Source organism: Aotus nancymaae, unplaced genomic scaffold (assembly GCF_030222135.1).
Source record: "Aotus nancymaae isolate 86718 unplaced genomic scaffold, 86718_ANA_hifiasm-v0.15.2.pri h1tg000010l, whole genome shotgun sequence".
Lineage (NCBI taxonomy): Eukaryota > Metazoa > Chordata > Mammalia > Primates > Aotidae > Aotus > Aotus nancymaae.
In genome coordinates this window covers 35,592,011-35,736,189 of record NW_026988421.1, presented here as the reverse complement: position 1 = coordinate 35,736,189, position 144,179 = coordinate 35,592,011, and the positions used below count along the sequence as shown (strand labels likewise).

The window sequence follows — 144,179 nt, the reverse complement described above, 5'->3', positions numbered from 1 at the left end:
TAACATCAGAATTACAGGCTCACATTTACACATATCACTACTAACCTTGAATATAAACAGGCTAAATATTTCAAGCAAAAGTGCAGGGTGGTAAGCTGAATAAAAAAACCAAGATACAATGGTATGCTGTCTTCAAGAGACCTACCTAACACACAATGACACCCATAGGCTCAAAATAAAGGAATGGAGGAAAATTTACCAAATAAATGGAAATCAGGGGAAAAAAAGCAGAAGATGCAATATCACACAGAACAGACTTTAATCCAACAAATACCAAAAAAGACAAAGAAGAGCATTACATATGGTAAAGGGTTCAAATCAATAAAAAATCTTAACTGTTCTGAATATATATGCACCCAACACAGGAGTACATGGATTCATAAAGAAACTACTTAGATACCTCCAAAGAGAATTAGACTCCCACACAATAATAGTTGGAGACTTCAACAGTCCACTGACAGTATTAGATAAATCATCAAAACAGAAAAAAATTAACAAAGATATCTAGAACCCGAAGAAAGAACTGGATCAAATGGACCTGGTAGATATCTTCAGAGTCCTCCTTCCCCAAAACAATAGAATGTACATTCTTCTCATCACCACATGGAATGTATGCTAAAATCAACTGCAGAATTGGACAGAAATCATTCCTTAGCAAATGCAAAAAACTAAAATCACACCAACAACACTCACAAGCCACACAACCATCAGATTAGAAACAAAGATCACAAAATTTGCCCAAAATCATACATGGACATTGAATAACCTGTATCTGAATGACTTTTGGAAAAACAATGAAATGTAAGCAGAAATTAAAATGTTCTTTTCAATTAATGAGAACAAAAATACAGCACATCAGGATTTCTGGAGCAAAGCTAAGGAAGTGTTAAGAAAGAAATTTATAGCACTAAATGTCTACATCAAAAAGTTAGAAAGATCTTTCAATTTAACAACCTAATATCACAACTAGATGAATTAGAGAGCCAAGGGCAAATCAACCCCAAAGGCAGGACACAAGAAATAAGCAAAATCAGAGCTGAAATGAAGGAGATTGAGACCCAAAATACCATTTAAAACATCAACAATTTCAGGAGATGGTTTTCTGGAAAAATTTATAAAATAGACTGCTAGCTAGACTAATAAAGAAGAAAAGAGACTAGATGAAAAATGGAAGGAGTGATATAGAATATCAGACTGGAAACAGAATGTGAAGAGTCAGGTAAGGCCAGTTGGCCTTTATCCCATAGGACAGATGAGTGTTGTTTAAATTTTTTTTTTTAGTTGGAGTTTCATTCTTGTTTTCCCAGGCTGGAGTTCAATGGTGTAAACTCATCTTATCACAACCTGCACCTCCCGGGTTCAAGTGATTCTTCTGCCTCAGTCTCCCAAGTAGCTGGGATTACAGGCCTGCACCACCATGCCTGGCTAAATTTTTGTATTTTTAGTAGAGATGGAGTTTCACAATGCTTGTCAGGCTGGTTTCAAACTCCTGTCCTCAGGTGATCCACCCACCTTGGCATCCAAAGTGCTGGGATTATAGGTGTGAGCCACCGCACCTGGCCTGTTTAAAGTTTAAAAGTGAGTGTGACATGTTTAGACATATACTTTTGAAAGTATACTAGGAAAAAAAATCTTTGGCTAAATATTGTGCCAGAGGTACAAACAGGAACACGGTATATGAGCCTTCTCCTTTTAGCCTTTCCTTGTGAGTGCATTTCTAGAAAAAGACTGATAGAAACTTGTGGTGTCAAAAGAGCAGTTATAACGTGGGAATACTTAGTGAAGTGCGTGGCACAGAGCTGATACTCCATAAGTATTTGTTGAGTGAAAGGTGCCTAATAAAATAAGATACTAAGTCGATAGCAAGTATGTCCATTTTTCTGTTTTTTTTTTTTGTATCCAACTATCCTTCCAGCCATTCTGTCTTCGATCCATCCATCTATTTAATAATTTATCAAATAGTTACTGCATACTTTTTGTGACTGTTCATGACATAATGTTCAAGGAAAAAATCTTCTGTGTCTGTTATTTTCAGGAAAACGGATGTGTGTGGGAGACGGCCTGGCTCGCATGGAGCTGTTTTTGTTCTTGACCACCATTTTGCAGAACTTTAACCTGAAGTCTCAGGTTGATCCAAAGGACATTGACATCACCCCACTGGCAATGCATTTGGTCGTGTGCCACCCTTGTACCAGCTCTGCTTCATTCCGGTCTGAGGAAGGACAGACAGTCTGGCTGCTGCTGTCACCTGCAATTCTCCCTTATCAGGGCCATTGTCCTCTTCCTTCCCACTATTAGGGATATCTTCTCTGAGTAGTCAACCCACATCTTCCCGTTGCCTCAAGATCCAGTGAACTTCCAACCTCCATTAAACAGAGTTTCATGGGTCACTGCATAAATATGTCTGCTATTCTCCATACTCTGTAAGACTTGTATTGACCATCATATATGTTAACACCAATCTACTGCTGAGTTGTTAAATGTGTTATCACCATAAAACAGACAAATGATTAATAAATGACAATTCAGGGCCATTTCTTCTCTGCATGTTCTAGATAAAATGGATTATTATTTGCTGGGTCAGTTCTTATATTTCTTTTTTAATTAAAAAAAATTTTTTTATTGTACTTTAGGTTCTGGGGTACATGCGCAGATCATGCGGGATTGTTGCATAGGTACATACATGGCAAGGTGGTTTTTTGCCTTTATCCCCCCGTCACCTACATCTCCCCATGTTATTCCTCCCCAACCTCCCCATCCCCTGCTGTCCCTCCCCTAGTGCCTCCCAACAGACCCCAGTGTGTGATGGTCCCTTCCCTGTGTCCATGTGTTCTCATTGTTCAACACCCACCTATGAGTGAGAACATGTAGTGTTTGATTTTCTGTTCTTGTTTTAGTTTGCTGAGAATGATGGTTTCCAGATTCATCCATGTCTCTATAAAGGACATGAAATCATCGTTTTTTTTTTATGGCTGCATAGTATTACATGGTGTATATGTGCCACATTTTCCTTGTCCAGTCTATCATTGATGGGCATTTGGGTTGGTTCCAGGTCTTTGCTATCATAAACAGTGCCACAGTGAACACGTGTGTGCATGTTTCTTTATAATAGAATGATTTGTAATCCTTTGGGTATATACCCAGTAATGGGATTGCTGGGTCAAATGGAATTTCTATTTCTAGATCCTTGAGGAATCATCACACTGTCTTCAGTGTGGTTGAACTATGGTTGTGTGTGGTTCACAATGGTTGAACTAATTTACACTACCACCAACAGTGTAAAAGCGTTCCGTTTTCTCCGCATCCTCTCCACATCTGTTGTCTCTAGATTTTTTAATGATTGCCATTCTAACTGGAGTGAGATAGTATCTCAATGTGATTTTGATTTGCATTTCTCTAATGACCAGTGATGATGAGCATTTTTTCGTATGTTTCTTGGCCTCATGTCTTCTTTTGAAAAGTGTCTGTTCATATCCTTGGCCCAGTTTTGAATGAATCTTTTTTAGTTTTTTTTTAGATTCTGGATATTAGCCCTTTGTCAGATGGGTAGATTGCAAATATTTTTTCCCATTCTGTTGGTAGCCAGTTCACCCTAATGATTGTTTCTTTTGCTGTGCAGAAGCTTTGGATTTTTAATTAGATCCCGTTTGTCTATTTTGGCTTTTGTTGCCAACACTTTTGGTGTTTTTGTCATGAAGTCCCTGCCTATGCCTATGTCCTGAATGGTTTTGCGTAGGTTTTCTTCTAGGGTTTTTATGGTGTTAGGTCTTACGTTTAAGTCTTTAATCCATCTGGAGTTAATTTTAGTGTAAGGAGTCAGGAAGGGGTCCAGGGAGTCAGGAAGGGGTCCAGTTTCTCCTTTCTGCACATGGCTAGCCAGCTTTCCCAACACCATTTATTCAACAGGGAATCCTTTCCCCATTGCTTGTTTTTGTCAGGTTTGTCAAAGATCAGATGGTTGTAGATATTTGGTGTTGTCTCCGAGGCCTCTATTCTGTTCCATTGGTCTATATTTCTGTTTTGGTACTAGTACCATGCTGTTTTGATTACTGTAGCCTTGTAGTATAGTTTAAAGTCAGGTAGTGTGATGCCTCCAGCTTTGTTCTTTTTGCTTAAGATTGTCTTGGCTATGCAGGCTCTCTTTTGGTTCCATATGAAGTTCAAGATGGTTTTCTTCCAGTTCTGTGAAGATCATAGGTAGCTTGATGGGGATAGTGTTGAGTCTGTAAATTTCTTTGGGCAGTATGGCCATTTTCATGATATTAATTCTTCCTAACCATGAGCATGGAATATTTTTCCATCTGTTTGTGTCCTCTCTTATTTCCTAGAGCAGTGGGTTGCAGTCCTCCTTGAAGAGGTCCTTTGTTTCCTTTGTTAGTTGTATTCCTAGGTATTTTATTCTCTTTGTAGCAATTGTGAATGAGAGTTCCCTCTTAATGTGGTTCTCTTTCAGTCTGTTATTGGTGTATAGGAATGCTTGTGATTTCTGCACACTGATTTTGTATCCTGAGACTTTGCTGAAGTTGCTTATCAATTTCAGGAGATTTTGGGCTGAGATGTTAGGGTCTTCCAAATATACAATCCTGTCATGTGCAAATAGAGACAATTTTACTTCCTTCTTTCCTAATTGAATAACCTTTATTTCTTTTTTTTGCCCGATTGCTCTGGCTAGAACTTCCAATACTATATTGAAGAGGAGTGGTGAGAGAGGGCATCCTTGTCTAGTGCCAGATTTCAAAGGGAATGCTTCCAGTTTTTGCCCATTCAGTATGATATTGGCTGTGGGTTTGTCTTGAATAGCTTTTATTATTTTGAGATACATTCCATTGATACCTAGTTTATTGAGTTTTTAAGCATAAAGGGCTGTTGAATTTTGTCGAAGGCCTTCTCTGCATCTATTGAGATAATCATGTGGTTTTGTCTTTGGTTCTCTTTATGTGGTGGTTTACATTTGTAGACTTGTGTATGTTGAACCAACCTTGCATCCCTGGGATGAAGCCTACTTGATCTTGATGGATAAGCTTTTTGATGTGCTGTTGCAATCAGTTTGCCAGTATTTTATTGAAGATTTTTGCATCTGTGTTCATCACGGATATTGGCCTGAAGTTTTCTTTTCTTGTTGAGTTTCTGCCGGGTTTTGGTATCAGGATGATGTTGGTCTCATAAAATGACCTGGGAAGGATTCCCTCCTTTTGGATTGTTTGGAATAGTTTCTGAAGGAGTGGTACCTGCTCATCTTTGTACGTCTGGTAGAATTTGGCTATGAACCCATCTGGACCTGGGCTTTTTTTGGTTGGTAGGCTATTAATTCCTGCCTCAATTCAGCCCTTGTTATTGGTCTATTCAGGGTTTCAACTTCTTCCTGGTTTAGTCTTGGAAGGGTGCAAGTGTCCAGGAATTTATCCATTTCTTCCAGATTTACTGGTTTATGTGCATAGAGTTGTTTGTAGTAATCTCTGATGGTAGTTTGTATTTCTGTAGAATTGGTGGTGATATCTCCTTTATCATTTTTTATTGCATCTATTAGATTCATCTCTCTTTTCTTTTTTATTAATCTGGCTAGCAGTCTGTGTATTTTATTGATCTTGTCAAAAAACCAGCTCCTGGATTTATTGATTTTTTGAAGGGTTTTTTTGTGTCTCTATCTCATTCAGTTCTGCTCTTAGTTATTTCTTGTCTTCTGCTAGGTTTTGAGTTTTTTTGATCTTGCTCCTCTAGCTCTTTCAATTTTCATGATAGGGTGTCGATTATAGATCTTTCCTCAATTCTCTGGTGGGCATTTATTGCTATAAATTTCCCTTTAGACACTGCTTTAAATGTGTCCCAGACATTCTGGTACATTGTGTCTTTATTCTCTTTGGTTTTGAAGAATGTATTTCCGCCTTCATTTCATTGTTTATCCAGTTGACATTCAGGAGCCAGTTGTTCAGTTCCATGAAGTTGTGCTTTTCTGAGTTAGTTTCTTAATCTGAGTTCTAATTTGATTGCCCTGTGGTTTTAGAGACTGTTTATTATGATTTCCGTTCTTTTTCATTTGGTGAGGAGTGATTTACTTCCAATTACGTGGTTAGTTTTAGAGCAGGTGCAATACGGTGCTGAGAAGAACGTATATTTTATGAATTTGGGGTGGAGAATTCTGTAGATGTCTAATAGGTCTGCTTGGTCTAGATCTGAGTTCAAGTCCTGGATATCCTTGTTAATTTTCTGTCTCATTGATCTGTCTAGTATTGACAGTGGAGTGTTAAAGTCTCCCACTATTATTGTGTGGGAGTCTAAGTCTGTTTGTAGGTCTTTAAGAACTTGCTTTATGTATTTGGGTGCTCCTCTATTGGGTGGGTATTTATTTAGGATTGTTAGGTCTTCTTATTGTATTGATCCTTTTATCATTATGTAATGATCTTCTTTGTCTCTTTTGATCTTTGTTGGTTTAAAGCCCATTTTATTAGAGACTAGGATTGCAACTCCTGCTTTTTCTTGCTCTTCATTTGCTTGGCAAATCTTCCTCCATCCCTTTATTTTTATCCTATGTGTGTCCTTCCACGCGAGATGCATTTCCTGAATACAGCACATCACATCAATGAGTGTTGATTTTTATCCAATTTGCCAGTCTGTGTCTTTTGATTGGGGCATTTAGTCCACTTATCTTTAAGGTTAATATTGTTATGTGTGAATTTGATCCTGCCATTTTGATGCTGGCTGCTTGTTTTGCCTGTTAGTTGATGCAGTTTCTTCATTGTGTTGATTGTCTTTACAATTTGGTATGTTTTTGGAGTGGCTGGTACTGGTTTTCCTTTCTGTGTTTAGTGGTTCTTTCACGAGCTCTTGAAAGGCAGGCCTGGTGGTGACAAAATCTCTCAGTAATTGCTTGTCCATAAAGGATTTTATTTTTCCTTTGTTTATGAAGTTTAGTTTGGCTGGATATGAAATTCTAGGTTGAAAGTTCTTTTCTTTAAGGATGTTGAATATTGGCCCCCACTCTCTTTTGGCTTGTAGGGTTTTGCCCAGAGATCTGCTGTGAGTCTGATAGGCTCCCCTTTATGGGTAACCCAACCTTTCTATCTGGCTGCCCTTAGCATTTTTTCCTCATTTCAACCCTGGTGAATCTGTTGATTATGTGCCTTGGGGTTGCTCTTCTTGAGGAATGTCTTTTTGGTTTTCTCCATATTTCCTGGACTTGAATGTTGGCCTGCCTTGCTAGGTTGGGGAAGTTCTCCTGGATAATATCCTGATGAATATTTTCCAGCTTGGAAACACTCCCCGTCACATTCAGGTACATCTATCAAATGTAGATTAGGTCTTTTCCCATAATCTCATACTTCTTGGAGGCTTTGTTCATTTCTTTTCACTCTTTTTTGTCTAATCTTGTCTTTTCATTTTATTTCATTGAGTTTGGTCTTCAATCTCTGATAGCCTTTCTTCTGCTTGGTCGATTCATGTATTGAAATTTGTGTATGCTTTGTGAAGTTCTCGTGTTGGGTTTTTCATCTCCATCAAGTCATTTGTGTTCTTCTCTACACTGTTTATTCTAGTAAGCATCTCATCTAACCTTTTTTCAATGTTCTTAGTTTCTTTGTATTGGGTTAGAACATGTTCTTTTAGCGCAGAGAAGTTTGTTATTACACACCTTCTGAAGCTTGCTTCTGTCAATGCATCAGACTCATTCTCCATCCAGCTTTGTTCCCTTACTGGTGAGGAGTTGTGATCCCTTGGAGGAGGAGAGGTGTTCTGGTTTTTGGCGTTTTCATCCTTTTTGTGCTGGTTTCTTTCCATATTCATGGATATATCTACCTGTGATCTTTGTAGTTGGTGACTTTCAGATGGGGTCTCTACAGACATCCTTTGTGTCGATGTTGAAGCTATTTCTTTCTGTATTTTAGTTTTCCTTCTAACAGTAAGGCCCCTCTGCTGTAGAACTGCTGGAGGTCCACTCCAGACCCTGCTTGCCTGGGAATCACCTGTGGGGGCTGCAGAAAAATAGGGGTTTCTGCCAGTTTCTTCTTCTGTTATCTTTGTCCCAGAAGGGTACCTACCAGATGTCAGCCAGAGTTTTCATTTATGAGATGCCTCTTTGGATATATGGGGGTCAGGGAGCTACTTGAGGAGACAGTCTGTTCCTTATCTGAGCTCAAGTGCTGTGCTGGCAGTTCCATTGTTATGTTCAGAGCTGCTTGGCAGGTACATTTAAGTCTGCTGCAGTGGAACTCATATCCTCCTCTTTTCCCAGGTACTCTGTCCTGGGAAGTTGGGGCTTTATTTAAAAGTCCCTTGATGTGCTGCTGCCTTTTTTCAGAGATGTCCTGCCCAGCAAGGAGGGAGTGTAGTCACAGTCTGCCAGCAGAGGCATTGCTGAGCTGCTGTTGGCTCTGCCCAGCTGCTGTTTAAACTTCCTTGCAGTTTTGTTTACAGTTGGTACAGTTAGAACTGCCTTGGTTATGGTGGTCTGCCTCAGTAATGGCAGACTGCCTCAGTAATGGTGGACTCTCTCAGTAATGGCAGACTGCCTAGGCAATGGCAGGTGCCCTTTCCCCCACAGAGCTGGACTGTCCTGAGTCAAGCTCAAATTACTGTGCTTGCTGCAAAACTCTCAAGCCAGAGTGTTTCCGATTGCTGGTCTTTGTGGGGGTGGGACCTGCCAAGCCAAATCAATCACCTGACTCCCTGCTTTCAGCCCCCTCTTTTTCAGCTGAATGGGCGGTTTTATATTCCAGGTGTTCCAGGTGCCAGTTGAAGTGGCCACCCAGCTTTGTGTGAGTTTTTGTGCAGATACCTGCATGCTGGCTGAAGCAGCCATGCTGGAAACTCGCCGTGCTTTTCAGCCTGGGAATCTTCTGATCTGTGGGCAGTAAAATCTGCGGGAGAAGTGCAGTATCTGAACCGAAGTGCTGGAGTGGCTGGAAAAGCCCCTGATGGCCTCCGTTGTGTAGGGACGGGGGTCCTCCAGGGATTGTGCTTCCTGGGTGAGGCAGCACCCCACCCTGCCTTGGCTTGCCCATTTTTGGGCTACACTCACGGTGCTTCCAGTATCATTGAGATGCACCTGGTGCCTTGTTTGAAAATGCGGAGATCAATCACCCTCTGCATAGCTCTCGCTGGGAACTGCAATTCAGAGCTGTTCCTATTTGGCCATCTTGCTTTGTCTCCCAACTATCAGATTTTATGTTTTATATATGTGCAGTTTATTGCATGTCAGTTGTAAAGCTCTTGTTACCAGATTCAGAAGATGCTGAAACTCCTGCAGTGTCTCATGATGGACATACATACTAAGAAATAAAGGGCTGGAAAACAGTGGCAACTCCTGCAGTTCACCATAATCAATTAAGCAATGTGGTTTTATTATTCTTTCTTAGAGTCTAATAACAGTAAGAGGTACCATTTATTGAGCATTTGTAAATGCCAGGTCTTAGGTCAGGTATTCTAGAGGCACAGCACGAGATAGGAATGTGAAAGAGGGAAAACGGTTCTGCAGGCTTTCAGGAAGCCAGATGCTGGCATCTGCTTGGCTTCTGGTAAAGCCTCAGGGAGATTTCAATCATGGCAGAAGGCCAATTTCTTTCTTTTGAGTAAAACACAAGTAAGAAATGAAAGAAAATAGAATGTGAAGAGGCTGTACTGGACCTCATAATGTTAAGCACAAAAAGGGAGAAAGGTAAGAGCGCAGGAAAGCTGTTTGGGCTGAGTGTCACCTAGAGTTACTGGAGGTTTGGATTTGGAACAGAAAAACTAAGTCCAGGAGCAACTGTAACCCGTAGGGAAATAATGGAACAATCAGCCATAAGGGGAATGAACATTGCTTCAATTCATGCTCTGCTTTTGTGTTACTGTAAACACAAGATAAAGATTTAAATAATCTTTTTCCTCTCTGTTTTCAACTTAGATCATGTCTAAATATATGCTTTCATATTGCTAATCATGTGTTAATGATTATTTTTCTCTTCCAAACAAGAGCAAAATCTCCAGAAAGCCTCACTGGGTATTTTTTTCTACTTTGCATTGCATAATTAAAAAAAAAAATTTTTAATTTTTTTAAATCAAAGATGATAAAATATATTTGTTTCATCATAAAAATTATGAGTTTGCAAAATTTTTATATGTTTAGCCTACATTCCTGTGATTAACTTTGACCCCTGAAATCTTATGTCCTCACATTTTAAAACCAATCATGCCTTCCCAAGAGTTCCACAAGTCTTATTTCAACATTAACTCAAAAGTCCACAATCTATATTCTCATCTGTGAAAAGGCAAGTCCCCCACCTATGAAGCTGTAAAATCAAAAGCAAGCTAGTTACCTCCTAGATAAAATGGGGATACAGGCATTGGGAAAATACAAGTGTTCCAAACATGAGAAATAAAGAGGTTACAGGTCCCATTCAAGACAGAAATCCAAAAGGGCAGTCAAATTATAAAGTTCCAAATAAACCTCCTTTGACTCCAGTTCTCATATCCCTAACCCATAACCCCTAACTTTAACCACGAACTTTAAGCCTAACCCTGCTCTAAATCCCAACCCTAAGACTGACCTTAACCCTGACCCTCTAACCCTAACCCCTAAACCCTAACCTTAAACGTAGCCCTAGCCCTAACCCTAATGCTAAGCCTTGCCATAGGTCTAACTCTAATCCTAACTCTAGCCCTAATCCTTTTTTTTTTTTTTTTTGAGATGAAGTTTTGCTCTTGTTACCCATACTGGAGTGCAATGGCACGATCTCAGCTCACTGCAACTTCCGCCTCCTGGGTTCAGGCAATTCTCCTGCCTCAGCCTCCTGAGTAGCTGGGATTACAGGCACGCAACACCATGCCCAGCTAATTTTTTGTGTTTTTAGTAGAGACGGGGTTTCACCATGTTGACCAAGATGGTCTCGATCTCTTGACCTCGTGATCCACCCGCCTCGGCCTCCCAAAGTGCTGGGATTACAGGCGTAAGCCACCATGCCCGGCCACTCTAACCCTAATCCTAACAACCCTAACCCTCACACTAACCCTAGCCCTAAACCCTAAGCCCAACCCTAACACCTAACCCTAAACCAATCAACCCTACCCCCAACCCTAATCCTAACTTTAACCCCCAATCCTATTTCTAACCCTATCAACCCTAACCATAAAACCCTAATCCATACCCTAACCAGTGCTCTAAACCCTAACCCTAATTCCTACTCTAAACTATAAACCTTAACACTAACACTTAATCCTAATCCCTAACCTTAACCTTACTCCAATTACCCTTAACTCTAAATCTCACCTAAGCTTAACCCTCAATCATGAACGCTAATGTTACTTTTACCCACTCTATTCCTTACCTTAAGGTAAACCTACTCTAACCTGTATATAACCCCAATCCAAAATCTCACTAAAACTTTCACCGTAACCCTTCACTGTAATTCTGACCTGTCAACCTAACCTGATTAGTCAGCCTAATCTCTACCTCTACTCTCTACTATGAAGCTTTCAACCACCAACCTGAACCTCCTATCTTGGTGCCCTTCTACCATAATCTTTAACTGATAAACTTTTAGCCTGTAAAGCCCTATGTCCTGATTGTGTAATATCCTTACACACTAACTCTGTAAATACTGCAATCTATAATGAATATGAAAAAAAGGGATCTGTGCCTTATTTGTGTAAAAAAATACCAAAGCAATATTTAATGCTCCAAAATAAAACAAGTTATGCTGGAAATACAGTTGACAATGTCAGAATCAAAATAAGCTTCCTGGCTAGGCATGGTGGCTCACATCTGTAATCCCCAGCAGTTTGTGATGCCAAGGCAGGCAGATCACCTGAGGTGGGGAGTTTGAGACCAGCCTGACAAACATGGAGAAACCCTGTTTCTACTAAAAATTCAAAACGTACCCAGATGTGGTGGTGCATGCCTGTAATCCCAGCTACTCAGGAGGCTGAGGCAAGACAATCAGTTGAACCTGGGAGGTGGAGGTTGTGGTGGGCCGAGATCACACCATTCCTCTGCCCTATTGTATAGGTAAAAATGCAGATTCACTGAACCTAAGTAAATTGTGTATTCAGTGGAAGGCTGATCAAGAATTCAAAATAATGCAACCTTTTCTTCAATCTACTTCTGACCTAGAAGCACCCCCATTTCCTACTTCTAGTTGTTCCACCTTACTGGACCAAACGACTGTACATCTTACACATATTGATTGGTGTCTCCTGTTTCTCAAATGTACAAAAGCAAGCTCTACCCTGACCACCTTGGGCCCACATTGTCAGGACCTCCTGAGGCTGTGTCATGGGCATGTCATTGGCAAAATAAGCTTTCTACACTGACTGAGACCTGACTCAGATATTTTGGGATCAGAACAAACAATCACCATGGTGTGACAGTTGACTACAGCATTCAGTACACACACATGCTATGCAGGTTTGTAGCCTGGGAGCAACAGGCTATACCACATAACTTACGTATGGAGTGGGCTACACCATCTAGGTTTTATAAGGACACTCTATGGTGTTCGCACAAAGATGAAATCACTAAGAACAAATTTCTCAGAAAGTATCCATATCATTAGGAGATGCTTGAGTGTATTTTAAATGGTTAAAGCCTAAGAGAAAAAAAAGAAAAGAAACTCAACTCCTGTTATGGTTTAATAACAAAGCTTAATAGAGTTAACATATTTCATCTAATCTAAGATGCTGATGATTAACAGACATTATTTCATGCACCACCACAAATAGGTTGCTAATTAAACTGACTTTCTGAATAACAACAAAAATGTGAATTGACTTCTATTAATGTCAGGAAAGTAAAATAAAGATGAATTATGGTTTTGACATGTTAAAGCAAAAAACGAGGAGACTGTTAGCCTGAGGTCTTGCCTAAGCAAACGGAAACCGAACTTGGAGGCATTTAAACAGACTTAAATTAACAAACCAACCACAGTCAATGACAAAAAGCCCAGGCACCAGTTGGCTGTACGTCTAGGGATGCTGAGGGAACCATCCCCACAACAGGTGGTCATCTAGCTGGAGTCAATGAGAAACCTCATTTTGCTGCCACCACTAAGAGCTTGAAGCCCCAAACCCTGTTTTCTGTTCTGGTGCTTCAGGCATGATTCAAGAATCATTCCTTTGCTCAAATAAACTGTTTAAATTTATTTTGCTTAAAATTCTTCTAATCCCTAAATCCTAACCCCTAACTGGTATCCCCTAACTCTAACCCTAACCCCTAGCCCAGCCCTCACCCTAAACCCTAACCATACATTACTTTCTACGTTTGCATTGATATGTCAGTGTCGATTATTAAGAGTGCTATATTAGCAGGGCCGTGTAGGTAGTGCAGATAGTATATTAACATTTCTGTACTGACGCTTTGCATTAGCATTACAGGTGTTTTCTACATAACACACTGCGGGTGTTGTATTCTTACTTTGGATGTCATATCTGCCTTAGAAACGCTCTATTTGTGTTCTGAGGCTGCAGTGTGGACATCGCACTGCGGTCAACCTGGCCTTGGGTGGGTAGAACCTCTGCGAGCAGGATTCAGAGGGGCTTCTGGTGTCCGCTTTTCCACATCGAGACCTTCTTACTAGTCTCTGACCTTCAGCAGTCATGGCTGCAAACAGGAAGGATTTTACTCACCGTGGACGCTGCCCGGAGTTTTCCAAAAGCAAGGCGGAGCCCCCGAAGTCTGTGCTGAGAATGCTGCTCTGCATTCGTGGTGCCCGCGGGTCTGTGCTGAAGAGAACGCAGCTCCACGCTTGCAGTGCTCCCAAAGTCTGTACTAAGGAGAACCCAACTCCGCAAACCACCAAACCGCCCTGATGCCGGTGCCTGGCGCCAAGACGTGACTCGGTGTACGCCTATGCATGCCGGCGCACCGCATGGTGACAAGGCGCACCAGCGTCGTGACGCGATGTGCACCGTGATGATGCGCGCCTCTGCAGTGAAGCGATGCGGGTGTGACGTGAAGCGCGACGGTGCCGTGGGGCGTGACATGATGCAGCCATAACGCGGCCGGCGCCATAATGCCGGCGCGGTGACGTGAGGAAGAGCCTCAGGAATCTGAAAAGGTAAGCTGAGGCTACAGGGCGGCCAGGCAATGTGGGGCCCTCTCCGTCACGGTGCTGTGCCTGCACCCCGATGGCGGCTAGGGCCACTGCAGGATCCTCTTAACAGTGTGGTGACCGGCATCCCCTGCTGGCAGCCAGGGCAGTGCAGGGCCCTTTTGCTCACAGTGTAGTGGCAGCACACCTTCTGCTCACAACCAAGGCAATGCAGTGTCCTTTTGCAGTGTAGTGGTGGTACGCCCCCTGCCGGCCGCTGGAGGCCCTGCAAAGCCTCTTGCTCACAGTGTCTTGGCAGCACCCCCATGCTGGCAACCAGAGCACTGTAGGGTCCTCTTGCTCACGATGTGGTCCCTGTGTGCCCCCTGCTGGCAACTAGGGACACTGCAGGGCCCTCTTGCTAACAGTGTAGTTAATACAATCAATGGATACTAATTTTTTTTTTAAATGGTCAAGGCCCAGGAAACAGAGGGCTGATTTTAATTAATTTGATGGTATAATCTTAAAGTTTGACATAGTTCATATATTTCATCAAATGTAAAATTTCAATGTTTATAAAACATTATTGCTAGGCACAGTGGCTCATGCCCATAATCCAGCACTTTAGGAGGACGAGGTGGGTAGATCACGACATTAGGAGTTCAAGACCAGCTGACCACCATGGTGAAACCCCCATCTCTACTAAAAAATAAAAATTAGCTGGGCATGGTGGCTCACGCCTGTAATCCCAGCTACTCAGGAGGCAGAGGGAGGAGAATTGCTTGAACTGGAGAGGTATGGATTGCAGTGAGCCGAGAGTGGCTACTGCACTCCAGCCAGGGCGACAGAGCAAGACTCCATCATGGATGTGTGATCGAGGTGTCCCAAAGTGAGGGGTGTCCCCTGGTTTGTGCTGAGGAGAACCCCACTCCTGCCCTCACAGGGGCCTGTGCAGAGAAAATGGGTGGGAAGCTGTGGCCTTGGGATTAGAAAAACTGGGCTCACGTGTCCTCTGCTGGTGGCCGGGGCACTGCAAGGCCCTTGCGCTCAGGATGCTGGTGATGGACACACGCCCTCTGGTGGCCATCCCGCTGCACCACATAAAGTCAGGATGAAGTGTTCAGCGCCATTGTTCTGAAAATGCAAACTGACACGGAGCCTACAAGCCCATGTGTTTCAGTGAACAACACTTAGTTTCCATGACCATTGTGCTGCCCTGTGGAAGTCGAAGCTCCTCGCTGCTTCTGGCACCTCAGAAGGAAGTTGATCAGGGGTGGGTTCACGTGCCGTCTGCTGGCGCCAGAGCTCAGCACAGACACTTTTCCTCACAGTTTCTCAGCGGATGTGCACCCCCTCCTGGCTGTCCTGAAATACGTGTGGGGTGGGCTACACAATCTAGGTTTTATAAGGACACTCTATTGTGTTCGCACAAAGATGAAACCACTAAGGACAAATGTCTCAGAAAGTATCCACATCGTTAGGAGACGCCTGAGTGTATTTTAAATGGTTAAAGCCTGGGCATGGTGGTACATGTCTGTAATTCTAGCTACTTGGGAGGCTGAGGCAGGAGAATCCCTTAAACCCGGGAGGCAGAGGTTGCTGTAAGCTGAGATTGCACCATTGCACTCCACAGAGGGCTGAATTTTCTCCTCAAATAGGCACTAGAGTTCTTTACTGAAGTGGTTTTTCCAATGGAGTACCTAGAAACTATTTTCCTAATAGGAAGTTGGGTGGAAGCAGCACGGACCCATGGTGCACTGAAAGCAGTCAAACTAAACCAGACACAGACATGCCACTTTTTTTTTAATCTGAACGTAAGTGCAATGGTAATTAGATGCTAGGATCCTAAAATTATTAGCTTTATGTCAACTGTAAAGCTTAAACAAGTGAACAACTCATACACATCAAATTCTAGTCATCTTTTTTTTTCTTCCATCTTGAAGTATATGAAATGAGAAGCAACACACTAACCTTTCCCCAGCTCATCTCCAAGAGAAAGCCATTTATACTTATCATGCATTTGTAAGATAACACGTGTATAGTTTTATAAACACACACGTGTCTGCGTATGTATATATTTATACGTAACATATACACACATGTATATAGGAGATTAATAGTGGTTCTTTACTGGGTTCATATTACACATATTATTGTATTATACAACTTGCTTTTTTAAAAAATCTTTTAGGTTAGGAGGTACACATGCAGGTTTGTTATATAGGTGAACTCATATTATGGGTTTTTATTTTTTTGTACAGATCATTAAATCATCCAGGTACTAAGCCTAGTACTCAATATTTTTTCTGTGCTTCTCCCTCCCACCCTCCACCCTCCACCCTCATGTAATCCCTAGTGTCTGTTGTTCCCTTCATTGTATTCATGAGTTCTCATCATTTAGCTTCCACTTATAAGTGAGAACATGTGGTAGTTTTCTGTTTCTCTTAGTTTGCTAACAATAATGGCCTCCAGATCCATCAGTTTTTCTGCAAAAGACATGTTTTGTACTAAATAATATGCCAGGAAAACTTCCAAGATAGTAGAAACATGAGCAAGTCATTTCACTGAGCAGATTACAGAAGAGAATATGGAAATGGCTCTTAAAGGTATTAAAATAGCTTGAAAATTAAAAGTGTACACTAAAGTTACATTACAGGTAGTATTAGCAATCAAATAGACATTTCTTTATTTAACCAATAGAAAATACAGAGCAACTTTTTCACCAACAGTATCCCATGATTGTGTTGAGCTTAAAGCAGGGAGTGAGCAATGATTGTATTAGCAATATTGCCCAAAGTTGCCCTCCAGGTGGACTAAAGATTCTCTAAGTTAAGTGAAAATCATAGGCATTAATAGTGATAAGAGTCTCATGGGGCCGGGGGCAGTGGCTCACGCCTGTAATCCCAGCACTTTAGGAGGCTGAGGTGGGTGGATCACGACGAGGTCAAGAGATCGAGACCATCCTGGTCAACAAGGTGAAACCCCATCTCTACTAAAAATACAAAAAATTAGCTGAGCATAGTGGCACGTGCCTGTAATCTGAGCTACTCAGGAGGCTGAGGCAGGAGAATTGCCTGAACCCAGGAGGTGGAGGTTGCAGTGAGCCGAGTTCGCACCATTGCACTCCAGCCTGGGTAACAAGAGCAAAACTCCGTCTCAAAAAAAAAAAAAAAAAAAAGAGTCTCATGATACAGAGTCTTTTTCTAGTGTCATGGAAAATGCTGTCAATAGCATGAAGCCATCAACTTCTCCTCTCATCATTTGCAGTTTGAATGTCTCTGGTTATGAGCATTGGGAGGTTTAGTAAATTATCTGCTTGCCCCACACATGAGGAATGAGACACTCCATTAAAATTCATCTAGTTTCAGATTATAGGGCTTGAAGAACAGATCAGTTCCCATTTTTAGTAATTTCATAGAAGAAAATAGGATTAGAGAAATCTAGAAGAATTCAGGATCTAGTCTAGTCTATGTAGGTAGATAACAAGAACATAGAAAACAATGCACAGAGCTACAATCCAATAACAGGTCTAACTTTTTTCTACAAACATATTTTTTCTCTTTACATTGACCACAGAGGAGTCTCAGATTTATTTTTTATATATATTTTTAACTCTTACCCTAGGCTCAAGGGTACATGTGCAGGTTTGTTATGCAGGTTAGTTGCGTGTCACAGGAGTTTGGTGTACAGATTATTATTTCATCACCCAGGTAATAAGCATAGTACTTGATTGGCAGTTTTTGATTCTCACCCTCCTCCCACCTTTTACCCTTAAATAGGCCCTGGTGTCTGTTGGTTCCTTCTTTGTGCCCATGTGTTCTCAATGTTTAACTCCACTTATATGTGAGAACTGCCAGCATCTGTTATTTTTTGACTTTCTATTATGATAGCCATTCTGACTGGTGTGAGATGGTATCTCATTGTGGTTTTGATGGACACTTCTCCAATTATTAGTGATGTTGGGCATTTTTTCATGTTCATTGTCTGTATGTACGACTTCTTTTAAAAAGTGTGCTTATGGGTAGATCGATCCAAGATGGCCGCTTAGGAGGAAGTCGGGATTGCAGCTCCGAGAGAAGGCGCAGAGGGTGAGTGGACGCCGCATTTCCAGATGGACTTTTACTGCCCACAGACCAGGAGATTCACAGGAGGAAAAGCCCCACGGGTCGCCAGCACCACTGGTTTGAGCAGAGTGGCCGCTCAGCCTATGCCCTGGAGCGGGGGGCAGTGGCTTCTTATGCAGAGCAAGAGAGACAGAGTTCCCTCTGAGCCAGAAAGGGGAGCTGAAGCAGGGAGCCAAGCCAGGAGACCCCCGGGCAAGGAAGCGCCACGAATCTCAGAGCCGCTGCTTTGGCTGATGCAGTGGCACACAGGGCAGCGGATTTTAACTGCCCACAGACCAGGAGATTCACAGGCGGAGAAGCTCCCCGGGTTCCCAGCACCGCTGGTTGAACAGGAGCAGCCACTCGGCCTGCACGGGGGGCGGGGAGCAGCGGCTCCTTGAACAAAGTGAATGAGACTGTGTCCCCTCTGGGCCAGCAAGGGGAGCTGTGGCAAGGAGGCAAGCCAAGAGATTACCGGACAAAGAGGGCCCCTCTGGAAACACGGCTGAACCCGGGACGGTCCAGCTCTGTGGGGGAGGGGCGTCCTCCATCGGGAAACACCCTGCAGTTCTGGGGCAATTTTCCGTAACCAAGACAACCCGCCACTACAGAGACTCTGTCACTACAGGGGCGGGCCAGCATAGCGGAAGCAGTTCTAACTACACCCACAGGACTGCAGGGAAGCTCACACAGAAGCTGGGCGGAGCCCACAGCAGCTCAGCGAAGCCTCTGCAGGCTGAGTGTGACTAGACTGCCACCTTGTGGGCAGGGAAAACGGTAGCAACACAGCTGAAAAGCATAAAGTGCTAAACCCCTGGGCCAGAACACGTGGGGAGAAGAAAAGGGGGTTTATGAGTTCAGCTGCTGCAGACTTAAAATTACCAAAATCAGAAAGACAGCAACTACAAAGTCAATAGGCGGATAAATCCACAAAGATGGGAAGAAACCAGCGCAAAAAGGATGAAAACACCCAAAACCAGAACACCTCTCCCCCTACAAGGCAGCATAACTCCTCACTAGCACGGGAACAAGACTGGACGGAGAATGAGTGTGATGAAATGACAGAATCAGCTTTCAGAAAATGGATAATAAGAAACTTCTGTGAGCTAAAAGAACATGTTCTAACCCAATGCAAAGAAACTAAGAACCTTGAAAAAAGACTTGATAAAATGCTAACGAGAATGGACAACTTAGAGAGGAATATGAGTGAATTGATGGAGCTGAAAAACACAACACGAGAACTTCGCGAAGCATGTACAAGTTTCAACAGCAGAATTGACCAAGCAGAAGAAAGGATATCAGAAGTTGAAGATCAACTCAATGAAATAAAACGAGAAGGGAAGATTAGAGAAAACAAGGTAAAAAGGAATGAACAGAGTCAACAAGAAATATGGGACTACGTGAAAAGACCTAATCTACATTTGATAGGTGTACCTGAATGGGACGAAGAGAATGCATCCAAGCTGGAAAATACTCTTCAGGGTATTATCCAGGAAAACTTCCCCAACCTAGCAAGGCAGGCCAATATTCAAGTCCAGGAAATACAGAGAACACCACAAAGATATTCCTCTAGAAGAGCAACCCCAAGGCACATAATCATCAGATTCACCAGGGTTGAAATGAAGGAGAAAACACTAAGGGCAGCCAGAGAGAAAGGTCGGGTTACCCACAAAGGGAAACCCATCAGACTCACAGCAGATCTCTCAGCAGAAACCCTACAGGCCAGAAGAGAGTGGGGGCCGATATTCAACATCCTTAAAGAAAAGAACTTTCAACCCAGAATTTCATATCCAGCCAAACTAAGCTTCATAAGTGAAGGAAAAATAAAATCCTTTGTGAACAAGCAAGTACTCACAGATTTCATAACCACCAGACCAGCTTTACAAGAGCTCCTGAAGGAGACACTACACATAGAAAAAAACAACCAGCACCAGCCACTCCAAAAATGCACGAAATGGTAAAGAGCAGCAACACAATGAAGAATCTCCATCAACCAATGGGCAAAACAGCCAGCTAGCATCAAAATGACAGGACCAAACTCACACATAACAATATTAACCCTAAATGTAAATGGACTAAATGCCCCAATCAAAAGACACAGATTGGCAAATTGGATAAAAAGTCAAAACCCATCAGTGTGCTGTATCCAGGAAACCCACCTCACATGCAAGGATACACAAAGGCTCAAAATAAAGGGATGGAGGAAGATTTACCAAGCAAATGGAGAACAAAAAAAGAGCAGGAGTTGCAATTCTCATCTCTGATAAAATAGACTTTAAAGCAACAAAGATCAAAAGAGACAAAGAAGGACATTACATAATGGTAAAAGGATCAATACAACAAGAAGAGCTAACGATCCTAAATATATATGCACCTAATACAGGAGCACCCAGATACATAAGGCAAGTTCTTAAAGACTTAGAAAGAGACATAGACTCCCACACATTAATACTGGGAGACTTCAACACACCATTGTCAATATTAGACAGATCAACGAGACAGAAAATTAATAAGGATATCCAGGACTTGAACTCAGACCTGGAACAAGCAAACCTAATAGACATTTACAGAACTCTCCAGCCCAAATCCACAGAATATACATTCTTCTCAGCACCACATCACACCTACTCTAAAATTGACCACATAATTGGAAGTAAATCACTCCTCAGCAAATGCAAAAGAACGGAAACCATAACAAACAGTCTCTAAATCCACAGTGCAATCAAGTTAGAACTCAGAATTCAGAAGCCAACCCAGAACCGCACGTCCTCATGGAAATTGAACAACTTTCTCCTGAATGTTGACTGGATAAACACTGAAATTAAGGCAGAAATAAAGATGTTCTTCGAAACCAACGAGAACGAAGACACCACATACCAGAATCTCTGGGACACATTTAAAGCAGTCTCTAGAGGAAAATATATAGCAATAAGTGCCCACATGAGAAGAAAGGAGAGAACTAAAATTGACACCCTATCATCAAAATTGAAAGAGCTAGAGGAGCAAGATCAAAAAAACTCAAAACCTAGCAGAAGACAAGAAATAACTAAGATCAAAGCAGAAATGAAGGCGATAGAGACACGAAAAACCCTACAAAAAATCAATAAATCCAGGAGCTGGTTTTTTGAAAAGATCAACAAAATAGACAGACCACTAGCCAAACTAATAAAAAAGAAAAGAGAGAATAACCAAATAGATGCAATAAAAAATGATAAAGGGGATATCACCACAGATGCCACAGAAATTCAAACCATCATCAGAGATTATTACAAACAACTCTATGCACATAAATTAGAAAACCCGGAAGAAATGGATAAATTCCTGGACAGTAGTCTCCTCCCATGCCTAAACCAGGAAGAAGTCGAAACCCTGAATAGACCAATAACAAGGTCTGAAGTCGAGGCAGCAATTAAGAGCCTACCACCCAAAAAAAGCCCAGGCCCAGATGGTTTCACAGCCGAATTCTACCAGACATATAAAGAGGAACTGGTACCATTCCTACTGAAACTATTCCAAATAATTCAAAAAGAGGGAATCCTTCCCAAATCATTTTATGAGACCAACATCATCCTAATACCAAAACCCGGCAGAGACTCAACAAGAAAAGAAAACTACAGGCCAAAATCCATGATGAACATAGATGCAAAAATCTTCAATAAAATAATGGCAAGCCGATTACAACAGCACATCAAAAAGCTTATCCACCATGATCAAGTAGGATTCATCCTGGGGATGCAAGGCTGGTTCAATATACGCAAGTCTATTAATGTAATTCACCACATAAACAGAACCAAAAACAAAAACCACATGATTATCTCAATTGATGCAGAGAAGGCCTTTGACAAAATTCCACAGCCCTTTATGCTAAAAACCCTCAATAAACTAGGTATCAACGGAACATATCTCAAAATAATAAAAGCTATTTATGACAAACCGACAGCCAATATCATACTGAATGGGCAAAAACTGGAAGCATTCCCTTTGAAATCTGGCACTAGACAAGGATGCCCTCTCTCACCACTCCTATTCAGTATAGTACTGGAAGTTCTAGCCAGAGCAATCAGGCAAGAAAAAGAAATAAAGGGTATTCGATTAGGAAAGGAGGAAGTCAAATTGTCTCTATTTGCAGACGACATGATTGTATATCTAGAAGACCCTATCACCTCAGCCCAATATCTCCTGAAACTGATAAGCAACTTCAGCAAAGTCTCAGGATACAAAATCAATGTGCAAAAATCACAAGCATTCCTATACAACAAGAACAGACTTAAAGAGAGCCAAATCAAGAACGAACTGCCATTCACAATTGCTACAAAGAGAATAAAATACCTAGGAATACAACTAACAAGGAACGTAAAGGACCTCTTCAAGGAGAACTACAAATCACTGCTCAACGAAATAAGAGAGGACACAAACAGATGGAGAAACCTTCCATGTTCATGGTTAGGAAGAATTAATATCGTGAAAATGGCCATACTGCCCAAAGTAATTTACAGATTCAACGCTATCCCCATCAAGCTACCAATGACCTTCCTCACAGAACTTGAAAAAACCACCTTAAACTTCATATGGAATCAAAAGAGAGCCCGCATAGCCAAGTCAATTCTAAGCAAAAAGAACAAAGCGGGAGGCATCACACTACCGGACATCAAACTCTACTACAAGGCTACAGTAATCAAAACAGCATGGTACTGGTACCAAAACAGAGATATAGACCAATGGAACAGAACAGAGGCATCGGAGGTGACACAACATATCTACAACCACCTGATCTTTGACAAACATGAAAAAAACAATCAATGGGGAAAGGATTCCATGTTCAATAAGTGGTGTTGGGAAAACTGGCTAGCCATATGCAGAAAGCAGAAACTGGACCCCTTCCTGACACCTTACACTAAAATTGACTCCAGATGGATTAAAGACTTAAACATAAGACCTAACACCATAAAAACACTAGAAGGAAACCTAGGCAAAACCATTCAGGACATAGGCGTAGGCAAGGACTTTATGACCAAAACACCAAAAGCATTGGCAACAAAAGCCAAAATAGACAAATGGGACCTAATCAAACTCCACAGCTTCTGCACGGCAAAAGAAACAGTCAATAGAGTGAATCGGCAACCAACAGAATGGGAAAAAATTTTTGCAGCCTACCCGTCTTACAAAGGGCTGATATCCAGAATTTACAATGAACTAAAAAAGATTTACAAGAAAAAATCAAACAAGCCCATTGAAAAATGGGCGAAGGATATGAACAGATACTTTACAAAAGAAGACATACATGAGGCCAACAAACATATGAAAAAATGCTCATCATCACTGGTCATTAGAGAAATGCAAGTCAAAACTACATTGAGATACCATCTCACGCCAGTTAGAATGGCGATCATTAAAAAATCTGGAGAAAACAGATGCTGGAGAGGATGTGGAGAAATAGGAACACTTTTACACTGTTGGTGGGAGTGTAAATTAGTTCAACCACTGTGGAAAACAGTGTGGCGATTCCTCAAGGACCTAGAAATAGAAATTCCATTTGACCCAGCAATCCCATTACTGGGCATATATCCAAAGGATTATAAATCGTTCTACTATAAGGACACATGCACACGAATGTTCATTGCAGCACAGTTTACAATAGCACAGACCTGGAACCAGCCCAAATGCCCATCGATGATAGACTGGACAGGAAAAATGTGGCACATATACACCATGGAATATTATGCAGCCATTAAAAAGGAGGAGTTCACATCCTTTGTAGGGACATGGATGAACCTGGAAACCATCATTCTCAGCAAACTGACACAAGAACACAAAATCAAACACCACATGTTCTCACTCATAGGCGGGTGTTGAACAAGGAGAACACATGGACACAGGGAGGGGAGCACTATACACGGGGGTCTGTTGGGGGGGAGGGGGGATAATGGGGGGGTGAGTAGTTGGGGAGGGATAGCATGGGGAGAAATGCCAGATATAGGTGAAGGGGAGGGAGGCAGCAAATCATACTGCCACGTGTGCACCTGTGCAACAACCTTGCATGTTCTTCACATGTACCCCAAAACCTAAAATGCAATAAAAAAAAAAGTGTGCTTATGTTCTTTGCCCACTTTTTGATGAGATTCTTCGTTTTTTGCTTGTTAATTTGTTTAAGTTTCTTATGGGTTCTGGAGATTAGACCTTTGTTGGATGCATAGTTTGCAAATATTTTCTCCCATTCTGTAGGTTGTCTCTTTACTTTTTTTTGATAGTTTCTTTTGCTGTGCAGAAGCTCTTTGGTTTAATTAGGTCTTATTTGTCAATTTTTGCATTTGTTGCAATCACGTTTGGCATCTTTATCATGAAATATTTGCCAGGTCTTATGTCCAGAATGGTATTTCCTAGATTATCTTCCAAGGTGTTTATAGTTTAAGTCTTACATACAAGACTTTAATTCATCTTGACTTTTGTGTATGGTGTAAGGAAGGGATCCAGTTTCAATCATTTGCATATGGCTCACCAATTATTCCAGCACCATTTATCGAAGAGGGAGTCTTTTCTCCATTGCTTGTTTTTGTTGACTTTGTTGAAGATCAGATGGATGTAGGTGTGTAGCATTATTTATGGGCTGGGTATGCTGTTCCATTGGTCTATGCGTCTGTTTTTGTACCAGTACCATCCTGTTTTGGTTATTGTAGCCTTATAATATAGTTTGAAATCAGGTAACATGATGCCTTCATCTTTGTTCTTTTTGCTTAGGATTGCGTTGGGTATTCAGGCTCTTTTTTGGTTTTATATAAATTTTAACATAGTTTTTTTCTAGTTCTGAGAAAAGAATGTCATTGATAGTTTGATAGAAATAGCATTGAATCTGTAAATTGTTTTGAGTAGTATGGCCATTTTATTAACATTGATTCTTCCAATCCATTAGCATGGAATGTGTTTGCATTTGCTTCTGTCATCTCTGATTTCTTCATCAATGTTTTGTAGTTTTCTTTGTAGAGGTCTTTCACTTCCCTGGTTAGCTGTATTCCTAGCTATTTTATTTTTCTGTGGCTATTGTGAATGGGATTGTGTTCTCGATTTGGCTCTCAGCTTGGATGTTGTTGGTGTATAGAAATACTATGAATTTTTGTACATTAATTTTGTATCCCAAAACTTTGCTGAAATTGTTTATCAGATCAGAGAGGTTTTGGGTAGACTGTGGGTTTCCTAGGCATAGAATTATATCATCTGCAGCAATAGATTGACTTCCTCTCTTCCAATTTGGGTGCATTTTATGTCTTTCTCTTGCCTGATTGCTCTGGCTAGGACTTCCAATATCACATCTAATAGGAGTGGTAAGAGAGGGCATTCTTGCCTTGTTCCAATTTTAAAGGGAAATGCTTTCAGCTTTTACTCATTCAGTATATCTGGCTGTGGGTTTGTCATTAATCACTCTTTTTTCTTTTCTTTTCTTTTTCCTTCCTTCCTTCCTCCTTCCCTCCCTCCCTTCCTTTTTCTTTTTCTCTTTCTTTCTTTTAAAATTATGCATTTACTGGAAAAGATGGCTTTTCTATTGTGAAGTATATTTCTTAAAAGTCTATGTTGTTGAGGGTTTTTTAACATAAAGCGATGTTGAATTTTATCAAAAGCCCTTTCTGCATATATTGAAATAATTATGTAGTTTTTGTTTTTGAAATAACTATGTAGTTTTTGTTTTTGATTCTGTTTGTGTGATGAATCATGTTTACTGATCTGTGTACATTAAACCAATCTTACACACCAGAGATAAAGCCTACTTGACTGTAGTTGATTAGCTGTTTAATGTGCTGCTGGATTCAGTTTGCTGGAATTTTATTGAGGATTTTTGCATCAATGTTCATCAGAGATATTGACCTAATTTGTTTTTTATGTGTGTGTTTGTCTGCCAAGTTTTAATACTGCTATAATGTTGGCTTCAAAGCATGAGATACAGAGGTATCCCTCCTCCTCATTTTTTGGGAATCATTTCAATAGTAATAGTTCTTTCATACATCTGGTTGAATTTGGCTCTTTATCCATCTGGTCCTGGGCATTTTTTTTTCCCCTGGTTGGTAGGCTTTGCATTGCTAATTCAATTTTAGAACTCATTATTGGTTTGTTTAGGGATTTGATTTCTTCCTCGTTCAATCTTGGGAGGTGGCATGTTTCCAGAAATTTGCCTATTTCTTCTAGGTTTTCTAGCTTGTTTGCATAGAGTGTTCATAGTTGTCTCTAATGGCTTTTGTATTTTTGTGGGTTTGGTGGTAATGTCCCCCTTTTCACTTCTTGTGTTTATTTGGATGTTCTCTTTTCATTAGTCTAGCTAGCAGTCTATCTATCTTATTTATTATTTCAAAAAACAAACTGAATTCATTGTTTTTTTTATATGGTTTTTCATGTCTTGACTTCCTTCAGTTTAGCTCTGATTTTGGTTATTTCCTAGCTTTGGGGTTGGTTTGCTCATCATTTTACTGGTTTCTTTAGGTGTGATGTTAGGTTGTTAATTTGAGATCTTTCTAACTTTGTTTGGATTTCCAAATTTTATTTTAAATTCAGGGGTACTTGTGCAGGATATGCAGCTTTGTCACATACTTAAACCTGTGCCATGGTGAGTAACTGCACAGATCATCCCATCGCCTAGATTTAAGCCCAGCATCCATTATCCATTCTTCCTGATGCTCTCCCTCCTCCCACCCCAACCCTCTGAAAGGTCCAGTATGTGTTTTTCCCCCATGTGTCCATGCATTCTCGTCATTCAGCTCCCACTTATAAGTGAGAACATGAGGTGTTTGATTTTCTGTTCCTGTGTTAGTTGGCTGAAGATAATGTCTTCTAGCTTCATATATGTCACTGCAAAGGAGTATCTTGCTTCTTTTTATGGCTTATAGTATGCCATGGTGTATATATGCCATATTTTCTTTATCCAGGATATCACTGTGGACATTTAGGTTAATTCCATGTATTTCCTGTTGTGAATAGTGTTGCAATAAACATACACATACATGTATTTTTTTTTTTTTTTTTTTTGGATGAAGTCTCACTCTGTTGTCCAGGCTGGAGTGCAGTGGCATGATCTTGGCTCACTGTTACTTTTGCCTCCCAGGTTCAAGCAATTCTCCTGCCCTAGGCTCCCAAGAAGCTGAGATTACAGGCATGCACTACCACACCTGGCTAATTTTTGTATTTTTAGTAGAGATGGTGTTTCACCATGTTGGCCAGGCTGGTCTTGAACTCCTGACCTCAGGTGATCCACCCACCTTGGCCTCCCAAAGTGCTGGGATTACAGACCTGAGCCACCATGCCTGGGCACATGTATCTTTGTAATAAAATAATTTATATATTTTGGGGTATATACTCAGTAATGAGATTGCTGGGTCAGATGGCATTTCCGCCTCTAGGTCTTTGAGGAATAACCACACTGCCTTCCACAATGATTGAACTAATTTGTATTTCCACCAACGGTGTAAAAGTGTTCCTTTTCCTGCACAGTATTACCAGCATCTGTTGTTTTTTGACTTTTTAGTAATAGCCATGCTGACTGGGAGATCCTTCTAACTTTTTGATGTGGGCATTTACCACTAAACGTGTCCCTCTTAACACTGCTTTGGGTGTGTCCCAGAGATTCTAGTATGTTTTATCTTTGTTCTCATTAGTTTCAAAGAACTTCTTGATTTCTGCCTTAATTTTATTGTTTACCCAAAATTCATTGAGGAGCATGTTGTTTAATTTCTATGTAATTGTATGGTTTTGAGTGATATTCTAAGTATTGATTTACATTTTTATTGCACTGCAGTTCAGGAGTGTAGTTGGTATGATTTTGATTTTTTGAATTTGCTGACAATTGTTTCATGACCAATTGTGTGGTCTATTTTGCTGAGAATTGTTTCGTGGCCAATCGTGTGGTCTGTTTTACAGTATGTGCCATGTGGCAATGAGAAAAATATATATTCTGTTGTTTTGGGGTGGAGCATTCTGTAGATGTCTACTAGGCCCTTTTGGTCATGTGTTGAGTTCAGGTTCCAAACATCTTTGTGAGTTTCTGCCTTGATGATCTGTCTAATATTGTCAATGGGGTGTTGAAGTTTCCCACTATTATTTTTTAGTTATCTAAGCCTCTTTTCAGGTCTCTAAGAACTTGCTTTGTGAACTGGGTGCTTCTGTATTTGGTGCATAAATATTTAGGATAGTCAGATTTCTTGTAGAATTGAGCACTTTACTATTATGTAATGCCCTTTTTTGTCTTTTTTGATCTTTGTTGGTTTGAAGGCTGTTTTGTCTGTAATTGGTATAGCATCTCCTGCTTTTTTTGTGTTTTTCATTTGCTTGGTAGATTTTTCTCTGTAAATTTATTTCATGCCTATGTGTGTCATTGCATGTGAGGTGGAGCTCTTTTAAGATAGCATACAGTTGAGTCTTAAATTTTTATCCAACTCGCCACTCTGTGCTTTTCGATTGGGGCATTTAGCCTGTTTATATTCAAAGTTAATATTGACATGTAGAGGTTTGATCCTGTCAACATGTTGTTAGCTGCTTGTTATACAGCCTTTGTGTGTGTGTGTGTGTGTGTGTGTGTGGTTGTTTTATGGTGTCACTAATCTGTGTACTTAAGTGTGTTTTCATGGTGGTCAGTAATAACCTTTCCTTTTCATATTTACACTCCCTCAGGACCTCTTATAAGATAGGTCTTATGGTAACAAATTCTGTTATCATTTGCTTGTCTGGAAAGGATCTTATTTTTTCTTCACTTACGAAGCTTATTTTGGCTGGATATAAAATTCTTGGTTGAAATTTATTTTCTTGGAGAATGCTGGATATAAGTCCCCAATCTGGCTTGTAAGGTTTCTGCTGAAAAGTCTGATAGGGTTCCCTTTAGCCTGATAGGGTTCACTGTCTAGGTCACCTGCCTTTAATATTTTTTCTTTCATTTCAACCTTGGATAATCTGTGTGTCTGGGGGATGATCATCCTGTATAGTATCTCACAGAGGTTCTCTGCATTTTCTGAATTTGGATGTTGGCCTCTGTAGGTGAGTTTGGGGAGCTTTCAAAGAGTATCCTGAAATATGTTTTCCAAGTTGCTTGCTTTCTCTCCCTCTCTTTCAGAGACACCAATGAGACTTTGATTTCATGTCTGATATGGTTGGACTATGTCCCCACCCCAAACCTCATCTTGAGTTGTAGGCCCTATAATCCCCACATACTGTGAGAGAGACCTGGTGGGAGGTAATTGACTCATGGGGGTGGGTTTTTCCCATGCTGTTCTCATGATAGTGTATAAATCTCACAAGATATGATGATTTTATAAAGGACAGTTTCCCTGCACATGCCCTCTTTCCTGCAGCCATGTAAGATGTACCTTTGCTCCTCCTTCACCTTCTGCCATGATTGTGAGGCCTCCTCAGTCATGTGGAACTGTGAGTCTGTTAAACCTCTTTTTCTTTATAAATTACCCAGTCTTGGGTATTTCTTCACAGCAGTATGAAAATTGACTAATGCAGTAAATTGGTACTGGAAGTGGGGCACTGCTATTAAGATACCCAAAAATGAGGAAGTAAGTTTGGAATTGGGTAACAGGCAGAAGTTGGAACAGTTTGAAGGTCTCAGAAGAAGATGGAAAAATGTGGGAATGTTTGAAACTTCCTAGAAACTTGTTAAATGGCTTTGATCAAAATGCTGATAAGGTCCAGGCTGAGGTGGTCTCAGATAAAGATGAGAAACTTTTTGGGAACTGGAGTAAAGGTCACCCTTGCTATGCAAAGAGACTTGTGGCATTTTGCCCCTGTCCCAGAGATGTGTGGAACTTTTAAGATGATTTAGGGTATCTGGCAGAATAAATTTCTAAGTGGCAAAGTGTTTGAGCGGCAGCAAAACAGAAAAGTTTGGAAACTTTGCAGCCTGTTGATGCAATAGAAAAGAAAATCTCTTTTTCTGGGGAGAGAGTCAAGCCTGCTGTAGAAATGTGCATAAATAACAAGGAGCCAAATGTTGATCACCAAGATAATGGGGAAAATATCTCCAGGTCATGTCAAAAAACTTTGTGGCAGCCCCTTACATAACAGGCCCAGAGACCTAAGAGAAAAAAATGGTTTCTCCTTGCTGTGTTCAGTCTAGGAAATTGGTGCCTTGCATGTCAGCTGCTCCAGCCATGGCTAAAAAGGGCCAAGGTACAGCTCAGGCTATGGCTTTGGGGAGTGCAAGCCCAAGACTTGGCACCTTCCATGTAGGGTTGAGCCTGTGGGTGCACAGAAGTCAAAAATTAAGGTTTGGGGGCCAGGCATGGTGGCTCAGACCTGTAATCCCAGTACTTTAGGAGGCCAAGGCAGGCAGATCACCTGAAGTTGGCAGTTTGAGACTAGCCTGGCCAACATGCAAAAACCCCAATCAGGTGTGGTGGTGAGTGCCTGTAATTCCAGCTACTCAGAAAGCTAAGGCAGGAGAATAGCTTGAGCCCAGGAGGCCAAAGTTACAGTGAGCTGAGATTGTGCCACTGCACTCCAGTCTGGGTGACAGAGCAAGACTTAATCTCAAAAAAAAAAAAAAAGAAAGAAAGAAAAAGAATTGAGGTTTGGGAACCTCTGCCTAGATTTCAGAGGATGTATAGAAAGGCCTGGATGTCCAGGCAAAAATTTTCTGCAGGGGTGGAGCCCTAATGGAGAACCCCTGCTAGAGGAGTGCAAAAGGGAAATGTGGGGTGGGAGCCCCCACACGAAGTCCCTACTGGAGCACTGCCTAGTGAAGCTGAGAGAAGAGGGCCATCATCCTCTAGATCCTGGAATGGTGGATCTACCAACAGCTTGGATTGTACTGTGTGCCTGGAGGAGCCACAGACACTCAACACCAGCCTGTGAAAGCAGCGAGGAGTGGGGCTATACCCTACAAAGCCACAGGAGTGGAGCTGCCCAAGACCACGGGCACCTATCTCTTGCATCAGTGTGACCCGCATGAGTCACAGAGTCAAAGAAGACCAATTTGGAGCTTTAAAATTTGACTGTCCTGCTGAATTTCAGACTTGCGTGGGGCCAGTAGCTCCTTTGTTTTGGCCAGTTTCTCCCATTTGGAATGGGTGTATTTACCCAATGCCTGTACCCCCATTGTATCTAGGAAGTAACTAACTTGCTTTCGGTTTTACAGGCTCATAGGCAGAAGGGACTTGACTTGTCTGAGATGAGATTTTGAACTGTGGACTTTTGGGTTAATGTTGGAATAAGTTAAGACTCTGGGGGACCGTTGGGAAAGCATAATTGGTTTTGAAATGTAAGGACATGAGATTTGAGGGGAGGGGTGGAATGATATGGTTTGACTGTCCTCACACAAATCTCATCTCTTGAATTGTAGGTCCCATAATCCCCACATATGGGAGGGATGTGGGTGTGAGGTAATTGAATTATGGGGTCAGGTTTTTCCTGTGCTGTTCTTGTGATAGTGTATAAGTCTCATGATATCTGATGGTTTTATCAAGGGCTGTTCCCCTGCACATGCTCTCTTGCCTGCCACTATGTAAGACATGCCTTTGTTCCTCCTTCTGCCATGATTTTGATGCCTCCCTAGCCATGTGGAACTGAGTCCATTAAACCTTTCTTTCTTTACAAATTACCCAGTCTTGGGTATTTTTTCATAGAAGTATGAAAATGGACTAATACAGTGTCTTTGGATAATCTCTTATTTTTGGAAGTTTTGTTTTCTTCTTTTTCTTCTTTATTTTTGTCTGAATGAGTTATTTTGGAGAACTGGTCTTCAAGCTCAGAAATTTTTTCCTCAGCTTGGTCTATTCTACTGTTAATAGTTATGATTGCATTATAATATTCTTGAAGTGGGATTTTCAGCTCCATCGTATTAGCTTGTTTCTTAAAATGGCCATTTTATTTTTAATCTCTGTATTGTTTTATTGTATTCCTCTGAATTCTTGGATTAGGTTTCAACTTTGTTTTGAATCTCAATGGTCTGTTTTTAACCATATTAGAATTCTATCTGTCATTTCAGCCTGTTTAAAAACCATTGCTGGGGAAATAGGGTGGTTGTTTCAAGGTAAGAAGACACTTTGGCTTTTGGAGTTGCTAGAATTCTCGCTCTAGTTCTTCTCATCGGTATAGGCTGATGTTCCTTCAATATTTGAAGTTGCTGTCTTGGATGCCTTTTTTTTTTTTTTTTTTTGCTTTTATATTTTTGATGTCCTTGGGGGTTTAATTGTTGTACAACATAGGTTCAATTGACTGGCTTCATTTCTTGGAGATTTTAGAAAGCCAAGGCTTGGCTCAGGATTCCTGGGTTGCATGCTCTAACAACTCTCAGAGACTAGTATCTGGCTCCCAACTTTGTTTTCTTGTCCCTTGAGATTAGGAACCTGTTGTGCCAACAGGGCTGATGTGTTCCTGGACTGCTGGCCACAGTGCTTCAATGCATGGTATTAGCCAAAGTGCTTCACTAGGGTAAATGCAGCATGATCAGTGCTTGTTTTTGTGTGCCAGTAGCAGTTTCAGCATGGCAGGATGCATGTGTGTTGGCTGGGGCAGAGTACCAGTGGGCAGAGCTGCAGCCTTCTTGCACATGCTTATTCTCACTGTGATGGTGGCAGTGGTGGTGTGACATTGGAGGGTAGGGTGTGCACACGTGCTTGTAGCAGTGGTGGTGGTTGTGTGCACAGGATCGGAGTTGTTGGCCTCTGTGCATGTGTTTGAACTGTTGGCAGTGGCTGTGTGCTGGGGGCCAGGGTTTCCAGTATCCATGTACATGTTTGCACTGGCAATGGTGGCATGGCCTGGGAACGTAGTGGGGTATGCTCATGCTGGTAGTAATGGCACAGTGGGGTGTGTGCACACACGTGCATTGGCATGGAGGGGAGATGAATTTTGTGTGCACGCATGCTTTCAAAGCAGTTGGTGGGGGGTGAGTGTGGGCAAGTGCATGCTAGCAAAGTGCATGCTGGCAAAGTAGGAAAGGCTTCAGTGGGAAAAGGGTGTGGGTAGGCAGATGTGCATTGGTGGGGCTGCTCTGTTGAAGCTCCCTGATGGTCATGCATGGTCTGCTGGCAAAGGAGCTATGATGAGGACCCCCAGGAAGTACCCCAGTTGGGCATCTGAGGCCAGCCTGCAAATGAGCTTGGTCAGGCTGGAGCTCTTGGGGAGACCTGCAAACAGAAAGCACTTGGACTGGCTGTTTCTCATGGGCAAGACCATCCTGCTCTGTCCAGATCTGACAGTACCCCAAGGCTAAAGTCTTCTAGAGTAGTATGGTAACCCTTGGGGAACTGGTATCTTTTCCTGTGCACTGCTGCAGACAGTCTTACAGTTCCTGAGCTTACCTACAGTCTTAAGGTTCTTGAGCCTGCCAAGAAGTGACAGTTTTTATGCACTCATTGTAAGATGGGGAACCATAGAAGCCAGGTTTTTTTTTTCTTTTTCTTTTTTTCAAAATCATGGAGAATAGATATGGTCAAATAGAAGCCAAGTTTTTACACACATACTCAAGTATGGTATTTGAGTCAAAGCCTTGGTAATATAACTGTTTCCAACTGTATTCTGTTATAATGAGATGAGAGCAGATTTTTATTGAATTCATGCAGATAACCATATTGCCATAGAAATACTCATGAATAGTTTCCCAATTTTGACGGGATCAAGTGGGGTAAAAAGTAAAAATGTCTACCTTTATTCACAAAAGTGTACTTTACCAAATTGCTCCAAACTATAAATAGCTAAAGAGAAAAGTTTCCTTAAATCTGAAAAGCAAAACATTAAAGAATCAACAAGGTTTCAAATAATAGTCACAAAAATATTGTCTTCATCAGTTATTGATCTCACATAATTAATTTTTTTCTGTGGTGGGATATCACAATGAATAGGTACTTAATTTTCATTCTGCTTGTTTTGGGTTAGAAGTTGTACAAATCCATCAGTTTCTTCAATAGAGCCATGCCTGTGCTGTAGTTAATATTATATGCTCTACCTGAATAAATTCCCCTGGGAAAGTTGAGCCCCATATATACAAAATAGGAAAACGGGCCACATGGTTGCAAAAAGTTTCACCTAATTCCCTATGGTCATTTGATTTTTTAATTGGTTGTCTTTAAACGTAGGTTCATGGCTTAAAACTATTTTGCAAACTGAGATTATCATGCTACTATTAATTCACTTTTTATTTTCATTTTTGTGTTTTACCTGTAACTTGTTAAGTTTCTGCAGAAGTACAATTCCTGACAGAAGAACGCTGGCCCAGCACTTTGAGATTATAGCCATTACCTACAGAACAGACCAAATTAAACTTAACAGTAAACTTCAGACAGACAGCCTGGGGGCAACTTTTCTGAAACTCCCTTGTTGCTCATTTGTGGCTAAAAGGGTTTTGGCACTGACTCCTAGTCACTGATCACTTCCTTCCAATGTGGGACAAGTCCAAATCAAACAGGGGCAGCTTCGTCTCAGCACCAAGAGACCTCAGTATTTACCTAAATTAGTTGAAAAATGGTGTTGGTGGGGGTGAGGGGAGGAAGTGTGCTGGAACCAATGCTCTGTAAAAGTTGAGGGACTAGGGATAACTGTACATAGACAATACATATGTTAAATAAGATGCATGAATAAAGTCCTGTTGCTGCAAGTTCAAAAAAAGAGAAAACTTATTTCTACACAAAATCCTGCACATGAATGATTTTAACAACTTTTTATTCGTCATTGCCAAATACTGAAAGCAACCAACATGTCTTTCAATAGGTGGATAGATAAACAAAGTGGTAAATCCATACAATGGAAGATTTCTTATTGTTAAAAAGAAATGAGCTGTCAAACCATGAAAACACATGGGGGAAGCATATACATATTAGTAACTAAAATAAACTAACCTGAAAAGTCTATATACATATGATTTCAACGATATGACATTCTGGACTAGGCAAAACTGTATTGACACTACAATATTTATTTTTTTCTGCCAAGGTCTTGGGGGAAGAGAGGAATAAATAGGCAGAACACAGAGGACTTTTAGGGCAGTGAAACTATTCTGTATGATACTAATGTGCTGGATACATGTCATACATTAGTTAAAGCCCATCAAATGTGCAACATAAAGAGTGAACCCTATATAAGCTGGACTTTGTTCCTGGTGATGTGTCAATGTTGGTCTATTGATTGCAGCTATGAAAACAAACTGGTGAGAGTTACTAATTGTGGGGGTGGTTATCTGTGGGTGAGAGGAGGGAGTATGTGGGAACTGTGTACTTTCCACTTAGTTTTGCTGGGAACCCAAAACAACCCCACAAAATAAATTCTACTAATTAAAAAATTCCCACTGTAATCCATAATTCTAGTTAAGCTGAGGTTTGCATTATTCTTTGACTGTGGAGGGCTTAATGCTGATACTCTCCTGATCCTTTTGACTGAGATGTGTGTTTTACAGGATGGGATGTGAACTGTCATTAAACTTGGAGTTGGAAAACTGAAATTCTTTTTTAAATTTTATTTATTTATTTGTTTATTTTAGTGTAGAACATTATTTTGAGTAACTTGTCTTTATAAAATTTACATTTAAAGAAAATCAACATTTGTAAAATTATTCTGCTTTAAAAAGTTCAGGGTGGGGGGGAGACAGAATAAAAAATTGAATTTAAAATAAAAGTAATTACCATTTTACATAAAAATAAATATACTTTATGTATGCTAATGGATTTGAAAAATGTTCTGTTCTTTTGAACTGGGGATTGCATTCCCCACCCTTGATTCACCATCTCCTGACACCTGTCAATAAAGCCCACTATTAACCTGGGCAAAGCTGTGATATTTTGACATCGATACGGAGTGAAAGTTTTCTTATTTTACTTATATTCCACACAATGCAAAGTAAAAATAATTCCAAATAAAACAATAGTTTTTAGGTACAATTTATAATTTTCTATGCACACACCGAGAATACATATTTTAAACCTGAATATGTAAATGTGCACAAATGTATAGGTATGTATTTATATTTCTTTTATTACAAAAACATTTACCATTTTGTTTTTTTTGTAAAGATGAAGAATTGACAGGCTTTAGAAACTGCACTCTGTTATGCAGAAACTGGCTTCTCCTTGATGACCTGCCAGTGACCTTTGTCATGACATTGAAGGACTGCCCTCTCCAGGGGTAAGAAGTAATTCAGCTTCAATAGTTCCTCTTCTCTAGACATGTATAAAGCTGACACTATAAACATATACCATAGGTTTATTTTGGCTCCAGTTAAGCTGACACCATCAAACTCATTTAGTATAGAACTTTCAGACATGGTTTCAGTATCAGCTCTCTGCTGCAATTCAGGTTAAAGAAAAGCTAGCTAAAACCTACACTGACCTTCTGCTGTGATAGCCGTTTAAAGCAAGTTCCTCATACTTTTATAATACTTAATGCCACAACTGCCGCTGTTTTCCTGGTATGTGTCTTAATGACAGTATACAGATGGGCAAAGTCAAAAGTTTTCAAAGTTTCAGAAGATATGTAGGTAGAAAGCAAGATGAGAAAGGCAGATTTTTAAAAAAGATATATATTTACTTAATTTTTTTTTTTTGCTACTGTTATTTTAACTTACACTTAAAAATTTTCTTTATTATTGCATTTTAGGTTTTGGGGTACATGTGAAGAATATGCAAGATTGTTGCATAGGTACACACATGGCAGTGTGGTTTGCTGCCTTCCTCCCCATCAACTATATCTGGCATTTCTCCCCATGCTATCTCTCCCCAACTCCCCACCCCGCACTGTCCCTCCCCTATTTCCCCCTGACAGACCCCAGTGTGTGATGCTCCCCTCCCTGTGTCCATGTGTTCTCATTATTCAACACCCACCTATAAGTGAGAACATGTGGTGTTTGATTTTCTGTTCTTGTATCAGCTTGCTGAGAATGATGGTTTCCAGGTTCATCCATGTCCCTACAAAGGACACGAACTCATCGTTTTTTATGGCTGCATAGTATTCCATGGTGTATATGTGCCACATTTTCCCTGTCCAGTCTATCATCGATGGGCATTTGGGTTGGTTCCAGGTCTTTGCTATTGTAAACAGTGCTGCAATGAACATTCGTGTACATGTGTCCTTATAGTAGAACGATTTATAATCTTTGGATATATACCCAGTAATGGGATTGCTGGGTCAAATGGAATTTCTATTTCTAGGTCCTTAAGGAATTGCCACACTCTCTTCCACAATGGTTGAACTACTTTACACTCCCACCGGAAAACTGAAATTCTAACACACTTTTGCGTTGGTGACACTTTATCTCATTGGGTCACCAAATGCTAATTCCTAAAAAACCAATCAAAATTAGAGGTCCCTTCTATCTTTAACTTATCTATGATGCTTTCATTTTATAAAAAGAAAGATCTAGGCAGGAGACTCAGTTAATCAAAAGGGAGGAGGGCAAATCAGGGACCCTCATCTCTCAAGGAATAAAATGATTGCTGTAAAGGGAGCAATTGAGCTTATTTTATCTGAAATAAGGTGGTAGTGTTCTTCTAGAATTGGTAGGTATGGGTGTTAGGCAGTGACTTTTGGCCCTGGGTAAAGAATTAACCAAGATCTAGACTCACTCACGTACTGAAGGTTGTATGAAACTATACTCTCTGACCCCAATTTTAATCAACTGGCACTGTAATTATTAACTAAATATTTATTTTGCAAGTCACTCACACACTAGGCTGAATCATGAAATATCAAAACATAGTACACAATCAGTCAATGTTAGCAAACCCAGTTGAACCGGGGGTCAAGACTCAGAGGTTATGGTTTTCATAGCACCTGCAGACACCATATCCTTGGTCAAGATATTGAACTTCTGAGGCCCAGCTTCCTCATGCCTAAAATGAGAGTACTTTTACCTTAGGCAAAAGTAATAGAATAAAGAGGAGTATGATGGGTATGAAAATTCTGTGTTAGTTGTCAGAATCCCTGTAAACATGACAGACAAAACATTGTGTAACTGCATATTAATTTTTTAAATTTTAATTTTTATGGGTAAATTGTAGGTACTTCTATTTATGCGGTGCATCTAATATTTTGATACAGGCATATAATGTATAATAATCACATCAAGGTAATTGGGGTTATGTCAAGCATTTATCATATCTTTGTGATAAGCACATTCCAATTCCACTCTTTCAGTTATTTTCAAATATACAATAAATTATCATTGATTGTAGTCACCCTACTGTGCTATCAAATACTAGATCTTATTAATTATATATAACTATATTTTAGCACTCATTAACCATCTCCACTTTATCCCCCACTTCCTGCTACTCTTCTCAGCCTCTGGTAACCATCATTCTACTCTCTATCTCCATGAATTCAATTGATTTAACTTTTAGCTCCCACATATTAGTGAACATATATTTGCCTTTCTGTGCCAGGCTTATTTCATTTAACATATCTTCCAGTTACATCTATGTTGTTGCAAGTGACAGTATGTCATTATTTTTTATGGCTGAATAATATTCCACTGGATAAATGTACCACTTTCTTTTTATCCATTTATCTGTTGAAGACACTCAAAATCTTGGCTATTATGAATAGTGCTGCAATAAACATGGGAGTGCAAGTATCTCTTCAGTATACTGATTGTCTTACTTTTGGGCACATATCTAGCAATGAGGTTGCTGGATAATGTGGTAGTTCTATTTTTAGCTTTTTAGGAACCTCCATACTAGGTTGTTAAAATGTTTTCCATAGAGGTTGTACTAATTTACATGTCCATCAACAATGTACAAGTGTTCTTCTTAATCCACTTCATTGCTAGCATCAATTATTTCCTAATCTTTTGGATAAAGGCCATTTTAAGTGGGTTGAGATGATATCTCATTGTAGTTTTGATTTGTGTTTCTGTGATGATTAATGATGTTGAGTATTTTTCACATCTGTTTGCCATTTGTATGCCTTCTTTTGAGAAATTTCTATTTAAATCTTTGGCTCATTTAAAAAATAGTATTATTAGATTTTTTTCCTATTGAGTTGTTTGTGCTCTTTACATATTCTGGTTATTAATCCTCTGTTAGATGGATAGTGTGTAAATATTTTCTCCAATTCTGTGGGTTGTTGCTTCACTTTGTTGAATGTTTGCTTTGCAGAATCTTTTGAAACTTGATATGATCCCATTTATCCATTTTTGCTTTGGTTATCTGTGCTTCTGAGGTATTACTAAAAAATTTTTGCCAAGACCAATGTCCTGGAGAGTTTCCCGGATACTTTCTCTTAGTAGTTTCATAGTTTGTGGTCTTAGATTTAAGTCTTTGATTTATTTTAATTTGATTTTTGTATATGGTGAGAGATAGGGGTCTAATTTTATTTTTCTGCATATAGATATGTAATTTTCCCAGCACCATTTATTGAAGAGAATATCCTTTCCCCAATGTACGTTCTTGACACCTTTGTGAAAAATGAGTTTATTGTAGGCATGTGGATTTATTTCTGGGTTCTCTATTCCTTTCCATTGCTCTATGTATCTGTTTTAATGCCAGTACCATGCTGTTCTGATTACTGTAGTCTGTAATATAATTTGAAGTCAGGTAATGTGATTCCTTCAGTTTTGTTCTTTTTGCTTCAGATATCCTGGACTATTCTGGGTATTTTGTGGTTCCCTATAAATTATAGATTTTTTTTTCTTCTATTTCTGTGAAGAATGTCATTGCTGTTTTGATAAGGATTGCATTGAATATGTGGAGTGCTTAGGATAGTATGGACATTTTGACAATATTAATTATTTTAGTCCATAAACATGGAATATCTTTCCATTTTTGATGTCCTCTTTAATTTCTTTTATCAGTGTTTTATAGTTTTTATTGTAGAGATCCTTGGTTAAGTTATTCCTAGACATTTTATTTTGTGTGTAGCTATGGTAATGGAATTACTTCCTCTATTTCTTTTTCAGATTGTTTACTGTTGTCTTACAGAAATGTTACTGATTTTTGTATGTTGATTTGGTATCCAGCAACTTTACTGAATTTGTCAGTTCTAATAGTTTTCTTGTGAAGTTTTTAGACTTTTCCGAATATAAGATTATATCATCTGCAAACAAGAGTAATTTGACTTCTTTCCTTGCAATTTGGATGCCCTTTATGTCTTTCTCTTCTCTGATTGCTGCAGCTAGGATTTCCAGTACTATGTTGAATAACAGTGATGACAGTGGGCATCTTTGTGATGTTCCAGGTCATAGAGGAAAGATTTCAGTTTTCCCTATTCAAATATGATACTAACAGTGGGTCCATCATATATGGCTTTTATTATGTTGAGTATGTTACTTCTATCCCCAGTTTTTTGAGGGCTTTTATCATGAAGAGATGTTTAATTGTATCAAATGTGTTTTCAGCATCAATTGAAATAATCATATGGTTTTAATCCTTTATTCTGTTGGTATATCGCATTGACTGATTTGTGTATACTGAACCATCCTTGCATCCCAGTGATGAATTCCACTTAGTCATGATGCATGGTTTTTCTAATGTATTGTTGATTTTGATTTGCTAGTATTTTGATGAGGATATTCGCATCAATCTTTATCAGAGATATTAGCCTGCAGTTTTCTTTTTTTTTGGTCTGGTTTTGGTGTCAGGGTAATACTGGCCTTGTAGAATGAGTTTGGAAGTATTTCATCCTCCTCTAGTTTTCAGAATAGTTTGAGTATAATTGGTATTATTCTTCTTTAAATCTTTTGTAGAATTCAGCACTAAAGCCATTAGGCCCTGGTTTTTCCTTACTGGGAGACTTTTTCTTAAGGCTTTGATCATGTTACTTGTTATTAGTCTGTTCAAGTTTTGGATTTCTTCGTAGTTCAATCTTGGTAGGTTGTATGTGTCTAAAAAATTGTCAGTTTATTCTAGATTTTCCAATTTATTGGCATGTAGTTGCTCATAGTAGCCACTAATGATCCTTCAAATTTCTGCAGTGTCAGTTGTAATATCTTTTTTATCTCTGAGTTTGTTTATTTGCATTTTCTCTCCTTTTTTCTTAATCTGGCAAAGGTTTGTCAGTTTTAACTTTTCAAAAAACAAACTTTTTGTTTCATTGATCTTTTGTATTGTTTTTAAATTTCAATTTTATTTTTTTCTGCTCTTATCTTTATGATTTCTTTTTTTCTACGAATGTTGGGTTTGGTTTGCTCTTGCTTTGCTTCTTTTTTAAGATGCATCATTATATTGTTTATTTGAAGTTTTCCCTGTTTTGTGATGCAAGCAGTTATAGCTGCAAACTCCCTGTTTGTACTAGTTTTGCTGCACTCCATAGGTTTTCATATGTTGTGTTTCCATTATCATTTTTTTCAAGAATTTTTTCATTTTCTTTCTTAATTTCTTCATTAATCCACTGGTAATTCAGGATTGTATTGTTTAATTTCCATGTATCTGTATAGTTTCCAAAATTTCTTGTTATTGATTTCTAGTTTTTTTTGAAATGGAGTTTCACTCTTATTTTCCGGGCTGGAGTGCAATGGTGTGATCTTGGCTCACCACAACCTCTGCCTCCCCAGTTCAAGTGATTCTCTTGCCTCAGCCTCCCAGGTAGCTGGGGTTACAGGCATGTACCATCACACCCATCTAATTTTTGTATTTTTAGTAGAGACGGGGTTTCTCCATGTTGGTAAGGTTGGTCTCAAACTCCCGACCTCAGGTGATCCATCTGCCTCAGCCTCCCAAAGTGCTGGGATTACAGGCATGAGCCACTGCAGCTGGCCGATTTCTAGTTTTATTCCATTGTAGTCAGAGAAGATGCTTGATATTATTTCATTTTTTTGGTGTGTGTGAGAGGGAAACATGTTTCTGCCTATCTAGGAAATGGAGCCGGTGCAGCCCACTCATCCTTCACAGAGACATCTGTGAATCTTACCACGAGATCCTCTCAGCCATTCTCATCAAACCTGGTGCCTGTGCTCATCACTGAGGTATTCAGGGGCAAGCCAGCTTTGCTAAGCTTAGGTCCTGGATTCCCAACATCGTCCTGATACCAAAACCTGGCAGAGACTCAACAAGAAAAGAAAACTTCAGGCCAATAACCATGTTGAACATAGATGCAAAAATTTTCAATAAAATACTGGCAAATCGATTGCAACAGCACATCAAACAGCTTATCCATCAGGATCAAGTAGGCTTCATCCTGGGGATGCAAGGCTGGTTCAACATACACAAGTCTATAAATGTAAACCACCACATGAAGAGAACCAAAGACAAAACCACATGATTATCTCAATAGATGCAGAGAAGGCCTTTGAGAAATTTCAACAGCCCTTTATGCTAATAAATCTCAATAAACTAGGTATCAACAGAATGTATCTCAAAATAATGCAAGCTATTTACGACAAACCCACAGCCAATATCATACTGAATGGGCAAAAACTGGAAGTGTTCTCTTTGAAATCTGGCACTAGACAAGGATGCCCTCTCTCACCACTCCTATTCAATATAGTATTGGAAGTTCTAGCCAGAGCAATTGGGCAAGAAAAAGAAATAAAAAGTATTCAGTTAGGAAAGGAGGAACACAAATTGTCTCTATTTGCAGATGACTGGATTGTGTATTTAGAAGACCCCGTTGTCTCAGTCCAAAATCTCCTGAAACTGATAAGCAACTTCAGCAAAGTCTTAGGATACACAATCAGTCTGCAGAAATCACAAGAATTCCTATACACGAATAACAGACTAACAGAGAGTCAAATCATGAGAGAACTCCCATTTGCAATTGCTACAAAGAGAATAAAATGCCAAGGAATACAACTAACAAAAGAGGTAAAGGACCTCTTCAAGGAGAACTGCAAACCACTGCTCAAGGAAATAGGAGAGGACACAAACAGATGGAAAAACATTCCATGCTCATGGTTAGGAAGAATCAATATTGTGAAAATGGCCATACTGCCCAAAGTAATTGATAGATTCAACATTATCCCCATCAAGCTACTTGTGATCCTCTTCACAGAACTGGAAAAACCACCTTAAACTTCATATGGAACCAAAAGAGAGCCCGCATAGCCAAGTCAATTCTAAGCAAAAAGAACAAAGCTGGAGGCATCACGCTACCTGACTTCAAACTATACTGCAAGGCTACAGTAATCAAAACAGCATGGGACTTGTACCAAAACACAGATACAGACCAATGGAACAGAACAGAGACCTCGAAGGCAACACCACACATCTACAACCATCTGATCTTTCACAAACCTCACAAAAACAAGCAATGGGGAAAGGATTCCCTGTTTAATAAATGGTGTTGGGAAAACTGGCTAGCCATGTGCAGAAAGCAGAAACTGGACCTCTTCCTGATAACTTGCACTAAAATTACCTCCAGATGGATTAAAGACTTAACCATAAGACCTAACACCATAAAAGTCCTAGAAGAAAACCTAGGAAAACCATTCAGGACATAGGCATAGGCAAGGACTTCATGACTAAAACACCAAAAGCACTGGCAACAAAAGCCAAAATAGACAAATGGGATCTAATTAAACTCCAGAGCTTCTATACAGCAAATGAAACAATCACTAGAGTGAACTAGCAACCAATAGAATGGGAAAAATTTTTGCAATCTACCCATCTGACAAAGGACTTATATCCAGAATCTACAAAGAACTTAAACAGATTTACAAGAAAAAAGCAAACAAACCCATTCAAAAGTGGTCAAAGTATATGAACAGACACTTTTCAAAAGAAGACATATATGAGGCCAACAAACATGAAAAAATGCTCATCATCACTGGTCATTAGAGAAATGCAATTCAAAACTACGTTGAGATACCATCTCATGCTGGTTAGAATGGTGATCATTAAATAATCTGGAGACTACAGATGCTGTAGAGGATGTGGAGAAATAGGAACACTTTTACATTGTTGGTGGGAGGGTAAATTAGTTCAACCATTGTGGAAGACAGTATGGCAATTCCTCAAGGATTTGGAAATGGAAATTCCATTTGACTCAGCAGTCCCATTACTAGGTATATATCCAAAGATTGTATATCATTCTGTTAAAAAGACAATGAACACATATGTTCATTGCAGCACTGTTTACAATAGCAAAGCCCTGGAATCAACCCAAATGCCCATCGATGACAGACTGGACAAGGAAAATGTGGCACATATACATCATGGAATACCATGCAGCCATAAAAAAGATGAGTTTGTGTCTTTCATGGGGATAGGGATTAATCTGGAAACCATCATTCCCAGCAAACTGACACAATGAGAACACATCGACACAGGGAGGGAAACATCACACACTGGGGTTTGTTGGAGGGGCAGGGAAGGGACATTAGAGGTTAGGGCGGTTGGGAAGGGATAATATGTGGAGAAATGCCAGATATAGGTGAGCTGGGGATGGAGGCCACAAACTACATTGCCATGTATGTACCTATGCAACAATCCTGCAGGATCTGCACATGTACCCTAGAACCTAAAGTACAGTAAAAAAAAATGCAAAGAGAAAAATATAAAATAAAATAATGTGCACTAAAAATAAAGATGACTTATTAAAGGAATTTTGAGTCTAATAAACCTGAATTCAAATCTCAAAAAAAAAAAGGACAGATTCAATTTGGGAGGATTTATGGCTGTATAGGAACAGCTCTGGAGTGCAGCTCCCAGTGAGAGACACACAGAAGGTGAGTGATCTCTGCATTTCCAATTGAGGTACTAGGTTAATTTCAATGGGACTGAATGTGGTTGTAGCCCAAGGAGGGCAAACCATGGCAGGATAGGGTGCTGCCTCACCCAGGAAGTGCAACTGACTGGAGGATCAGAGACTTCCCCACCTCGGCACTCTGGTTCAGATGCTACACTTCTCCCATGCTCTCTGCAACCCACAGACCAAGAGATCCTTGCTGGACTGAAAAGCACCATGAGTTGCCGGCATAGATCTGAGTGGCAGCTCCAGCAGATGCCATCTGGGTGAATGTTTTGACTAGCACTGAGTGTGCCTGTGGGATGGAACTACCTCCTCCCTAGAAAGCGGGGGAACTGAAAGCAGGGAGACAGGTGATATGGCTGGGTGGGTCCCACCCCCAAAAGACCAGCAAACTGAAGCCCTCTGGCTTGAGAGTTTCACAGCCAGCCCATCAGTTTGAGCTCGATCCGGGATGATTGAGCTCGGTGGGAGGAAGGATGTCCATCATTGCTGAGGCAGGTTTAAACCTACCTGTGTAAGCAAAAGCCAGAGGAAGCTTACATAGCAGCTGAACTGAGTCTGTGATAGCCAAGAGTGCCTCTGCAGGCAGACAAGGCACAGACTGCCTTCTCAAGTGGCTCCCTGACCTCTGTATAACCAAAAAGACACCTCATACAGAACAGCTCTGGCAGTCACCTGGTGGGTACCCTTCCGGGACAAAGCTACCAGAGGAAAGATCAGCCAGCCATACCTGCTGATCTGCAACCCCCACGGATGATTCAACATTAACAGAAAGGACGTCCAAGCAGAGACCCCATCCCAAATCACCAACTTCAAAAATCAAAGGTAGATAAATCCATGAAGATGGGGAGAAACCAGTGCAAAAAGGATGAAATCATCCAAGACCAGAATGCCTCTCCTCCTCCAAGGGATCACAACTCCTCACCAGCAAGGGAACAAAACAGGATGGAGAATGAGTTTGACAAATTGACAGCAGCTGGCTTCAGAAGGTGGATAATAACAAACTTCTGTGAGCTAAAGGAACATGTTCTAACCCAATGCAAAGAAACGAAATACCTTGGAAAAAGGTTAGACGAAATGCTAACTAGAATAACTAGCTTAGAGAAGCTAGCTTAAACCATAAACGACATGATGGAGCTGAAAAACACAGCACGAGAACTTCACAAAGCATGCACAAGTTTCAATAGCTGAATCGATCAATCAGAAGAAAGGATATCAGAGATTGAAGATCAACCCAATGAAATACAAGAAGGCAAGATTAGGAAAAAAAGAGTGAAGAGAAATGAACAAAGCCTCCAAGAAATATGGGATTGTGTGAAAAGACCTGATCTATGTTTGATAGGTGTACCTGAATGTGGAGAGAATGAATCCAAGCTGGAAAATACTCTTCAGGATATTTTCCAGGAAAACTTCCCCAACCTAGCAAGGCAGGCCAATATTCAAGTCCAGGAAATACAGAGAACACCACAAAGATATTCCTCAAGAAGAGCAACCCCAAGGCACTTAATCGTCAGATTCACCAAGGTTGAAATGAAGGAGAAAATGCTAAGGGCAGCCAGAGAGAAAGGTCAGGTCACCCACAAAGGGAAGCCCATCAGACTCACAGCAGATCTCTCAGCAGAAACCCTACAAGCCAGAAGAGAGTGGGGGCCAATATTCAACATCCTTAAAGAACTTTCAACCCAGAATTTCATATCCAGCCAAACTAAGCTTCATAAGTGAAGGAGAAATAAAATCCTTTACAAACAAGCAATTACTGAGAGATTTTGTCACCACCAGACCTGCCGTATAAGAGCTTCTGAAGCACACCCAAGAAGACATACAGATGGCAAATAAATATATGAAAAATGCTCATGATTAAACATCATTAGGGGCCTACAAACTAAAACCCCAATGAGATACTACTACATACTTACACAGTGGCTAAAATCCAAAACACTAATAGAACCAAATGTTGGCAAGGATGTGCAGCAGTGAGAACTATTAGTCATTGCTGGTGGAAGTGCAATATGGTACAGACACTTCAGGAGGCAATTGGGCATTGTCTAACAAAACTAAGCTATGTTTTCCATATTATCTAGTAGTTATGTGCCTTAGTATTTGCCAAATGAATTGGAAATATATTTCCACACAAAAGTCTGCATATGGATGTTTATAGCAGCTTTATTCATTGTTGTCAAAAATTAGATATCACCAAGATGTTCTTCAATAGATGAATGAATAAACAATGTTGTAAACCCACACAATGAGTGTTATTTAGTGTTAAAAAATGAACTATCAAGCCATGAAAAGACATGGAGAAACTTTATACATATTAGTAAGTTACATCTTAAAAGGCTACATATTGTATGATTCCAACCATAGGACATTTTGAAAAAGGCAAAACTATGCTGACACTGCAAAGATTATTTGTTGCTAGGGCTTGCAAGGAAGGGAGAGTGAACAAGTAGAGCACAGAGGGTTTTAAGGGCAGTAAAACTATTATATGTGAGACTACAATGGCGGATACATGTCATTATGCATTAGTTAAGTCCCACAGAATGTACAACACAAAGAATGAACCCCACATGAACTATGAGCTTTGGTTGATAATGATATGTCAATTTTGGTTCATTGATTGTAACTAATTAACCACACTAATGAGAGTTCTTGATTGTGAGAGAGGCTGTGTGTTGGTGCAGGGAAAGGAGCATGTGGTAATTATATACTTTCCACTTAGTGTTGCTGGAAACCCAAAACTGCTGTTAAGAAATAAATTTTTTAAAAGCCCACTCTAATCCACTATTGTAGCCAAAAGAATTGATATTCCCCTGATCATTGGACTGAGATGTGAATTCTATGAGATGGGATGTAACATGTTACTGAACTGGGAGTTGAAAAACTTGGATTCTAAGAAAAAGTCTTATAATGATGTATCGTGATCCTTTGTCTCACTGAATCAACAATTGCTCATTTCTAAAAAAGAAAAAAGAAAAAGAAAAAAAAGGAAAGTTTAGAGTAGTTGATCTCAGAGATCCCATCTGTTTACAAATTATGTATAATTATTTCATTGTATAAATTGAAAGGTCTAGGTAGGAGTCTCAGCTCAGCAGAAGAGAGGAGGAACAGAACTGGGACACCTAGTGCTCAAGGAATGAAATGATTATTCTAAAGAGAGCAACTGATCTTATTTTACCCAAAACCAGGTAGTATATTTCTGTTGGAGTTTAGAGTTATGTGAGTCAAAGACCAAGTTACTGCTTTTATGTGCCCTGTATAAAGCATTCTCCAAGGCCTTGGACTCACCCAAGTACTAAAGGTTATAAAACCAAACTCTTCTGACCTCCCAATCTAGTCAACTGAGGCTGTCATTGTTGATGAAATTAATGTTTATTTTGAAAATCATTTACTAGACTGAATCATGAAATACTGAATGATTGTACACAATCAGTAAATATTGGTGGACTCAACTGAACTGAATGTTTTGCTTGAAATGAAACCTTCAAGACACAGGGGTTATGGATTCCAGTCTCAGCTGTAGCACTAGCAGACACCATGTTCTTGGCTAAGGTTATGAATCTTAAGGCTTAGGTCTCTCATTCCTGAAATTGAACAATTTTTTTGTAAGCAAAGGTAATTGAAAGATTCCAAAGGGACATGAGGTGTGAAAATTCTCTGTAAATTGTTATAATCCCTGTTAAGAATGAACAGTAAAGCAATGTGCAACTGTGTCTTAACATAACTTTATTTTTCTTAGTAAGAGAACTGGAAATAACCCCACTAAGCAATTTAGAACAAATATGATACTATATTTAAAAAATGGCTTTGCATAAGTATTGTCATTAGTGATCTAGTAATGTGTATCTTTCTAGTTGTATTTAGATCCTCAACTCAAGATGTCAGCTCCTGTTAAGGTCTATACATTGGGATGGTTCTGTGCTGTGGGTCCATTTACTGATTTCCCTACCTTCCATCCTCTATTGCATCCACAACTGTTGTTCTGTTCATAATTTCCTTTGGTTGCTGTGCATTATTACATTATCTCTGAAAATAAGAGACCAAAAACTATAGAAAGCAGCCATGTCTGGAGGTGACTGGGAGGTTGAGAAGCCCTAGTTTCTCAATCCCTTAGCACCAAATTGTCTGAGAGTGGCTCTTCCCTCAGTTACACTGAGCATTTCCCCTCTGCAATGATGGAGAAGGTAGAACTCATTTCTTCTCATAAGCATCTCTGGTGCTGTATTCCTTAGAGACAAATAAAGCATTCTATTTAATGTGAAGCCTGTTTTATAAACAGAATCAATGTGGTGTATATTCAGAATAACTAATATTTGGAAGTTTGTTTTGTTTTGCTAAAATTGTTCTCAAGGCAGCTCTGGTGTATGAGATAATGCATCACAATGGGCATCAGAAGACCTCAGCTCCAATCCTAGTTCTGCCAGCTATGAGCTGTGTGGCACCGACAGGTGTCCTGTTTTCCCAGGGTCTCCCTTTTCTCATTTGAAAAATAAAAACAATTCCTACCTTCACGTGTTTTTTAATGGTGTTTAATGGTAAAAGTGTTTATGTCTGCTAAGCTAATTTACTTGATATATGTTTTGTTATTTAAGATATATGAGTTATGTTAGCTATTTCATATTTAGGCTGCTGTATTTTTAGTAGGCTATATTATAATATTTGAAAGTATTTCATTATAAAGGACAAAGTCTTCTAATCTTTGATATAGCATTGACATACTTTTTAAATATACAAGGCATAGAATGCATTCATTTCCCTCAAAATCATAAATTCCCAACTGGTTATTAAGAATTCAGAATTTTGAGTGATTTTTTTTACATCGGATTATTTACTTTAATGCTTTCAATTATGATGGTGCATTGAACCACTTAGGTTAACATTTTTTTTAAAATAACCAATACCTAGGCTCCAACCAAGTACAAAGAAACCAGAATGGACAGAGTGGGTACTGGAACGAAGGAGAACAAGATCAAAGGATGTTTTATTTTTATCTCTATCAGTGGGTCAAAGTTCTTTCAGAAGAGAGGCACATAGTGGACCTAGGTGATTGGTCACTTTATACGTCAAAGAGGCACACACTGAATTAGCATAGAGTGTTATAAAAGGCTTGGAGTGCAAGCTCACAGTTGTCTTAGTAAGAAGAGAAAGCTTCAATGGATCCCTTTGTGGTCCTTGTGCTCTCTCTCTCCTGTTTGCTTCTCCTTTCACTCTGGAGACAGAGCTCTAAAAGAGGAAAACTCCCTCCTGGCCCCACTCCTCTCCCAATTGTTGGAAATCTCCTACAGATAGATATTAAGGACATCACCAAATCCTTAACCAATGTAAGTATGCTCCTTCAGTGGCTTGCAAAACGTAAGTAAATTCACCTTATTTTCAAATAAAGTATATTCCTAGAGGTACATTGTTACAAGAGATCATTGTAAAGTAAGATACTTTGAAAGGCTTTTGTTGCCTTTTCCAGTTTGTCAGTGTCAGAGATAGCGGAATGAAATCACTCATTTTGTGAGTAGAAAAAGATGTCGATTTTTGCATGTTAGATTCAAAATAACAAAGTGGCAATAATTTGAAGTGCTTTGTTCTTTCTTCATTTTATAACCATTTGCTATAATTTTTGGCTGATGGTAAATGGTAAGGAATGTGGTAGTTGTTAGAGATTTCATTAAATAAGCCCTCTACTATATTAACCATGTGTTTTATTCAGAATAGCTGTGAAAATTGAACTTCTCTGAAGAATTAATTTACGCCTGTTGTCAAGGAAATAGCTGTGGGTTCAGGACCAGCAAAAGCAGATAAGTGGTAGATAAGACATTATAGACTTCCATTATTAGATCCACAAACTAATGTTTTAATTAAACTATAGCTGCAATATATAAACCCCCAAATGACCTTAAGGTTTAGTAATAGTAGGAAGAGGGGTAGAAGATATATAAGTATAGGGTATTTTCTCAAGTGAAAGATGGTTTAAGAGTGTTAATATATCCCAGCACTTTGGGAGGCCGAGACGGGTGGATCACGAGGTCAAGAGATCGAGACCGTCCTGGTCAACATGGTGAAACCCCGTCTCTACTAATACAAAAAATTAGCTGGGCATGGTGGTGCGTGCCTGTAATCCCAGCTACTCAGGAGGCTGAGGCAGGAGAATTGCCTGAACCCAGGAGGCGGAGGTTGCGGTGAGCCGTGATCGCGCCATTGCACTCCAGCCTGGGTAACGAGCGAAACTCCGCCTCAAAAAAAAAAAAAAAAAAGAGTGTTAATATAATATATGAATACCCCTTGTTATGTAATAATTAGCACATAGAGAGAGTAAAGGGCTGTGATTAGTATATTAAGTCTTATAAGCATGATGGTATGATTAAATCAAGAGAACGAGGCTGTAGTTATGAAGAGTACTCCTACTAGATTGATGTTATGGGGAAGGGCAAGGTTGGCAAGGCTAGTTAGGAGTCATCACATGGCTCTTGGGGAGGAAGTGTTTGAAAGCCCCATGTTAGTAGTATGGTTTGGCTGTGAACTCGTTTGTAGTTTGAGTTTGCAAGGCAGACTAATAGGGATGAGGTTAGTCCATGGGCAATTATTAGGGTGGTTGCACCTGTAAAACTTCAGGGCATTTGAAAGAAAACAGCTTTGATAACAAGTGCTGTATGTCTTATGGAATAGTAAGTAATGAGTGATTTTAGATTAGTTTGGCACAAATGGAGCTTGTTATGATTATTCTTCATAGGGATAGCATGAGAAATAAGCTATAAACTCTGTTAGGAGGTTAAGGATTAAGGTGACTCATATAATCTCATAGCCACCTAATTTTAGGAGTACTGCTGTGAGGACTGTTGATCCAGCAAGGGGTCTCTGTGGGCTTTTGAGAGTCCGAGGTGGAGTCATAGAAAGGTATTTTTACTATGAATACTATGATGCATGTTAATCATAAAAGGCTATTAGACCAGGAAATTGTTAGTTCTTGAAACTGGGTATTGGTCTTAAGGTGGACACAAGAGTGCTGATAAATTTCTCAAGCATCAGTGTTTGAATAAGTAAAGTTTGAAATTTGGGTTAGCTGTGGGACACTGAAAATAAATTTGTCATTCTCTGAGCTCAGTTTCTTTGTTAAAAATAGAGCAATAGACCTGCTGAATATGTTGATGTGAGGATTAATTGTAATCTGTGTAGCAATTGTTTAACCATTGCCTTTTGCATCATAGACCATCTGAGTGGCAAGTAAATTAATCATCATTATAATATTATGCATAATGATTATTTTATGATTAATCATAATCATACTTATATATAAAGTTCAGCATAATAGCCATCATCATGTTTACATATAAAATTCAGAAATATTTGAAGCTATGTGGCTGAATAAAAGCATACAAATACAATGAAAATATTAATCCTAGTCAGACTCAGTAGGTGGACAAAAGTGGACAAAATAGTGACTTCATTTGCTGTTATCTCTGTCTCCTTTTCTAGTTCTCAAAAGTTTATGGCCCTGTGTTCACTCTGTATTTTGGCCGGGAATGCACGGTGGTGCTGCATGGATATGAAGTAGTGAAGGAAGCCCTGATTGATCTTGGGGATGAGTTTTCTGGAAGAGGCCGTATCCCAGTGGTTGAAAGAGCTAACAGAGGACATGGTAGGTGTGCATGTGCCTGTTTCAGCATTGGTCTTGGGGTTGGGGAGGATGGAAAACAGAGACTTGCAGAGCTCCTTGGGCAGAGCTTGGCCCATCTATGTGGCTGCCCAGTGTCAGCTTCCTTTCTTGCCTGGGATCTTCCTCCTAGTTTATGTTTCTTTTCCTGTTAGGAATAATTTTCAGCAATGGAAACAGGTGGAAGGAGATCCGGCGTTTCTCCCTCATGACCCTGCGGAATTTTGGGATGGGGAAGAGGAGCATTGAGGACCGTGTTCAAGAGGAAGCCCGCTGCCTTTTGGAGGAGTTGAGAAAAACCAAGGGTGAGTGACCCTACTCTTTATGTCTGACCTTACTGGACTGCTCTCTTCTCTACTGACATTCTTGGAAACATTTCAGGAGTGGCCAGATCCTTTTTCCTTTTCTTTTATTATTATTATAATTTACATTCTGGGGTACATGTGGAGAACACGCATGTTTGTTACATAGGTTAACATGTACCATGGTGGTGTTTGCTGCATCCATCACCATGTCATCTATGTTAGGTATTTCTCTTAATACTATCCCTCTTCTAGCCTGTCACCCCCCTGCTATCCCTCCCCTAGTCCCCGACACCCTGACATGGCCCAGTGTGTGATGTTCTCCTCCCTGTGTCCATGTGTTCTCATTGTTCAACACCCACTTATGAGTGAGAACATGTGGTCTTTGGTTTTTTTGTTCTTATGTCAGTTTGCTGAGAATGATGGTTCCCAGCTTCATCCATGTTCCTGCAAAGGGCATAAACTTGTCCTTTTTTATGGCTGTATAGTATTCCTCAGTGTTTATGTGCCACATTTTCTTTATCCAGTCTATCTTTGATGGGCATTTGTGTTGGTTCCAAGTCTTTGCCACTTTGTGAATGGTGCCACAATAAACATATGTGTTCATGTGTCTTTATATTAGAATGATTTATAATCCTTTGGGTATATACCCAGTAATGGGATTCCTGGATCAAATGGTATTTCTATTTCTAGATCCTTGAGGAATTGCCACACTGTCTTCGACAACGGTTGAACTAATTTACACTCTCACCAATAGGTAAAAGTGTTCCTATTTCTCCACATCCTCTCTAGCATCTGTTGTCTCCTGAGTTCTTAATGGTCATCATTCTAACTGGCATGAGATGGTATCTCAATGTGGTTTTGATTTGCATTTCTCTAATGACCAGTGATGAGCTTTTTTTTTTTCATGTTTGTTGGCTGCATAAAGGTCTTCTTTTGATAAGTATCTGTTCATATCCTTTGTCTACTTTTTGATGGGGATTTTGTTTTTCTTGTAAATTTGTTTAAATTCTTTGTACATTCGGGATATTATTAGCCCTTTGTCAGATAGGTAGATTGCAAAAATTTGTTCCCATTCTGTTGGTTGATGGTTCACTCTAATGATTCTTTTGTTGTGTAGCTTTTTAGTTTAATTAGATTCCATTTGTCACTTTTGGCTTTTATTGCCGTTGCTTTTGGTGTTTTAGTTATGAAGTCCTTGCCCATGCCTATGTCTTGAATGGTATTGCCTAGGTTTTTTTCTAGGGTTTTTATGGTGCTACATCTTACATTTAAATCTTTAATCCATCTGGAGTTAATTTTTGTATAAGGCATAAGGAAGTGATCCAGTTTCAGCCTTCTCCATAACGCTAGCCAGTTTTCTCAACACCATTTATTACATAGGGAATCCCTTTCCTATTGCTTGTTTTTGTCGGGTTTGTCAAAGATCAGATGTTTGTAGAGGTAGGCATTACTTCTGAGGCCTCATTGGTTTCAAAGAACATCTTTATTTCTGCCTTCATGTCATTATTTATCCAGTCATCATTCAGGAGCAACATGTTCAGTTTCCATGTGGTTGTGCTGTTTTGAGTGAGTTTCTTAATCCTGAGTTCTAATTTGATTGCACTGTGGTCTGAGAGACTGTTTGTTATGATTTCCATTCTTTTGCATTTGCTGAGAAATGTTTTACTTCCAATTATGTGGTCGATTTTAGAATAAGTGTGATGTGGTTCTGAGAAAAATGTATATTCTGTGGATATGGGGTGGACAGTTCTGTAGATGTCTATTAGTTCTTCTTGGTCCAGATCTGAGTTCAAGTCCTGGGTACCTTGTTAATTTTCTGTCTTGTTGATCTGTCTAATATTGACAATGGTGTGTTGAAGTTTTTCACTATTATTGTGTGGGAATCCAAGTCTCTTTGTAGGTCATTAAGAACTTGCCTTATGTAGAATTTGACTGTCAACCCATCTGGACCTGGGCTTTTTTTGGGTGGTAGACTCTTAATTGCTGCCTCAACTTCAGACCTTGTTATTGGTCTATTCAGCATTTCAACTTCTTCCTGGTTTAGGCTTGAGAGGATGTACGTGTCCAGGTATTTATCCATTTCTTCCAGGTTTACTAGTTTATGTGCATAGAGTTGTTTGTAATAATCTCTGATGATGGTTTGAATTTCTGTGGAATGTGTGGTGATATCCCCTTTATTGTTTTTTATTGCATCTATTTGATTATTCTCTCTTTTCTTTTTTGTTAATCTGGCTAGTGGTCTGTATTCTGTTGATCTTTTCGAAAAAACAGCTCCTGGATTTACTGATTTTTTGAAGGGTGTTTTGTGTCTCTATCTCGTTCAGTTCTGCTCTGATCTTAGTTATTTCTTGTCTTCTGCTAGGTTTTGAGTTTTTTTGATCTTGCTCCTCTAGCTCTTTCAATTTTGATGATAGGGTATCAATTTTAGATCTCTCATTGCTTCTCATGTGGGCCTTTATTGCTCTATATTTTCCCCTAGACACTGCTTTAAATGTGTCCCAGAGATTCTGGTATGTTGTGTCTTCATTCTCATTGAGAAACGAAATAACATCTTTATTTCTGCCTTCATTTCATTGTTTATCCAGTCAACATTCAAGAGCCAGTTGTTCAGTTTCCATCAAGCTGTGCTGTTTTGAGTTAGTTTCTGAATTCTGAATTCTAACTTGATTGCACTGTGGTGTGAGAGACTGTTTGTTATGATTTCCGTTCTTTTGTATTTGCTGAGGAGTGATTTACTTCCAATTATGTGGTCAGTTTTAGAATAGGTACGATGTGGTGCTGAGAAGAATGTATATTCTGTGGATTTGGGGTGGAGAGTTATGTAAATGTCTATTAGGTTTGCTTGGTCCAGGTCTGAGTTCAAGTCCTGGATATCCTTGTTAATTTTCTGTCTCATTGATCTGTCTCATATTGACAATGGGGTGTTAAAGTCTCCCATTATTATTGTGTGGGCATCTAAGTCTCTTTGTAAGTCATTAAGAACTTGCCTTATGTCCCTGGTTGCTTCTGTATTGGGTGCGTATGTATTTAGGATCGTTAGCTCTTCTTGTTGCATTGATCCTTTTACGAATATGTAATGTCCCTCTTTGTCTCTTTTGATCTTTGTTGCTTTAAAGTCTATTTTATCAGAGATGAGAATTGCAACTCCTGCTTTTTTTTTGCTCTCCATTTGCTTGGTAAATCTTCCTCCATCCCTTTATTTTGAGCCTTTATGTATGCTTGCATGTGAGATGAGTTTCCTGGATACAGCACACCGATGGGTTTTGGCTTTTTGTCCAATTTGCCAGTCTGTGTCTTTTGATTGGGGCATTTATCCCATTTACATTTAGGGTTAGTATTGTTATGTGTGAATTTGATCCTGCCATTTTGATGCTAGCTGGCTGTTTTGCCCATTAGTTGATGCAGATTCTTCATTATGTTGATGCTCTTTACCATTTGGTACATTTTTGGAGTGGCTGGTACTGGTTGTTGTTTTCTATGTTTAATGCCTCTTCAGAAGCTCTTGTAAAGTAGGCCTGGTGGTGATGAAATCTCTGAGTACTTGCTTGTTTGCAAAGGATTTTATTTTTCCTTCACTTATGAAGCTTAGTTTGGCTGGATATGAAATTCTGAGTTGAAAGTTCTTTTCTTTAAGGATGTTGAATATTGGCCCTCACTCTCTTCTGGCTTGTAGGGTTTCTGCTGAGAGATCTGCTGTGAGTCTCATGGACTTCCCTTTGTGGGTAACCCTACCTTTCTCTCTGGCTGCCCTTAGCATTTTCTCCTTCATTTCAACCCTGGTGAATCTGACGATTATGTGCCTTCGGGTTGCTTTTCTAGAGGAATATCTTTGTGGTGTTCTCTGTATTTCTTGGACTCAAATATTGGCCTGCCTTGCTAGGTTTGGGAAGTTTTCCTGGATAATACCCTGAAGAGTATTTTCCAGCTTGGATTCATTCTCTCCATCACATTCAGGTACACCTATCATACGTAGTTTAGGTCTTTTCACATAGTCCCATATTTCTTGTTGACTTTGTTCATTCCTTTTTACCCTTTTTTCTCTAATCTTGCCTTCTCATTTTATTTCATTTAGTTGATCTTCGACCTCTGATATCCTTTCTTCTACTTGGCCAATTCGGCTGTTGAAACTTGTGTATGCTTCGCGAAGTTCTCGTATTGTGTTTTTCGTCTCCATCAATTGACTTATATTCCTAAGTTTTCTATTCGGCTTAGCATTTCGTCAAATCTTTTTTCAAGGTTCTTAGTTTCTTTGCATTGGGTTAGAACATGTTCGTTTAGGTCACAGAAGTTTCTTATTACCCACCTTCTGAAGCCTGATTCTGTCAATTCATCACACTCATTCTCCATCCAGCCTTGTTTCCTTGCTGGTGAGGATATATGATCCCTTGTAGGAGGAGAGGCATCCTGGTTTCGGGTGTTTTCATCCTTTTTGTGCTGGTTTCTTCCAATCTTTGTGGATTTATCCACCTGTTGGCTTTGTAGTTGTTGACTTTTAGATTGGGTCTCTGAGTGGACGTCCAGTTTGCTGATGATGAAGTTATTTCTTTCTGTTTCTTAGTTTTCGTTCTAGCAGTCTGGACCCTCTGCTGTAGGACTGGTCCACTCCAGGCCCTGCTTGCCTGGGGATCACCTGTAGTGGCTGCAGAACAGTAAGGGTTGCTGCCAGTTTCTTCTTCTGCTATCTTTGTCCCAGAAGGATAACCCTCAAATGTCAGTCTGAGCTCTCCTTTATGAGGTGACTCTTTGGATATATGGGAGTCAGGGAGCTGCTTGAGGAGACAGTCTGTCCTTTATAGGAGCTCAAGTGCTGAGCTGCGATCTCTGTTGTTCATTTAGAGCTGCTGGGCAGATATGTTTAAGTCTGCTGCAGCAGAACTCATAGACCCCCTTTTTTCCCCCAGGCTCTCTGTCCCGGGGAATTAGGTCTTTATTTATGAGTTTCCATTGTGCTGCTGCCTTTTTTTCAGGGCTGCCCTGCCCAGCGAGGAGGCAGCCTAGTCACTTTCTGCCTGCAGAGGCTTTACTGAGCTGCTGTGGGCTCCCCCTAGCTGCTGTGTGAACTTCCCTGCAGTCCTGTTTATATGGGTGTAGTTAGAACTGCCTCGGCAATGGTGGCCCACCTCTGTAGTGGCAGAGTCTCTTGTAATGGCAGGTTGCCTCAGCAATGGTGGGCTGCCTATGTAGTGGTGGAGTGCCTCGGTAATGGCAGACGCCCTTCCCCCACAGAGCTGGACCTTCCCAGTTTCAGCTGTGCTTGCTGTGAAACTCTCAACCCAGAGCGTTTCCAATTGCTGTTTTTTTGTGGGAGTGGGACCAGCTGAGCCTGATCACCTAGCTCCCTGCCTCAGAGCCTTTTTTTTTAGTTGAGTGGTTGACTCTCTCCCAGGTGCTCCAGTCACCTGTTGAAAAGCCACTGGAATCTGGGTGATTTCCCATGTGGTGAACTACTGTGCCTGTGCCGGCTGAACCAGCGGCACTGAGATTCGTGGCACTTTTTTGCCCGGGAATCTCCTGGCTTGGCTCTTTGTTTCAGTCCCCTTTTTAATCAGATGAATGGATGACTCTGCCTTCCGGAGCTACAATCACCAGCTAAAATGATGGCCAAACGACGGCCAGACCTGTGTATTTTGTACGGAGAACCACCGCCCCAGGGGTGCCAGCAAAACAGCCGTGCCAGCCAAAACAGCCGCACTGGCCAAACCAGCCGCCCTGGTGACCCATGGGGCTCCTCCTCCTGGGAATCTTCTGGTATGTGGACAATAAAAATCCATCTGGAAATGCGGCGTCCACTCACCCTCTGTGCTTTCACTGGGAGCTGCGATCCTGAGCTGCTCCTAATTGGCCATTATCTATTTGTTTCTGTTTCTTAGTTTTCCTTCTAACAGTCAGGCCCCTCTGCTGTAGGACTGCTGGAGGTCCACTCCAGACCCTACTTGCCTGGGGCTCACCTGCAGCAGCTGCAGAACAGTGATGGTTGCTGCCAGTTTCTTCTTCTGCTATATTTGTCCCAGAAGGATAGCTGGCACATGTCAGTCTGAGCTCTCCTTTATGAGGTGACTCTTTGGATATAAAGCGGTCGGGGAGCTGCTTGAGGAGACAGTCTGTCCTTTATAGGATCTCAAGTGCTGAGGTGTGAACTCCATTTTTCCCTTCAGAGCTGCTGGGCAGGTACATTTAAGTCTGCCTCAGCAGAAATCATAACAACCTTTTTTCCCCCAGATGCTCTGTCCCAGGAAGGTAGGGCTTTATTTATAAGTTTCTGTTGTGCTGCTGCCTTTTTTCAGGGATGCCCTGCCCAGTGAGGAGGCAGCCTAGTCACAGTCTTCCTGCAGAGGCGTTGCTGATCTGCTCTGGGCTCTGCCCAGCTGCCTTGTGAACTTCCCTGCAGTCCTGTTTATAGGGTTATGGTTAGAACTGCCTCAGCAATGGTGGCCTACCTCTGTAATGGCAGACTCTCTCTGTAATGGCAGACTGCCTCAGCAATGGCGGACCACTTCAGCAATGGCAGACTACCTCAGAGTGGTGGAGTGCCTTGGTAATTGCAGATGACCCTCCCCACAGAGCTGTACCATCCCAGGTCCAGCTGTGCTTGCTGTGAAACTCTCAATCCAGAGCATTTCAGATTGCTGGTCTTTGTGGGGGTGGGTCAGGCCATGCCTGATCACCTGACTCAGTGCCTCAGACCTATTTTCTTTCAGTTGAACAGGCGATTCTGTCTTCCAGGCATTCCAGTCACCAGTGGAAATGGCACCTGGATTTGTATCAGTTCTTGTGCTGAGACCCACTGCGCCAGCTGAAACAGCCATGCTGTGGGCTTGTGGCATTTTTTCACCTGGGCATGTCCTGGCCTGGCCCCCTGTTTCAGTCTCCTTTTTTTTAGTTGAATGGGCGACTCTGTCTACCAGGCATTCCAATCACCAGTTGAAAAGGTGCCTGGATTTGTGTGAGATTTTGTGCAGAGACCCGCTGTGCCAGCTCTGTTGGAGGTGCTTTTCTGCCCAGGATTCTCCTGGCCTGGCTCCCTATTTCAGTCCCCTTTTTATCAGTTGAATAGGCGACTCTGTTTCCCAGGTGCTCTAGTCACCTGTTGAAAAGGCATCCAGATTTGTGTGAGATTTTTTATGGAGACCCACTGCACCAGCTGAAACAGCCACACTGGAGACTTGTGGTGCTTTTTCACCCAGGAAGCTCCTGGCCTGGCTCCTTGTTTCAGTCCCCTTTTTATCAGTTGAATGGGCAACTCTGTCTCCCAGGTGCTCCAGTCACCAGCTGAAACAGTGCCTGGACCTGTGTGAGTTTTTTGAGCAGAGAGCCACTGCGCCAGCCAAAACAGCCATGCTGGAGACCCGTGGTGCTCCTCTGCCTGGGAATCTCCTGGTCTGTGAGCAGTAAAAATCCATCTGGAAATGCAGTGACCACTCACCCTCCATGCGCTCACTGGGAGCTACAATCCAGAGCTGCTACTACTCTGCCATCTTGGATCCCCTCCTCTCCAGATTTTTTTAAATATATATTTTATTGCACTTTAGGTTCTGGGGTACATGTGCCAAACATGCAGGATTGCTGTATATGTACATACATGGCAATGTGGTTTGCCACCTCCATCCCTGTCACCTATATCTGGCACATCTACCCATGTTGTCTCTCCCCAACTCCCTACCCCCTGCTCTCCCTCCCCCAGTCCTCCCCAACAGACCCTAAACATTTTTCTGTGTTTAATGCTTCCTTCAGGAGCTCTTGTAAGGCCAGGCTGGTGGTTACAAAATAGCAGTTGCTTGTCTGTGAAGGATTTTATTTCTTCTTCACTTATCAAATTTAGTTTGGCTGGATATGAAATTCTAAGTTTAAAGTTTTTTTCCTTAAGGATGTTGAATATGGCCCCCACTTTCTTCTGGCTTGTAGGATTTCTGCCAAGAGATCTGCTGTGAGTCTGAAGGGCTTCTGTTTGTGGGTAACCTGACCTTTCTCTCTGGCTGCCCTTCACATTTTTTTCTTCATTTCAACACTGATGAATCTGATGATTATGTGTCTCAGGATTGCTCTTCTCAAGGAGTATCATATGAATGTTGGCCTGCCTTGCTAGATTGGGGAAATTCTCCTGGATAATATCCTGAAGAGTGTCTTCCAGTGTGGTTCATTCTCCCCATTACTTTCTGGTACACTGATCAAACGTAGATTTGGTTTTTTCACATAATCCTGTAATTCTTGTAGGCTTTGTTCATTTATTTTTACTCTTTTTTCTCTAATCTTGCCTTCACACTTTATTTCATTGGCTTTATCTTCAATCTCTGATATCCTTTCTTCCACTTGATTGATTCAGGTATTGAAACTTGTGTATGTTTCACAAATTTCTTGCACTGTGTTTTTCAGCTCCATCAGGTCATTTATGTTCTTCTCTACACTGGCTCGTCTAGTTAACATTTTGTCTAACCTTTTTTTCAAGATTCTTAGCTTCCTTGTATTGGGTTAGAACACGTTTCTTTAGCTCGGAGAAGTTTGTTATTACCCACTTTCTGAAGCCTGCTTCTGTCAATTCGTCAAACTCATTCTCCATCCAGTTTTGTTTCCTTGCTGGTGAGGAGTTGTGATCTTTTGTAGGAGAAGAGACTTTATGTTGTTTTGGAATTTTCAGCCTTTTTTCACGTTCTTTTTATATTCATGGATTTATCTACCTTTGGTCTTTGAAGTTGGTGACCTTTGGATGGGGTCTCTTAGTGGGTGTTGTTTTTGTTCATGTTGAATCGATTTCTTTCTGTTTGTTAGTTTTCCTTATAACAGTCAGGACCCTCTGCTGCAGCTCTGCTGGAGTTTGCTGGTGGTCACTCAAGACCCTGTTTGCCTGGGAATCACCAGCAGAACAGCAAAGATTGCTGCGTGTTCCTTCTTCTGGTAGCTTTGTCCCAGAAGGGTATCTGCCAGATTCTAGCCAGAGCTCCCCTGTATGAGGTGTCTCTTTGGATATATGGGGGTCAGGGAACCAATTGAGGAGGCAGTCTGTCCCGTCTCAGAGCTCAAGTGCTTTGTTGGAAGCTTCGTTGGTTCTTCAGAGCTGCTAGGCAGGGACGTTTAAATCTGCTTCAGTGGAACTGACAACTGCCCCTTTTCCCACGTGCTCTGTACCAGGAAATTTGGGCTTTGTTTATAAGTCCCTGATGGGATGTGTAATTTTTTCAGAGATGCCCTGTCTAGCAAGGAGGGAGTCTAGTCACAGTCTGCCTGCAGAGGCATTGCTGAGCTGCCACAGGCTCCATCAAGCTTCTGTGTAAACTTCTTTGTGCTTTTGTTTACACCGGTAAGGTTAGAACTGCCTCAGTATTGGTGGACTGCCTTGGTAATGTCAGACTGCTACAGTAATGGCAGATGCCCGTCCCCCTACCAAGCTTGACCATCCCAGGCTGAGCTCAAACTGCTGTGCTGGCTGTCAAAATCCCAAGCCAGTGGGATTCAGCTTGCTGGTATCTGTGGGGGTGGGACCCACTGAGCCGGAACACCTGGCTCATCACCTTCAGCCCCCTTTCTCTCAGGGGTATGGGTAGCTCTGTCTCACAAGTGTTCCATGCACTAGCCCAAACAGCCACTCACGTTTGTGCTGGAAACCCCCGGCACCGGCTGAATCAGCTGCCCAGATTTGCAATGGAAACCCACAATGCCTGTTGGCCCGGTGGGAATCTCCTGGTCTGTGGGCTGCAAAGACCACAGGAGAGGTGCAGCATCCAAACCGGTGTGCCAGAGTGGCTGAAAAACTTCCTGATGGCCTCTGTTGGGTGGGGGAAGGTCCTCTGGGCCATTGCATTTGCTGAGTGAGGCAGTGCCCCACAGTGCCTTGGTTTGCTCTGCTTGGGCTACACCCACTGTCCAACCAGTCCCATTGAGATCAACCTGGTACCTCAGTTGGAAATGCAGAGATCACTCACCTTCTGCATTGCTCTTGCTGGGAACTGCACTCCAGAGCTGTTCCTATTTGGCCATCATGGCAGAAGTCAACCCCATATTCTTTAAAATCATACTCATCTGACCATTATTTGACACATTTACTCAATCCTCTTTCCACTTCTTTTGTTGTTATGACAATCACTCAGAAATTTCTTGGAACATCATCTGCCAAAAGTCATTCACCATGTTTTGCAGGCAGCCTTGTGTGGTAATGTAACTCTTTTTGGGGTTTGAGTTGTTGCACTTGGTTTCAAATTCAGGCATTATGATATTTGCATTGATATAATCTGAAACAAGCTAGTGGATCACCGTCATTTAAGACAACCCTGGTATGATCAAAGGGCAGGGTGTTTTATATCCATTTTTGTTTTTGTTTTCTTGCCTTTGACCCTCTTTTCAGCTGCAGAGAAGTTTGCACTCTTGTTGTAGTATCTCAAATTCTTCCCAAAAGCCTTGTTTGACTTTATCTGTGGTCTCAGCTAATTTGCTTAGTTTTCGAACTCTGCTTTCTATTTCAACAGTATTTATATGAGTCATATTAAGGGGCTGCTTGAGTTGTAGTACTCTACACAATGTTTCCACCATAGTATTCTTCTTGTAATCTTCCACAAGATCTGTCAAAGAATCAAACCATTCTCCTCTATCAATGTCATATTTCAGTTCCTGACAGCAAATCATAACATGGGGTCACTTTAGACTTGCCGTCATTGCCTTCTCCTTTGTTATCACTGGTGTGCACAGAAAGAACAATATCTCCAGGGTGGCTCTGGCTCTCTTTTACATGAAAGCTACCATGCTTTCCTTTTTCAGTTAATAGTTTCTCTGCCTCTTTCCCAGAGAAGTGTCCATAAAACCACCTTTCAGAGATAGGATCTGCACAGTTCACAGGATATTTTAGCTCAGTAACATCTCCATTCTTCTCTTTTAACTGCCCGTGATGTTCCATGTAATACTGGACCAACTCAGCTAAAGTGACAAACTTCTCCCCTCCATACAGGTCATAATAATCACCAATGTTCTGAATCTTTATGTGGGTGACAGCTCCATTTCTTCTAATGGAAAGTGTGAAGTCTCCAGGATTACTTTTACTAGGCCTTGCCAAAAAACTGCCGTCAACTCCTCTTGTCAACAATAGGTTTTCTGCCTCCACACCAGGGATATTTGGATGAAATAATCTCCATGATGTCATGTCCCTTCTGCCCTCCGGCTCCGTGATGGATCCCTCCTTGTTGAGGCTCCATTGGGCTTGGTCACATCAGGTAGGCCCAAGGGAGGCTTGCTCAGGACTGGAGGCAGGGCAGAGCCAGCTGGCCATGCACAACCCCCCCTCCAGGCCTGGGGATGCCAGAGACTGTGCAGCTGCCCCCAGGCCCAGCTCACTTCTCCTCCACCCTCTGGGAGCTCTTTAAATATAAAGTTTAATATCTCAAAATAATAAGAGCTATTTATGACAAGCCCATAGCCAATATCATATTGAGTGGGCAAAAGCTGGAAGCATTTTCTTTGAAAACCAGCACAGGACAAAGATGCCCTCTCTCAGCACTCCTGTTCAACAGTGTATTGAAAGTTCTGGCCAAAACAATCAGGCAGGAGAAAGAAATGAAGGGTATCTAAATAGGAAGAAAGAAAGTGAAATTGTCTCTATTTGCAGATGATATAATTGTATATTTAGAAAACCCTATTCAGCCACTAAATTCTTTAAGCTCATAAGCAACTTTAGTAAAGTCTCAGGACACAAAATCAATGCACAAATATCACAAGCATTCCTATATACCAATAAGAGACAAGCAGATAGACAAATCATGAGTGAACTCCCATTCAAAATGACTATAAAGAGAATAAAATACCTAGGAATGCAACTTACAAGGGATGTGAAGGACCTCTTCAAGGAGAACTACAAACCACTGTTCAAGGAAATAAGAGAGGACACAAACAGATAGAAAAACATTCCATGCTCATGAATAGAAAGAATCAATATTGTGAAAATGGCCATATTGCCTAAAGTAATTTATAGGTTCAATGCTATTCCCATAAAACTACCATAGACTTTCTTCTCAGAACTTTGAAAAAACTACTTTAAATTTCATATGAAGCCAAAAAAAACCCTGTATAACAAAGACAATCCTAAGTAAAAAGAACAAAGCTGAAGGAATCACATTACCTGACTTCAAACTATACTACAAGGCCATAATAACCAAAACATCATGGTACTGATAGCAAAAACAGATATATAAACATATCAGAGCCCTCAGAAGTAACACCACACATCTACAACCAACTGATCTTCAACAAACCTGACAAAAACAAGCAATGGGGAAAGGATTCCTTATTTAATAAATGGTGTTGGAAAAACTGGCTAGCCATGTGCAGAAAACAGAAACTGGACCGCTTCCTTACATCTCATACAAAAAGTAACTCAAGATGGATTAGAGACTTAGTGTAAGACCTAAAACCATAAAAACCATAGAAGAAAACCTAGGCAATACAATTTAGGATATAGGCATGGACAAAGAATTTGTGACTAAAACACCAAAGGCAATGGCAACAAAATTCAAAACTGACAAATGGGATCTAATTAAACTGAAGAGCTTCTGCACAGCAATAGAAACTATCATCAGAGTGAACAGGCAATCTACAGAATTGAAGAACGTTGTTGCAATCTATCCATCTGACAAAGGTCTAATATCCAGAATCCACAAGGAACTTAAACAAGTTTACAAGAAAAAAAAACATATCCCCATCAAAAAGTGGGTGAAGGTTATGAAGAGACACTTCTCAAAAGAAGATATTTAAGTGGCCAACAAATGTATGAAAAAAAGCTCATTATCACTGGCCATTAGAGAATGCAAATCAAAACCACAAATGCCATCTCATGCCAGTTACAATGGCTATAATTAAAAAGTCAGGAAACAACAGATGCTGGCAAGAATGTGGAGAAATAAGAACACTTTTATGCTGTTGGTGGGAATGTAAATTAGTTCAACCATTGTGGAAGACAGTGTGATGATTCCTCAAGGATCTAGAACACGAAATTCCATTGGACCCAACAATTCCATTACTGGGTATATGCTAAAAGAATTATAAATCATTCTACTGTAAAGATTACAAGCACATGTATGTTTATTGCAGTACTATTTACAATAGCAAAGGCTTGGAACAACCCAAATGCCCATCAATGATAGACTGAATAAAGAAAACATGGCATATATACACTATGGAATACTATGCAGCCATAAAAAAGGATGAGTTCATGTCCTTTTGAGGGACATGGATAAAGCTGGAAACCATCATTCTCAGCAAACTAACACAAGAACAGAAAATAAAACAGAACATGCTCTTACTCATAAGTGAGAGTTGAGCAATGAGAACACACAGATACAAGGAGGGGAGCATCACACACTGGGGCCTGTCAAGGGGTGGGAGGCAATGGGCGGGAGAGCTTTAGGACAAATACCTAATGCATGTGGGGCTTAAAACCTAGATGACAGATTCATAGGTGCAGTAAACCACCATGGCACATATATACCTGTGTAACAAACTTGTACCTTCTGCACATGTGTCTCAGAACTTAAAGTAAAATTTAAAATTTTTAAAAATACAAAGTTTATCAATCACTTGGATACAACAACTTTATTTTAGAGATCCTCCACCAACCCAGAAAACCTTTCCTATAATTTAAGTTATTTAGCTATTAAATAATAGACTTGGCCTAATCAATGTCAAATTTCAAATTACTAAAATTTGAAGAATGATTAGAGATGATGGGCATTTAGTTCCCAAAGAAGAAAATTCATTTTTGAAAAACTAAAGAAACAAAAAACTCCATTTATCAGTTTACTTTTTCTTTTTTGCCTTACCTGGGATTTATATTTCAAATAAAAAGTTTTCATTTAATTTTTTGGCAAACTAATCTCTGTTAGACATACTATTCATTCATATTTGTTTTCCTTCTCATAAAAAACATTCTGCTTCTTACATTTATTTCCTCAAATACATGAATTCACCCAAAGTCTCTCCAGTTGCTCTCTACTGGCTCAACACATGATTCTTTCAGCTATTCTTTATATATAAAAAGCTTTGAAATCTCCGATTATTCTCACCCTTTCTATCTTAGTGCCTTGTTGTCTACAGACTTTGCAGACTGATGTGATTTCCTCTGAAACTTGAATTACTAGGTTTTTAAAAAAGTCTCTCTCTCTCTTCTTTTTCCCCCAAAGTAAAGGCAAATAGGCTGTGAATGTAAATTTAGCATTTGGACAACCGTTTTTTAACCAGCTAGGTTGTCATTGGTCAACTCAGGATTAATGTCATAGTGATGTGTTGATTTTATGCAAGCTGAGCACTTTTTCGCTGTTAAGGGACTTTGTAGGTAAGATATTGCTTAAAATGTCTAAACTATTACTATCTGTTAACAAAGTGTTTTATATCTAAAGTTTAATAGTGTTTTAAAATTGTTTCTAATTCTGTAGCCTTACCCTGTGATCCCACTTTCCTCCTGGGCTGTGCTCCCTGCAATGTGATCTGCTCCATTGTTTTCCGTGAACGTTTTGATTATAAAGATCAGCAATTTCTTAACTTGATGGGAAGGTTGAATGAAAACACCAAGATTGTGAGCACCCCCTGGCTCCAGGTAAGGCCAAGATTTTTGTTTCCTGAGAAACCACTTATGCTATTTTTTTCTGACAAATCCAAAATTCTATATGAACCAAGCTCTGAAGTGCATTTTTGAATACTACAGTCATACCCAGACAACCATGGGGTGAATATCTGGGAAAGATGCCCAATCTCTTTATTTTATGCACAAGAAATAAATGCCCCAATACAGGCTTGGCTTCTAAGCCCATTAGCTCCCTGATCAGTGTTTTTTTCACTCAACTCCAAAGCCTTGTTTTTATAAAGTACTTTGGTGACAGCCCAAAAGCATGCCCACATCACTCCATGGACATCCAGGCACTTTGGAGGCCTCCATTACTCATAAAACTTGTTCTCCAATTCACACTTTGTCATATTATGCGGAAGAAATATCCTAATCTAAAGGACATCATCTCCTTCAAGGAGGGAGAATATTGGGACCATAGACGCTGCCAAAAAACACCGAATAAGGCAGGGGTGTTTGATATCTCAATTGGGATTCTAGCTGATGAGATAGCTGGGTTAGGAATGACAAAATTATTGGTTTTATGGTGTATGACACCATAAACAGACATCACACTTTTACCCTGTGCTGAATTGGCATATTTTATACTCTACCTAAATAATAATTGTGTAATATTAGAGAAGTCATTTAACTGCTCTGGTACACAGTTAGAATTTGAAGTATCTTTGAGCCCCTCCTACTTCTAAAATGCTAATTTCATTTCAGAGGCTGCTTGATAGAAATCAACAAAGCAGGGACTAGCTTTGTACTATTAATCAGATTGTCCAAACTCTCTTAACCTATGCTGCTATCTACAAAATGTGAATGTATTAATTTATACTATCTTATATTTCAAGATTGTAGAGAAGCATTGTTTTAAAAAGTAAGAGAGTTAATATAAAGATGCTTTTATACTACAAAAAAAAGGAGGTATGAGTCTAGGAAATGATTATCATCTTTGATTTTCTGGTCAAAATTTTCTTCCTCAAATCTTTTATTATCAGAGAATTACTACATATGTACAACAAAAAATTTCTCTATCAAGATATATAATATATTTTATTTATATTTGTAGCTGTAATTTACAACCAGAGCATGGTATATAGTATATATGCCTTTATTAAATACTTTTAATTTAATAAATTATTGTTTTCTCTTAGATCTGCAATAGTTTTCCTCCTATCATTGATTATTTCCCGGGAACCCATAACAAGTTACTTAAAAACGTTGCTTTGATAAAAAGTTTTATTTTGGAGAAAGTAAAAGAACACCAAGAATCAGTAGACATTAACAACCCTCGGGACTTCATTGATTGTTTCCTGATCAAAATGAAGAAGGTAAAATGTTAACAAAAGCTTAGTTACGTGACTGCTTGTATATTTGTGATTCATTGACTAGTGATTCTGTGTTTACTAGGGATGTTTAACTGGTCAAGCAGAATTGCTAGAGAAGCACTTTAAGTTTTTATTGTATGCATGAATATCCAGTAAGCATCATGGAAAATATATAACTAAATTGTTAAATAATTAGAGTACATAGACAAAATTGTTTACATAAAAATAATCTACCCAAATAATAAAGATGGCCAAATAGGAACAGCTCCAGTCTGCAGATTCCAGCAAGATCAACACAGAAGGCAGGCGATTTCTGCATTTCTAACTGAGGTACCTGGTTCATCTCACTGGGACTGGTTAGACAGTGGGTGCAGCCTAAGGAGGGTGAGCAGAAGCAGGATGGGGTGTTGCCTTACCTGGGAAGCACAAGGGGTCAAGTAACTCGCACCCCTAGCCAAGGGAAGCCTTGTGGGACCCTGCCATGAGGGATGGTGCTATCTAGCTCATACACTACACTTTTTCCATGGTCTTCGCAACTCACAGACCAGGAGATTCTCTAAGGTGCCCATACCACCAGAGCCCTGGGTTTCAAGCACAAAACTTGGTGGCCATTTGGGCAGACACCAAGCTAGCTGCAGGAGTTTTTTTTTTTTTTTTTTTTTTTTTTTTTTTTTTTAACACCCCAGTGAAAACAGAACTGTTTTACTCTCCTGGAAAGGAGTCTGTAAAGTGAGACAGAACTGTTTATTCTCCTGGAAAGGGGGCTGAAGCCAGAGAGCCAAGTGCTCTAGTGGAACCCACCCTCATGGAGCCCAGCAAGCTAAGATCCAGTGGCTTGAAATTCTCACTGCCAGCACAGCAGTCTGAAGTTGACCTAGGATGCTGGAGCTTGATGGAGGTAGTGTTGTCCACCATTACGAGGCTTGAGTAGGCAGTTTTCCCCTCACAGTGTAAACAAAGCTTCCAGGAAGTTCAAACTGGGTGGAGTCCACTGCAGCTTGGTAAAGCTTCTGTAGCCAGACTACCTCTCTATATTCCTCCTCCCTGGGCAGGACATCTCTGAAAGAAAGGCAGCAGCCCCACTCAGGGGCTTATAGATAAAACTCCCATCTCCCTAGTACAGAGCACCTGGGGAAAGAGTTGGCTGTGGGCACAGCATCAGCAGACTTAAACATTCCTGCCTGCCAGCTCTGAAGAGAGCAGCATATCTCCCAGCACAGCACTCAAGATCTCTAAAAGACAGATTGCCTCCTCAGGTGGGTCCCTAACCCCCATGCCTCCTGACTGTGAGACACTTCCCAGCAGGGGTCGACAGACACCTCAGACAGAAGAGCTCTGGCTGGTGTCTGGCAGGTGTCTCTCTGTGACAAAGCTTCCAGACAAAGGAACAGGCAACAATATTTGCTGTTCTGCAACCTCTGCTGGTGATACCCAGGCAAACAGCATCTGGAGTGGAGCTCCAGCAAACTCTAGCAGACCTGCAGAAGAGGGGCCTAAGTGTTAGAAGGAAAACTAGCAAACAGAAAGAAATAGCATCAACATCAACAAAAAGGATGTCTACACAAAAACTCCATCCAAAGGTCACCAGCATCAAAGAACAAAGGTAGATAAATCCTTAAAGATGAGGAAAAACTAGTGAAAAAATGCTGAAAATTTCAAAAACCAGAATGCCTCTTCTCCTCCAAAGGATCACAACTCCTCACCAGCAAGGGAACAAAACAGGGCAGAGAGTGAGTTTAGTGACTTGACAGATGCAGGCTTCAGAAGGTGGTTTATAAAAAACTCGACCAAGGTAAAAAAGCATGTTCTAACCCAATACAAGGAAGTTAAGAACCTTGAAAAAAGGTTAAAGGAATTGTTAACTAGAATAACCAGTTTAGAGAAGAACATAAATGGCCTGATGGAGCTGGGAAACACAGCACGAGAACTTATACAAAACATATGCAGGTATCAATAGATGAATCAATTAAGCGGAAGAGAGGATATCAAGAGATTGAAGATCAACTTAGTGAAATAAAGCATGAAGACAAGATTAGAAAAAAATGAATGAAAAGCAATGAACAAAGCCTCCAAGAAATATAAGACTATGTGAAAAGACCAAACCTACATTTGATCGGTGTACCTGAAAGTGATAGGGAGAATGGGACCAAGTTGGAAAACATTCTTCAGGATATTATCCAGGAGAACTTCCCCATTCCAGCAAGGCAGGCCAACATTCAAATTCAGAAACTATGGAGAACACCACAAAGATACTCCTTGATAATAGCAATCCCAAGACACATAATCAGATTCCCCAAGGTTGAAATGAAGGAAAAAAATGTTAAGGACTTCCAGAGAGAAAGTTCAGGTTACCCATAAAGGGAAGGCCATCAGACTAACAGCAGATCTCTCAGGAGAAACTTTACAAGCCAGAAGGGACTGGGGGCCAATATTTAACATTCTTACATAATATAATTTTTAGCCTAGAATTTCATATCCAGAAAATCTAAGCTTCATAAGTGAGGGAGAAATAAAATCCCTCACAGACAAGTAAATGCTGAGAAATTTTGTAACCATCAGGCCTGCCTTACAAGAGCTCCTCAAGGAAGCACTGAATATGGAAAGGAACAACTAGTACCAGCCACTGCAAAAACATACCAAATGGTAAAGACGGTTGGCACTATGAAGAAACTGTGTCAACTAATGGGCAAAATAACCAGCTAGCTTTATAATGACAGGATCAAATTCACAAATAACAATATTAAACTTAAATGTAAATGGGCTAAATGCCCTAATTAAAAGATGCGGACTAACAAATTGGAAGTCTAAGTCTCTGTTGGTTTCTAAGAACTTGCTTTTCTTCGAAGGAGCCAAAGGGGATTTTGACAGGATTGCAATAAATCTGTAGAACAGGGAGTTACACCATTTAAAAAATTGAAGTGAAATTCACATAACATAGATTAACCAGTTTAAAGAGTACACTTAAGTGGTATTTAATGCTTTCACAGTGTTGTGCAACCACCAGCTTTCTCTGGTTTCAAAATGTTTTTATCACTCCACAAAAACATATCATATTGATTAAATAATCACTCCATTCCCTTACTACATCATGTAATGACCTCTAATCTTTCTGTCTCTATGAGATTTCCTGTTATGGCTATATAAAGGACTCATAGCATATGTAACCTGTTATTTCTGGGTTGTTTCACTTACAATGTTTTGAAGAGTCATCTAAGTTGCAGCATATATCAGCACTTCATTATTTTTTGTGGCTGAAAAACATTTCATTTTCCATGCACATATATCACAATTTGTTATTCATCTGTTTATGGACATTTGCGTTTTTTCCAACTTTGGGCTCTTATAGATTATCTTGTGTTGACCATTGTGTATGTTTCTTTATGGGCATGTTTTAATTATTCTTGGGTATATTCTCAGGAGTTGAGTTGCTGGGTCAAATGGTAATTTTATGTTTATCTTCTTGTATAAGTGTTAAACTTTTCTACAGTGAATGTGGCACTTTATATTCCTTCCAGCAGTGTAGAAGGATTTCTATTTTTCCACATAGTTGCTAATACTTGTAATTTTCTGTATTTATTAAAGCCATCCTAGTGAATGCACAGTGGTATCTCAGTGTGAATTTATTGATTTATTTAGAGACAGAGTCTCACTCTGTTGCCCAGGCTGGAGTGCAGTGACGTGATCTCAGCTCCCTGGAATCTTGCCTCCTGGGTTCAAGCAATACCCCTGCCTCAGCCTCCAGAGTAGCTGGGATTACAGGCATGCACCACAACATCTGGCTAATTTTTATATTTTTGGTAGAAATGGGGTTTCACCATGTTAGCCAGGCTGGTCTAGAATGCTTGACCTCAGGTGATCTGCCCACCTTGGCCTCCCTAAGTGCTGCGATTACAGGTGTGAGTCATCACACCCAGCTCTCATTGTGGTTTTAACTTGTATTTAATGATCAGTGATTTTGAACTTCTTTTAATATACTATTACTTATTTGTATATCTTCTTTGGAGAAATGCCATTTAAGTCCATTTTTTATTTAAATTAAGTTACCCTTATTTTTCTTTTTAAGCTGTCAGAATTGTTTGTGTATCCAAATCATTAAACTCTCACATATACATAATATAAAAATATTTCCTCCCATTCTGTCAGTGGCTATTTCACATTCTTAATTATATTCTTGTTGGACAAACTTTAATTTTGATGAAGTTTGGTTTATCTATTTTTTCTTTTGCCACTCTGCTATCAAATTTATAAATCTATTGCCAAATATTAAGTCATAAAGATGTACTCCTATGTTTTATTCTAAGAGTTTTATAGTTTTGGCTCTTATATTTAAGTTTTTCCAGTCATTGTTAGTTATATTTTTCATTTGGAGTGAGGTAGGGAAGGTTCCAGCTTCATTCTTTTGCATTTTGTCATCCAATGGTCTTATCATCATTTATTGAAGAGATTTTTTCCTCAGATTGAATGGTTTAGGCACCCTTGATCAAAGTAAATTGGCCATAGATGTTTAGGTTTATTTCTTGATTTCAGTTTTATTCCATTGGTCTTGGTGTCTGTATGCTAGTACCACACTGTTTTGATTATTATACTTTGTAGTAAGTTTTGAAGTTGGAAATTGAGTACTCGCTGATACAGAAATTAAGAAGAAATTACTTCGGGAGATAGTAAGCATTTGGGAGTCCTTGGTAAGGTTTCTCTTTTTAATGAAAAGCAGCCCCAAATCATTTTCTAACAAATAGTATCCTGTACAATTGAACTGCACCACTTCACCCTCAGTGCCAATGTGGGTGACCTCAAACTCCGCTGGATGCCAGAGGTGCCAGGTCTGCAAAGTGCACCCTCCTGTTGGACTGTGCTGTGCCAGGACCGAGTGGCACACATTCTTCTGGCTGTGGTGCCTGATCTATACCTCCTGGACCATGAAGCCTGCTCCACAGTGACCCCCCTGGCCTGAGCCCAGGAGTAAGCAGCTTCCTGCAGATGGCTGACTCCTTCACCTACCGACATCTGGCACTCTTCACATACACAGGCTACATCTAGATGGGGACGGCATCACTCAAGGAGAAGCTGTGTGAGTTCAACTGCAACATCTGGGCACCTCCAAAGCAGATGATTGGTTCAATCAAGTGTGACATTTACATAGCAGGTGGGGAAGGCTGGCCACCCCACTCTAATTTTATTATGCAAATAGGACTTTCCACTTGATTCGTGCCATTTTGTCTGCTCCTTATGGTACACATGACTGGCAAAGGGAAGGGATGATAAAGCCGCCATTTTGAAAATACCTAGTCACAGGTAGTTCTTTCCTACTCGCGTTCACCCACACAAGCTTCCAGCTTGCTTGTCTATGTCTGGTGCAGCCGTCCTCGTAGCAAAGAGAGGGCTGTGTCGGTGGCCTCGGAGAGGCGGCTGATTGTGGTGGGCGATGCACCCGAGAGCACGCAGTTTGTGCTGGACGAGGACTCCTACCTGGTACCTGAGCTCCATGGTGTCCGCATCGTCTCCTGTAGCACCCACGAGTTTCTGCATGAGGTTCCAACGGCCAAGAAGGAGATCTTCAAAATTGCCTCAATAGCCCCCGGGGCGCTGCTCCTGGAGGTTCAGAAAGAATATGAGAAAGAGAGCCAGAAGGCAGATGAGTACCTGCAGGAGATCCAGGAGCTGGGCCGGCTGACCCAGGCCATACAGCAGTGCATTGGGGCCGCAGGACATGAGTACCAGCCAGACGTGGAAGAGTCTGCTCAGGGCCGCCTCCTTCGGAAAGTGTTTCCTGGACAGATTTCCACCCGACAGCTTCGTGCGCATGTGTCAAGACCTGCATGTGCTCAATGCCATTAGGGACTATCACATTGGGATCCTACTCACCTATAGCCAACACAAGCAGCTCACCATCCAGGTGCTGCTGGACAGGCTTGTGTTGCAGAGACTTCATCCCCTGGCCATCCAGATATGTGAGTACTTGCACCTTCCTGAAGTACAGGGCATCAGCAGGATCCTGGCCCATTGGGCCTACTATAAGGTGCAAGAGAAGGATGTCTCAGATGAGGATGTGGCTTGAGCCATTAACCAGAAGCTGGGGGACACACCTGGTGTCTCTTACTCTGACATTGCTTCATGAGCCTATGGCTGTGGCCGCACGGAGCTGGCCATCAACCTGCTGGAGTATGAGCCACGCTCAGGGGATCAGGTACCCCTTTTCCTAAAGATGAAGAGGAGCAAACTGGCACTAAGCAAGGCCATTGAGAGTGGGGACACTGACCTGGTGTTCACAGTGTTGCTGCACCTGAAGAATGAGCTGAACTGAGGAGATTTTTTCATGACTCTTCCGAATCAGCCCATGGCCCTGAGTTTGTACTGACAGTTCTGTAAGCACCAAGAATTAGAGATGCTGAAGGACCTTTATAATCAGGATGACAATCACCAGGAATTGGGTAGCTTCCACATCCGAGCCAGCTATGCTGCAGAAAAGCGGATTGAGGGCTGAATAGCAGCTCTTCAGACAGCCGCCGATGCCTTCTACAAGGCCAAGAATGAGTTTGCAGCCAAGGCTACAGAGGATCAAATGCAGCTCCCATGGCTGTGGCGGAGCCTAGAAGACAAGCTAGGGGGCCATTTCCTAGACCTGTGTCTGCATGACACTATTACTGCTCTCGTTCTTGGTGGTCACAACAAGCGTGCAGAGCAGCTGGCACGTGACTTCCTCATCCCTGTCAAGAGGCTCTGGTGGCTGAAGCTGACTGCACTGGCAGATTTGGAAGACTGGGAAGAACTAGAGAAGTTTTCCAAGAGCAAGAAATCCCCCATTGGATCTCTTTTATGGAGATCTGCATGAAACAACACAATAAATACAAAGCCAAGAAGTATGCTTCCCATCTGGGTCCTGAGCAGAAGGTCAAGGCTTTGCTTCTTATTGGCGACGTGGCTCAGGCTGCAGACGTGGCCATCGAACACCTGAACGAGGCTGAGCTGAGCCTCGTATTGTCCCACTGCATGGGAGCCACAGATGGGGCCACAGCTGACAAGATTGAATGGGCCAGTGCACAAGCCCAGAAGAAGTGATGAGTCCACCCTGCACATCTCAAGCAATGTGTTCCTCCCAGCACCTGGGCTTGGCAGAAGGATCATAGTTCATCCAGCTCCTCCCCAAGAGCAATGCTGAGGAGGCAGTGTGGAGGGGGGATTGGTGGGTGGTAGCAGGGCTGTCTGGTTGTAAATAACATTGGAATACTTAAAAAAAAAAAGTACCAGATGTAGAGTGGACTCTTTCTGGATGTTGTAGTCAGACAGGGTGCACCCTTCTTCCAGCTGCTTTCTGGCAAAGATCAACCTCTGCTGGTCAAGAGGGATGCCTTCCTTGTCCTGGATCTTTGCCTTGACATTCTCAGCGGTGTCACTGGGCTTGACCTCGAGGGTGATGGTCTTACCAGTCAGGGTCTTCACTAATATCTGCATCCCACCTCGGAGACGGAGGACCAGTTTCGTTTTAAAATCAAGTTTACTTTAAATTTTGTATTTAGTTATCATCATTGATTGGCTGATTTTGAAATGATACTATATGAAATATCTTTTTTAAAAAAATGTTCAACTTTTATTTTAGATTCAGGAATTGCATGTTCAAGTTTGTTACATAGGTATATTGTGTGATGCTAAAGTTTAGGGTACAAATTATTCCATCACCAAGGTAGTGAGGATAGTATCCAATAGGTAGTTTTTCAGCTCTTGCTTCTATATCTCTCTATCGTCTATAGTAATTGCCAGTGTGTATTGTTTCCATATTTGTATCCCACTTTTATATGAGAACATGTGGTGTTTGGTTTTCTGTTGCTGCATTAATTCTCTCAAGATAATGGCCTCCAGCTGCATCTATGTTGCTGCAAAGATATGATATTTTTAATGGCTGCATAGCATTTCATGGTGTGTATATACCACATTTTCTTTATGCCACACACCATTGGTGGTTTCTATGTCTTTCCTATTGTGACTAGTGCAGGGATGGACATACAAGCACATGTGTCTTTTTGGTAGAACAATTTGTTTTCCATTGGGTGCATGCCCAGTGGTGAAATAGTTGCATCAAATGGCAGTTCTGTTTTTAGTTCTTTGTGAAAGCTCCAAACTGCTTCCCATAATGGCTGAACTAACTGACATTCCCACCAGTAGCGTATAAGTGTTCCCTTTTCTCTGCAGCCTCACCAACATCTCTTATTTTTTGGCTTTTTAATTATATCCATTCTGACTGGTATGAGATATCTTATTGTGGTTTTGATTTGCATTTATCTGATGATTAGTGATGTTGAGCATTTTTGTCATATGGTTGTTGGCCATGTGTATGTCTTCTTTGAAGAATATGTGTCTTTTGTCCACTTTTTAATGGGGTTATTTGTTTTTTAACTTGTTTAATTGTCTAAGTTTCTTATAAATTCTTGATATTGGACCATTGTTGGAGTCACAGTTTGCAAATATTTTGTCCCATTCTGTAGGTCGTCTGTTTATTCTGTTGATAGTTTTTCTTGCTGTGCAGAAGCACTTTTATTAGGTCCCACTTGTCAATATTTATTTTGGTTCCAGTTGCTTCTGAGGAGTTATTCATAAACTCTTTGACAAAGCCTGTATCCAGAATGATATTTCATAGATTTTTTTTCTATAGAATTCTTATAGTTTGAGGTCTTAAATTTACATCATTATTCCATCTCAAGTTAATTTTTGTATATAGTGCAAGGAAGTGTTCCAGTTTCATTCTGCATGTAGCTAGCCAGTTATCCTAGTTCAATTTACTGAATAGATACTCATCTCCTCATTGATTATTTTTGTCAACTTTGTTGAATATCAGATAGCTATAGGGGTGTGGCTTTATCTGGCTTCTCTACTTCTGTTCAATTTGTTTTGTACCAGTTACATGTTGTCTTGGTTACTGTAATATTACAGTATAGTTTGAAGTCACCTTATGTGAAGCTTTCAACTGTTCCTTTTGCTTAGGATTGTTTTGGCTATTTGGGCTCTTCTTTGGTTCCGTGTGAATTTTAGAATAGTTTTTTTTCTAATTCTGTGAAAAAAGACACTGGTAGTTTGATAGGAATAACATTGAATCTGTAGTTTGCTTTGGCAGTCTAGTCATTTTAATGATATTGATTGTTTCAATCCATATGCATGAGCTGTTTTTCCATTTTTTTGTGTCATCTATGATTTTATTCAGCAGTGCTTTGTAGTTCTCCTTTGTAGAGACCTTTTGTCCCCCTTTTTAGCTGTATTCCTAGGTTTTCTTTTTGTGGCTATTATAAATGGGATTGGGTTCTTGATTTACCTTTCAGCATGAAAATTATTAGTGTATAAAAATGCCACTGATTTTTACACATTTGTTTTGTGTACTGAAATTTCACTGAAGTTGTGTTACAGTTCCAGGAGCTTTTTGGAAGGTTCTTTAGGGTTTTCTAGGTCTGAGATGGGTCTTCTAGGTCTGAGATGGCTCTTCTACTTCTAACAGTAGAAGATGGGCTTTGTATCTCTGAAGACAGTAGAAGGATGGGTCTTATTTTTAATCCTATGTACTACACTTTGCCTTTTACCTGAGGTTTTGATTCTATTGTGAAATTGTTAGCTGGTTGTTTTGTAATTTCTATTGTGTGACTGCTTTATGGAATCTGTGGGCTATATACTTAAGTGTGTTTTGTGGTAGCAGGTCTTTCATTTCCATATTTAGAACTCTTTTAATGATCTTTTATAAGGCTGGTCTAATGGTAACAGAATTTCCTGGTATTTACTTGTTTGGAAAAGATTTTATTTCTTCTTTCTTATGAAGCTTAGTTTGGCAGGTTAGAAAATTCTTTCTTATAATTTCCTTTTTAAATGAATATTGAAAATAGGCTGATCATCCCCTGTTAGCTTGACAAGTTTCTCTTTGTATGTGACCTGACCTTTTTCTCTAGCTGCCTTTAAGATTTTTTTTTTTTTTGTATACTTTAAGTTCTGGAGTACATGTGCAGATCTTGCAGGATTGTTACATATGTATACTCATGCCATAGTGGTTTGCTGCCTCCATTCCCCCATCACCTACATTAGGTATTTCTCCTAATGTTATTCCTCTCCTACTTCCCCACCCGCAGCTGTCCCTCCCCTAGCCACCCACCCTGCAACAGACCCTAGTGTGTGATGATCCCCTCCCTGTGCCCATGGGTTCTCGTTGTTTAACACCTGCCTATGAGTGAGAACATGTGGTGTTTTGTTTTCTGTTCTTGTGTCAGTTTGCTGAGAATGATGGTTTCCAGGTTCATCCATGGCCCTACAAAGGACATGAACTCATCCTCTTTAATGGCTGCATAGTATTCCATGGTGTATATGTGCCACATTTTCTTCGTCCAGTCTATCATTGATGGACATTCGGGTTGGTTCCAGGTCTTTGCTATTGTAAGCAGTGCTGCAGTGAACATACATGTGCATGTGCCTTTATAACAGCAGGATTTACAATCCTTTGGGTATATACCCAGTGATAGGATTGCTGGGTCAAATGAAATTTCTATTTCTAGATCCTTGAGGAATCGCCACACTGTCTTCCACAATGGTTGAACTAATTTACACTCCCACCGACAGTGTAAAAGTGTTCCTATTTCTCCACATCCTCTCCAGGATCTGTTGTCTCCAGATTTTTAAATGATCGCCTTTCTAACTGGCATGAGATGGTATCTCAATGTGATACCATTTTTGATTTGCATTTCTCTGATGGCCAGTGATGATGAGCATTTTTTCATATGTTTGTTGGCCTCATATATGTCTTCTTTTGAAAAGTGTCTGTTCATATCCTTCACCAACTTTTGAATGGGTTTTTTTTTTTTTTTTTTTTTTTTTGCTCTCGTAAATCTGTTTTAGTTCTTTGTAGATTCTGGATATCAGCCCTTTGTCAGATGGGTAGATTACAAAAATTTCTTCCCATTCTGTTGGTTGCCAGTTCACTCTGATGATTGTTTCTTTTGTTATGAAGAAGCTGTTAAGTTTTATTAGATCCAGTTTTTCTATTTTGGCTTTTGTTGTCATTGCTTTTGGTGTTTTAGTCATGAAGTCCTTGCCTACGCCTATGTCCTGAATGGTTTTGCCTAGTTTTCTTTTAGGATTTTTATGGTGTTAGGTTTTATGTTTAAATCTTTTTTTTTTTTGTATTCAAAGTTTGCATAGTTTATTCTGATTTTAGAACTAAATCCAGGATTTTTTGTGAAAAACACTTATTGAAAGAATTAGTTTTAAAATTGATCAGAAAGTGGTGATAACTATTACTTAGATGTAAACACACACAGTCATTTCAGAAAAATGGTAAAAAAGATATATTCAGGACTTCTCTGTGTGTGTGTGTGTGTGTGTGTGTGTGTGTGTTTTCTTCTAGAACCATTGCTGCATCTCTCTCTTTCTCTTTTTTTCTTTTTAAATTATACTTTAGGTTCCGGGGTACATGTACAGATCATGCAGGATTGTTGCATAGGTACATACATGGCAATGTGGTTTGCTGCCTCCGTCCTATATTTAAATCTTTAATCCATCTGGAGTTAATCTTAGTGTAGAGTGTAAGGAGGGGTCCAGTTTCAGCTCTCTGCAGATGGATAGCCAGTTTTTCCCACACCATTTATTAAACAGGGAATCCTTTCCCCATTGCTTGTTTCTGTGAGGTTTGTCAAAGATTAGATGGTTGTAGATGTGTGGCATTGCCTCCAAGGCCTTTGTTCTGTTCCATTAGTCTATATCTCTGTTTTGGTACCAGTACCATGCTGTTTTGATTACTGTAGACTTGTAGTATAGTTTGAAGTCAGGTAACGTGATGCATCCAGCTTTGTTCTTTTTGCTTAGGATTGGCTTGGTTATGCGGGCTCTCTTTTGGTTCCATATGAAGTTTAAGGTGATTTTTTCCAATTCTGTGAAGAAAGTCATTGGTAGCTTGATGGGGATAGTGTTGAATCTATCAATTACTTTCAGCAGTATGGCCATTTTCATAATACTTATTCTTTCTAACCATGAGCATGGAATGTTTTTCCATATGTTTGCGTTCTCTCCTATTTCCTTGAGCAGTGGTTTGCAGTTCTCCTTGAAGAGGTCCTTACATCCTTTGTTAGTTGTGTATTTTATTCTCTTTGTAGCAATTGTGAATGGGAGTTAGCTCTTGATTTGGCTCTCTGTTTGTCAGTTATTGGTGTATAGGAATGCTTGTGATTTCTGCAGATTGATTGTGGATCCTAAGACTTTGCTGAAGTTGCCTATCAGTTTCAGGAGATTTTGGGCTGAGACAGGGGGGTCTTCTAAATATACAATCATGTCATCTGGAAATAGAGACAATTTGTGTTCCTCCTTTCCTAACTGAATACTCTTTATTTCTTTTTCTTGCCTGATTGCTCTGGCTAGAACTTCTAATACTATATTGAATAGGAGTGGTGAGAGAGTGCATCCTCGTCTAGTGCCAGATTTCAAAGGGAATGCTTTCAGTTTTTGCCCATTCTGTATGATATTGGCTGTGGGTTTGTCATAAATAGCTTTTATTATTTTGTGATATGTTCCATCAATACCTAGTTTATTGAGGGTTTTTAGCATAAAGGCCTGTTGAATTTTGTCTAAGGCCTTCTCTGCATCTCTTGCATAAATTTTTTTTTTATTGTTGATGTATGGAGACACGACTAATTTATGCATTGATCTTGTACCCTGATTAGGCTGAAATCATTTATTAGCTCTACTTGTTTTCTTTGTGTATTGTATGAGATTTTCTACATGCGGAATTATGTTATCTTCAAATACACATGATTTGAATTTTTTCTTTCCTATTTGGATGGATTTTATTTTATTTTCTTGCCTAATTGCTCTGGCTAGAATTTCCAATACTATGTCTAATAGTAGGAAAAGTTGACATCCTTCTTTTTGTTCTTTCCTTTCTGATTTTAAGTTGTAAGCGTTTAACCTTTCACAATTTAGTATGCTCTGGCTTTTAAGTCTTCATAAATATGCTTCATTATGGTAAGGGAGTTTTATTTCACTTATAGCTTTCTGAGTGTTTTTGTTATAATGGGTGTTGAAAGTTGTCAACTTTTTTATGCATCTAATGAGATGAACATGTTTTTCCCTTTTATTCCAATATGATATAGTATACACTGATTGACTTTCTTGTTGAACCACCCTTGCATTTCTGGGATAAATCTCACTTATTAGTTGTGTATAATTTTGTAAAATAAATTGTGGCAAAAAACACATAACAAAAGTTTCTGTATTAATCATTTTAAGCCTAGAGTACATTGGCATTAATTACATTTATATTGTTGTGCAAACATCACTGTCATACATCTATAATTCTTTTAATCTTGCAAAATGGAAACTTGATATCCATTTTTTTTTTTTTTTTTTTTTTTCATCATGCATTATCAAAATGCATACTGGTACAACCCTCAAAGCCAATTCCAGTCCAGATTAGGGCTTTCGGGAGGGAGATAGAGTTAGAAGTGTCAAAGATTAGAGAAGTTTCTAACAACACAGTTTATTTTCTTTTTCTTTTTTTTTTTAAGCTTTCTGTCTTCATGTTTTTTAATTAAAAAATGATATATTCTGTTCAGATCTGAGATAATATCAAAGAGCTAAATGGTTGTTTTTTTTTTGTTTTTTTTTTTTGTTAAAGAGAAAGAGAGAGAATAGGAATGAGGAAAAAGGAAGAGAAAGAGAGAGAGAGAATGGGGAGGAGGGAGAAGGAAAAGAAAGAGGGAGAGAGAATGGGAGTATTGCTTTCTTGCCCAGGCTAGAATGCAATTCAGTAATGGGTATTGAAAACCTCTTTTATACTGATAATTATACTTAATGATGTAGTCAGGAAGGAATAGGGGAAGAAGATAACAAACAAACAGCCAACCAATATTTAATTTAAACCTATGAAATGCTATACGATTACTGAGGAGTGATTTACTTCCAATTATATAGTCACCTTTGGAATAGGTGTGAGGTGGTAATGTATGTTTTGTGTATTTGAAGTGGAGAGTTCTATAAATGTTTATTAAGTTTACTTGTTCCGGGTTTGAGTTCAAGTCCTGGATGTCCTTGTTAATTTTCTATCTCGTTGATCTATAGAATCGTTAGCTCTTCTTGTTGCATTGATCCTTTTGCCATTATGTAATGTCATTCCTCACCTCTTTTGATCTTTGTTGCTTTAAAGTCTACTTTATCAGAGGCGAGAATTGCATCTCCTGCTTTTTGTTTATTAGTTTATTTTTACTCTCTGTTTGATTGGTAAATCTTCCTCCTTCTCTCTGAGTCTTTGTGTATTGTTGCATGTAAGATGGGCCCGGATGCAGCATACCGATGGGTTTTGGCTTTTTATCCAATTAAAATATATATAAGTTTAATACCGGCGTTTGATGCTAGCTGGCTGTTTTGCCCATTAGTTGATGTAAATTTTTTATTGTGTTAAAGTTCTTTGCTTTTTGATATATTTTTGGAAAGGCTGATATTGGTTGTTCCTTTATATGTACAGTGCTTCTTTCAGAAGCTCTTGTAAAGCAGGCCTGGTGGTGGTGAACTCTCTAAGTACTTGTTTGTTCGCAAAAGATTTAATTTTTCCTTCGCTCATAAAGCTTAGTTTGGCTGGATAGGAAATTCTGGGTTGAAAGTTCTTTTCTTTAAGGATGTTAAATATTGGTCCCCACTCTTTTCTGGCTTGTAGGGTTTCTGCTGAGAGATCTGCTGTAAGTCTGATAGGTTTAAAGGGAAACCTATCAGACTTACAGCAGATATCCATTTAATAATAACTCTTGGCCAGGCATTGTAGATCATGCCTGTAATCTCAGCATTTGTGAGGGTGAGGCAGGCAGATGGCATGAGCTCAGAAGTTTGTGAACAGCCTGGGCAGCATGACAAAACCCTGTCTTACCAATAAAGCAATCAACAAACAAAACCAAAATTGTATAATTTTCTCAACTATGTGAACTAATTCATAATAACAATTTCATGAAGCATCTCCATAGTAACACAAGAACAGAAGATGAACCTTATAAGGGTTGCCCACCACGTTCTTTGATGTCTTTGTCAGTCTTATCTGCCAGAGACTGTGTAGACTAGCTGCAGTTAAAATTCCCATTCTCTTGTCACTTGCTCTGAAATTTATCAAAAGGAATGGGTTGCCCAAAAAGAAGTGTCCAGAGATGTGTATGATGCAAGAAAAAATGTTGTGGAACCTACCCCCACCTCAAATGATAACTCCAGATTTCTCCCTCCCACCATCCCATGGCAACCAACATTCTTCTTTGTGTCTCCATGAAATTGAATATGCTGGTTACCTCATTAAAGTGGAATCATAACATATTTTCTCTTTTGTGACTGGCATATTTCACTTAGTCTAATGTTATGTTCTCTGAGTTCATTCATGTTTTTGCATGTGTCAGATTTTTCTTCCTTTCTAAGGGTGAGTAATATTCTGTTGTATGTATAAACCAAATTTGCTTACCCATTTATCTGTTGATGGGCCCTTGGATTATTTTCACCTTTTGGTTTTGTGAGTAATGCTATTATGAATATGGGTAAACAAATATCTTTTTGATGTGCTGCTTTCAATTCTTTTGAATGTATACCCAGAAATGGCATTTCTGGGATATGTGGTAATTCTATTTTTAGTTCTTGAACTGCCTTAATGTTTTTCTTAACAGCTGCACCATTTTACATGGCATTCCCGTCAGTAGGACATAAGGATTTTACTTTCTCCATATTCTCACCAACACTTGTTATTTTCTTGTGTTTTTCTTAGCCTTTATTTGATTCACTCAATTATTATAATTTATTTATAATTTATAAATATTACAAATGTATAATAGTAAAATATAGTATATATTTTAAATACATTATCATAAATGTATATTATAGATCATATATAAATTTATATTATTGATATATTATAAATTTATAATTTATTATTTTAGTGGACACAATAATTGTACATATTTATGGGGTGTACTTAATATTTCAGTACATGTATACATTGTGTAATGCTAAAGCAGGATGATGAATGTATCTATAACCTCAAATATTTTTCATTTCCTTGTGCTGGAAACATTAAAAATCTGCTCTTCTAGCTATTTGAAAATATACAATAATATGTTGTTAATTATAGTCACCCTAAACTGCTATAGAACACTATAACTTACTCCTTTTATATAGCTGAACTTTTGTATGTGTTAACCAACTTCTGGCTATCCCCCCTACTTCTCTACCTACTATTCTGCTCTCTATTTCTATGAGATTAACTTTCTTAGCTTCCACAGATGAATAAGAACATGTGTTATTTATCTTTCTGTGCCAGGCTTATTTCACTGAACATAATGTCCTTTAATCTCAACCATGTGGCTGTGAATGGCAGAATTTTCTGCTTTTTTTTTTTTATTGGTAATTACTATTCCATTGTGTATGTTTTTATACCACGCTTTCTTTACCCATTTATCTGTTGATGGGCACTTAGGTTGATTCCATATCTTGGCTATGATGAATAGTGCTTTAAGTAAATATGGAAGTATAGGTATCTCTTTGATATAACAACATCTTTTCATTTGGTTATATACCCAAGAATCGGATTGCTGGATTATATGGTAGTTCTATTTTTAGTTCTTTGAGAATTCTTCATACTGTTTTCCATCATGTCAGTACGAATTTACATTACCAATAACAGTTTATGAGTTCTCTTTCTCTGAATCTTCACTAGCATTTGCTGTCTTTTGTGTTTTTGATGATAGCAATTCTAACTGGAGTAAGCTGATATCTCATTGTGGTTTTGATTTGAATTTTCATGCTGACATAATCTTGAGCATTTTTCATATACCTATTGGCCACTTGTATATCTCTTTTGAGAGATATCTGTTTAGTTTATTTACCTATATTTTAATTATAGTATTTTTTTTTTCTGTTGAGTTGTTTGAGTTACTAGTATATTTTGGATATTAACCCTGGTCAGATTTTTAAAATTGCAGATATTTTCCCTCCTTCTTCAGTTTGTCTTTACACTTTATTAAATGCTTTCTTTGCTATGCAGAAGCTTCTCAGTTTGATATAATCTGATTTGTCTATTTTTCCTTTGGTTGTCTGTGCTTTTGAAGTTTTATCCATTGCCCAGACCAATACTCTGAATCATTTCTCCTGTTTTTCTTCTAGTAGTTTTATGTATTAATTATTTAATTTGAGTTTATTTTTGTAAATAATGAGAGATACTTGGCCTTTTTAAAATTTTTCTGCATATAAATATCCTGTTTTCCTGGTGCTATTTAATGAAGAGACTGTTCTTTCACCAGTGAATGTTCTTGGTGCCTTGTCAATAATAAGTTTGCTGTAAAGGCATGGAATCATTTCTGTGTTCTCTATTCTCTTTCATGGGCACATGTGTCTGATTTTAGGCCAATATAATGTTATTTTAGATACTACAGCTTTATAGCTTTTTGTGTGTGTTTCAAAATTTCTTATTTTAAATGTTTCTGGGTACACAGAAGGTGTATATATTTGATGGGTACATGAAATCTTTTGATATAGAAGTGCAATGTGTAATAATCACATCATGGAAAGATGGTTTACCCATCCCCTCTAGCATTCATCCTTTATGTTACAAACAATCCAATTATACTCTCTTAGTTATTTAAAAATGTATAATTGAATGATCATTGACTATAGTCACCCTATTGTGCTATTAAATACTAAGCCCTATTCATTAATTCTAATTATTTTTTTACCCATTAGCAATTTCCACTCCCCTTCACTCACTCACTACCCTTCCCAGCCTCTGGTAACCATCCTTCTACTCTGTATCTCCATGGGCTCAATTGTTTTAATTTTTAGATCCCACAAATAAGTGAGAACATGTGATGTTTGTCTTTCTGTTCTTGGCTTATTTCACTTAACATAATGATCTCCAATTCTATCTGTGTTGTTGCAAATGACTGAATCTCATTTTTTTTAAATAAATGAATGGTACTCCACTGTGTATATGTACCGCATTTTTTTATCCATTCATCTGTTGATGAACACTTAGGTTGTTCCCATATCTTAGCTATTATAAACAGTGCTGGAATAAACATGGGAGTGCAGATATCACTTCGATATACGGATTTCCTTTCATTCGGGTATATACCTAGCAATGGGATTGCTGGATCACTTGGTGGCTCTATTTTTAGTTTTTTGAGGAACCTCCAAATGTTGCTCCATAGTAATTTTATGAATTTAAATTTCCACAAACAGTGTATGAGGGTTCCCTTTCCTTCCTATCCTTACCAGCATTTGTTATTGCTCGTCTCTTGAATATAAGCTACTTTAACTGGGGTGAGATGGTATCTGATTGTAGTTTTGATTTGCATTTCTCAGATGATCAATAATGTTGAACACCTTTTCATATGTCTGTTTGCCATTTGTATGTCTTATTTTGAGAAATGTCTATTCAAATCTTTTGCTCACTTAAAATTAAATTATTAGATTTGTTCCTAGAGAGTTGTTTGAGCTCCTTATATATTCTGGTGGTTAATTCCCTGTTAGAGGGGTAGTTTGCAATTATTTTCTCCCTATCTGTGGGTTATCTCTTCACTTTGTTGATTGTATTCTTTGCTGTGTTGAAACTTTTTAACTTGATAAAATTCCATTTGTCCATTTTTGATTTGGTTGCATGTTCCTGTGGGGTATTACTCAGGAATTCTTTGCCCAGTCTAATATGCTGGAGAGTTTTCTCAACGTTTTCTTGCAGCAGTTCTGTAGTTTGAGGTCTTACATTGAAGTCTTTAGTCAATTTTGATTTTGTTTTTGCCTATGGCAAGATATGGGGGTAGTTTTTATTCCTGCATATGGATATCCAGTTTCCCCAGCACTATTTCTTAGAGAGACTGTCTTTTTCCCAGTGTATGTTCTTGCCACCTTTGTAAAAGATGGATTTACTGTATAACATGGTTTCAACTTGTGTCTCTAGCTGGAAAATGGAGGTGGATTTCTTCCTTGCTGTTCTAATGATAATGAGTGAGTTCTCATGAGATCTAATGTTTTAAAAATGTTTTGTACTTCCCCTTTTCCTCGCTCTTTCTCCTTTCACCACGTGAAAAAGTTTCTTGCTTTCCTTTCACCTTTTGCCATGATTTTCAGTTTCCTGAGGCTTTCCAGTCATTCTTCCTATTAGCTTATGGAACTGTAAGTCAATTAAACCTCTTTTTTCATAAATTACCTAGACTTATGTAATTCTTCATAGCAATGTGAAAACAGACTAATACACTGTTGGTGTATTAGGAGTTTCTCTAGATAAGACTGTTATATTTAATCAGGAGAAACTTAGCTTACCTTTTTAAATTTGAATGCCTCTTATTCATTTCTCTCACCTAATTGTACTGCTTAGGGCTTATGGCACTATTTTGCTTTGTATTGTTTTATTTAACTTTGGGGTTACTTATTTATTCTCTTTTGATAATTTCCAGAAACACTTAGACCAATAAATCAGAGATGATTTTCTCTTTATCCCATATCCATTTACTTTATGAAAAACAAGCAATGGGGAATGGATTATCTATTTCATAAATGGTGCTGGGAGAACTGGCTAGCCATATACAGAAAATTGTACACCTTATACAAAAACTAACTCAAGATGGGTAAAAGACTTAAATGTAAAACCTAAAACTATAAAAATACAGGAAGACAACCTAGGCAATACCATTCTGAACATAGGTCAACAATCATATGTTGCAAAAATTTTGTTTTGAATATAGGACTGTAGGACTCAAGCTGTATTGCAACACATATTTTGTTTTCATCGGTTTTAGTTTTCTCAGTGCTAATTTCCACATTACAGTTAGAGAATACCACCTTTTCACCCTGATCTTGAACATTCCAACAGTATATCCCAGCCTAATTTTAGTCTCATATTCTTTCCACTACTTTCCTTTCTTTTGTTTCCATAACTTTTATTTTAAGTTCAGGGGTACATGTGCAGGTTTGTTATACAACTAAACTTGTGTAATGGGGGTTCGTTGTAGAGATTGTTTCATCATCTGAGTATTAAGCCTAGAACTCACTAGTTATTTTTCTCAATCCTCTCCCTTCTCCCATCCTCCACCCTCCTATAGGCCCCAGCATGTGTTGTTCCCCTCTAGGTGTTCATGTATTCTCATCTTTTGGCTCACACTTATAAGTGAGAACATGCAGTATTTGGTTTTCTGTTCCCTGCATTAATTTGCTAAGGATAATGGCCTCCAGCTTCCTCCATGTTCCTGCAGAAGACATGATCCCATTGTTGTTTATGGCTTCATAGTATTCCATGATGTATATGTACCAGATTTTCTTTATTTACTCTAACACCGATGGGCATGTAGGTGGATTTGATATCTTTGCTACTGTGAATAGTGCTGTGATGAACATACGTGTGCATGTGTCTTTATAATAGAATGATTTCTATTCCTTTGGGTATATACCCAGTAATGGGATTGCTGGATCAAATGATATTTCTGCCTTTAAGTCTTTGAGAAGTTGCTACTCTGTTTTCCACAATAGTTGAACAAATTTACACACCCACCATCAGTGTATAAGCATTTCTTTTTCTCCATAACCTTGCTAGCATCTATTTTATGGCTTTTTGGTAATAACCATTCTGAATGGTGTAAGATGGTATCTCATTGTGGTTTTAATTTGCATTTTTTTTAATAATCAGTGATGTTGGGATTTTTTTCATATGATTGTTGGCCATATGTATGTCTTCTTTTGAAAAGTGTCTGTTTATGTCTTTGTCCACTTTTTAATGGGGTTTAATTCAAAAATTTTTTTCTTGTAAATTTGTTTTAGTTCCTGATAGATAATGGACACTAGATCTTTGTCAGATACATAGTTTGCAATATTTTTTATCCCATTCTATAGGTTGTTCATTCTGTTCCTAGTTTCTTTTGCTGCGCAGAAGCTCTTTATTTAGATTCCATTTGTCAATTTTTGCTTTTGTTGCAATTGCTTTTGGTGTCTTTGCCGTGAAATATGCCTGTGCCTATGTCCAGAATATACCGGTATTGCCTGGGTTGTCTTCCATGATTTTTATAGTTTTGGGTTTTACATTTAAGTCTTTAACCCATCTTGAGTTAATTTTTGTATAAGGTGTAAGGAAGGGTTCCAATTTCAATTTTCTGTATATGGCTAGCCAGTTCTCCCAGCAGCACTTATGAAATAGATAATTCTTTCCCCATTGCTTGTTTTTGCCAGGCTTGTCAAAAATCAGATGGCTATATCTGTGCAGTCTTAGTTTTGAGTTCTCTATTCTGTTGCATTTGTCTATGACTATGGTTTTGTACCAGTTTATGCTGTTTTTGTTACAGTAGACTTGCAGTATAGTTTGAAGTCTAGTAGAATGATGTCTCCAGCTTTGTTCTTTTTGCTTAGAATTGCTTTGGCTATTTGGGCCAATTATTAATTCCATGTGAATTTTATAATCAATTGTTCTAGTTCTGTGAATAATGTCAGTGGTAGTTTAAGAAGAATAGCATTGAATTTGTAAGTTTCTTTGAGCAGTTTGGTCATTTTAACAACATTTATTCTTCCTATCCATGAACATGATATGCTTTTCCATTTGTGTCATCTCTGATTTCTTTGAGCGGTATTTTGTAGTTCTTGTAGAGATCTTTTACTTCCCTGTTAGTTGTATTCCTAGGTATTTTATTCTTTTTTGGTGGCAGTTGTGAATGGCAATTTGTTTCTGATTTGGCTCTTAGCTTTGCTGTTGTTGGTCTATAGGGATGTTAGTGAATATTGCAATTGATTTTATATCCAGAGACTGTGCTGTGAGTTGTTTATCAGCTTAAGGAGCATTTGGGATGAGATTATGGGGTTTTCTAGATATAGGGTTATGTCATCTGCAAACAGGGATAGTTTAACTTCCTCCATTTCTATTTGGATGCCCTTTATATCCTTCTCTTGCCTGATTGTCTGGCTAGGACTTCCAGTACTTGTGTTGAATGGGAGTGGTGAGAAAGAGTATCCTTGTCTTGTGCCAGTTTTCAAGGGGAATGCTTCCAACTTTTGTCCGTTCAGTATGATGTTAGCTCTGAGTTTGTCATATATAGCTCTTATTATTTTGTGGTATTGATATGGTTTGGCTCTGTGTCTCCACCCAAATCTCATTTCAAATGGTAATTCCCACATGTTATGGGAGGGGCCTGGTGGAAGGTGACTGACTGATGGGAGCATATTTCCCCTTTGCTTTTATCATGATAATGAGTTCTCATGAGATCTGTTCATTTAAAAGTCTGTGGCAGTTTCCCACTGACTCACTGTCTCCTGCAGCCATGTAAGACATGCCCTGTTCCTCCTTCATCTTCTGCCATGATTGTAAGATTCCTGAGGCTTCCTCAGCCATGTGGAACTGTGAGTCAATTAAACCTCTTTTCTTTATAAATTACCCAGTCTCAGGTAATTCTCTATATCAGTGTGAGAACAAGTATAATACAGGTATGTTCCTTCAATACCTAATTTATTGAGAGGTTTTAACATAAATGGATGTTAAATTTTATTGAATGTCTCTTGCGTATCTATTGAGATAGTCATGTGGTTTTTGCCTTTAGTTGTATTTGTGTGATAAATTACATTTATTGATTTGCCTATGCTAAACCAATCTTGCATCCCAGGTATAAAGCCTACTTGTTTGTGTGGATAAGCTTTATGATGTACTGCTATGTATCATAGCTTAAGCTGATTTAAATCAAAGGCCTTAGACTAATTTTTGGTTTTCTTTCTTGAAATAAGCTAATGGCTTGTTTATGTAAAACTTTTTTCTTAAAAGAAAAATTTTAAAAATCTTGTACCTAGCACAGTATTGTTATAGAGTTTACATGTAACATTTTATATGGTAGTTTAGGTTGTCAGTTTATAAATTTCAGACAAATTAACAGTTGGCTCTGGCCTTTTGCTGTAACATGCCTGTATCACTCACTTATCCCTGGAATTCATGCAGACATATCACTTTTAGTTCTACTATCAATTTGAAGTTCAGGCTCAGCATAAATTTTTGTCAGATAGCTCTAATACCTGGAGTTTTGTTTCTTTTTTTTTCTGTTTTAGTTTGAAGTTTATTAGTGAAAGTACCAGTGTTCAGATTTGAACTATAATAGTTTGTATATTCAACATTTGAAGTATATTCTATTTTGTTGTACTCTTGTTTCAAAGTATATTCAAGTAGGTTTTCTGAAATATAGAAATAAAATTAAAAAGGAAATAACTCAGTAAGACCAAAAAATGGAAAAATAAAATCTATATGACATACAGAACATTATCAAGGAAACACATATTCAAGTTTTGGGAATTGCAGAAGGAGAAGAGATGCAAAAGGGCATAGAAAACATACTTAATTAAAAAATTACTAAAAATTCCTCATGTCTTAAAAGTGATGTATGCAACTTGATACAGGAAGATTTCAAGTAAATTTAACCAAAAAGTTCTTTCTGAAGCACATTAAAATCAAACTGTCAAATGTCAGGCAGAAAATTCTAAAAACAGTAAAAGTATCATGTCACACATAAGGCAATCCTCATCAGGCTAATAGCAGATTTATCAGAAGAAACCTTACATGCCAGTAGAGAATGGAATAATGTATATAATGTGCTGACAGAAAAAAAAAAAAACCCTTGCCACTGAAGTATAATATATTGAGCTCAATTATCCTTTCTAAATGAAGGAGGAATAAATTATTTTCCAGAAAAACAAAAACTGAAGGAGTTTATCACCAGTATACCAGTCCTACAAGAAATGCTTAAGGGAAGAGAGAAGGAGCTTCAAGATGGCTGACTGAAAGCATCTGGCACTTGCATTCTTCACAAAGAAGAAAATAACAAGTAGAATATCACACTTCAAATAGAGAATCTGAGAACACTGGAATTAGACATAAAAAACAGGAAACACCAAGGCATGGAAGGAGTGGAAAGTGAGGCAGCCAGCTAGGCTGGGATCAGTTGGAAGTCCAGAGAGTCTCATTAGTGTGGGAAAAAAGATAAGTGAAAGATCCCTAGTGGTCTACATTTCCATCACAGACTCCTTCATACCTCGGCATGGGAGAGCCACTTGGCCCTCACAGGCCCTACGACTAGCATAGGGTACTGCCTGGAGACTGTATGATGGCATTGATACAGAGAGGAAACTCTGGGCCACACACCTCTCATATCTTAAGCAGCTAGAACATGGTGTCATTTTGAAAGCCCATCTCCCACCGGATTGCATCCTGTCTTGGGTCCTAATAGCACTTGCATCTTCACACTTCTGAGTCCCTATTAACTTCTCCCTGCATCTACCCAGAGGGCTGCAGTCTTGTGACACTGGTTAGATCCTTTGGAGCAGCAGGGTCTCAAACACTTTACCACACACAATGTCCTGCACACCAGAAAACAAGTAGTGCGGCACCAGGGGAGGCTGCTTCCAGGAAAATAGAAGTGAAAGTGCATTTTCCTTGGGGTCTAAAACCTGCCTGCCTTTGGTTGATGCCACTATTAGCAACCCCACCACTAGCAGGAACATGTGCCCTGAGGATAGAGTCTCTCCACCTGCAGCCTCCAGTGGGGATGGAAGAATGCATCAGTGTCAGTGACCCCAAACCCCAGTAGCTGGGTTGATGAGCACTTGTATATGTCCTGAGGGTGGCTCTCCTTGCTGTTGCTGCCATTTCCACCAGAGTCATTGCTGCTAGGGGGTGAAACACACACTCCACAAAACTGTGAACCACCTGCCTGCATTTCTGCCACTGGCTGCAACCCTGACACACCAGCAGTAAAGCCTTAGTGTATTTGCATTTGCCTTGAGGATGGGTTCTTCTCACTCACTGCTGCCACTTTGGCTGTCACCTGAACAATCTTTCTGGGGGCCTTGGAATTACTTAGTTTTGGCCACCATAGCCTACATCCATGTGCACCACCACTGGCCAGCAGACAGTTCTGCTCATCCTGGAACCTCCTGCCCTGTAGTGCCTGAGCAAGCTGCCCAAAGACCTGGCGTTCATCCTTCCGCATCCACAATGACTAACATCTGTGCACTCCTCCTGGGGGCCTGAGGATGGTCCTTTTCTGCCTGACACTATCATTACAACTGACGCTCATCCACATATGCCACCTAGGGGCCGGGGCACTGGCCTGCCAAGCTCATCACTGCCTCTGCTTACACAAGTACATGCTGTTTGGAGGCCTAAGGATTGTCTTGCCATGGCTAGGACCATAGCCTATGTCATACATGCCGTCCAAGGGTGAAAAAACTGCCTATCCACTCACCACTGCCACTGCTGCCCCTCAAACAAGCTGCCTAGAGTCCCAAGAAACAGCCCACTTGGATTCACTGACACTGTTACTTGCATACAATGTTCAGGGCCCAAGAATAGCCTAGGCATTGAGAAAAATCACAAACACTGCTGATGCTGTTTACAGTTGAAAAAATCATACAGAAACTGCACTATTTCACATACTCAGAATAAAAGCTAAAGTGCCCTACAAAACCAACACCATAGCTACATCTTTAGGAAGAAGTCTTTCCTTATAAAAGTCAATCCAAAAAATTGGAAGAAGTGACTGTTACACAAGATGTGCGAGTATGAATGTGATGACACAACATGAAAAAGCAATGAAGGATGACACCTTCAAAGAAATGCAATATTTTATCAACAACAGATTACAATAAGAAGTTAACCAGGTGCAGAGATGGATGCCTGTGATCTCAGCTACTCAGGAGGCTGAGGTAGAAGTATTGCTTGAGCCTAGGAGTTCAAGGCCAGTCTGGGCAGCATAGTGAGATCTCATCTCAAAAAAATTTAAAAAAAGAAAAAAAAGAGAACTATACAGAAATCCTGGAACTGAAGAATTTAATGAATGAAATAAAAAATTTAAAAGCTTCAACAATAAAGTAGATCAAGCAGAAAAAAGCTTTTAGAACTTGAAGATGGATCTTTTGAAATAACCTAGTCAGACAGAAAAAAAGAAAAAGAATTTAAAAAGCCTATGTAATTTAGGACATCATGAAGCCACCAAAGAGCTAAATTTTACCTTTTACTGAGGCAAAGAGAGTCCGAAGGCAAAGGAAACTTACTACCAAAATAAAAGCTGAAAATTTTGCAAGTCTTGCAAGAGATTTTGGTATCTTGATACAAGAAGCTCAGAGATCCCCAAATAGATACAGTCCAAAAATGTTAGTTAGACTCTGTCTCAAAAAAAATAAGTAATTTTTAACATGACAAGCTTAGAAAACTGAATAAAGCTGATGTTACCAAGAAAGAGGACTGTCTTTGTCTAGTAAGTACACATGTGAGAGGATTTAGTCTATTTCAGTGGTGTTGATTACACAATATTCAACATGACACAGGTCACTTGGAGATTCTAAATTCATCATTAATTTAATGCTGGCCTAGGGACTGGTTAGAAAGTAATATGTTTTTGTATGCTGATTATCTCTTGTACTCAACATTCAAAACTGTCCCCTTATTGTTGTCAATTTTGTGTCATATCAATACCTCAGTCCTAATTCAAACTAAGTATTCCTTATCCACTGTTTTTTTTCTCCTAACTTCCAAATTATGAGAACTCCAGTCTCTGAGCCTTGGCATATGCATAAGCCTTACTCTCTGCTTTATCCCCTGTGGGCAATTAATGTTTTCATTCTTCATCTTCATCATTGTCATTTCTCCTCATTTTGTATATTTTTATTTGTTCCTGTACTACTTACACACTAGAACAAGTTGTCTGTTGCCTCCCATCTAGATTACAGTAGTGTGGGCCCATCTTGTCTTTGTAAACCCATTATCTTTTTCTATAATTTATTATAGGTTTAGTTGTCATATTGCTTTTTTCATACTAGTTTTTACAAAATTTCAACTTTATAATGAATCTACAGGCAATATTGAGTCCATGTACCTTTCTGACAGAAGAAGATAATTGCAGACTTTTGAATCAGGCTCATAGAATCTAATGATATGTCCCTAATTTACCTATTTTTATTAATTTTGATTGTGGTTGTCTAGAGGTAATAATGGTTTTAACAGATAATGTCCTTATTTACCTCAAATACAGGGAGTCTCACAGTGGAGCAATCTAGGAATAATATAGCAGCCCCAAAGCAGCAGAGAGTCAAGTGCCTTCTATTTTTCCACTATATTTAGTATACACACCTTCATTTTCATGATTAAATCCCAGGATGGGAGTCTACTCTATCTCTGACTTTACATTTGTGTTTTGAGTATGGAAGAGGAAATAGAGGAAGTGGATCTAGAGACCTTCTGCTTATATTTTCTTTGGCAAAAAATATGCTATGTGACTCAGCTGCAAAGAGTCTGATAAATGGAAATTTTTGGCAAGCATGGAATAAAGGAGTAGGAAATAAAGTTCAGGCCAGTTGGTCTACAGCCTCTGCTACACCATACAGTATTTTTTTCTAGTACCACGCTTTACAGTTTCTATGTTGGTAACTATATAACAATGTGAGTAATTTTGAATTCATTGTAATCAGAGATGCTGGTAAATAATTTGTCACATAATTGTATCAAATCATTCCTAGGAAGAGCATAACCAACAGTCTGAATTCACTATTGAAAACTTGGTACACACTGCATTTGACTTGTTTGGAGCTGGGACAGAGACGACAAGCACAACCCTGAGATATGCTCTCCTTCTCCTGCTGAAGCACCCGGAAGTCACAGGTATGATCACAGATGATGAGTTAACTGATTTTCAGAAAAGATGTAGGGAAGGTGCTGCTAGTTTTCTCCTTCCTGTTTCTCTTAGAGAAGCTTCCTTATTTAAACTTCTGTATTCCCAGCTGTATTCTGTTCCAATTTAATGGTATGATTAGAATGAGATATCTTGGTCTGGCACAGTGGCACACCTGTAATCCTAGCACTTTGGGAGGCCAAGGCTGGTGGATCACTTGAGGCCAAGAGTTCAAGACCAACCTTGTCAACATGGCCAAATCCCATCTCTACTAAAAATACAAAGCTTAGCGAGGAATGATGGCATACAGCTGTAATCTCAGCTACTTAGAAGGCTGAGGCACAGGAATCACATAAATCTGGAAGGCAGAGGTTGTAGTGTACCAAGATTGTGCCACTGCACACCAGCCTGGGTGACAGAGTGAGATTTTGTCTCAGAAAAAAAAAGAGAAAGAGAAAAATAAAGAAAAAAGGGGAGGAGGTTTTCAAGATGGCCAATTAGGTGGAAGTCTGGATCGCAGCTCCGAAAGAAGGCGCAGAGGGTGAGTGGACGCCGCATTTCCAGACAGATTTTTACTGACCACAGACCAGGGGATTAACAGGAGGAGGAGCCGCACGGGTCACCAGCGCCGCTGGTTTGAGCGGAGCGGCGCGCCCCTCGGCCTACGCCCTGAGGTGGGGGGCGGCGGATCCACGTACAGAGTGAGAGAGACTGAATCACCTCTGAGCCAGCAAGGGGAGCTGAAGCAGGGATTCAAGCCAGGACACTCCCGGGCAAGGGCGCGCCACGAATCTCAGAGCCGCTGCTTTGGCTGATGCAGCAGCTCACAGGGCAGCGGATTTTTACTGCCCACAGACCAGGAGATTCACAGGTGGAAAAGCTCCACGGGTTGCCAGCGCCGCTGCTCTGCCTGCACCCGAGGCAGGGAGCAGCGGCCCCTTGTGCAGAGTGAGCGAGACCGGATCCCCTCTGGGCCAGCAAGGGGAGCTGAGGCAAGGACTCAACCCAAGAGATTCCCCAGCAAAGAGGACACCTCCGGAAACACGGCTGAACACGGGACAGTCTAGCTCTGTGGAGGAGGGGCGTCACCCACCGGGAAACACCCTGCAGTTCCCAGGACAATTTGCCCACTGCAGCTCAACGAAGCCTCTGCAGGCTGAGTGTGACTAGGCTGCCACCTTGTGGGCAGGGAAAACCATTGCAACAGCGGAAAATCATAACGCCCTAATTCCCTGGGACAGACCACCTAGGGGGAAGAAAAGGGGGTTTATGAGTTCAGCTACTGCAGACTTAAAATTACCAAAATCAGAAAGACAGCAACTACAAAGTCGATAGGTGGATAAATCCACAAAGATGGGAAGAAACCAGCGCAAAAAGGATGAAAACACCCAAAACCAGAACACCTCTCCTACTACAAGGGAGCACAACTCCTTACCAGCAAGGGAACAAGACTGGATGGAGAATGAGCGTGATGAAATGACAGAATCAGCTTTCAGAAAGTGGATAATAAGAAACTTCCGTGAGCTAAAAGAACATGTTCTAACCCAATGCAAAGAAACTAAGAACCTTGAAAAAAGACTTGACGAAATGTTAACGAGAATGGACAACTTAGAGAGGAATATGAGTGAATTGATGGAGCTGAAAAACACAACACGAGAACTTCGCGAAACATGCACAAGTTTCAACAGCCGAATTGACCAAGCAGAAGAAAGGATATCAGAGGTCGAAGATCAACTCAGTGAAATAAAACGAGAAGGCAAGATTAGAGAAAAAAGGGTAAAAAGGAATAAACAGAGTCAACAAGAAATATGGGACTATGTGAAAAGACCTAATCTACATGTGATAGGTGTACCTGAATGTGACGAAGAGAATGCATCCAAGCTGGAAAATACTCTTCAGGATATTATCCAGGAAAACTTCCCCAACCTAGCAAGGCAGGCCAATATTCAAGTCCAGGAAATACAGAGAACACCACAAAGATATTCCTCTAGAAGAGCAACCCCAAGGCACATAATCATCAGATTCACCAGGGTTGAAATGAAGGAGAAAATACTAAGGGCAGCCAGAGAGAAAGGTCGGGTTACCCACAAAGGGAAGCCCATCAGACTTACAGCAGATCTCTCAGCAGAAACCCTACAGGCCAGAAGGGAGTGGGGGCCGATATTCAACATCCTTAAAGAAAAGAACTTTCAACCCAGAATTTCATATCCAGCCAAACTAAGCTTCATAAGTGAAGGAAAAATAAAATCCTTGGAGAACAAGCAAGCACTCAGAGATTTCACCACCACCAGACCAGCTTTACAAGAACTCCTGAAGGAGGCACTACACATAGAAAAAAACAACCAGTACCAGCCACTCCAAAAATGCACGAAATGGTAAAGAGCATCAACACAATGAAGAATCTGCATCAACCAATGGGAAAAACAGCCACCTAGCATCAAAATGACAGGATCAAATTCACACATAACAATATTAACCCTAAATGTAAACGGACTAAATGCCCCAATCAAAAGACACAGATTGGCAAATTGGATAAAAAGCCAAAACCCATCAGTGTGCTGTATCCAGGAAACCCACCTCACAAGCAAGGATACACAAAGGCTCAAAATAAAGGGATGGAGGAAGATTTACCAAGCAAATGGAGAACAAAAAAAAGCAGGAGTTGCAATTCTCATCTCTGATAAAATAGACTTTAAAGCAACAAAGATCAAAAGAGACAAAGAAGGACATTACATAATGGTAAAAGGATCAATGCAACAAGAAGAGCTAACGATCCTAAATATATATGCACCTAATACAGGAGCACCTAGATACATAAGGCAAGTTCTTAAAGACTTACAAAGAGACCTAGACTCCCACACAATAATAGTGGGAGACTTCAACACCCCGTTGTCAATATTAGACAGATCAACGAGACAGAAAATTAACAAGGATATCCAGGACTTGAACTCAGACCTGGAACAAGCAAACCTAATAGACATTTGCAGAACTCTCTACCCCAAATCCACAGAATATACATTCTTCTCAGCACCACATCACACCTACTCTAAAATTGACCACATAATTGGAAGTAAATCACTCCTCAGCAAATGCAAAAGAACGGAAACCATAACAAACAGTCTCTCAGACCACAGTGCAATCAAGTTAGAACTCAGAATTCAGAAGCCAACCCAGAACCGCACAGCCTCATGGAACTTGAACAACTTTCTCCTGAATGTTGACTGGATAAACACTGAAATGAAGGCAGAAATAAAGATGTTCTTCGAAACCAACGAGAATGAAGACACCACATACCAGAATCTCTGGGACACATTTAAAGCAGTCTCTAGAGGAAAATATATAGCAATAGGTGCCCACATGAGAAGAAAGGAGAGATCTAAAATTGACACTCTATAGTCAATATTGAAAGAGCTAGAGGAGCAAGATCAAAAAAACTCAAAACCTAGCAGAAGACAAGAAATAACTAAGATCAAAGCAGAATTGAAGGAGATAGAGACACGAAAAACCCTTCAAAAAATCAATAAATCCAGGAGCTGGTTTTTTGAAAAGATCAACAAAATAGACAGACCACTAGCCAGACTAATAAAAAAGAAAAGAGAGAATAACCAAATAGATGCAGTAAAAAATGATAAAGGGGATATCACCACAGATGCCAGAGAAATTCAAACCATCATCAGAGATTATTACAAACAACTCTATGCACTTAAACTAGAAAACCTGGAAGAAATGGATAAATTCCTGGACAGTTGCCTCTTCCCAAGCCTAAACCAGGAAGAAGTCGAAACCCTGAATAGACCAATAACAAGGTCTGAAGTCGAGGCAGCAATTAAGAGCCTACCACCCAAAAAAAGCCCAGGCCCAGATGGTTTCACAGCCGAATTCTACCAGACATACAAAGAGGAACTGGTACCATTCCTACTGAAACTATTCCAAATAATCCAAAAAGAGGGAATCCTTCCCAAATCATTTTATGAGACCAACATCATCCTCATACCAAAACCCGGCAGAGAATCAACAAGAAAAGAAAACTACAGGCCAATATCCATGATGAACATAGATGCAAAAATCTTCAATAAAATACTGGCAAGCCGATTACAACAGCACATCAAAAAGCTTATCCACCATGATCAAGTAGGATTCATCCTGGGGATGCAAGGCTGTTTCAATATACGCAAGTCTATAAATGTAATTCACCACATAAAAAGAACCAAAGACAAAAACCACATGATTATCTCAATTGATGCAGAGAAGGCCTTTGACAAAATTCAACAGCCCTTTATGCTAAAAACTCTCAATAAACTAGGTATCGACGGAACGTATCTCAAAATAATAAAAGCTATTTATGACAAACTGACAGCCAATATCATACTGAATGGGCAAAAACTGGAAGCATTCCCTTTGAAATCTGGCACTAGACAAGGATGCCCTCTATCACCACTCCTATTCAATATAGTACTGGAAGTTCTAGCCAGAGCAATCAGGCAAGAAAAAGAAATAAAGGGTATTCGATTAGGAAAGGAGGAAGTCAAATTGTCTCTATTTGCAGACGACATGATTGTATATCTAGAAGACCCTATCACCTCAGCCCAAAATCTCCTGAAACTGATAAGCAACTTCAGCAAAGTCTCAGGATACAAAATCAATGTGCAAAAATCACAAGCATTCCTATACACCAATAACAGACTTAAAGAGAGCCAAATCAAGAACGAACTGCCATTCACAATTGCTACAAAGAGAATAAAATACCTAGGAATACAACTAACAAGGAACGTAAAGGACCTCTTCAAGGAGAACTACAAATCACTGCTCAACGAAATAAGAGAGGACACAAACAGATGGAGAAACCTTCCATGTTCATGGTTAGGAAGAATTAATATCATGAAAATGGCCATACTGCCCAAAGTAATTTACAGATTCAATGCTATCCCCATCAAGCTACCAATGACCTTCCTCACAGAACTGGAAAAAACCACCTTAAACTTCATATGGAACCAAAAGAGAGCCCGCATAGCCAAGTCAATTCTAAGCAAAAAGAACAAAGCGGGAGGCATCACACTACCGGACATCAAACTCTACTACAAGGCTACAGTAATCAAAACAGCATGGTACTGGTACCAAAACAGAGATATAGACCAATGGAACAGAACAGAGGCATCGGAGGTGACACAACATATCTACAACCACCTGATCTTTGACAAACATGAAAAAAACAAGCAATGGGGAAAGGATTCCCTGTTTAATAAATGGTGTTGGGAAAACTGGCTAGCCATATGCAGAAAGCAGAAACTTGACCCCTTCCTGACACCTTACACTAAAATTGACTCCAGATGGATTAAAGACTTAAACATAAGACCTAACACCATAAAAACACTAGAAGAAAACCTAGGCAAAACCATTCAGGACATAGGCGTAGGCAAGGACTTTATGACCAAAACACCAAAAGCATTGGCCACAAAAGCCAAAATAGACAAATGGGACCTAATCAAACTCCACAGCTTTTGCACGGCAAAAGAAACAGTCAATAGAGTGAATCGGCAACCAACAGAATGGGAAAAAATTTTTGCAGCCTACCCATCTGACAAAGGGCTGATATCCAGAATTTACAATGAACTAAAAAAGATTTACAAGAAAAAATCAAACAAGCCCATTCAAAAATGGGTGAAGGATATGAACAGATCCTTCACAAAAGAAGACATACATGAGGCCAACAAACATATGAAAAAATGCTCATCATCACTGGTCATAAGAGAAATGCAAATCAAAACTACCTTGAGATACCATCTCACGCCAGTTAGAATGGCGATCATTAAAAAATCTGGAGAAAACAGATGCTGGAAAGGATGTGGAGAAATAGGAACACTTTTACAGTGTTGGTGGGAGTGTAAATTAGTTCAACCACTGTGGAAAACAGTGTGGCGATTCCTCAAGGACCTAGAAATAGAAATTCCATTTGACCCAGCAATCCCATTACTGGGCATATATCCAAAGGATTATAAATCGTTCTACTATAAGGACACATGCACACGAATGTTCATTGCAGCACAGTTTACAATAGCAAAGACCTGGAACCAACCCAAATGCCCATCGATGATAGACTGGACAGGAAAAATGTGGCACATATACACCATGGAATATTATGCAGCCATTAAAAAGGAGGAGTTCACATCCTTCGTAGGGACATGGATGAACCTGGAAAACATCATTCTCAGCAAACTGACACAAGAACACAAAATCAAACACCACATGTTCTCACTCATAGGCGGGTGTTGAACAAGGAGAACACATGGACACAGGGAGGGGAGCACTATACACGGGGGTCTGTTCGGGGGGAGGGGGAACAGCGGGGGAGTGGGGAGTTGGGGAGGGATAGCATGGAGAGAAATGCCAGATATGGGTGAGGGGGAGGGAGGCAGCAAATCACACTGCCATGAATGCACCTATGCAACAACTTTGCATGTTTTTCACATGTACCCCAAAACCTAAAATGCAATTAAAAAAAAAAAAAAGAAAAAAAAAAGAAAAAAGGGCGATCTTTGCACAGTAGAGGAAGATAACTGAGAGAAATGGAGACAACATGGCAGTAGCAAAAGCAATAGAGCTTTGGTCCAGTGTGTCTGGATTTCATGGACAATGATTTATGGCAGAAAGAGACAACATAAATGGGCCTGGGATTGCATGTTGGTTTTATTATGAAAAGGCCATTTTGAACAGCAAGTATATTCTTGAAGATAACTTTTCTCGTACTCAAAATTTCAGGTTCAAATGCTGGAGTAGGGAAAGTGGAAACTCTCCTTATTGAAGCGTAAATGATAATCCTAGAAATGTAGTGAGGTTGCCTGAGAGAATTTCTAGTCTGATAAGTATTCTAAAAAGTTAGATTCATAAGAAAGATTATTCTGTTTACTAGAAGAGGTACCTAAAGAATGCTCCATTTAGGCAGAAGATGTACCTAAGACAGTTTCCATGAAATTGGTGTTGGACAAAATGAGAATTTTTTTGGGGGGGGGTGTCGATAATTTTATCTTTTATGAACAACTTTACTTTAGAAATTTACTTTTAAAGACTTTTGGTTATGCTGCAGATAAGAAATATCCTCCCCCTGCCCTTGCCGTGTCAGTATCCCCCATTGGAATGACAATAACCTAATTACAAGTAAGAATTAGGCCCTTTTTTGAACAGTTATTAGCCTACAGAGCTGTAGAAGATTTTTTTCAACTTTTATTATAGATCAGAGAGTACACATACAGGTTACATGGGTAAGTTGTGTAACACTGAGGCTTGGGGTCCCAACTATTCCATCACACTTACAGTAAGCATAGTACCCAACAGATGGTTCTCCAGCCCACATCCTCTGCCTCCCTCCCCCATCTAGTGATCCTCAGTGTCTATTGTTCCCCTCTTTAGATTCATGTGTATTCAATGTGTATCTCCCACTTATAAGTGAGAACATGTGGTATTTGGTTTTCTGTTCTTGTATTAGGTTGCTTAGAATAATTGCCTCCTGTTCCATCTGTATTGCTGCCAAAGATATGATTTGTGTTCTTTTCTATGGCTGCATAGTATTCCATGGTGCGTGTATTAGTCTGTTCTCATGTTCCTAATAAAGGCATACCTGAGACTGGGTAATTTATAAAGAAAATGTTTTAATGGACTCTCAATTCCACATAGATGGAAAGGCCTCACAGTAAGTCTCTGTTGGAGCCTTATTCACTATCATGAGAACAGCATGGGAAAGACCTGTCCCATGATTAAATTACCTCCCATTGTGTCCCTCCCATGACATGTGGGAATTATGGGAGCTACAATTCAAGATGAGATTTGGGTGGGGACACAGCCTAACCATATCAGTGTATATTAACCATATTTTCTTTATACATTCCACTGTTGATGGGCCCTTAAGTTGATTCCATTTATTTGCTATTGTGAACAGTACTACACTGAACATATTAGTGTGTGTGTCTTTTTGATAGAATAAATTAGTTTTTTGTGGGGGCATATACTCAATAGTGGGATTGCTGGGTCAACTGGTAGTTCTATTTTAAGTTCTTTCAAAAATATCCAAACTGTTTTCCACAGTGGCTAAACTAGTTTGCATACCCACCAACAGTGTAAAAGCATTTTCTTTTCTCTGCACCTCACCAACATGTGTCGTTTTTGGACTTTTTAATATTAATAATTGCCGGTCTGACTGGTGTGAGATGATACCTCATTGTGACTTTGATTTGCATTTTTCTGATGATTAGTGACGTTGAGCATTTTTCCATGTTTTTGGCTGCTTGTATGTCATGTTTTGTGAAGTGGCTGTTCATGTCCTTTGCCCATTTTTGGTTGAATTTTTTTTGTTGTTTGTGTGTGGATTTGTTTAAGTTCTTTTATAGATTTTGGATGTTAGACATTTAGATCCTTTAAGGTAGGAAGACTACAGGAAATAGTCAACAAATTTAACAAATTTCTAAAACACAGAGAGAAAATGGAGGGATGACAAATCTGTACAGAGAGGATAAACTTGTAACCAAAAAGTGAGAGGAGGAAAATTTAATAAAGAGGAAAAGCTAATCAGTGTCCCTGAAATCCCCCCAATATTAGTATTTGGAAGTACCAAGGGTCAAAGATGGTGGAGAATGAGGCTGGAAAAGGAGGCTCTTCCTACCTAGGTTTCCTCCACAACTCTTTTCATCAGGTAACTGATTTTCTCCCTTAAGAAAAAAGAGGCTCTCTCTTTAGAGAAACTGAGCTTAACAAGCCATGTACTCAGGAACACAGCACAGTGCCAGAAAAGGCATGAGGTGTAGGCCAGAAAGGTAGATTTGGTATGGGCCCTCTCCTTGAATTCAAAGACTGTTAGCTGTTTTATTCATCTTGTGTCCTAAAATTCAGCAGCTAGCTTTATTCTGCAGAAAGGGAACCGATCTAGAGAAATGACATTTTTCTTTTGCCATCTTAACAGAAAATTCTCTTCAATGTCCAACAGAGTATGAGATGAAAATATACACTGCTAGCCACAGGGTCATGGAATTTCAGGACACCTGAATTAAAGGGAAAAATCACAAAAACTTTTAGAGGTATACCAGGTCATGTTGAACAAATTAGGATTCAGAATTCTCAGGAGGAACTGTTAATATTATCTTGTGTATTAATAGAAATAGGGTGTTTTCAGACTTGCATATTTCCCAAAAATTTTATGTTCTATTTTCTCTTTCTCAGAAAAATATTGGAGAATGTGCTTTATTCAAGTGTCTGAAACCTAGTTAGAGAAAGTCCTGAGCTCCAGCAATCAGGAGACATCACGTAGGAGAATGAGAGTGTCAGGGAGGCTGTCTAGCACCAGGTCTAGAAAATGTCTACTTCAGAATGAACCTGGTGGATAGTTCAGAAATGAGAGGAGACAGCAGGAACAAAAGAGATGTGACAGATTTTATGAGAGTTCCCAATAATTAAAAAAGGAATTTCAAACACCTGCCTGAACGTTTGTAATAATTCTAATTTGGAAAACAGAAAATTACAAATTGAAATGAAGAGACGTGGTTAAATCCAAGAAAGTACTAAAAATAAAATGCAATCGTAGCAGTCTCACCAGAGAACCATATTTGTGTAGTCAGAATGATGTAAGCAGTAAATACTGTTATCATAAAAACTGCCATCTAAATATATTCTGGCAAAAGGAGTGTGGAAAAAGTGAGTGTGTCTATCTGAGGGTGTGTTCAGATATGAAGTGAAGATGGAGATTAACATTCTCATCTCTCATAATAAAAAATTATTAAATATAATTTATAAAAATAAGTAAATAGAAACAGAGATTCTTTAGAAATGTGAATTTATTTTCAGAAAAAGCTGGCAGAATGTTCAAAATGGTGTATTTGGAAAGTGTGAGAATAAAGAGAATATCATTGCAAATTGCAACCACACACACACACACACACACACACACAGATGCACAAATATACAGTCATATATATGCATAAATCTGATGGTATAACGTTTAAACAACATACATTATTCTGATATGAAATTAATTCCTAGTATTTTCCCAGACAGTAAATTCATGACTAAATTATATGCTTACTTTATGTTTTCAAACATTTTATTATTTTATTTGTATTAGTTATCTTGCATACTAATGTATTGTATGTACAGATTGATCTTTTTTCCTTTTTTATTTTTTAATTTTTATGGGTACATAGTAGTTATATATTAATATGTTTGTGGGGGTACATGAGATTTTTTGATACAGGCATGCAGTGTGAAATAAGGATACCATGGAGAATGAATTATTTATCCCCTCAAGCACTTATTCTCTGAGTTACAAGCAATTCAATTACACTCTTTAAGTGCTGTGCTATCAAATAGTAGGTCTTATTCATCCCCATCTCCCCTCCCGCCCCCACTACCTTTTTGAGTCTCTGATAACCATCCTTCTACACTTTATGTCCATTAGTTCAATTCTTGTATTTTTAGATCTCACAAATAAGTGAGAACCTTGCTGTTTGTCTTTTTGGGCCTGGCTTATTTCACTTAATGTAATGAACTCCAGTTCCATTCATGTTTCAAATGACTGAATCTCATTTTTTTTTTAATGGCGGAATAGAACTACATTGTGTATATTTACAACATTTTCTTTATCCATTTGTCTGTTGATGGATATTTGGCTTGTTTCCAAATCTTGGCTTTTGGAAACAGTGCAGCAACAAACGTGAGTGCAGATGTCTCTTCGATATACTTATTTCCTTTTTTGGGAGCATATACGCAGCAGTAGGGTTATTGGATAATATGGTATCTTTATTTTTAGTTTTTTGAGAAACATTCAAGCAGCTCTCCATAGTGGTCATACTAATTTACATTCTGACCAACATTGTATGTGGATCCACTTATCTCCGCATCCTCACTAGCATTTGTTATTGCCTTGTCTTTTGGATATAAGCCATTTTAACTGGAGTGAGATGACATCTCATTGTAGTTTTGATTTTCATTTCTCTAATGATCAGTGGTGTCGACAACCTTTTCGTATGCCTGTTAGCTATTTATGTCTTCTTTTGAGAGTCATCTATTCAAATCTTTTGTCCACTTTTGGATTGGATTATTACATCTTTTTTTATAGAGTTGCTTGAGTTCCTTATATATTCTGGTTATTAATCTCTTGTCAGATGAGTAGTTTCTAAATATTTTCCTCCATTCTGTGGGTTGTCTCTTCCCTTTGTTGATTATGTATTTTGCTGTGCAGAAGCTTTTTAACTTGATGTGATCCCATTTGCCCATGTTTGCTTTGAATGTCTGAGCTTGTGGGGTATTGCTCAAGAAATTTTTGCCTAGACCAATGTCCTGGATGTTTTCCCTAGGGTTTTCCTATAGTAGTTTCACAGTTTGAGGTGTTATATTGAAGTCTTTAATCCATTTTATTTGATTTTTGTGTATGGCAAGAGATATGAGTCCAGTTTCATCCTTCTGTGTGGTATATTAAATTTTCCCAAGAAAACATTTTAAATTTATTAGAGACTGTCTTTCCCTAACATATATTCTTGGCATCTGTGTGAGTCTGTTCTCATGCTTCTAATAAAGCCATACACAAGACTGGATAATTTATAAAGAAAAGAAGTTTAATTAACTCACAGTTTCATGTGGCTGGAGAGGCGTCACAATCATGGTGGAAGGCAAATGAGGAGCAAATAAAGTCACGTCTTACATGGCGGCAAGCAGAGAACTTTGCAGGGGAACTCCCATTTATAAAACCATCAGATCTTGTGAGACTCAGTCACTACTATGAGAACAGTATGGGGGAAGCCACTCCCATGATTTAGTTATCCCCACCTGGCCTCACTCTTGACGTGTGGGAATTACTACAATTCAAGATGAGATTTCTGGTTTGTTCACAGCCAAACCAAATCAGCACCTTTGTCAAAAGTGAGTTCACTCTAGGTGTGTGAAATTGTTTCTGGATTCTCTATTCTGTTCCATTGGTACATGTGTCTGTTTTTATGTCAATACCATGCTGTTTTAGTTACTGTAGTTTTGTAGTATAATTTGAAGTGAGATAATGTGATTCCTCCAGTTCTGTTCTTTTTCCTTAGGATAGTTTTGACTATTCTTAGTGTTTTCTGGGTCCATATAAATTCTAGGAGTTATTTTTTTCTATTTCTGTAAAGAATGCTGTTGGTATTTTGATAGGGATTTTATTAAATCTGTAGATTTTTTTGGTAGTATAAACATTTTAGCAATATTGATTTTTTCAATCCCTGAACATGAAATATTTTTCCGTTAGTTGTGTCCTCTTAAATTTCTTTCCTCAGAGTTTTATAGTTTTCATTATAGAGATTTTTTTATTTCTTTGGTTAAGTTAATTCCTAGGTATTTAATTTTATGCATGGCTATTGTAAATTGGATTACTTTTTAAATTTCTTTTTCTCTTTGTCACTGTTGGCATATAACAACACTACCGATTTTTATGTTGACTTTATATCCTTAAACTTTACTGAATTTTTTCATCAGTTATAATAATTATCTTGTGGAATCTTTAGGGTTTTCCTAGTATAAGGTTATATCATTTGCACACAAGGATATTTTGACTTCTTCCTTTCCAATTTGGATAGCCTTTATATTTTTCTCTTGTCTGAGTCCTCTTACTAAGTTATCTAGTACTATGATGAATAACAATGGTGACCTTGGGTATCCTCGTTGTGTTCCCAATCTTAGAGGCAAGGCATTCAGTTTTCCCCATTCAGTACAGTACTAGTTGTGGGTCTGTCATATAGTGTTTTTACATTGAGGTGTATTCCTTCTATCCCAAGTATTTTTTTAACAAATTTTTATCATAAAGTGATGTTTAATTTTATCAAATACCTTTTCAGCATCAACTGAAATGATTATATGGTTTTTATCCTTCATTCTGTTGATATGCTATATCACACTGCTTGATTTGAACATGTTGAACCATCCTTGCATCCCAGAGATAAATCTCACTTGGTCATCATGACTGACCTTTCTACTGTATTGTTGAATTTGGTTTGGTAGCATTTTGTTGAGGGTTTTTACATAGTATCCATCAGGTATATTGGCCTGTATATTTTCTTTTTTTGATGTGTCTTAGTCTGATTTTGGTATCAGAGTAATACTGGCCTCATAGAATGAGTTTGGAAGTACTTTCCTCTTCTCTATTTTTTTTTTTTTTTTTTTTGGAATAGTTTGAGTAAGATTGGTATCTTTAAATGTTTGTTAAAATTCAGCAGTGAAGCCACCTAGTCTTGGAGTTTTCTTTACTGGGATACTTTTTATTACAGGTTTTATTTTGGTGCAGGTCATTGCATGTTCAGGTTTTTTATTTCTTACTGCTTCAATCTCAGTAGGCCATGTTTGTCTAGGAATCTGTTCATTTCATCTAGATTTTCCAATTTATTGGCATATAATTGCTCATAATAACCAATAATCTTTGAATTTCTGCAGCATCAGTTGTAATGCTTCCTTTTTTATTTCTGTTTTTATTTATTTGAATATACTCTGTTTCTTTTCTTAGTCTGGCTCAAGGTTTGTCAATTTTGTTTAACTTCTCAAAAAACCAACTTTTTGTTTCATTGATCTTTTGTTTTCTTCACTTAAATTTTATTTAGTTCTGCTCTGATCTTCATTACCTACTAATTTTGTGTTTAATTTGCTTTTGCTTTTCTAGTTCTTTAGGATGCATATTTAGATTGTTTATTGGAAATTTTTCTTCATTTTTGATGTAAGTTCTTATAGCTGTAAACTTCCCTCTTAGTTCTGATATTTCTGTAGTCCCTAGGTCTTGGTATGTTGTGTTTCCATTATCATTTGTTTAAGAAAATTTTCAATTTCCTTTTTAATCTCTTCATGGGCCCACTGGCCATTCATGAACATGTTGTCTAATTTCCATTGATTTGTGTAGTTTCAAAAATTCCTCTTGTTATTTATTGCTAGTTTTTATTACATTGTGGTCAGAGAAGATGCCTGATATTATTTCAGTTTCTTTGTATATTTTTTAAAATTTTTATTTTTTATACTTTAAGTTCTGGGGTACATGTGCAGAATGTGCAGGTTTGTTACATAGGTATACACGTGCCATAGTGGTTTGCTGCATCCATCACCCTGTCATCTATATTAAGTATTTCTCCTAATGCTATCACTTCCCAATTCCCCCCACCCCCTGCTATCCCTCCTATAAACCCCCTTCCAACAGGCCCTGGTGTGGAATGTTCTCCTCCCTGTGTCCATGTGTTCTCATTGTTCAACACCCACTTATGAGTGAGAACATGTGGTGTTTGGTTTTCTGTTCTTGTGTCAGTTTGCTGAGAGTGATGGTTTCCAGGTTTATCCATGTCCCTGCAAAGGACAGAAACTCATCCTTTTTTATGGCTGCATAGTATTCCATGGTGTATATGTGCCATTTTTTTTTTATCCAGTCTATCATTGATGGGCATTCAGGTTGGTTCCAAGTCTTTGCTATTGTGAAGAGTGCCACAATAAATATACATGTGTATGTGTCTTTATAATAGAATGATTTATAATCCTTTGGGTACATACGCAGTAATGGGATTGCTGTGTCAAATGATATATCTAGTTCTAGATCCTTGAGGAATCACCACACTGTCTTCTTTTTCTGTGACCTGACATATGATCAATTCTTGATTGTTATCAAGAATTGACCATGTGGACATAATGTGCTGTGGAAAAGAATGTGTATTCTGTACCAGTTGGGTAAAATATTCTGCAAATCTCTATTAGATCAATTTGGTCTATGGTGCAGATGAATTTCAATGTTTCCTTGTTGATTTTCTATCTGGAGGACCTGTTCAGTGCTGAAAGTGGGGTGTTGAAGTCTTCAGCCATTGTCGTATTGGGGCCTATCTCTCTCTAGTTCTAATTATATTTCTTTTATGTATCTGGGTGCTCCATTGTTAGTTGTATATATATTTAAAATTGTTCCATCCACTTGCCAAGCTGACCGCTTTATCACCAATAGTGATCTTTATATCTTCTTATAAATTTTGTCTTGAAATTTTGTCTGCTTTAAATATAGTAACTCCTGTTCTTTTTTTTCATTTCCATTGGCATGCACTCTCTCATTTCATTCTTTTATTTTCAGAGTATGTGTGTCTTTATGAGTGAAGTATGTTTCTTTTAGAAAACAGATTAATAGTTCTTGTTTTTTCATCCAATAATTTTATGTCTTTTGATTGGAGACTTTAGTCCATTTACATTCAATATTATTATTGATAGGTAAGGACTTACTCCTGCTTTCTGGTTGTTTTGTGGACTTCTATTCCTTCTTTCATTCCTTCCTGTATTCCTTTATTGAAGATACTTTTCTCTGCTTATATGTGAACAGATTTTTCTTAATACCAAGTTCATGGCACAGTCACACATTTGTGCATCTGTAACAGTTCTTCTGTTTAAGTTTATATACACTTTTAGCACCATAATTTAAATTTATAATAATGTTTGGATTCCTTCATCATGATTCATGTACTCCTGAGTTGTTACAACAAATGTGCTATTTTCCTCCTTTTCCATCAGTTCTTACTTGTGTCTTATCAGCTAAAGTCCAGGAAGAGATCGAACGTGTGGTTGGCAGAAACCGGAGCCCTTCCATGCAGGACAGGGGCCACATGCCCTACACAGATGCTGTGGTGCATGAGGTCCAGAGATACATTGACCTCATCCCCACCAACCTGCCCCATGCAGTGACCAGTGATGTTCAATTCAGAAACTACCTTATTCCCAAGGTAAGTTTGTTTCTCCTACACTCTCTTACACTGCATGTTCTTGAAGTCCCCAAATTCAGAGTATGATTCTTAATCTTGACCATCATAGGGTGAAAGAAATGCATAACTCATATATGTGGCAGTTTAATTGGACTTTCTATTGTTTCCTGTTTGGGGCTATAAAATTTGTAACAGCTCTTAGTGCCTGGCAGTGTGTGATTTCCAGATTTATTCTCTTTCTTCAAGATTGTTTTGGCTTCTCTTAGGTGCTTATATTTCAAGATAATTTTTAAAGGTATTAGTTTGTCAGATTCCCAAAGAATTGGGCTGGAATTTCTGTCAGGGTGACATTAAATTTATAGGTCAGTTTGGAAAGAACCGACGTCTTGACACACTGAACATTTCCATTCCTGAATATAATTATGCTTCCAATTTATTTGGGCTTTCTTAATTTTCCCAGTAATGTTGTGATTTTGCCATGGCTTACAAACCTTTGTTTTTTTCCAAGATAATTAATATTTTTGTGGTTATAAATTTATAAAATGCCTTTTGATTTATTTGTACTTGGTATATTGGAACATAATTAGTTTCTATCATCTGATAACCTTAATCTATCAACTTTGCTAAATTTACTAATCACTGTTCATAATTTATCTCTAGCTTTATTGAAATTTATACATACATTATACTGTATTTGGATTCTTATTTTTTATTTTCCAATTCTCATGGGCTGAATTTCACACTTTCCAGGAGAATGTTTCATAGAATTGGTGATAGTGGGCATTTTTGTTTCTCATTTCTAATCTGCAGAAAGGAGTCGAAGTTTTATATTTCAATATTGAGAATGATGCTTAAAGTAGATTTTGGTAGATATTCTTTATCAGATTAGGGAACTTTGCCCTCATATATGTATATATATATGAGTATTTTTGCCTATATATATATATGTGTGTATGTGTGTATATTTTTCATAATTGTGTGTAAAATCTTATCAAATCCATTCTCTGCATCTATTTATATGGTTGTGTGTTAGTCCATTTCCATTGCTGTAAAGGAATATCTTAGGCTGGGTAATTTATAAATGAAAGAGGTTTAGTTTGACTCATAGTTCTGCAGGCGGTGCAAGAGGCATGACATGGACATCTCCTAGTGAGGGCCTCAGGTAGCTTCCAATCATGGGTGAAGGTGAAGGGGAAGCAAGCATGCCACATGGCAAGAGGGGAGAGCAAGAGAAAAAGGAGTAGAAGTGACTTTAAACAAACAGCTCATGTGTGAACTAACAGAGTAAGAGCTCACTTATTATCATGGGAAGGGCTTTAAGCCACTCAGGAGGGATTCATCCCATGTCCCAAATACCTCCCACCAGACCCCACCTCTGACATTGGGAATCACATTTTAACATGAGATTTGGAGGGGACAAATATCCACACAGTATCAGATTAGATATATTGGCCTCACATTCCTTACTAAATAGAAATAAGCATGCACATAGAGATGAATTCATTTTCTTCATATTGTTTAAGACTTCTGTGTTTACATTCACAAGAGATTTGGTTTGTAATTTTCTTTCTCAGAATTTTCAAAATTTTTGATATCAAGATTATGCCAGCCTTATAAAACTAGGCGAGAAACATTTCCTAATGTAAGTCTGTTTTTATTGCCTTCTCCTCTCCTAACTTTTCTTCTTGTGATCACTTAGTTGTAGCTTTGAAATGCCTGATGACTTTTGGTTAAATACCAGATGTTATATGTAAGAAAGTGCAGAATTTGAGAGGCTATTTATATTCTTCAAAGAAAGATTCATTCCTCTCCCATAGACAGTCATAATGACATGACACTTGTCATGATTCAGAATTGGACATAATGTGAACCCAGTCAAAAACTGACTGTCAGTGTTTTCTTAGCGCTCTGAGATTCCCCTACCTCTGGAAACTTGAGCCCAATTTTTGTCTTGGCAGCTTTACAGTGCCTTCTATCACATGGTTTCTGTATTCATCCAGACACTGGTTGCCATCTCAAACCTACTTTTTCCAATTAAACCAAGACACATTATTAGTAAAATTAAAAATAATATTACTGAAAGTTGTATTTTCAAAGGGAAAAATCAATGAGATTGGTAAAGTTGCAATTACTAATGTCATCTTTTGAAGAAGACAGAATTGATAATTTACTGAGAGATTATGGGGCTTACCCCGATGATCACTGATTTTGTACAAGAGTTAAGACTTCAATGCACTCTGTTTTCACAAACACAGTTGATAACCAGGAGAAGACTTTTGTTTCTCAAAATTAGTGTCTGAGGGTAATAGTAATGAAACTTGCTTCTTCTACAATAATGAGCTAAATGAGAAAATATACTGCAGAATCAGGCAGGAGTTGCCAGTCTCCCCCATCCACTGCATCAGCTTTGGTGACCTGCTGGAGGGAAATGCTGCATCTGATGAACTTCTTCATTCACCCATCTTCAGGGCAGCTCATGCTGTGTCTAGTGTCTTTTGAGCCCCGAGAACCCAGAACCCAAGGGAATTACCCACTGAATTCCTTCTTCACGGAACAGTCCAGTACAGAAAAATGCAGCACTATGTGGCCAATTCTACCATCTTTACAAATCAGATAAATGAGTTCTGCTACAGACTGAATTCACTTATGTAGGTGGAGATAATAGTCTGAGACAGAAGTTGGCAAACTGTTTCTGTAATGGGCCGAATAGTAAATATTTTAGACTGTTCAGGCCATGGGGTTTCTGTTGCAATTCTTGACATCTGCTATTGTAGCACAAAATCAGTCACAGACAATATGCAAATAAATGAGGATTAATATGTTCCAATATTTATAGGAAGAAATGTAAATTTCCTATAAAATTTTGTTTCTAAAATGTTATTTATTATTTGCATTTGTTCAATTTAAATGTTTTTAGCTCACATACTATACAAAAACAAGTGGTGGGATGGACTTGTGCAGGGAGTATTGTTTATTGATGCCCAATATAAGACATTCCTGTCCAATGGAATTTTCTTCAAAGATGTGTGATTGATTTGTGCTTTCGTGTCCTATTTAAAGAATATTTGTCAGCACAAGATTCCAAAGACTGATTTTTAACTTCCCCACAATTTTTGGTTTAGCTCTTACATTTAGATCAATGACATGTTTCAAATTAATTTTTATTTTTAGTATGGAGTAATAGTGGTCATGCTTCAAAGTCTATAATTAAATGTTACTCAAGTAACATTTGTTGAAATAAATCTGCTTTGGTATCTTAAAACATTTTATTATAGTACTTGTTTATAAATATTCAAGGTAATATTTTTAAAAACAAAATTATGGACTTTATTTATATGAAAACTTAGAGGGTAAAATTTTCCCTCACCTTTGTATTATAAAATTTTTAAAAATAAATAACATCACACACATATATGTATATGTACATATGGCAGAGTCTATATATATCTACTTTGATATCTGTTCATCCTTCTATCTATACCTCAGTACTGCAGTTTGTATAGCCCAATAACAATGGTATTCTTCTACATAATAATTATAGCATTCATACTGTGGAGTTATTCATACAATAAATTATTTAATATACAGCTTATATTTAAAATTTCCCGATATTTTAAGAATATTTAATCACTTTTTTTCTTGAAATTCATTCTCCAGTTAAGAAACAGGCACATAATTTGGGTATCTTGTCATTTTAATCTCCTGTAATCAAGAACAGTCCAATTTATCTGTTTCCTTTCAGTATGTTGATCTCTGCAAAGAGTTGAGGCCGTTATTTAAATTTTTCTATTTTTTTTAATTGCATTTTAGGCTTTGGGGTACATGTGAAGAACATGCAAGATTATTGCAAAGTTGCATACGTGGCAGTGTGATTTGCTGCCTTCCTCCCCTTCACCTATATGTGGCATTTCTCCCCATGCTATCTCTCCCCAACTCCCCACCCCCCACTGTCCCTCCCCATTTCCCCCCAACAGACCCCAGTGTGTAGTGCTCCCCTCCCTGTGCCCATGTGTTCTCATTGTTCAACACCCACCTATGAGTGAGAACATGTGGTGTTTGATTTTTTGTTCTTGTGTCAGTTTGCTGAGAATGATGGTTTCCAGGTTCATCTATGTCCCTACAAAGGACGCGAACTCATCGTTTTTGATGGCTGCATTTTTCTAGGGCTGGTTTTCTATCATTGTTTTCCAGATTTTATATTCCAATTATGATTTTGTCAAAAAAACTACATAGTGCTTTGAATATTCTACTGAATCACAGTAGAATATAATGTCACCTATGCCATTTTTGGTTATGCTAAGATCCTCACCCAGTAAGTTGGAATTCTGCCAGATCTCTCCATTGAAGAGATTCTGCTTTTTATGTGTAAATTATAAAAATTGATGGCATTGTACTTTTAGACTGAACACCTTGCTTCCTAAGTCACACATCCAATAGTTTTATCTTTCATTAATGATCCTTGCCTAATCTGTTGATCTTGACCTGAACGGTTACAAAAAGATAATTTTAAAAATTTCATCATTTCTTCTGTATTTTTAAGCTAGAATTAATCTGTAATGAATACCTCTCCCCTAACTTTAAATGAAGACAGACAAACTGCATGGCAATGATGAGCACTCAATAGTTTTATACTTGTGACTATACTTGTTACCATCCCAGAAGACGTCATTTAAAACCCAATCATATGTTTATTCACAAATGCCTTGTGAACAGATACTCCGGCCATTTTCTGTGTCGACAGAGACTTCAGCTTTAAATCATACTCTGCACATAAGATTTGTGAAAACAAGTGTTGGAATATAATAGCAAGTGTGGACAGCCACTAGCTTCCAAGCTTAATGGAAAGGAGAACAGATTCAGAAGGTTGTACCCAGGTACCCAAGTACTCAGGGCTTCAAATGTGATTGCAGGGCACTTTAGCAAGATTATTGTCACTGGCTTTAAGCTCATGCCTTTTCTTACTTGGTCTATCTGTCTTGGAATGCTACTGCTCTTCTTTGGAATGGCATTTCCTCATCTATACATCAAAAGATTTAACTATGTAATTACCATTGTTTCTCCAAACTTCATGACTTCTTTATAGCTCAGTTCATCTATGTCTCTTGTTTCTAGGGCACAACCATATTAACTTCCCTGTCTTCTGTGCTACATGACAACAAAGAATTTCCCAACCCAGAGAAGTTTGACCCTCATCATTTTCTGGATGAAGGTGGCAATTTTAAGAAAAGTGACTACTTCATGCCTTTCTCAACAGGTAATATAAATTGATTTCCTTGTGTTTCAGGTTACAAGGTAACTTTTTGGATCCGTTGGAACTTACATGTGCCTCCTCTGCAGCGGTACAATTACTCTTTGTACATGATCAAGAGCACTGTTCTGAATGCCCATTTGCTCCCCAATCCTGATACATCCTCATTTTTGGGCCAGATTAGTAGGCTTTGGGGAATTAATCCAATTATTCCAAATTGAGAAAGCTGAAGTATAGGTTGGTTGAATTCTGCCTCAAGGTACACCACTGAGGTGCCCAAAAACTCCTCCTAGAAGATAAAACTAGTAACATTTTCCCACTAGCCATGAGAAAGTTATCTCACTCCACAACTTCACTGAGTGTCTTCCACATGGTGTCCCTCACCCATCAGGCTGGGCTTGTAGGATAATATTATCCTCAGGCAAACAATAGGGTCTTAAAATGCACTCTTGTGAGTTTGGAAAGCAGAGTAAACAGATCATTGTAGTTCAATAGGACTGAGGCTGTGATATAGGAAAGAACAGGCTGTGCGGAGTTGGGAGGTAGATGGAAAAGCTGTCTGCTTCTTGTTCTCTCATACCCTACAGTGAGACATAAGTAACATTTTAATAGCAGTAAAGACTATTTGAGCTACCTCAAAGGAGGCAGAGAGGATGAAAAGAAGAGAAGGCAGGGCTTTTAAAGAAGATAATAAGCCACAGGAGCAGGACATTGGCTCTATATAAAGATGTTAGAACCTTTGCCAAATAACCACGGATGGGATCAGGGGGACATTGGGAATGTAGTAGGATACTCTGCAGTGATGCAGAGCACTATGCTCTTCCTCCAGTCATGCCATGTATCTTGAATGTTGTATCTCCACACCTGAAATGTGTGGGCTGAGTGTCTGGTGATGGAATCTCTTCCTTTCTTCTGTGACCTTTGATGTCTGCTTTATCTGGAACTGCAGATACCAAGACAACAAGGAAAGAAATGTTCCTTGAAGCACTCAGATTTAGTACATGTATTGTCCATTCTTACATTGCTATAAAGAACTACCTGAGACTTGGTAATTTATGAAGAAAAGAGATTTAGTTGACTCACAGTTCCACAGGCTGTACAGGAAGCATGGCTGGGAGTTCTCAGGAAACCTGAAATTATATTGGAAGACAAAGAGGAAGCAAGCACATCTTTCCATGACAGAGCAGGAGAGAGAGAGCAAAGAGGAAAGGCTATATACTTTTAAACAAGCAGATCTTCTGAGAACTCCCTAACTATCATGAGAACAGCAAGGGGGATATTCCCATGACGCAATCACCTCCCACTATGTAAGTCCCCCAACATTGGGAATTACAATTTGACATAGATTTGCATAAGAACACAGAGCCAAACCATATCAGCACACAAATAAGTAAGTAAGTAAATAAGTAAGTAAATCAGGAATTATGATTCTAGGTGATCCATGCTATCTGCTTCTTCTGCCATAACAAAATATCCCAAGACTAGGCAGTTGATAAATAACAGAAATTTATTTCTCACACTTCTGAAGGGAGTTCCAAAATCAAGGCGTCAGTCAGTTCAGGGCCTGCTGAGGGTCTCTTCCTTATAGATAATGCCCCTCTCTATCTTTATATGGCAGAAGGGCAAAAAAGGCAGAAGGGGAGAAATGGCTTCCTTGCATCTCTTGATGTTATTATTTTAGCAAGAACAGAGCCCTCCTGACTTATTCACTTCCTAAAAGGCCTCAACTTTTTAGTACTGTTGCATTGGGGATTATGCTTCAACATATGAATTTTGGAGAGGCATCTTCAGACCATAGCACATTTTTCTTTTTATTTTATTTTATTTATTTATTTATTTTATTGCATTTTAGGTTTTAGGGTACATGTGAAGAACATGCAAGATTGTTGCATAGGTGCATGCGTGGCAGTGTGATTTGCTGCCTTCCTCCCCTTCACCTATATGTGGCATTTCTCCCCATGCTATCTCTCCCCAACTCCCCACCCCCCGCTGTCCCTCCCCTATTTCCCCCCAACAGACCCCAGCATAGCACATTTTTCAATGGAAACATGAATATGATATTGAGGAAACCCAGAGAAAGCAACATTTTATTGCACAAGGAGATCAGAAAAAGGGCAAAAAAGGAGATAAAATTTGACCTATGTACTGACTGTGGTAATAGAAAAGTTTATCTTTGCCAAAAGGAGCAGCATGATATAAAACTTGAAACCTCATGGTGTGTTGGAGACTGACAAAGAGTGGCTATGCCTAGAGCTGAGAGTAGGGAATGTGAAGAGTGTAAGGAGTGATATGGATCATCAGACTGGAAACAGAACGTGAAGGTCCAGGTCAAGCCATTTGAACCTTATCCAATAGGACAGAGAGGGAAGCCATTTAAAATTTTAAAGTAAGGGGGTGACATGTTTAGACATTTTTTTCCCGAAAATACCTAGGGAAAAAAATCTTTGGCTGCATATTGAGCCAGAAATACAAAAGGAAATGCAATATGAGTCTCCTCCTCTAAGCCCTTCTCATTTCAACCCACTGGACAAGGAATGTATGTTTCTAAAGAAAGATTTTAATGAAGTGCTTGGCATTTCACTGATACTCAGTAAATATCTGTTGAATACAGGGTGCTGTTAAGATCTGATATTAGGTGAAAAGTAAGTATGTCCATTCATTTTTCAGTTGACTATCCATCCATCCATTCATTGCTAATCCATTCAACAATCCATTCATTCATTCATACATTCACCCATCCACCGATCTATCTACTCATCCCTTCTACCACTCACCAAAAGTTATTGCATATTCTGTTTGTGCCAGTTACATAGACAGTGTTTGTCACTGTCACAATTACACATGAGGAGTAACTACTCTCTGTGTTTGTTATTTTCAGGAAAACGAATTTGTGCGGGAGAGGGCCTGGCCCGCATGGAGCTGTTTTTATTCCTGACCTCCATTTTACAGAACTTTAACCTGAAACCTCTGGTTGACCCCAAGGACCTTGACACCACTCCAGTTGTCAATGGATTTGCTTCTGTGCCACCCTTCTATCAGTTGCGCTTCATTCCTATCTGAAGAAATGCAAATGGTCTGGCTGCTGCTGTGCTATCCCTGCAGCTCTCTTTCCTCTGGGGTGTTATCCACCTTTCACTATCTGTGATGCCTTTTCTGACCTGTCATCTCGCATTTTCCATTTCTTGAAGATCTAGTGAACATTTAACTTCCATTAAGGAGAGTTTCCTAAGTTTCACTGTGCAGATATATCTGCTATTCCCCATACTCTGTAACAGTTGGATTAACTGCCACACAATGCTTGTACTTATCTAATGTTGAGTTATTAATATGTTAGCATTATTAAATAGAGAAAGATGATTTGCATATTATAATTCAAAGGCATTTCTCCTCTACATGTTCTAAATAAAAAGCATTATTATTTGCTGGGTCAGTTTATTAGACCTTCCTTCTTTTATGCATAATGCAGGGAAAAAATGAAAGAAAATATAGTTTCAGGAGGCCACGCTGGTTCTCAAAATCATAATCGCAGAAACGACAAAGAGGATGAGGTTAGGGAAGCTATTTTGGCTGTTACCAAAATTTAGAGTTACTTTAGTATTTCACTTGAAAATGTGTTCAGTGGAAGCTCCAACCTGTTGGGAAATATTCAAATGATCAGCTATAGGGAGGAATGGGCATTAAATATTAGAATTCACATGTCCACATTGGTATTCCTTTTTTTTTTTTTTGAGGGAAAATCTCACTCTGTTGCACAGGCTGAAGTACAGTGGTATGATGTTGGCTCACTGCAACCTCCACCTTCCGGGTTCAAGCGATTCTCTTGCCTCAGTCTTCTGAGTAGGTGAAATTACATGTGTATGCCACCATGCCTGGCTAATTTTCTGTATTTTTAGTACAGACAGAGTTTCACCATGTTAGCCAGATTGGTCTTAATCTCCTGACCTTGTGATCCACCTGCCTCAGGCTCCCAAAGTGTTGGGATTACACGCATGAGCCACCGTGCCTGTCCTGGTGTTTAGAGTGTCATTACTATCTAAAAATAAAGAATCAGATCACTAGGATTGCTGGCAAGATGATCCAATAGGAACAGCTCCAGTCTGCAGCTCCCAGCCAGATTGATGCAGATGGCAGTGATTCCTGCATTTCCAAATGAAGTACTTGGTTCATCTCATTGGGACTGGTTGGACAGTGGGTGCAGCCCATAAAGACCAAGCTGAAGCAAGGTGGGGCATTGCCTCACCTGGGAAGCACAGGGAGTTGGGGGATTTCCCTTTCCTAGCCAGGGAATCCATGAGAGACTGTACCAGGAGAAATGGTGCATTTTGGCCCAGATACTGCACTTCTTCCATGATCTTTGCAACTGGCAGACCAGGAGATTCTCTCTGGTGCCTGGCTCAGCAGGTCCCACCCCCATGTAGCCCAGCAAGTTAAGATCACTGGCTTGAAATTCTCACTGCTAGCACAACAGTCTGAGGTCAACCTGGGAAGCGAGATTGATGGGGGAAGGGGCATCCACCATTGCTGAGGCTTGAATAGGCGGTTTCACACTCACAGTGTAATCAAAGCTGCCAGGAAGTTCAAGATGGGTGGAGCCCACCATAGCTCCCTGAGACAGCACATAGGGGAAGGGGTGGCTGTGGGACTAGCTTCAGCAGACTTAAATGTCCCTGCATGACAACTCTGAAGAGAGCAGCAGTTCTCCCAGCACAGTGTTCAAGCTCTGACAAGGAACAACTGCCTCCTCAAGTGGGTCCCTGACACCCAGTGTATCTAGACTGGGAGACACCCACCAGTACGGGCTGACAGACACCTCATACAGCAGGTTTGTATCTGGTGAGTGCCCCTCTGTGATGAAGCTTCCAGAGGTAGAAACAGGCAGCAATTTTTGCTGTTCTGCAGCCTTTGCTGGTGATACCCAGGAAAACAGGGCCTAGAGTGGACCTCCAGCAAACTCCAGCAGACCTGTAGCAGAAGGACTTGACTATTAGAAGGAGAACTAGCAAACAGAAAGAAATAGTATTAACATCACCAACATAATAGACTAGAGGTAGATAAATCTATGAAGATGGGGAGAAACCAGTGAAAAAAGGTTAAACATTCCAAAAATCAGAATGCCTTTTCTCCTCCAAAGGATCACAACTCTTCACCAGCAAGGGAACAAAACTGGACAGAGAATGAATTTGATAAATTGATGGAAGTAGGTTTCAGAAGGTGGGTAATAAAAAACTCCTCTGAGATAAAAGAACATGTTGTAACCCAATGCAAAAATGCTAAGAACCTGGAAAAAAAGGTTAGACGAATTGCTAACTACAATAGCCAGCTTAAAGAAGAACTATAAATGACCTGATGAAGTTGTAAAACACAGCATGAGAACTGCGTGAAGCATACACAAGTATCAATAGCCAAATCAATCAAGTGGAAGAAAGGATATCAGAGATTAAATTTCAATTCAATGAAATGAAGCTAGAAGACAAGAATAGACAAAAAAGAGTGTAAAGAAATGAACAAAGCCTCCAAGAAATATGGGATTATGTGAAATGACCAAATCTACATTTGATCAGTGTACTAGAAAGTGATGGGGAGAATGAAACCAAATTGGAAAACACCATTCAGGACATTTTCCAGGAGAACTTCCCCAACATAGCAAGGCAGGCCAACATTCAAATCCAGGAAATACAGAGAACACCACAAAGATACTCCCTGAGAGGAGCAACCCCAAAACATATAATCATCAGATTCACCAAGGTTAAAATGAATAAAAAAATGTTAAGGGCAGCCAGAGAGAAAGCTTGAGTTACCCACAGAGGGAAGCCCATCAGACTCACAGTGGATCTTTTGGCAGAAACTCTACAAGCAGGAAGAGAGTGAGGGCCAATATTCAACATTCTTAAAGAAAAAAATTTTCAACCCAGAATTTCATATTTAACCAAGCTAAGCTTCATAAGCAAAGGAGAAATTAAATCTTGTACAGGCAAGCAAATGTTCAGAGATTTTGACACCACTAGGCCTGCCTTACAAGAGCTCCTGAAGGAAGCACTAAACATGGAAAAAAAGCCCACAAAAACTAGTGCCAGCCACTGCAAAAACATACCAAATTGTAAAGACCATCAGCGCTATGAAGAAACTGCATCAACCAACAAGGAAAATAACCAGCCAGCATCATAATGACAGGATGAAATAACAATATTAACCTTAAAAGCAAATGGGCTAAATGCCCCAATCAAAAGACACAGACTAGCAATTGGATAAAGAGTCTAGACTCATTGGTGTGCTGTATTCAAGAGACCTATCTCACATGCAAAGATACACACCAGCTGAAAATAAAGGGTTGGAGGAAGATTTACCAAGCAAATGGAGAGGAAAACAAAAAGCAGGTGTCGCAATCCTAGTCTCTGATAAAATAGACATTAAACCAACCAAGATCAAAAGGGCCAATACAGGAGCATCCAGATACATAAAGCAAGTTCTTAATGACCTACAAAGAGACAGACGACTCCCATACAATAATAGTGGGAGGCCTTAACACTGCACTGTCTATACTAGACAGATCAACAAGACAGAAGCAAGTGTATCCAAGACTTGAACTCAAATCTGGACCAAGTAGACCTAGTAGACATCTACAGAACTGTCCACCCCTAAACCACAGAATATACATTCTTCTCAGCACCACATCACACTTACCCTAAAAGTGACCACATAATTGGAAGTAAAACACTCCTCAGCAAATGCAAAAGAACAGAAATTATAACAAACAGTGTCTCAGACCACAGTGCAATCAAATTAGAACTCAGGATTAAGAAAGTCACTCAAAACTGCACAACTACGTGGAAGCTAAACAACCTGCTCCTGAATAACTACTGGGTAAATAATGAAATGAAGGCAGAAATAAAGATGTTCTTTGAAAACAATGAGAATGGAGAAACATTATTCCAGAATCTCTGGGACACATTTAAAGAAGTGTCTAGAGGAAAATTTATAGCACTAAATGCCCACATAAGAATCGAGGAAAGATCTAAAATGTACACAGTAACCTCACAATTAAAAGAACTAGAGGAGCAAGATCAAATATATTCCAAAGCTAGCAGAAGACAAGAAATAACTAAGATCAGAGTAGAACTGAAGGAGATAGAGACACAAAAAACGCTTCAAAAAAAAAAATCAATGAATCCAGGAGCTGGTGTTTTGAAAAGATCAACAAAATGTGTAGACTGCTAGCCAGACTAATAAAAAAGAAAAAATGATAAAGGGGATGTCACCACTATTTCTACAGAAATACAAAGTAGAAATTACTACAAACACCTCTATGCAAAATAAACCAGTAAATATAGAAGAAATGGATAAATTCCTGGACACTTACACCCTCCCAAGACTAAACTAGGAAGAAGTTGAATTCCTGAATATACCAATAAAAAGGTCTGAAGTTGAGGCAGAAATTAATAGCCCACCACCAACAACAAAAAAATCCAGGATCAGCTGGGTTCACAGCCAAATTCTACGAGAGGTACAAAGAGGAGCTGGTACAATTCCTTCTGAAACTATTCCAAACAATACAAAAAGAGGAAATCCTCCCTAACTCATTTTATGAGATGAACATCATCCCAATACCAAAACCCGGCAGAGACTCAACAAGAAAAGAAAACTTCAGGCCAATATCCATGATGAACATGGATGCAAAAATCTTCAATAAAATACTGGCAAACCAAATGCAACAGCACATCAAAAAGCTTATCCATCACGATCAAATTAGCTTCATCTCAGGCATGCAAGGCTGGTTCAACATGTGGAAATCTATAAATATAATCCATCACATAAACAGAACCAAAGATAAAAAACACACAATTATCTCAATAGATGCAGAGAAGGCCTTTGACAAAATTCAACAGCACTTTATGTTAAAAACTCTCAATAAACTAGATATCAGTTGAATGTATCTTAAAATAATAAGAGCGATTTATGACAAACCCACAGCCAATATCATACTGAATTGGCAAAAACTGGAAGTATTCCCTTGGAAAACCAGCACAAGACAAGGATGCCCTCTCTCACCACTCATATTCAACATAGAAAGTTCTGAATAGGGCCATTAGGCAAGAGAAACAAATAAAGCATATTTTAACAGGAAGACAGTATATCAAATTGTCCTTGTTTGCAGATGACATAATTGTATCTCTAGAAAACCCTATCATCTTAGCTCAAAATCTCTTTAAGCTGATAAGCAACTTCAGCAAAGTCTCAGGATACAAAATCAATGTGCAGAAATCACAAGCATTCCTATATACCAATAATAGACAGAGAGCCAAATAATGAGTGAACTCCCATTCACAATCACTATAAAGAGAATAAAATACCTAGAAATACAACTAACACGGGATGTGAAGGACCTCTTCAAGGAGAACTACAAACCACTTCTCAAGGAAATAAGTGAGGACACAAACAGATGGAAAAACATTCTATGCTCATGATTAGGAAGAATCGATACTGTGAAAATGGGCAAACTGCCCAAAGTAATTTATAGATTCAATGCTATCTCCATTAAGCTACCAATAACTTTCTTCACAGAATTGGAAAAAACTACCTTGCACTTGACAAAAAAAAAGCAAGGAAGCAAGCAAGCAACAAACAAACAAACAAACAAACAAAAAATGCTGGAGGCATCACGCTACCTGATTTTGAAATATATTTCAAGGCTACTGTACTCAAAACAGCATGATACTGCTGCCAAAACAGAGATATAGACCAATGAAAAGAACAGAGGCCTCAGAAAGAATGCCACACGACTACAGCCATCTGATCTTTGATAAACCAGACAAAAACAAGCAATGTGGAAAGGATTCTCTATTAATAAATGGTGTTGGGAAAACTGGTAGCCATATGCAGAAAGCTGTAACTTTATCCCCTCCTTACACTTTATACAAAAATTAACTCTAGATGGATTCAAGATTTAAACATGAGGCCTAACACCATAAAAAATCTAGAAGAAAACCCAGGCAATACATTTCAGGATATAGGCATGGGCAAGGACTTCATGACTAAAGCATCAAATGCAATGGCAACAAAACTTAAAATAGACTAATGATATCTAATTAAACTTAAGAGCTTTTGCACAGCAAAAGAAACTATCGATAGAGTGAACTGGCAACCAACAGAATAGAAAAAAGTTTTTACAGTCTACCCATCTGACAAAGGGCTAATATCCAGAATCTACAAAGAACTTAAACAAATTTACAAGAAAACAAACAAACAATCCCATCAAAAAGTGGGTGAAAGATATGAACAGACACTTTTCAAAAGAAGACATGTATGCAGCCAACAAACATATGAAAAAAAGCTCATCATCACTGGTCATTAGAGAAATGCAAACCAAAACCACATTGAGATACCACTTCATGCCAGTTAGAATGGCGATCATTAGAAAATCAGGAGACAGGGCCAGGCACGGTGGCTCATGCCTGTAATCCCAGCAGTTTGGGAGGCCAAGGCGGGTGGATCACGAGGTCAAGAGATCGAGACCATCCTGGTCAACATGGTGAAACCCCGTCTCTACTAAAAATACAAAAAATTAGCTGGGCATGGTGGCGCATGCCTGTAATCCCAGCTACTCAGGAGGCTGAGGCAGGAGAATTGCCTGAACCCGGGAGGCGGAGGTTGCAGTGAGCAAAGATCGCGCCATTGCACTCCAGCCTGGGTAACAAGAGTGAAACTCTGTCTCAAAAAAAAAAAAAAAAAGAAAAGAAAAAGAAAAAAAAGAAAATCAGGAGACAACATGTGCTGGAGAGAATGTGGAGAAACAGCAATGCTTTTACACTGTTTGAGGGAGTTTAAGTTAGTTCAACAATTGTGGAAGACAGTGTGGTGATTCCTCAAGGATCTAGAAATAGAGATACCATATGACCCAGCAATTGCATTACTGGGTATGTACCCAAAGGATTATAAATTATTCTACTATAAAGATACATGCACAGATATGTTTATTGTGGCATTGTTCACAATAGCAAAGACTTGGAACCAACCCAAATGCCCATCAATGATAGACTGGACAGGGAAAATGTGGCACATATACACCATGGAATGCTATGCAGCCATAAAAATCAATGAGTTCATGTCCTTTGCAGGGACATGGATGAAGCTAGAAACCATCAGTCTCAGCAAACTGACAAAAGAACAGAAATCCAAACACCGCATGTTCTCACTCATAAGTAGGTGTTGAACAATAAGAACACATGAACACAGGGAGGGGAACATCGCACACTGGGGCCTGGGGGTTGGGGCTAGGGGAGGAATAGCTGGGGGTAGGGGAACTGGGGAGGGATAGCATTAGTAGAAATACCTAATGTAGATGACGGGGTGATGGATGCAAACCACTACCATGGCACGGGTTTACCTATGAAACAAACCTGCACAATCTACAATCTGCACATGTACTCTAGAACTTAAAGAATAATTAAAAAAAATAAATAAATGCACATACTTTCCTTCAGCATGTGGACTATTCTTAAGGATAGACTATATGTTAGGTGAAAAAACAATTCTTAAAACATTAGTATAATTTGGAAAAATATCAATAATCTTCTTTGAATGCAATGGAATAAAACTAGAACTCAGAAACCAGGGGAATTTTGGAAACTATACATATACATGGAAATTAAACAGTATGTTCCTGAATGACTAGTGAGTTCATGAAAAGATAAAAAAAAAAAATTGAAAATTTTCTTTAAACTACTGATAATGGAAACACAACATACCAAAACCTAGGGGCTACAGCAAAGCCAGTATGAAGAGGGAAGTTTATAGTTATCAGTTTCTACGTCAAAAAGAGGAAAAACTTCAAATAAACCATCTAATGATGCATCTTAAAGAACTAGAAAAGCAAGAGCAAACCAAACCCAAAATTAGTAGGATAAAAGAAATAATAAAGATCAGCATATAAATAAATAAAATTGAAATGAAAAAACAATACATAACATCAATGAAACAAAAAGTTGTTTTTTATGAAAAGTAAATCAAAATTGATGAACCATTAGCCAGACTAAGAAGGAAAAATAGTGAGAAAATCCAAATGAATGAAATCAGAAATAAAAAAGGAGACATTAAATCTGATATCAAAGAAATTCAAAGGATTATTAGTGGCTACAATGAACAACTATATGCCAATAAATTACAAAATCTAGAAGAAATAAACATATTTCTAGATATATAGAATGTACCAAGACTGAACCACGAAGAAATAAAAAACCTGGACAGATCAATAACAGGCAACAAGATGGAAGCTGTAAATAAAAAGTTTTCCACTAAACAAGGGCCTGGGACGTGAAAGCTTTACTGCTGAATTCTACCAAACGTTTAAAGAAGAATTAATACCAATCCTACTCAAAAGATTCTAAGAAACACAGGAGATGGGAAGACTTCCAAAGTCATTCTATGAGGCTGGTATTACTCTGATACCAAAATCAGACAAAGACATATTAAAAAAGAAAACTATAGGCCAATATCTCTGATGAATACTGATGCAAAAAATTCTCTACAAAATACTAGCAAGGTGAATTCAACAATACATTAGAAAGATTATTCATAATGAACAGGCAGGATTTATTCCTGGGATGCAAGGATGGTTCTACACATTCAAATCAGTCAAATCAATGTGACACATCATATTCACAGAATGAAGCATTAAAAACCATATAATAATTTCAATCGATACTGAAAAAGCACTTGATACAACTTAACATCCCTCCATGAAAAAACCCTAAAAAAACTGGGGCTAGAAGGAACATACCTCAACATAAAATCCATATACAACAGACACACAACTAGAATCATATTGAATGGGAAAAAAACTGAAAGCCTTTTCTCTAAGATCCGAACCACGATAAAGATGCCCACTGTTATCATTGTTATTCAAGATAATACTGTAAGTCCTAGTACAGCAATTAGACAACAGAAAGATATAAACGGCATCCAAATTAGAATGGAATATGTCAAATTGTCTTTATTTATTTTTAATTTTAATTTTTTCCATAAGTTATTGGGGAACAGGTGGTATTTGTTTACTTAAGTAAATTCTTTAGTGGTTATTTGTGAGATTTTGGTGCATCCATTACCTGAGCAATATACACTGCACCATATTTGCAGTCTTTTATCCCTTGCCCCTTTCCTGTTCTTCCCCTCAAGTCCCCACCGTCCGTTGTATCATTCTTATGCCTTTGCGTCCTCATAGCTTAGCTCCCCCATATCAGTGAGGACACACGATGTTTCATTTTCCATTACTGAGTTACTCCAGCTACAAATGCTGTTAATTCACTTCTTTTCATGGCTGAGTAGTATTACATCATATTGCAATTGTAAATTGTGCTGCTATAAACATTTGTGTGCAACTAGCTTTTTCATATAATGACTTCTTTTCCTCTGGACAGACACCCAGTAGTGGAATTGCTGCATCAAATGATAGTTTTACTTTCAGTTCTTCAAGGAAGCTTTACACAGTTTTCCATAGTGGCTGTACCAGTTTACATCCCACCAGCAGTGTAGAAGTGTTCTCTGATTACTGCATCCACACCAACATCTACTGGTTTTTTTTTTTTTTTAATTTTTTGATTATAGCTATTTTTGCAGGCATGAGATTGTATCTCATTGTGGTTTTTATTTTCATTTCCTTGATCATTGGTGATGTTGAGCATTTTTTCATAAGTTTGTTGGCCATTTGTATATCTTCTTTTATTTTTCTATTTTTTCTTTTTTTTCTTTTTTTTTACTGTCTACACAAACCACTTATGTAGCAGATGGTATGGACTAAAGTATACATTTTAGCCTAATGATCTTTTGGGATTTTTTTTTGGTATATGTAGGCTCTATATATCCTTTTTTGTGTGTGTGTGGAAGAAAGAAAGAAAGAAAGAAAACGAATGAAGAAGAGGAAGAAAAAGGAAGAGAAAGAGAGAGAGAGAACGGGAGTATTGCTTTCTTTCCCAGGCTAGAATGCAGTTTAGTAATGGGTATTGAAAACTTCTTTTATACCAATAATTATACTTAATGATGTAGACAGGAAGGAATAAGGGAAGAAAATAACAAACAAGCAGCCAACCAATATTTCATTTAAACCTATGAAATGCTATGCAATTACTGAGGAATTATTTACTTCCAATTATGTAGTCACTTTTGGAATAGGTGTGAGGTGGTAATGTATGTTTTGTGTATTTGAAGTGGAGAGTTCTATAAATGTTTATTAAGTTTACTTGTTCCCAGTCTGAGTTCAAGTCCTGGATGTCCTTGTTAATTTTCTGTCTCGTTGATGTATAGAATCGTTAGCTCTTCTTGTTACATTGATCCTTTTGCCATTATGTAATGTCCTTCTTTGCCTCTTTTGATCTTTGTTGCTTTAAAGTCTACTTTATCAGAGGCGAGAATTGCATCTCCTGCTTTTTGTTTATTTGTTTATTTTTACTCTCTGTTTGGTTGGTAAATCTTCCTCCTTCTCTTTGTTTTGAGTCTTTGTGTATCGTTGCATGTGAGATGGGTCTGGATGCAGCATACTGATGGGTTTTGGCTTTTTATCCAATTAGAATATATATAAGTTTAATACTGCCATTTGATGCTAGCTGGCTGTTTTGCCCATTAGTTGGTGTAGATTTTTCATTGTGTTAATGCTCTTTGGTTTTTGATATATTTTTGGAAAGACTGATATTGGTTGTTCCTTTATATGTATAGTGCTTCTTTCAGAAGCTCTTGTAAAGCAGGCCTGGTGGTGGTGAAGTCTCTTAAGAACTTGTTTGTTCGCAAAAGATTTAATTTTTCCTTCGCTTATAAAGCTTAGTTTGGTTGGATATGAAATTCTGGGTTGAAAGTTCTTTTCTTTAAGGATGTTAAATATTGGTCCCCACTCTTTTCTGGCCTGTGGGGTTTCTGCTGAGAGATCTGCTGTAAGTCTGATAGGTTTCCCTTTGTGGGTAACCTGACCTTTCTCTCTGGCTGCCCTTAGTATTTTCTCCTCAATTTCAACCCTAATAAAGCTGGCGATTATGTGTCTTGGGTTTGGTCTTCTTGAAGAATATCTTTGTGGTGTTCTCTGTATTACCTGGAATTGAATATTACCCTGCCTTGCTAGGTTGGGAAAGTTTTCCTGAATGATATCCTGAAGAGTATTTTCCAACTTGGATTCATTCTCTTCGTCACATTCAGGTACACCTATCAAACGTAAATTAGGTCTTTTCACATAGTCCCATATTTCCTGGAGACTTTGCTCATTCCTTTATATCCTTTTTTCTCAAGGATATATCTTGATATATCTTTCTCAAGGATATATCTTGTATATCTTCTTTTGAGAGTTATCTATTCATGTCCTTAGCCCGCTTTTTGATGAGATTGTTTTTTTCCGTACTGATTTGTTTGAGTTTGTTGTAGATTCTGGATATGAGTCCTTTGTCAGATGTATAGATTGTGGAGATTTTTCTCCCAGTCTGTAGGTTGTCTGTTTACTCTGCTGACTGTTCTTTTTGCTGTGCAAAAGCTCTTTAGTTTAATTATGTCCCAGCTATTTATCTTGTTTTTTATTGCATTTGCTTTTGGGTTCTTGGTCATGAAATCGTTGCTTAAGCCAATGTCTAGAAGTTTTTTTTTCAGTGTTATCCTCTAGAATTTTTACAGTTTCAGGTCTTTGATTTAAGTCCTTAATCCATCTTGAGCTGAGTTTTGTATAAGGTGAGAGATGAGAATCCAGGTTCATTCTCCTCCATGTGGCTAGCCAATTATCCCAGCACCATTTGTTGAAAAGGGTATCCTTTCCCTATTTTATGTTTTTGTTTGCTTTGTCAAAGATCAGTTGGCTGTAAGAATTTGGGTTTATTTCTAGGGTCTCTATTCTGTTCCACTTGTTTCTGTTCCTATTTTTATACCAGGATCACACTGTTTGGTGACTATAGCTTTATAGTATAGTTTGAAATTAGGTAGTGTGATATCTCCAGATTTCTTCTTTTTGCCTAGTCTTGCTTTGGCTATGTGAGCTTTTTTTCGGTTTAGTTCTATGTACATTTCAGTGTTTTGTATCTTTTGTAGTTTTCCTTGCAGAGGTGTTTCGATTTCTTGGTTAGGTATATGCCTAAGTCTTTTATTTTATTTTATTTTTGCAGCTATTGTAAAAGAGGTTGTGTTCCTGATTTGATTCTCTGCTTGGTTGCTGTTGGTATATGGAAGAGCTATTGATTTGTGTACATTAATTTTGTATCCAGAAACTTTGCTGAATTCTTTTATCCATTCTAGGAGCTTTCTGGAGGAGGTATTTAGGGTTTTCAATGCTCATATGGTCAGCAAACAGTTCAACTTCCTCTTTACTAATTTGGATGCCATTGATTTCTTTCTCTTGTCTAATTGCTCTGGCTGGTACTTCCAGTATTATATTGAAGGGGAGTGGTGAGAGTGGGTATCTTTGTCTTGTTCCAGTTCTCAGAGGGAGTGCTTTCAACATTTCCCCATTCAGTATTATGTTGGCTGTGGGTTTGTTGTAAATGGCTTTTACTATGTTGAGGTATGTTCCTTGTATGCCAATTTTACTGAGGCTTTTAATCATAAAGGGATGCTGGATTGTGTCGAATGCTTTTTCAGCATCTAGTGAGACAATCATGTGATTTTTGTTTTTAATTCTGTATATGTGATGTATCACATTTATTGACTTGCATATGTTAAACTGTCCTTGCATCCTGGTATGATACCCACTTAATCATGGTGGATTATCTTTTTGGTATGCTGTTGGATTATGTTAGCTAGTATTTTGTTAAGAAGCATTCTCAAGTGAAGTATAATCTCAAGTATTCTCTGGTGAAGTGTTCTGGAAGAGATAAACCACATTTATGCTATAGAGAAATTGTAGTTCTTTAACTCTTCCTGAAAATGAACTCAAATCTTGTGTTCATAATTTCTTATTTGAAAACAAAGAAACAAAGTTGAGGCAAAAGGATTAAGATACTTATGCACTGCTATGCCTGCATAAACACAGCACAGGTACACAGCCTCTCTCTTGGCTCTCTGCTCCAAATAATTCCTCCTCTACATTAGGACTGACAACAACCATCTATAATGAAAGATCAAGTCACCATCGAAACGTTTCCAGTGTCATCTGTGAATATAGCCAACTGTTAAGATCAGTGATGCAGAGTAGAGTCATCCACCCTTGGTTCTTTTCAACTCCTCCACAAGACGGTGGGCTTCCTCTTAAACATATTTCCCCAATGCTCTTCTTTACAATGCCACAATTCCACAGGGTCATGAGCAAGGAGAGCCAGATCTTCTTACATCTATTTCCATTGCAAGAAATGATTCTAACAGGAAGGGAAACAGAACAAGGAGGGAGATCCCAGGCAAGAAACAGGGAGCTGATTTTCAACAGCCACAAGGATGAGCCAAGCTCTGTTTTAGGAGCTCTTCAAGGGTCTGTTTTCCATTCCCCTTTTGCCTCATTACCAATGCAAAGGCACACACACACCTACCAACCCCTTACTAGTTTTTTGTTTTTTTGATACTGGGAAAATACCTTTTCCAGAAAACTCCTCCCCATGATCAGTTAGAGTTTCCTTCACCATTTCATATCCAAGCAACATCAGGACAAACTTCATGTCAAAATACACAGTGAACACTGAGACATAGACTTTTGGGAACTGGGAATGGAGATGTAAATAACAATAAAATAAGTTACTATTTGGTTCATATACTGTGCCATATTCAGACTGTTACTACCCTTGTATTTTGTAAATATTTTATTTTATAATGAACAATCTTAAATATTCCTGAAATTTATACATATATATATATGTATATATGTATATTTGATGATGATTACTGTGGTTGCCACTTATGGATAACCTACAATGTGCCATGAAATGGCCCAGGCAACTGGTAGACAGATTAAAATTAATCTTCACATCAATACATTCAGCATGTTTATTTGCCTTGCTTTGCAAATAAAGAAACTGAGGTCAGAAAAGTTCAAATTTGTTTTCAGGGTCCTATGGGCAATATATAAAAGATCCACATTTGAATCTCTACTTATTCAAACTCTGTTCAAACTCTGACATGTGAGGACTTTATCAGTACCCCAAAGGAAATCTTTTTTTTTTTTTTAGTGCCTAACATTTGTTGTAATTCATACATAGCATCATTTTTAATCCACACATATTTCTATGAGATGAGAATTATTACCTCATTTTACAAAGGAAGATTTAATTAATAATAAAAATGTATTTTAATTTTATTTTATTTTACTTTAATTTCTGGGATTCATGTGCTAAATGTGCAGGTTTTTTACATAGGTATACACTTGCTATGGTGGTTTGCTGCATCTATCAACCTGTCATCTGGGTTTCAAGCTCCACATGCATTAGGTATTTGTCCTAATGCTCTCCCTCCCCTTGCTGCTCACCCCTCAACAGGCACTGGTGTGTGATGTTCCCCTATCTGTTTTGGTACCAGTACCATGCAGTTTTGGTTACTATGGCCTTGTAGTACATTTTGAAGTCAGGTAGCATGATGCCTTCAACTTTGTTGTTTTTGCATAGGATTGTCTTTGCTATACCAGTTCTTTTTTTGGTTTCAAATGAAATTTAAAATAGTTATTCCTAGTTCTGTGAAGAAAGTCAATGGTAGCTTGATGGGGATAGCATTAATTCAATAAGCTACTTTGGGTAGTATGGCCATTTTCAAGATATTGATTCTTCCTAACTATGAACATGGAATGTTTCTCCATGTGTTTACGTCCTCTCTTATTTTGTTGAGCAGTGGTTTGTAGTTCTCCTTGAAGAGGTCCTTCAAGTCCCTTATAAGTTGTATTTCTAGGTATTTTATTCTTTTTGCAGCAATTATGAATGGGAGTTCACCCATGAGTTGACTCTCTGCTTGTCTATTATTGGTGTGTAGGGATGCTTTTGATTTTTGCACATTGATTTTGTATTCTGAGAATTTGCTGAAGTTGTTTATCAGCTTAAGGAGTTTTTGAGCTGAGACAGTTGGTTTTCTAAGTATACAATCATGTCATCTGCAAACAGAAACAATTTGACTTTCTCTCTTCCTATTTGAATACTGTTTATTTCATTCTCTTGCCTGATTGCTCTGGCCAGAATTTCCTGTAATCTTAAAATAATACTAAGATGACTACTTCAGGATTATGTATAAAGTTATTCCCATAAAGATCTTGTTACAGTAGCCCTGTGATGAACATTAGAAATCTTTGTTTTTAGAAAATTACAGGCCAATCTCCCTAATAAACATAGATACAAAAATCCTCAGCAAAATGCTGGAAAACCAAATCCCACAGCACATCAAAAAGATGTGATCAGGCTGGACTTGGTGGCTCACTCTTGTAATCCCACCACTTTGGGATAAGAGGATCACCTGAGGTCAGGAGTCTGAGAGCACCTGAAAACCTGTCTTGCAAAAATTAGCCAAGTGTGGTGGTGCGCCCTTGGAATCCCAGCTTCTTGGGAGACTGAAGCAGGAGAATATCTTGATCCTAGAAGGTGGAGGTTGCAGTGAACCAAGATCACACCACTGCACTCTAACATGGGCAACAGAGTAAGTTCCATATCAGAAAGCAAGCAAGCAAGAAAATACACTGTGATCAAGTAGGATTGGTTCCAGGCATACAAAATGGTTCAACATAGGCAAATCAATAAACGTGATACATCACATCAGCAGAATGAAGGGCAAAAAGGGTGATTATTTCTACGATGAAGAAAAAGCATTTGAGAAAACTCAATATCCCTTTATAATAAAAACTGTTGACAAAGTAGGGATTGCAGGAACTTACCTCAACAAATAACTAAAAAAAACTTAAGAAGGCAATTCTATTTAGAAGATCTACTAAAAATAACCTAGGAATAAATTTAACAAAAGAGGGGAAAGACCCCTATAAGAAAAACTACAGAACACTGATGTAAGAAAATGTAGATGACAGAAACAAATAGAAAAGTATTCCACACTCAGGGATTGAAATAATTAATGTTGTTAAACTTACCACATTACACAAAGTAATCCACAGATTCAATGCGATTCCTACAGAAATACCTATAACGTTCTTAATAGAAATAGAAGAAAAACCCTTAAAGTTTGTATGGAACCAAAAAAGAGCCTAATAGCCAAAGTAATTTTAACCAAGAAAAGAAAAAAGCTAGAGGCATTATACTACCACACCTCAAAATATGTTACAAGCCTATAGTAACCAAAACAGCGTGATATCGCATAAAAATAGATACACAGACCCAATGGAACAGAATAGAGAAACTGGAAATAAATCCATATATTTACAGACAACTAATTTTCAACAAAAGCATTAAGAACATATCTTGTGGAAAGGGTAAAAGGACACCTTCTTCAATAAATTTTGCTAGCAAAACTGGATATCGATGCACAGAAGAATGAAAAGAGACTCCCATCTCTTATCTTATACAAAAATTAACTCAAAATGATTAAAGACCTAAATGTAAGACCTGAAACTATAAAACTATTCAAAGAAAACAAGGGAAATAGTACAGTGCATTAGTCCAGACAAATATTTTATGACTAAGATGTCAAAAGCATAGGCAACAAAAACAAAACTAAACAAATGGGACTATGGTAAACTAAAAAACTTTTGCACAGTAAAGGAAAAAATCAACTAAGAGACATATTGAATCACAGAAACTATTTGCAAACTATTCATCTGAAAAAGGATTATCCAGAAAACACAAGAAACTAAAAAGTCCAACAGCAAAATACATATAACTCCATTAAAATTTGAACAAAGAACACGAATAGACATTTCTCAATATAAGACATACAAATAGCCAAAGTGTATATGAAACATGCTAAATTCACTAATCATGAGATAACTGCAACTCAGAATCACAATGTGGTATTATCTTGCCCCAGTTAGAATGGCTATGAATAAAAAGAAAGAAAGTAACTGAAGGTGGGGAAAACAGACAGAAAATGGAACTCACACTGTTTTGGGGAGTGTAAATTATTACTGCCATTATAGAAAATGGTGTGGAGATTTCTCAAACTAAAGATAGAACTATCATATGATCCTGCAATCTCACCACTACATACATAATGAAAAGAAAGAAAATTAGTATATCAAAGGGATACTTGCAGTTTCGTGTTTATTGCAGCACTATTCACAATAGCAAAAATATGGAAATAACACCTGTCCAACAACAGATTAATGGATAAAAAAATGTGGTATATGCATCTTCTCACTTGTAAGTGGGAGTTGAATGGTGAGAACATATGAACACATGGCGGGGAACATCACACATTTGGGTATTTTCGAGGGATTTGAGAGGAAGGAAAGCATCAGGAATAGCTAATGGACACTTGGCTTAATACCCAGGTGATGGAATAATCTATGCAACAAACCACTATGGCACACATTTAACTATGTAAGAGACCTGAATATCCTGTACATATACCCCTAAACTTAAAATAAAAGTTGAAGAAAAAAAATGTGGTGTATACACAAAATGGAATACTATTGCAGCAACATGAATGGAACTTGGGGTCATTATATTATGTGGAATAAGCCAGGCACACAAATGTCACATGCTACCACTCATACATGGAAGCTAAAAAAGTTGATCTCTTGGAGGCAGAAAGTAGGATGATAGTTACCAGGAGATTTTAAGGGTGGGAGTGTATGTGGGTTGTTTGTTTAATGGGTAAAAGCATGCAGTGAGATAGAAGAAATAAGTTTTAATGTTGGATAGAATAGTAGAGTGATTATAATTAACGACATCATATTTCATATTTTCATATAGCCAGAAGAGAGGACTTAAATATTCCCAAAACATAGACATGATACATACTCGAGGTGGTGGACACCACTGACTTAATCATTACACATTTTATGTATGTAACAAAATATCACATGTAGCCCACAAAAATTTACAAATATGATAAACCAATAAAATAGAAAGTAAGATAATTCAATCCCAGTGATTTTAATCCCCATCCCAGTTTGTTACAGCTGGTATTATTATCACAGAAAGAGTGAGCACAAAGGAGGCAGAACCAGGACATGCAACATCTGGAAAAAGTTTCTTCCATCATCTAGCATTACTGGTCACAGGTAGCCACTTCGCACAGAATTCACTAAAATTCTGTACCAACAATTGAACTGTGACTTCTTTTTTCTTTCATGCACTTATGCTAATCCTGAACATGTAGCTTTTTTGTTGGCATCAGGCATAAAATGATGCTTCAACAAAGTTTATTTTTTATGACAATTCTGAACAAAACACATAGGTATGATAGTAGATAACTTATTGAATCAAGTCCTGAATCACAAAAAAATTTTTCTTTTCTTTTTTTTTTTTTTTTTTTAGATGGAGTTTCGCTCTTGTTACCCAGGCTGGAGTGCAGTGGCGCGATCTCGGCTCACCGCAACCTCCGCCTCCTGGGTTCAGGCAATTCTCCTGCCTCAGCCTCCTGAGTAGCTGGGATTACAGGCATGCGCCACCGTGCCCAGCTAATTTTTTGTATTTTTAGTAAAGACAGGGTTTCACCATATTGGCCAGGCTGGTCTCAAACTACTGGCCTTGTGATCTGTCCACCTTGGCCTCCCAAAGTGCTGGGATTACAGATGTGAGCCACTGTGCCTGGCCAAGTCCCAAAATTCTTTGTTGATTTTCTGCCTCAGTGATCTTCTAGTGATGTTGGTGTGCTGTTGAAATCCCCCATTATCATTCTATTGTTATCATTCTGTTTTCTTATGTCTAGTATTGTTTGTTTTATGAATCTGAGTGCTCTGGTTTTGGGTGCATATATATTTAGGATAGTCATTTTTTCTTGTTGTATTGAACCCTTTATTATTATAATGCTCTTTTTTATGGTTGTAGGTTTAATATCTGTTTTATATGATATGAGGGTGGCTACTCTGGCTCACTTTAGTTTTCCATTTGCTAATATATCTCCACCCCCACCCCGCACAACTTTTACTTTGAGTCTATAGCTGTTTTAGATGGTAAGTAGGTTTCTTGTAGGCAGCAAATGATTAGGTCTTGTTTTTCAATAAAATTTGCCACTCTGTATCTTTTAAGTAGAATATTGAGGTTACTAACATTCAAGGTTAATACTGATATGTGGCCAGGCATGGTGGCTCATGCCTATAATCCCAGCACTTTGGGAGGCTGAGGTGGGTGGATCACCTGAGGTTAGGAGTTTGAGACCAGCCTGACCAACCTGGAGAAACCCTGTCTCTACTAAATATACAAAATTAGCTGGGTGTGGTACATGCCTGTAATGCCAGCTACTCGGAGGCTGAGGCAGGAGAACTGCTTGAACCCAGGAGGTGAAAGTTGCAGTGAGCCAAGATCACTCATTGCACTACAGCCTGGGCAACAAGAGTGAAACTTCATCTCAAAATTTTATATATAATATATATATATGTATGTGATGTTTTGTTCCTGTCATAGTGTTGTTAGTTATTTGTCTTTGAGTTTTAATTGTGAAATTGCTTTATCAGATCTGTGAGCTTTCTATTCAAATGTCCTCTTACACAGAGTACTACCATTTTGTCTCCTAATTTAGGACTTTTTTAAACTGTTCTTGTAGCACCAGACTAATGGTGAAGAATTCCTTTAATGTTTGTTTGTCTTCAAATGACTATTTCTCTGTCATTTCTGAAGTTTATTTAGACATGATATAAAATTCTTGGGTGGCAGTTCTTTCTTTAAGGATGCTAAACATAGTCCTCCAATCTCTTCCAGATGTAGGGTTTCTTTGAAGAAGCCCAGTATTTCTCTGACAAGATTTTCTTTATAGGTGATTAGACACATCTTTCTTGATGGTCTTAGGATTTTTTCTTTCGTGTTGACATTAATGAGGTTCTCCTTGCAACAGATCTTCCAGAAGCTCTCTAAGCCTCATGAATCTGAATGTCTAAATTTCTCCTAAGATCAGGGAACTTTTCCTGAATTTTTTCCCAAACTAGAGTTTCCCATAATTTTTATTTTTTCTTCTTCTCCCTCTGGGATGCCAGTAAGTTGTAGTTTTGGATGCTTTACAGAATCCCATAATTTTCAAAGGCATTGTTCATTTTTAAAATCCTTTCCTCTTTATTTTTGTCTGACTGTATTCATTCAGAAGACTTGTCATCCAAGCCTGAAATTCTTCCACATGGTCTAGCTTTTTGCTAAAGTTTTATCTGTATTTTGTGAATCCTTCAATGATTATTTTTTATTATTTCCAGAAGTTCTGTTTGGTTTTTTAAATGATATCTCTTTTTTCATATCCTGAATTGTTTTTCTGATTATTTGTGTTGGTTTTTGACTTTCTCTTGGACCTCACTGAGCTTTTTAAAATAAATACTTTGCATTTTTTTGTTTCATATTCAAAGATTTTATTTTTGTTAGTGTGATCTTTTGGAGGTGTTGTAACACTCTGTCTTTTCATACTTTTAGCATTGTTTCTCTGTTTCCTTCTCATTTTGATAAGCTATTTCTCCTTCTTATTTTTTTTTGAAATAGCTTCTGTGTGAATGGAAAATTCCCCCTCTTAATTCATTTTACATTTCCACTGAGAATACTCTCTGGTGGCACTTGCAGCTGCACCATTTACCCTGAGATAACACACAAAGTTTGGTATAAGAAATTCTTTTGCCATCTTTTAAACATTACACTGCTGAACTCTTATATCCTGTTCAAGAAGGACAATCTTGAGCATATGATTAGTCATGTAAACTTCAGAGTGACATTGATGGAAAGAATGCTGGAAAAGCATCACAAGCAAGGACAGCAACATCTTCACATGCTCCGATGATGTCATATCTTTTTGCCTGTCTGGATGACGTTTCCCCAGGAACACACCACCAACATCAGGGAAACAGAACTGATTGGTTGCTGCATCAGATGCTGCTCACACAATGACAAGGATGGCAAAAAGATTCAGAAAGAAATGCAACATTTTTGTGTGGATTGTGATGTTACACTTTGTGTTGTTCCATGTTTTGAAATTTACCACACAAAAAAAACTATTAAATACTGATCATTATATACATTTTTTTTTATATATTAGAGAAAAGTTCTGTTTAGAAACAACTCCAAGGAAAATTTTTATATTTTATTTTCACATTCAAAATCAGTCACATTTGCTTCAACCTCAAAGAGAATGTTTATGTAAAATTAAATAAATTCTGGCAGTGAGCTGCACTTTTTTTTTTTTATCTAATGGGAAAGATTTAAGAAGGTGTGTATTATGTATTCTGTTTAAGGTCCTTTGGCTTTGGTTCTCGGTGCTTTCAATGGCAAAGTGCTTATAAAAGTTCCTTGGTTATAAAAAACCTTTGTATAATGGCTTTCCTAAGTTGGGGAAGCAGTGGTGGCTCAAGCTCCTATTCCAGTGAATAGGTACACCCAAAGCTTGATGATATGTGTAGGCTTGGAGCAGAGAGTGTGCCTCTGCACCAAGATCTCTGCATTGGAAAAGAGGGGAATCTCAGGCTGCTAATCTAGCTGAGTGGGTGCTCCAAATGCCTGGAAATACGCCCAGGAATGGAGTGGAAGGCACACCACCATGCCAAGATCTTAGTAAGGAAAGGGTAGCTTGGCTCATGCTCCTAATACAGACAAGCAGGAGTGTGGGTTGCCTTTCTCCTGTTTCTCAAAACTGCTGGGGCACTCTCTCATGACTGAACAAGGGGGCAAGATGGGGCATCCAGCAATGACACAAGAAGCCCAGTTCCAGGTCTCAAAGCTATCCCAGAGTGCAAGTTGTGATGCTCAGGAGAAACCTTAATTTCAGCAACTCTCCTCCCACTCTAGTCCTGTGATGGGAAGAAGCCCAATTCCGGTGCTTACTGCTGGGATGCACACCACACTCACTACTCAATTCTGACTGTGGGAGCCCTTTCCTTGCTCCAGAGCAAGTGCTTCAGTCTCTGGCCTGAGACTAAAATGCCTGTAGTGACTGCCGCTGTCAGGTCACCAAACAATGACTGATTTTGCATGAGTGCAGATTAGAAATGGCATTGTGTTCTCAGTCCAGGGTCTGGGAAAACACCTTCAGATTTTCCTGGTGTCTTTTCCTTTCATCATCTTCCAGCCTATCTCCAAGTTAGTTCCAGGGTTTGAGAGAAAGAGGGTGATCTTCCTTGGACTAGGTTGCCTGGATCTCTAGTGGAAAGGAGAGTCAGAGAGGGAGACTCTCTGCCTCTCTCACAAACTAGGGGCTTCACCCGTTTTGATGGACTGAACACCGTCATGGGGCCTGCATTCCCACCTCCTTTACCTGGGGTCTGAAGTGTGTTTCACTATTTCAGAGAATTCTCACATTTTTTTCTTGAATTCAAGCTCACAGAATTGATCTTTATATGCTATTTTGTTACTTCCAAGTGGCTGAGGCATGTTAAAGCCTCTAATCTGCCATCTGGAAAATAACCACACATTTTTTAAAAAAGAAAAAAAAAGATAGTTCTACTTATTTGTGAATTTATATCAATGGAATCATCCAATAATATTTATTTACTGCCAAGTACTTTCATTTAATATGTTGTGACATTCGATCAAGTTGTTGCAGACAGCAGTAGTTGTTATCTTTTTCTTAATGTTTCACTTTATGAGCTTTTTACAATTGTTTTATAATATTGCTTCAAACATTTGCATTGCTTCCAGTGTGGGGCCATTTTGAATAGTGCTATTATTTACATTCCCATACATGTCTTTTTGCTATCCCAAGGTATTGTTGCATTTCTGTTTGGTACATACCTACAACTGGAATTGCTAGATATGCATATATTTACTTTAAGTAAATTCTGCCAAAGGATTATCCAAATGGTTGAACCAATTTACTAATTTTTCTATGAGACTGTGATTGCTTCACTTTCTTGTCAACAGACAACGTAATCTGTTCTTTTTTCATTTGAACCATTCTGATGAATTATATAATATCTAATTGAAGTTTTAATTTGTATTTTCATAAATCTTAGTGATGATGAGCAATTCAAGCTTGTGCTGTCAACATTGATTCTTCATTTGTGAAAGAAGTATATATAAGCCCACAGTTGGCTTTATTTTTTTAAAACTTCTATCACAGATGTGTAGAAGAACTGCTTGTTCATACAAATTATTGTTTCACTTGGAACATTTTGAAAGTAAATACTGACCTGATACTAGAAACCTGAAGTATTTTAGTATGTATTTACTAATAACAAGGTGATTCTCTTTTCTAAGTATAGTAAAACCATCAGGATCAGAAAATTAATTTTAATGCATCAGAACTTTCTAATTCTTGTTCCTGTTGGTGTTTTACCAAAAAGTCTCAAGGATATACTTTTTGTCCCACTCATAATTCAGTTCAGAATCCAGCACCACATGCCACAACTAGCTGTCACATCTCTTCCATCAGCTTCATTGTGCAGCAGTTCTTTAGTCATTACTTGACGTCCAAGACATTGCCAGTCTTTGAGAGTACAGGCTGAATATTTATAAAATATTCCTCAATTTAGGCCTGTAGGATGTTTTCTAATGACTAAATTCAGCAGATACATCTTTTCCAGGACTATCACAGATGATGCTTTTTTTTCTCATTTTTGGGTGACAGACAATTTCAATCTGTTTCATTAGAATGATGTCATTTGATTACTAGGTTCAGATAGTGTGTGGCTGTCTTCTCCATTATAACTGTATTCTTCTCAACTGTTTAGATGTATTCTGTGGGTAGATTCTTTGAAATTCTGTAATTACTTTGGACTAAAAATAAATTCTAAGCCCCCTTGGACAAGGGTGCCACAGAAAAACCTTAAAAACTGTGTTCCCGGCCATGAGTGGATGGGAGATCAGACACGCCTCTTTAGACCCTCTCGCTTTTGTGGTATACACAAAACAACTCATCAGCATTAGTGTTAAAATAGAGATCATAAGACTGATGGGTCAACTCTTTGTGGCCATAAGATACCAACTTATAAACAGGCATGACAGGCAAGAGTTAGTTCATGCACCCCTACACTTAAAGAATAAACTATGTTCTAACTGGCACAAGGTTTTTCTCTTTCTCTAGCAGCTATACAAGCACTGGCCTCAAGATCAGCAATACTAAAACAGTTTGCAGCC

At 38.9% G+C, this 144,179-nt stretch overlaps 1 protein-coding gene and 2 pseudogenes across 1 annotated transcript; 2 read left to right on the top strand and 1 right to left on the bottom strand.

Moving 5' to 3' along the window:
- Nucleotides 1-49,746: 49,746 nt before the first annotated feature.
- Nucleotides 49,747-120,550, top strand: LOC110568730 (cytochrome P450 2C19). The gene is made up of 9 exons (XM_064374092.1): nt 49,747-49,998; nt 52,142-52,304; nt 52,475-52,624; nt 67,027-67,187; nt 68,354-68,530; nt 96,017-96,158; nt 111,706-111,893; nt 116,985-117,126; nt 119,999-120,550. The coding sequence occupies exons 1-9, from the start codon at nt 49,831-49,833 to the stop codon at nt 120,178-120,180; spliced, it is 1,473 nt and encodes a 490-aa protein (XP_064230162.1). The 5' UTR covers nt 49,747-49,830; the 3' UTR covers nt 120,181-120,550.
- LOC105718884 (tyrosine-protein phosphatase non-receptor type 11-like) lies at nt 62,643-63,746 on the bottom strand (annotated as a pseudogene).
- On the top strand, nt 69,801-75,583 carry LOC105714531 (vacuolar protein sorting-associated protein 16 homolog; annotated as a pseudogene).
- Nucleotides 120,551-144,179: the final 23,629 nt, after the last annotated feature.

What these genes read in the sequence shown, in the direction of transcription:
- LOC110568730 (XM_064374092.1), top strand. Translation starts at nt 49,831, where the DNA reads ATGGATCCCTTTGTGGTCCTTGTGCTCTCTCTCTCCTGTTTGCTTCTC. An exon ending in TGAGCACCCCCTGGCTCCAG is followed by an intron (nt 67,188 to 68,353) that starts GTAAGGCCAAGA and finishes GTTTTCTCTTAG; the next exon opens with ATCTGCAATAGTTTTCCTCC. An exon ending in GAAGCACCCGGAAGTCACAG is followed by an intron (nt 96,159 to 111,705) that starts GTATGATCACAG and finishes GTGTCTTATCAG; the next exon opens with CTAAAGTCCAGGAAGAGATC.